The sequence below is a fragment of the Vulpes lagopus genome, chromosome 23, assembly GCF_018345385.1.
Source record: "Vulpes lagopus strain Blue_001 chromosome 23, ASM1834538v1, whole genome shotgun sequence".
Classification (NCBI taxonomy): Eukaryota; Metazoa; Chordata; class Mammalia; order Carnivora; family Canidae; genus Vulpes; species Vulpes lagopus.
Genome location: NC_054846.1, coordinates 61,365,876 through 61,509,740, shown reverse-complemented (window position 1 = coordinate 61,509,740; position 143,865 = coordinate 61,365,876). Strand labels below are relative to the sequence as shown.

Genomic DNA, 143,865 nt, shown 5'->3' with positions numbered 1-143,865 from the left:
ACAATAACCTTGATGGATAGAATATTTTGGTTTCAGATTTTTTTCTTTTAAGCACTTTGCAGACCAGAGGGTATTTGTGTGATTTATTTAAAGTTTCTGGTGAAAAATCAGCTGACAGCCTTATGGGGTTTCCCTTATATGTAACTGTTTTCTTTTCTTTTTTTTCTTGCTCTTTCCAATATTCTTTCTTTGTCATTACTTTTTGCTATTTTAAGTATTATATGTCTCGCTGTGGACTTCCTCGGCTTCTTATTAGGATCTCTCTGTGTTTCCTGGACCTGGATATCTGTTCCTTTCCCCAGATAAGGAAAGTTTTCAGCTATTATTTCTTCAAATCTACACCATTGTCTCTCTCTTATCCCTCTGGGATCCTTATATTGTGAATTTTATTATGCTTGATGATGTCAGAATTCCCTTAGCCTAGTCTCCTTTTTTATTTTTGCTGTTTGGCTTGATTGCTTTCATTTCCCTGTCTTCCAGACATTGATCCATTCTTCTACATCCTCTAATCCACTGTTGATTCCCTCTAGTGTATTTTTCATTTCAGTTATTGTATTCTTCAGCTCTGCCTGCTGCTTTTTTATATTTTCTACCTGCCCTTTTCTCAAGTTCAGTGAGTACCTTTGTGACCATTACTTCGAAACTTTTTTTTAAAAAGATTTTATTTATTCATTCATGAGAGACACACAGAGAGAGGCAGAGGGAGAAGCAGGTTCTCTGCAGGGAGCCCAATGTGGGACTCAATCCCAGGACTCTGGAATCATGCCCTGAGCCGAAGGCAGATGCTCAACTGCTGAGCCACCCAGGTGTCCCCATTACTTTGAACCCTTCATCAGATCTATTGTTTATCTGTGTTTCATTTAGCTCTTTTTCTGTGATTTTTGTCTTATTCTTTCATTTGAGACACATTCCTCTGTCTCCTCATTTTGTCTGACACTGTGTTTGTTTCTGTATATTAGGTAGGTCAGCTACATCTTTTAGTTTCAAAAGGAATATCCTTGTATAGAAGAGTTCCTGTGGTGCCCTCTAGCACCTCTAATCTCCCCTGATCACCAGAACCAGCAACTCCAGGGCTGTGCCCTATGTGGGCTGCATGCACCTTTCTGTTGTGGCTGAGCTTACCTGGTTGCAATGACTAACTTTGTCTGCTATGAGTCTGAGCAGGGTTCACTCACCTTGCCATTGAGAGGCCCAGAGGCTGCTACCGTGGGCTCTTTGGTGGGGTCTGCACTCACCTCATTGTCTGCAATTAGCCTGTTAGAGATGAAGGTGCATGGAAGGGCAGGAACTAGAGACATACTGGTGTTTGGGGTCATCTCCCCCCCTTCCCAGGGCAGTGGTACAGGTCCTGGCCAGAGATGCCTGATAGATGTGCAAGAATGCTTGCCGAGTTGAGCAGATTGGGTGGGGTGGGTTTGCAGGGGAATGCTAGGGCAGGGCATGTGGTGCTAACAAGGTAGCAATAGATGGAGAGTGTTAGAAGTGGCTTATGTAAGCATTCATCTATCTAGGGTGGGGAAGGACAGAAAAAATTGTACCTGCCAGCACTTTTGTTTCTGGTGAAACCTGCAGATCCTGACCCTCTTGGCACACATTCTAACATGAGTTGATAAACCTCCTTCACCTGTATTCCAGGCTCTTCTTTCAAACTGCTGTTTCTGTGCTATATCTCAGGCTGAGTTACTTATCTTGCTGGGTCTTTAAGGGTGGGGACTTCTTTTCCTGTTACCCTCTTGCTCTCCCAGAGTTAAGCCCCACTGATTTCTAAAGCTCCTGGAGTTAAGCCCCACTAATTTCCAAAGCCAGATGTTATGGGGATTCATCTCAGTGTGGGTCCCCAGGGCTAGGGATTTCCAATGTGCAGTCTAATCCCCCTGTTCCTGTGTTTGTGATGTGCTTCCCATTTACAGCTCGTTGGGCTGGGTGCTTAGTTGCCGACCACACTTCTACTCCTACCCCCTTTTCATGTGGCCTTCCCTCTACAATTAACTGTGGAAGATCTGTCAGTCTTCAGGTCATTTTCAGAGTTAGTTGCATAGCTGTAGATGTTGCCTTGGTTGTCTGTGGGACAAGGTGACCTCAGGATCCTGCTATTCTGCCCTTTTCCCTAGGGATCCAATGGACACTTTCATGACTGCAAATATTTTTATGCTTCTGACACCCACACCCACAGTCCACTCATCACATTTGTAAGCCTCTTCTGTGTGAACTCCAAGATAAATTATAACACATTTACCTACTTAACACATTCTTCACAAATAAATAGCATCTCCCTTGTATGGACTGTCTGATATAATCAAAGATCCATACTCCTGCTGAAGCCCTTACCACACTCACACATTTGTAGTGTTTTTCTCATTTGTAGTGTCTGAATTTGAAGATATGTACTAAGGGACTCAGCTATATCCGAGCCATTCATTCATATATTTATAATTCATATAATCACCTACAATTCATGTATATCTAATTATTTCTCTGAATTATTTTATATTCTTGTAAGTTTAAAGTATTATAAAGATTTTCCCATGGTTATTACAAATTTAGGTCCTCTCTTCCAAGTGAGTTCTTTGGTGTCTATTTAAGACAAATGATTTTCAATTCTAAACGTTCTTATACCTTACACATATTGCTGAATGAGGTTACCTAGCCGTTAGGCAATGGGGAGTCTTGCTCTATGAGGTCAGGCAATATTTGACCTTGTAGCTTCTCTGAGCAATGTTCTGTGGGAGGTGTTCTTTTTTTAAAAAAAGATATTATTTATTTATTCATTTATTCATGAGAGAGACAGAGAGGCAGAGACATAGGCAGAGGGAGAAGCAGGCTACCTGCAGGGAGCCCGATGTGGGACTTGATCCGAAGACCCTGGGATCACAACCTGAGCTGAAGGCTCAACCACTGAGCCACCCAGGTGCCCCAAACTCAGGAAAGTAAACACAAATGTTTAATTTCTCACTTTTGTCACACATTCCATGAAGAAATTCAAAGCAGAGTCCAGGACTCTGGGATCACAACCTGAGCCAAAGGCAGATGCTCGACCACTGAGTCACCCAGGCACCCGGGAGATGTTCTTTACTCCCATTGTCTGCACTCATATAGGATTTTGCACAAGGCTCTGAGTGGGCAGATTTCTATTTTTCAAGGTTGATGTTCTTCTCTAGGTTCTTAGAATCAGCCTCTTGAAGACTAACTTCATGTTCTTGCATCTGCAAATTCTCCTTAAAATCTTGCACCCATAACAGATGTTACATTCCTAAAATACTCCCACTTGAAGAGTCATAATACAGTTGTGACTCTCAGTTTTTTGACGATCACTTTTCCTTAGATTTGTTTGCAAGAAATCTCTATCTGTAAAATTTCTGAAACTTACTTTACTTGGGGATTTCCTAGACAGTGTTAATTCCAGTCTTCTGTGAGAATCAATAAGGGCGGGTATTGCCCTTCTTCACTCTCCTATCCCTTGATCTCCCAGAGTTTAGTATTTCAGAATGAGAGACAGGACTCTTTTAGACATTCCTGGGTTCAAATTATAAAACCATAATTTTTTATAGTATAACATGGAACATGGCATGAAATCTCTGTACCTTGGTTTTCTTTTTCAGTAAAACAGGAATAGCAACCTGGTTCCATAACTAGGGCTATAATGAGGATAATAAATAGTTCTCATTATAAAACCTATTGCACAATGGCTGGTATATAAGAAGTGCTAATGATACCAACTTTTCTTTTACATTCTTATATTGCAAAGGAAGTACAGAAGAAGAATCAAGAACATGGCTTGAAGCCAAGTTTCCCTGATCTCAAATCCTTATTAGCCATATTACTTTGTATAACCTCTCTGTGCTTCAATTTCCTCATTTGTAAAGTGGGGATAATAATGATATCTGACTTTTCGGATTGTTGGGAGGATTAAATTAGTTAATATAGACAAAGCACTTTAAATCATACCTCGTATGTAGTTCACATGCTATAAATGCAACTATTAATCTCAACGTTTGACTATTGACAATAGTCAATGTTTGACGAATGTCTAGAAGATTAAATCTTCCCCTAGTACAAAACCCCTATGTACTTCAAGGCGAGTTTCTTATGTAATAGTTTGTGTCTCACTTGTCCCAGCAAATGTGCTCTGCTTCAGTCAAGTAGAATTGTCTATCTAGGATATGCAAATGTCTACGTGAATATTTTTTGCATCTGTGTAAACAATTTGACTTTAAAATACATAACAGGGATCCCTGGGTGGCGCAGCGGTTTGGCGCCTGCCTTTGGCCCAGGGCGCGATCCTGGAGACCCGGGATCGAATCCCACATCAGGCTCCCGGTGCATGGAGCCTGCTTCTCCCTCCGCCTCTGTCTCTGCCTCTCTCTCTCTCTCTCTGTGACTATCATAAATAAATAAAAATTAAAAAAAAATACATAACAATTTCATGGGTTCATGTAAGGCATAGTGATCTCTTGATGAAGACTGAGACTAGAGAGAGAAGAGGTATTTGGTTATTGTCTGATCAATGGACATGAAATTCTTCATAGTGTCTGGATACCACTTTTTCCTCTTTAGGTTCAGAAACCATCTCTGTGCTTTTTATTCTTAAATATTCTATTCTGGCTAATTTGTATTCAGATCCCTTCCCCTACTCCCTAGCCCTGGAAACCACTGATTTGTTCTCTATTTTTGCCTTTTCCAGAATGTCCCTTAAATGAAATTATACAGTATGTAACCTTTGGAGTCCATGTTCTTTCACTTAGCATAATTCATTTGCAATTCATCTATGTTGTTGCATGCATCAGTAATTCATTCCCTTTTATTGATGGATGGTGTCTATTTTGTGGATACTACAATTTGTTTATCCATTTTACCCATTGAGAGATATTTGGATCGGTTCCACCTTTGGGTGATTATGAATGCTGCTATATTTGTATTTGTGTACATTTTTTTTTGTGAATGTAAGCTCTCATTTTTCTAGGATAAATATCTAGAAGTGGAATTGCTGGGTTATATAGTGTATGTTCAACATTGTAAGTAACTTCCAGCTTTCTAGAATGGCTGTTAACATTTTGCATTCACACCAGCAATGTATGAAAGTGCTGTGCACTTATAATTGTTGGTATTTTAAAATTTTAGCTCCTCTAAAAAGAGTGTGTGAGGGATCCCTGGGTGGCGCAGCGGTTTGGCGCCTGCCTTTGGCCCAGGGCGTGATCCTGGAGACCCGGGATCGAATCCCACATCAGGCTCCCGGCGCATGGATCCTGCTTCTCCCTCTGCCTGTGTCTCTGCCTCTCTCTCTTTCTCTCTGTATGACTATCATAAATAAATAAAAAAAATTAAAAAAAAAATTAAAAAGAGTGTGTGGAAGGAAGCTTCTGACATGGCTCCCATGGACACATTGTGTTCATAATCATATCCTTGAATAATCCCCACCTCTTGAATTTGAGTTGGATCTAAAGACCTGCTTCTAACACGATAAGAAATACTAACAGTATTAATGTCCCTTTCACTTTTTTAAATTGAGATGACTATGGCAACAATAATGGGGTGTCACTTCTGTGATTATCTTATGAAAGACTGACTTCTCTGTAACTGGCCTTCTCTTCCTGGCTTTTCTTGTGAGCTTATCCTGATGGAGAGAACCACCTGGTGAAGGACTAAGGCAGTCTTCAGCTAACATCCAGGAAGGAACTAAGGCCCAAAGTCCAATAGCCCTCAAGAAACTGAATCCTATTAATAACCATGCTTTGCATCAGGTCCTGTCCCAGTGGAGCTCCCATTTGAGGCTGCCCCTGCCCCCCGACACCCAACACCTTGATTGAAACCTTATGAGAGACTCTAAAACAGAGGACTCATTGATACTGCACCTAAATCCATGACCCACAGAAACTGAGATAATAAATGTATATTGTTTTAAGATGCTAGATTTGGGGATAATTTTTTAAAGCAAAAGATAACTAATACAGTATGTAATAATACCTCGTTGTGGTTTTAGTTGGCATTTCCCAAGGACTAGTGATGTTGAGTATCTTTTTATTTTATTTATTTTTTTATAAATTTATTTGTTATTGGTGTTCAATTTGCCAACATATAGAATAACACCCAGTGCTCATCCCATCAAATGCCCACCTCAGTGCTCATCACCCAGTCACCCCCACCCCTCACCCACCTCCCGTTCCACCACCCCTAGTTTGTTTCCCAGAGTTAGGAATCTTTCATGTTCTGTCTCCCTTTCTGATATTTCCCACTCATTTTCTCTCCTTTCCCCTATAATCCCGTTGACTAATTTTTATATTTCCTGAATGAATGAGACCATATAATGTTTGTCCCTCTCCAATTGACTTACTTCACCCAGCATAATACCCTCCAGTTCCATCCACGTCGAAGCAAATGGTGGGTATTTGTCTTTTCTAATGGCTGAGGAATATTCAATTGTATTCATAAACCACATCTTTATCCATTCATCTTTCAAGCATCTTTTTAGGTGTTTATTTACCGTCTGTATATTCTCTGGTGAACTGTCCATTAATGTTGGTTTTTTTCCCTAGGCTTTGATGTTTTATTAGAACAAAATATCAACACAAGTTTGCTTTTATTTACAGAATTTCATGTGTGAGGACTGTCTAGACCACTTGGTCCCAAGTGAGAATAACCATTAAGCCTGTTTATGTATTTTCTTATTTTTAATTGGCACACAGAGAAAAGTTTCACACTCATAAAAATGCCAATAGTGTAAATAACAAACCCATCCCTTAATATAAAAACAGCTTCAAAAACATACCATTTAGATGGGGTTAATCTTCAAATGTAATCCAATAAGACTAAAAACTAAACATTTCAGGTCCTGTACTAATAATACTTGAAGGCCTTCAGGATACTTTGTCAGATTTACATCAATAAGAGAACCTATTTTTTAAAGATTTTATTTATTTATTTATAAGAGACACAGAGAGGCAGAGACAAAGGCAGAGGGAGAAGCAGGCTCCATGTTGGGAGCCCGATGCGGGACTCGATCCTTAGACCCCAGGATCATGCCCTAAGCCAAAGGCAGGCGCTAAATCGCTGAGCCACCCAGACGTCCAGAGAACCTATTTATTTTTTTATTTTTTTATTTTTTATTTTTTTAATTTTTTTTTCAGGCAGGTGAAACAATTTTATTTCATAGTTGTCTTTAAAACCACAAAGACACTATGTTCTTCATATAAAAACATTAGTACAGATAACTATACTTTCTAGAAAATGATTATATAGACCCTCTCAAAGAAAAATGCACACCATTATATGGTTCAGACAAGTTACTTGGGAAAAACACATCTGGACCGATTCCTAAAACATACCAGAAGACCACGCCACATCTTTTGGTTCAAAGTATAGATTACTGTCATCAGTAAGGGCTCCTGCATTCTTACATATTTGATAATACACATATAGACTGGTTTGTGACTTAATGCTCCATAGGTTCATCAGCCTTTTCTGCAGGTTCATCAGCAGGTTGAGCAGGCTGTGCCTTTCTCTGTGGTCTTTCTTCAAGACCTTCCAGGAACGGAGATACATCATCATCATCATAAATCGTAAACTCCAAGTCTTTACCAACAATTCCAATGGAAACATTCTTTGTAGTTAGGTCCTGTTCTGCAGGAAGTGTCTCTCGTAAGGCACGCAGACCATGTTTAACCAGTTCATTCAAATTGCACTCCATAAACCCCGACATATGTCTCTCCAAGTAAGTACGAGCTGATTGAGAACGGGCTCCAATGGACATGGCTCTACAGTCAAAATAGTTGGCAGATGGACAGGTTTGGAAAATGTGAGGGCCCATATCATCATAACCAGCAACGAGCAGTCCAACACCATATGGTCTCCGCCCATACCGTTGTGTTGGTATCTGGGTCTTGCTTCCAATTAGAGATATAAGACGAGACACAGGAAGAGGTCTGTCAAAAACAAATCTGGAATCCAAACACTCCTGGCGCATAAAATTACATAACAGTCTAGCATCAGCAGTAAGTCCCGCAATTGAGATACCAATATGGTTATCAACATGAAGAATTTTCTTCTGATGAGCTGCAAGCTCTGACTGTGCTCTCTTCAATGCAACCAACACTGCATGGGTTTTTGATTTCAGACCAACTGTGGCTGAACCTTGTTTGACAGCTTCCATTGCATATTCAATTCGATGAATCCTGCCCTGAGGGCTCCAAACAGTGACGTCATTGTCATACTGGTTGCGAAACATGGTTCCGGCGCGGGTCCCGCTGCGGCCTCCGGCAGAGGTCTTTTTTTTTTTTTTTAATTTTTTTATTGGAGTTGAATTTGCCAACATATAGCATAACACCCAGTGCTCATCCCGCCAAGTGCCCCCTTCAGTGCCCGTCACCCAGTCGCCCCAACTCCCCACCCACCTCCCTTTCCACCACCCCTTGTTCATTTCCCAGAGTTAGGTGTCTCTCATGTTTTGTCATCCTCACTGATATTTTCACTCATTTTCTTGATTCCCTTTCACTAATTTTTATATTCCCCAAATGAATGAGACCATATAATGTTTGTCCTTTTCCTATTGACTTCTGTCACTCAGCATAGTACCCTCCAGGTCCTTCCACGTCGAAGCAAATGGTGGGTATTTGTCGTTTCTAATGGCTGAGGAATATTCCATTGTATACAAATACCGAAAACACATTTCTGATGTGGTAAAAGAAGTGTGTTCATTTCCAATTATGATTTCAAGCTCCTGTCGGCCAACTCTGTCAGGGGGAGGCCACAGTGCATCATTTTCTTTTGTGATCTTGCTGTCGTCAATAATCCTCTTCAGTTCCTCCATTACACTCTTGTGTATATAAGCCTCCTTTCTGATCATGACATAATTTTTGTAATTGCTGCTATTGGCGTATCTAAACTTTCCATCTGGCTGGAACTCCAGCTCCAGAAACTTGTGTCCAAACTTGCCCTTGTGCCCTTTGTAGTAGTGTAAGTAGAAATCACTGGCCATAGCCGTGATATCCCCCTAAAGCCTGCCCAAGGCCTGGCCAATGTGCCATTGGCACCTATTTCTTTTTTCTTTTTTTAATTGAGGTTTTTGGTTGAATTTTAGGAGGTTTTTAAAAGATATCTTCTGGGGATCCCTGGGTGGCGCAGCGGTTTGGCGCCTGCCTTTGGCCCAGGGCGCGATCCTGGAGTCCCGGGATCGAGTCCCACGTCAGGCTCCCTGTGTGGAGCCTGCTTCTCCCTCTGCCTGTGTCTCTGCCTCTCTCTCTCTCTCTCTCTCTCTCTCTCTCTCTCTCTGACTATCATAAATAAATTTAAAAAAATAAAAGATATCTTCTGGATATATCCCTTTGTTACATGTCATATGAGTGTTTTTTCCCAGTTTGCGGTTTATCTTTTTATTCTCCTAACAGTGTCCTTCACAGTGCAAAGGTTTTTAAATTTTGATGAAATCAAGTTTTTAAATGCATAGATTATGCATTTGGTCTCATATCTAAGAACCCTGCTTAACTAAAAGTCATGATATTTTTCTCCTCTATCTCTACTTCTAAGGGTTTTATAATCTAACGCTTTACACTTAGGTCTCTGATCTATTTTTTTTAAGATTGTATTTCTTTATTAGAGAGTGCTTGCATTTGCTCACAGAAGGGGGAGTGGGGAGAAGGGCAGAGGGAAAGGGAGAAAATCTCAAGCAGACTCTGTGCTGAGCACGGAGCCTGATGCTGGGCTTGATCGCACAACCCTAAGATCACAACCTGAGCCAAAAACAAGAGTTGAATGCTTAGCCAACTGAGCCACCTGGGCGCCCCAGGTCTCTGATTCATTTTTAAAGATAACTTCATTAAGATATAACTTACCTACCACACAACTCACCCATATAACGTGTAAATGCAATGTTTTTTAATTTTAAGTTTATTTTAAAAATTTATTTTAGAATGTTCAGAACTATGTATTCATCACCATAATCCACTTTTGGAACATTTGCATCCCCACTTCAAAGACACTCCATGCCCATTGGCAATAATCCCCTTCTCCACTTCCCATCCCTAGCCCTAGCAACCACTAATCTATGTTGTCTCTATAAATTTGCCTGTTCTATCATTGAATCATAAAATGTGACCTTCTGTGACTGACTTAGCACATTTTTAAGGTCCATCCATGTTGTAACATGTATCAGTACTTTCTTTTTCTAGCTGAATAATATTCCATTGTATAAAAATACTCTATATTTTATCTGTTCATCAGTTGATGGACACTTTGCTTGTTTCAACAATTTAGCTATTATGCTGCTGCTATGAACATATATCCACATGAAAACGTGTACACAAATGTATTCATTTCTCTTGGATATATTTAGGAGCGGAATTGCTGGGTCTTTTGGTAACTCCATTTAACTTTTTGGAGAACTGCTAAATTCTTTTTTGAAGTAGTTGTACCATTTGACCTTTCACCACTAATATGAGAGTCCCAACCACCATCACTTGTCAGTCTTTCTGATTATTGCCCATGCTAATGGATATAAAGTGGTGTCTCACTGTAGTTTTGCTGTGATCCATTTTGAGTTGTTTTACATACCGTTTACATTGTAGATCAAGGTTCATATTTTGCATATAGATGTCCAGTTTTGGCACCATTTGTTGAAGACTGTCCTTTTTCTACTGAATTACTATTGTCCCTTTGTCAAAAATCAGTTGATCATGTTTGTAGGAATCTATTTCTGGATTTTTATATTCTGTTCCATTATTCCACATTACCTTTTGTCCATATTACACTGTCTCAACTACTGTAGATTCATAGTATGTCTTAAAACAATGTACAAGTCCTTCAACTTTCTTTTTCAAAAATCATCTTGGCTAATCTAATTCCCCTCACCTTCCTTTATAGGTTTTTGATTTGGATTGCATTAAATCCATAGTTTGGGGAGAACTGACATCTTGATTGTATTCAGATCACTCCCCCTGCTTACAAGCAGGGGGAGTGACAGGCAGAGGGAGAGGGAAAAGCAGGCTCCCCAAGGAGCAGGGACCCTGATGTGGGACTTGGTCCCAGGACTCTGGGATCACAACCTGAGCTGAAGGCAGATGCTTAACTGAGCCACACAGGTGCCCTGATATCTTAATTATATTGGGTTTTCTCATCTGTAAACATGTCTTTTTTTTTTTTACCTCTTTCATTAGCACTTTGTATTTTTTAGCATGTACAGACTGCACATACTTTGTTACATCCTTAAGTATTTCTCTTTTGGAGCTTTTACAAACAGTAGTTTTAAAATTTTCAGTTTATACTCGTTCATTGGTAATGTATAGAAAATGGATTTCGTATATTGATCTTGTATCCTGCAACCTCGACATATTCATCAGTTCCAGGAGCTTTATAGGTCCCTTAGGACTTTCTACAGAGATATACCAGCTGTGAATAGTTTTCTTCCTTTTGAATCAGATTGGCTTTTATTTTTTGCTAGCCTTATTGCATTTGCCAAGACTTCCAGAGCAATATTCAATAGTAGCAGTAGTAGACACTTTTTAAAAAAGGTTTTATCTGACAGAAAAAGAGAGGGAGTGGGGAGGGAGAGAGAGAGTCCAAGCAAAGGGAGCAGCAGGCAAAGAGAGAGGGAGAAGCAGGCTCCCTGCTCAGCAGGGGTGTGGGGCTCAATCCCAGGATTTTGGGATTATGACCTAAACCAAAGGCAGATGCTTAACTGACTGAGCCACCCAGGCACCCCAATAGTAGACATTTTTGCCTTAGTTTCCAATCTTAGGAGGAAAGCATTCCATCTTTTACTATTAAGTATAACTTAATACTACTATTAAGTAGTATTTTGCAGATTATCTTTACTAGACTGAGGAAGTTCCCTTCTATTCTTAGTCTGCTGAATTTTTATTATGAATGATGTTACATTTTGTCAAGTGCTTTTCCTGCACCTATGGATATAATCACGTGGGTTTTTTGTTTTTAAGTCTGTTGATGTGGAGAATTACAATGATTTTCAAGTGTAGACCCACTCTTGTATTCCTGGGATAAATACTCTTTGTTTTGTGTTCTCTTTTTACATATCAAATTTGATTTTCTAACATTGAAGAATTTTTGCATTTATATTAATAAGAGATATTGGTCTGTTTTCTTGTATTTGTCTAGTTTTGATATGAAGATACTCTTAGCTTTATAAAATGAGTTAGGAATTGCCTCTTTATCTTCTAGAAGAGATTTTGAAGAACCAATTATTCCTTGTACATTTGATAGAAATCACTAGTGAAATCATCTGGACTGGGATTTTTCTTTTTTTGAATCCATGAATTAGATTTCTTTAATAGGTGTATAGTTCACTTTATTTCTCTTGAATGAGTTTTGGTAATGTGTCTTTCAAGGAATTGGTCCATTTCATATAATTTATTGCAGGTTTGTGTAGAGTTGTTCAGAGTATTTCCTTACTCTTTTAATGTTTGTAGGGAGAATAGTCTTTCATTCTTTGTCAATAATTTGTCTTATTTTTTTCTTGGTCAGTCTGGCTAGACATTTATCAACGTTTTTTTTAAATCAACTTTTGGTTTCATTTCTTTTAAATTTAAATTCTACTAGCCAACATATTGTACATCATTAGTTTCAGATGTAGAGTTAATCAGTTGCATATATTTTTCTGTTTTCAATTTCACTGATTTCTGCCCTTTAATTTTTTCTGCTTGCTTTTGAGTATATTTTGCTTTTTTTCTAGGTTACTTAAATGAATCAACCCATTTTTGAGACTGTAAAACCATAATAAAAATCCTAATTAAAATAAAAACTCAGGCAAACCCATAGAAACAAAAATTCTGCATAAAATATTTTATTAAAAATAACAATAGGAAAAAAAAATAACAATAGGGAAGCCAATATGTCAATAAATGCTAAAAGCTATTGGCTCTCACTCAGCATTGTTTTAAAAGTAGCATGTTCAAATAAAAACTATTTAAAAAATACAAAAAACAAAGTACAGAAAACTCTCAATTTGAGCCCTGCTCCCCAACCATTTCATTAGTCCCTTGTTTATCCTTCCAGTGTGACATTCATTATGCAAATATAAGCAAATATATATTCTCATTCTTAATAAAATGTATTTTATATCTTATACAATATATTTTTATATATTTATATATACATGCATATATACACATTGTTCTCTACCTTGCATTTATTTAATATATCTTGGAGATATTTCCATTTCAATAAGAATTTTTTTCATTACAGCTGCACATTCTTCCACTGTAGATGTATAGTCTATTAAACCAGTCCTCTACTGATGGACATACGTGTTATTTTCCATTTTTTACTCCCTGGAAACAATGCCAAATATTTTCAAGGCACACATGCAGGTGTATCTGTGGGACAGAAATGGGATATTTGGATCAAAAGGTAAATGTATCTATAGTTTTGGTAGATACTGTCAAATTCCTTTCCATAGGACTTCTATTTTGTAATCCCCACAGCAGTTTATGAGAATGCCTGCTTCTCTACAGCCTTATTAAGAATGAATTTAACTTTTCAATTTTTTGCTCATCTGTTAAGTGAGAAATGTTATCTCAGCATGGTTTTGATTTGCATTTCTCTTGAGAAAAGTTTGACACCTCTCCATACATTTGAGGGCCATTTATATTATCTCTGAACAGTCTCTTCACATTTTGTGTATGTGTGTGTGTGTGCATGCTTTGATGATTTCTAAGAGCTTTTCATAAAGAGAGGTGGATCTCTTTGTGATATGGGTGGCAAACATTTTCACCAGTTTGTAATCTTTTACCAAGTTTGTACTCTTCAGGGAACTGGTGAGGGAGAAGGTCTTCCTCTTTCCTAAGTCCTCCCTCCCTCAGGGCCTCTCTTTCCCACTCATTATTCATTCATTACTTTAATTAATCAGAGGAATTCAACAGAATATGGATGAAGGCAGTGACTGGGGAAAAAAAAAAACATTTCATGATCATATATACCCATACCCCACTGAGTTGACACTCCACAATGAACCAGTTACACTTCCTTCTGCTTCATATTGTAGTATTTTACAAAGGACATATATCATTTTGTAATTAGAAGAATCAATACTACTTTCAGTAGGGACTGGGAAGCATGAAATAGAAAATAAATAGCATCCATTTATACTGTTAATATATTAGTTTATTTTTTCAAGTTTTTTCCTCCATTTGTGTCTTTTTTAAAAAGTTTTTATTTATTGGGATCCCTGGGTGGCGCAGCGGTTTGGCGCCTGCCTTTGGCCCAGGGCGCGATCCTGGAGACCCAGGATCGAATCCCACATCGGGCTCCCAGTGCATGGAGCCTGCTTCTCCCTCTGCCTATGTCTCTGCCTCTCTCTCTCTCTCTCTCTCTGTGACTATCATCAAAAAAAAAAAAAAAAAGATTTTATTTATTTATTCATGAGAGACAGAGAGGCCAAGACACAGGCAGAGGGAGAAGCAGGCCCCATGCAGGGAGCCCAATGTGGGACTTGATCCCAGGTCTCCAGGATTACACCCTGGGCTGAAGGTGGCGCTAAACCGCTGAGCCACCTGGGCTGCTCCTCTATTTTTGTCTTTACATCTGCTATATTGTGTGCTTTTTTTCTAAGTCATTAAAAATGACCCCAAACAGTTTTATTGCTGAATATATATAAATGCATTGATGACTTTGAAAAAAATCTTTATATAGTAATCTTTTCCTTTTAAAAAATAGTACAAATAACATGGTAATGTATACCTTTTATATATAATTCAACTGATTATGTCCTTAATATAGATTCTTAGATCTGAAATTTGAGTCACATGGTATGAACATTTTAAAGGCCCTTGATAGAGATTGCCATATTGTGTTCTGGAAAGGACGCTGCCAAAGTATTCACAGGAAATTTAATTCACTAAAATACAAAAAATATTAGAAAATAAGGAAAGGCTAAAAATAAGTTCTAAACATGTAATTCAAGAAGCTACAAAAATGACAAATCTAATAAAGAAAAATTAATAGAGGGATGCCTGGGTGGCTCAGCAGTTGAGCATCTGCCTTTGGCTCAGGGCGTGATCCCAGGCCCTGGCACTGGGCTCCCTACGTGGAGCCTGCTTCTCCCTTTGCCTGTCTCTGCCTCTCTCTCTCTGTGTGTCTCTCATGAATAAATAAATAAAATCTTTTTAAAAATTTAATAGAAAATAGCATGTAGGAGCATAATATGTTCTGATTAGAAAAAATGAGTAAACCCACACCTAGATATATTTCATAAAATAGCACATTTTCCAACTTTTCAGGATTTTGCCTAACCTCTTTAAATATAGAGATAATCTGAACATCAACCAGAGAGAAAATACACACTTGTCTCAAAGGGAACAATAAAGTGGCTAACTAGACTTTAATAAGTAGCATCAGGGCAGCCCCGGCGGCTCAGTGGTTTAGCACTGCCTTCAGCATAGGGCATGATCCTGAAGACCTGGGATCGAGCCCCACATCAGGCTCCCTGCATGGAACCTGTTTCTCCCTCTGCCTGTGTCTCTGCCTCTCTCTCTCCATGACTCTCATGAATAAATAAATAAAATCTTAAAAAATAATAATAAATAAAAAGTAGCATCAGAGGCTCAGAAATGCTGAATAAAAATAAATGTCAATTTAGAATTCTATACCTAGCTATGTGCTATAATTCAAGAATAAGGGAGAAATAAATAACTTACTATTCACAGACACACTTGATGAAAAATTAGAGATTATTTATATACGGAACTCTTTTATAAGGCTTGCTACATGACATTCACTATTTTAACCATTCTACAAATATTAATTCATCTGATCCCTGTAACAACCCTATGAAGTAGATACTGTTATCATCCCTACTTTACAGATACAGAAAGTGAGGCACAAAGAAATTCAGTAATCTGCTCAAGGCCACAGAGCTAGAGATCAACAACAGACCCACATATCAAACCCAGGCTTTGACCACTGCACAAACTGCCTCTGTTCTGGGAAGCTGAGGAATGGAATTCACAAGGAAAAGAGGAAATACAAGAACTAGTGGTGAGAAATTGGCAAATATGCAGGTTAATTCAAACTTGCATTGTCTATTTACAACAAAATAATGACAAATCTGGGAACATGTTAAAAACATGAAGTTAAAATCCTATACAACCATACAACCTGGGAAAAGGAGAAGCACAGTTACTGTTCTACTCTCTATTGTTAAGGAGGGACATAATGCAGACTTTATTACAATGTTATCAATGTTAATAAATATCAAAACAAAAATATAAAATTTATTGATCCTGTAGAGGAAAATAGAGAAGAAAACATAATCCAATGGAAGGAAAGAAAGAAAAAGAAAGAAAACCCCCAAAACTGCAATCCAACAAATTTTTCAAGGACTTTAGACAAGTTGATTATTCTTTCATATAAGTTATAGAAAGTGCTTAAAATAGCCAGGACACGGGATCCCTGGGTGGCGCAGCGGTTTGGCGCCTGCCTTTGGCCCAGGGCGTGATCCTGGAGACCCGGGATCGAGTCCCACGTCAGGCTCCCGGTGCATGGAGCCTGCTTCTCCCTCTGCCTGTGTCTCTGCCTCTCTCTCTCTCTCTCTCTGTATGACTATCATAAAAAAAAAATTTAAAAAAAATAGCCAGGACAACTTCTATAAAGCTATAGCACTTGAAAATGTGTTATTGGCCCAGGGGTATACAAATTATCTATTGAAAAGATTATCTGTTTGAAAGCTGAGATGACAGAAACTGACATCCCTTAATTAGTTCTAAAATATCAGCATTAAAAAATCTCAAAAATGTAATGTGTGAGGTATAAAGCAAATTGCAAAAATATTATCTATGTAAAAATTTAAGACCTCATGGATATACAGGTCACAAAAAACCCCAAAAACATACACAGAATACACAATAACTTAAGCATAATTGTTACCTCTGAGCAGAGTAACATAGCAGAAACTTTAGTTAAATCTGTTTTTTTTTTTACCAAAAAAAGACTTGATGCTAATATGTAAAAAAAAATTTAAGATTTTATTTAGTCATGAGAGACAGAGAGAGAGGCAGAAGGATAAGCAGGTTCCATACAGGGAGCCTGACGTGGGGCTTGATCCCAGGTCTCCAGGATCACACCCTGGGCTGAAGGCGGCGCTAAAGCACTGAGCCACCCGGGCTGCCCCTAATATGTAAAAAATTTTAACATGCTATTATAGTCATTATATTTTCTGAACTTTTTTTGTATGCCTGATATATTTTATAGTTAAAATATTTAAATCTAAAAACAGAAAAAAAGAGAGAGGAAGAAGGAAAAACTTGTATAAAATGTGACTTGTTAGAATTTTATTAATACCTTCATTCAATGCTATTTGAGTCCTCTCATGCCAGTTGCCATTAAAACCCTCAGGCATACTAACCGCCTCTCCCAATGTGAGCCAGTGGTCTCTGGACAGCTTGTTGACAGTCCTCCTAGAGCTCCAAAGCCTTTCTAATTGTAGATATCCTTTCCCTTGAAATAGCTCCTTGAGGGGCACAGAGAACATACTGGTCCTAGATGAAGGATTCAGACAAACCGTCTTTCTTCCTTACCCATATTTAGTTATGAAACTTGACATCTTCCTAACCTCCACTGGCCCAGGTCTTCTTCCCTTTCCCAGGCCCCCAGGCTCTGATTAATTTTTGCGTCCTGAAGAGACTCAGCCTTATTACTACTGCCTTCCTATATGGTCCTTCCTCCCACTGGGGGATAATGGTCCCACCTGACTTAGGCCACCTGGGGAAATGATGGGGCATGGCGTTGCCTTCCAAGGCCCCTCACATAGCTCTTCTACCTCTGGTCCCAATGGGCCCTAATGCAGATGGGGTCTGGATATACCCACTGTAGACCACTCTCTGCTCAGCTCAGAGTCCCAGGGAAAGCTCTGTACTGGAAGTCACTACACTTGCTAGAGACTTTGGGAGAAGCCTCCAAGCTTTCCACCTCAACCATCCCACAACCTCCCTCCTAAGCACTGTTCTTTTCCTTTTCCCTCTAACCATCCCCTTTCAGACTTGCTTTCCTCTCCTCTAACTCCCTTCCAGAAACCCTAACCCAAGCCCTTCCTTTAGCTGTCTCTTTTACAGACATCTACCCTGAAGATGCCATACCTGGAGATCTCTAAACCCATGGTGCAAGGCATCCAGCAGCCTAGAGACATGATGGATCATGAGATGCTCAATTAAGATCAGGAGGCTTTCAGCCTAGAAGAGCCTTTGTCAGGTAAGAGGTGTCTTTCCCAGGAGGAAGACCTTGTTTGTCACTGGTGCTGGGTAACTCATTGGTCATGTCTAACATAAGCATCTTTGAGATGGAATCAACCTTCTGTGGAGATGGTGAGTCCAGAGCCTGACACATAATTTCATTTCACAGGATTTTTTCCTAATACAATAGATACTTTTGTAAAAACACACATGTTAAAACATGTATTTTTATAATTGATAGTTCAGGGGTGAAAATTCTTATTTTGAAGGTATGTATTTTTAAATTTACTACACTGATTTAATAACCTGAATATTTATCTCAAGTCCATTAGTATATTCATCAGGTTAATAGGACTTCTCTCTTACAGGGATTAACTAATGATGAAATCTGTGATCTGACTGAAATCTTTACAGTATATTTTAAAAAGGTTTCAGAGGGGGATCCCTCGGTGGCTCAGCGGTTTGGCGCCTGCCTTTGGCCCGTGACGTGATCCTGGAGTCCCGGGATCGAGACCCACGTCAGGCTCCCGGCATGGAGCCTGCTTCTCCCTCCTCCTGTGTCTCTGCCCCTCTCTTTCTCTATGTCTATCATAAATCAATCAATCAATCTATCTATCTTTAAAAAAATAAATAAATCTTTAAAAAAATGAATAAAAAGGTTTCAGGGGATCCCTGGGTGGCTCAGCGGTTTGGTGCCTGCCTTCAGCCCAGGGCGCGATACTGGAGCCCCGGGATCAAGTCCCACGTCAGGCTCCCAGCATGGAGCCTGCTTCTCCCTCCTCCTGTGTCTCTGCCTCTCTCTCTCTATGTCTATCTTTTTTTTTTTAATTTTTTTTAAATTTTTTATTTATTTATGATAGTCACAGAGAGAGAGAGGCAGAGACACAGGCAGAGGGAGAAGCAGGCTCCATGTACCGGGAGCCCAACGTGGGATTCGATCCCGGGTCTCCAGGATCGCGCCCCGGGCCAAAGGCAGGCGCCAAACCGCTGCGCCACCCAGGGATCCCTCTCTATGTCTATCATAAATAAATAAATGAATCTTAAAAAAAAAAAAAAAGGTTTCAATGTGTGGACTTTGAAGTCTTTTACCACACATCACACTTAAAGGGGGTTTTCTCCCATATGGAGTTGCATTCAACAAATATTTAGTGAATGGCTACTTGTGCCAGGCAGTGTGCCAGGAGCTAGGGACAAAATGGAGAACAAAGTATGCATAGCTGGACTCTCATGGAGTTCACATAATTGTTAGAAAAAGACTCTCTGGTAAAGGGAGAGAGATGCACTCTGGCAGAAATCCTGACCCCATGTTCCAAATGTGTAGAGTATTCCTCTCACATGGTATCTGATGAATGTGAAGACTTGAGCTCATTTCTCACAAACATAAGATTCTACGTTTCTGAGACCCTATGGTCTCTTTTGTGAACATGATGATTCACACTGTACCTGAACCCCTTACCATGTCTATCACTTTGAATGGTGTCTCTGTATGAATTCTTTGATAAACTTGGAGATCTACGCTCTGACTGAAGAAGCACTTACCACACATGCTTGTAGAGTTTCTCTCCTGTGTGGACTTTCAGATGAGCATTTAAGTCCCTGTTTTCAGAGTTTCACAATTAAACAGTTTCTCTTACGTGGACTCTCTGATGTGCTAGGAGATCTATGTTTTAACTGAAGCCCTTACCACACTTTTCATGCTTGTGGAGTTTCTCTCCAATGTGGACTCTCTGATGGATGCAAAGATTGGAGCTCTGATCGAAGCCCTTGCCACACTCCTCACACGTAAAAGGCTTCTCTCCTGTGTGAACTCTTCGATGAACGTGAAGATTTGTGTTATAACTGAAGCCTCTGCCACATGTATCACATATGAAAGATTTCTCCCCAGTATGAATTCTCTGATAGCAAAGATTTGTGCTCAGACTGAAGCTCTTCCCACACTCAGCACAGTCATAAAGTTTCTTCCCTGTGTGGAAAAGGGGATGCTTTGAGAACAAGAAAATGTTTGCAATGATGAAAAATAGGATTATCAAAAATATCAATCAAGGCTACAAGCAATAGGTTCAGACTAGAGAATGAGGAAAACGATAGTAGACAATTAAAAGACCAATCTGAAGAATTCTACCAGGATTCAGAGGGAAAGGATTAAAAAAGTGAAATTATGAGAAAAATATTAAGTTGAGAAGGACAGATCTAGACCTTATATATGTATGAGAGATACAGGGATGCCTACATGGCTCAGTTGGTTAAACACCTGCCTTCAGCTCGGGTCATGATCCCAAGGTCCTGGGATTGAGTCCCATATCAGGCTCCCTGCTCAGTAGAGAGCCTGCTTCTCCCTCCCTCCCTCTCTCTGTCAAATAAATAAAATCTTAAAAAGAGAGATACAAAAAGAGCAAACAGAAGAATTAATGAAAATGTACTTAATCTGAAAGAAATAGACTCTTTAGATTGAAAGTATCTCCCCAGTACCATGCAGGAGTGTTGAAAAAAAGACTAACATACACATATCTAGCTGAAATTTCTAAATTTCAAGGATCAAGAAAGCAAAAGCACATAAAACATTAAAATAAAACAAATTACTTCCTTGAAAGGGGAATAAGATTGTCAAAAGACAATGGTACAATGTCTTCAGCATCGTGAGAGAAAAAGACTCTACAGTCAAGAATTCTAAATGTCAGCTGATGATTCGCATACATAGGCAAAAGGGAGATACTCTCAAAAAAGCAAGATGACCAAATTAATCAAAATAAAAACTCATGAAAAGGGAAAACATGAAGCATGAAACATGAAAAAGTAGAAATGAATAATGAAAACATAAAAGCTTTTCCTCCTTTTCACTCAGTAAAATCTCATGAAATCAAAGGAAAACTTCTATGAACTGAAGGATTCAGAGATGAACAGGCTCAGTGACCGGCAAATATAATTTCTGAAAAAAAATCACATACCTAGACATATTCTGGTAAAATTTCAAAATTGCAAGGAGAAACAGAAACAAGAACAAAGTTCTAAATGTTTTCAGAAGGGAAGGAAAAAACCAGGTTAAATTATAAGAGAATTACTAAATGAATGTATCAGACTAAGACCAGATTGCCATAGATCTTCAGCATCACCTCTCTGTACAGGGCCCTTTGTGCAGGGTCTAGTTGCCCCCACTCCTCCTCGGTGAAGTCCATGGCCACATCCTTGAATGTAACAGGTTCCTAAAACACCAATGAACAGTAATTCCTCTTAAGCATCTACACCAATGTTTGTGGTACAAAGGGTAAACTTGGGAACACTGACAAAGGTAGACAGAAGAGAGGAGACTTCAGAGTTCTGCCCCAAGCTGTAAGAGTCATTAAAAGACAACTTTTTAAAAGATACATAATATCTTAGGCAGAGGCTCACTGCCCTAGTAATACAAGGAGCTCTTAATACCAATTAGAAGATAAAATATCCCAGTTAAAAATGGACAAGTGAGGAGTGCCTGGGTGACTCAGTCAGTTGGGCATCAGACCCTTGATATAGGCCCAGGTCACGATCTCAGGGTCTGGGACTGAGCCCTGTATCAGGCTCTGCACTCAGTGCTGAGTCTGGTTGAGATTCTCTCTCCCTCTGCCCCTCCCCTTGCTATAAGTAAGCAAGTAAATAAAATCTTTTTAATAGTGGACCAGTGAAAAATGATTTGAATGAGTAATTCCTAAAAGAAAAATAAATGCCTCACAAATTATCAAAGAAATGGACATTTGGATAACAAGATACAATTTTCCCCATCCATTGTGTAAAGATTAAGACTTGTAATACCTATTATTAGTGAGAGTGTGAGGAAACAGGACCCTCCTATACTGATGGAAAGAGTATAAATTGGTAAAAACTTCTTTGAAGAACAATTTGGCAGTATTTTATCAAACATCCTTTTATCTAACCCTCTTAATTCTAGAAATTCATCCTCATTAACTTATGCTTGAGTTCTTGGTATTATTTGGCCCTGCTGATGACATAGTTTCCCTCAAAACTCTCTCCTCCTAGAGTCGGGATATCATAGTAACCTGGGTTTTTTTTCCTACCTCTCTGATCACTCTCAAGCTCTTTCTCTACTCATCAATGTTGGGGTTCTCTGGATTGGATCCCAGATTCTCTTCTTACTCTACATGATCTCATCGATGCTGATAGCTTCCAATGCCATTCAAATGCTGGCAACTCTTAATGAGCTTTGGCAGCCAAGACCTCTACCCAGACCTAGAGTTCCAGACCCCATTATCTACTGGATGAATATCCAGTACGAAATAACTGACAAATATTTTCCAAATGAAATAAAAATCCACTTGGACATCCCTAAGCCATCTAAATCAACCTGCTCAATTCTGACTTTATCTCACTTCCAAAGCTGCTTCTCTCCCAATGTTCCCTAACTCAGGAAACCACACCTCCAATCACTTGGATGTTCGAGTCAACAAAATAGGCATCATCACCTACTTCCTCCATGTCATCTCTCACTCCTGCTCCATCACTAAATCTTCCTAAGGATCTCTCTTGTCTCTGTCACCACTATTCTGAGCTACCATCCCACCTCTACCTCCTCATCAGTCTATACCATCTTGCATTCCTTCAACATAACTTCTACTCAGGCCCCTCTTTTTGTGACTTGTCCTTAAATATCTGTGTTCCTCAGTCTTCTCTAGTTACCTTCTTTTTCTTCTCTTGTCACATATCAGATTATCTCCATCAATCCCATGACTTTAATAACCAAATACATGGTGACAACTCATAAATTTGTTAACCTGGATCTGTCTCAGACTTTGATATCTAACTTCCTTCTAGACTTCTTTAATTGGATGTCCCACAGGCACTTCAATGTGTCTTCTAACTCTTCCTCCACAAACACACATGTATACATCTCTATCGCCTTTGTAACTTATCTCAGTAAAGAGTATCACCATCACCTAGCTGCCTCAAACTTGTGTTTCAGTCTTAACTACTCCCCTTTCCTTCAATCCCCACAACTATACACAGACCCATAGTGTTATGTGTTTTAGATACATACTTGCAGATGTTCATATTCTGCAAATACTCATTTACACAGCCAGGTTCCATTTCATTTCAAAGTTATAATTCAACATTAAGTTCACGGATGTTGAATTAGGCTCACAGATACTTTTATTATTAAACAAATCTAAGGATTCCTTGATCTATCATTCTTTTGGCAACCCAGCAACTTTAGACCCCCTATGTCTACGGAATTCGTCACATTATGAATTTGTGAGTCCTCAAGACAAAAGCCAGAAACTCACTTGCCAGAGTCCCTTATAGCTTGGTTAGCCAGCCAGATGTACTTGCACAAGTCTTTAATTTAGAAGTGAAGAGTTGGAAATGGCAGCAGAGGCATCCAGTTTTAGAAGCACTAGAAACAAATGTTCTAGGGATGGTGTCTTCAGCCCTGGGTCAGCAGTGCAAATTGAGTGCCTGCACAGCAGTAGTGGTTTCTCCACTGGGATGGTCCAGCTGTGTGATCTGGGCAATGTTCCAAGTTGTGTAGCTTCTAGGCCTGTCTTTCTGGCCTCTGAGGAGATTCTGTGAGCTACCAAACATCCTTCAATAAGTTCCTTTTAGCTAAAGAGGATTTTGGTTTTGCGAACAACTGGCATTAGAAATCTCTTCCATAATCATAATAAATGAAAGAGAAATATCTATGTGATCATCTCACAGGATGGCAAAACATTTAATAAACTTCTGTGTCAACTAGTCAACTATACTTCAATTTAAAAAAAAGAAATGCCTAATTTTAAAACACTTTTAAAGGACAGTGGCCTAAAGTACTTGGGATACAACAGTGAAATAAACAGAAAATATAAATTGAGAATAACATATCAATATGCAATGATTTTTTAAAAACAATAACCATTTATTTACTTAGGAGATCAGAACCCTTCTAATCACATTAAAAACCTTTTGACCCCCATTTTCACAAAATGTAAAGTTTTCATTTGATTAGGAAGCTATCAATCCTGTTTTCAAGCAAACTTGTAGATTCTTGAACTATCTTACAGACTAACTACCAAGTGTAAACATAGCTATATTCATACCCAAATAGAGTGGCTAGGTCTTTTTTTTTTTTTTTAAGTAGGCTCTGTGCCCAGCATGGAGCCCAATGCCAGGCTTGAACTCAGGACTCTGAGATCAAGACCAGCTGTGATCAAGAGTTGGATGCTTAACTGACTGAGACAGCCAGGTGCTACAAGATTTTTTTATTTGAGAGAGACAGAGAGCATATGAGAGTAAGCAAACATGAGTGGGGGGTGAGGGGAATGGGCAGGGCAGAGGGACAAGCAGAAGCAGGCTCCCCACTGAGCCAGGAGCCGGAGGCAGGGCTCCATCTCAGGACACCAGGATCATGACCTGAGCTAAACGCAGTCACTTAACTGAGTCACTTGACTGAGCCACCCAGGTGCCCCATGAGTGACTAGGTCCTAAAATGCACTTGGTAAGAACTGGTAGTTTGGGCAATAAGGCAGGCACATGTGCTATGAACTGAGAATCATTTTATGGGATTACTGAAAAGCTAGTGGTTTTCTTCTCAATTATTGCACTATAAAACATTAATGTGAACAGGGATGTGATAGGTCTTTTAGTGTAGCTATCTATATTTATTATGATTCTAAGAAAGAATAAGTTGTACTGTGGGAAGACTAGGAATGAAATTCAGTGTCTTTTGTAAAGCCTTAAAATAATTCACTAATGATATTTCAGTCTTGAAATTCAAGCATCAACATCAATGCTTATTGTATAACAACTGTAACTCTTATTTTCTAGGAATATGTGACTTAAGACTGAAAATTAATCAAAGGAAACTTTGTTTAGAGTGGAGTCAGGAGGCTGGCAGGGGGAGCTCTCACACCTACCACTGGGTCAACTGCAGACCCAACAGGAAGAGAAGCACCTGTACCTTGCAAGTCCACACTACTCTAGCTACTACTTTATTATCCCAGTAGGAGCAAGAAAGGTTTCCTCCTGCCCTGACAATAGCCCAGCCAATGAGAGACTGTCACAACTCAGCCAATGAAAAGGCACTACACTGTGAACTCCCAGTTTACTCCAATGGATTTTTTGTTTATAAGAGCCTTCCCAACTTTTCCCATCCTTTTCCTTTATAAAAGAGCATTCCTCTCCTGTGTTCTCCACACTTGCCTATGACTTTGCCTTAGTTTGCTTGTCCCTAGTTGCAATTCTGTGCTGTTGCCATTTTTTATAGCAAAATAAGTGGCAGTTTTAAGGTTAACAAAGACACACTTAAGACAAATGTTCTGAAAAAAGAAAAAAAGACAAATGTTCTGGATATCTAGACCCTATCTTTTTTAAAAGATTTTTTATTTATTTATGAGAGAGAAAGACAGACAGTCAGACACACAGGCAGAGGGAGAAGCAGGCTCCATGCAGGGAGCCTGACACAGGACTCCAAGATCTTGGGTCTCCAAGATCACGCCCTGCGCTGAATGTGGTGCTAAACCGCTGAGCCACCCGGGCTGCCCTCTAGACCCTATTTTAATTCTGTTTCTCAATCATCACAAACTTATTTCCTATATAAAGCATTTGTTATAATGCAGTGAATTAATGCAAAATTCTGAATCCAGAGATAACAGCAACTTCAGAAACAAAGCTGATCAAAATAAATTCCCAATAATTAGACATGTTCATATTGTAGCACTCATTTTCAATTCTTAATTATGAGAAGCTTTTGGGAAATGGCTGTAAAAATGAAAATACTCAAGTTGGTCTTGAATATAGAAATATTGCTAATATTTTGACTTGGTCTTGAATATTGGGAGATTGACAATATTTGTTAAAGAGTTTGTTTTGGGATCCCTGGGTGGCTCAGCTGTTTAGTGCCCTGCCTTTGGCCCAGGGCGTGATCCTTGAGTCCTGGGATCGAGTCCCACGTTTGGCTCCCTGCATGGAGCTTGCTTCTCCCTCTGCCTGTGTCTCTGCCCCCCTCTCTCTCTCTGTGTCTCTCATGAATAAATAAGTAAATAAAATCTTTTTTAAAAAAAGTTTTACAAATTTACAAGTTTACAAAAATAGGGATCCCTGGGTGGTGCAGTGGTTTAGCGCCTGCCTTTGGCCCAGGTCGCGATCCTGGAGACCCGGGATCGAATCCCACGTCGGGCTCCCAGTGCATGGAGCCTGCTTCTCCCTCTGCCTATGTCTCTGCCTCTCTCTCTCTGTGTGTGTGTGACTATCATAAATAAATTAAAAAATTAAAAAAAAAACTTAAAAAAAACAAATAAAATTGGATTTGTTCTTAGTCAATAATGAATAATCACATCAGTTACATTGTTATTTTCTAAAATTTACTCCTAAATATAATAGAGGTGTGTTATTATAAATGCCTAAAACTGCAGTGTTAATGCCCAACCCTAGGTTTTATTTCAGCTATTAAAAAAAAGCAACATCAAGTCTATATATGGCTGTACCACTAGAGATTATGTGGAAAAATTACTGGCAAAGTTAAAATGTCTCATATTTATAATGATCCTACACAGTGAGTAGTACAGGCATACATAAATTAGCTGCTGATATAAATATATATACTAAGCCTCTGACCTAACTGGGCATTTGTAAAGAATATAACCTCTGAAAGAAAAAAAAAGAATATAACCTCTGTTTTTTCTCCCTCTTCTTTTTTTTTTTTTTTTTTTTAATTTTTATTTATTTATGATAGTCACAGAGAGAGAGAGAGAGAGGCAGAGACACAGGCAGAGGGAGAAGCAGGCTCCATGCACCGGGAGCCTGATGTGGGATTCGATCCCGGGTCTCCAAGATCGCGCCCTGGGCCAAAGGCAGGCGCCAAACCGCTGCGCCACCCAGGGATCCCTCTCCCTCTTCTTTTTTAAGTAGGCTCCAGGCCCAGCATGGAGCCCAATGTGGGCCTTGAACTCACAGCCCTGGATCAAGACCTGGGCTGAGATCAAGAGTCAGACATTTAACCAACTGAACCACCCAAGCATCCCATGATTCTTCTTCCTATTCCTTGCATCTAGAATGCCTATGGAATATCATTGTACCAGCACTTGGTTGGCGATATTTTTTAATGCTACATATTCTATATATATATATAGATAGATGATAGATAGGTATTCTATATATATAGATATATAGATATATATAAAATTAAAAACCCTGATCTAGCCCACTAGTTTGATGGAGTGCTTGCTTATATTTCTAGCATAAACACTTTAAATTATTAAATTCCCCTCAAAAGGGAATCATATTTCATTTGCTACTTTTTTCTGACAACAGAAGTGCTATAGAAAATAAGAAAAAACTACAGGAAAAATATAAGATATATAATCACATTGCCTTCAAAATAACTGCTATTTATATTTTGGCATACATATGTGGATTTTTTTTAAGCTGGGAATATTCTTTACAACTTAAAAATATTTTTCAATTACAGTATCATGAACATCTTCCCTTGTTAGTAAATATTCTTCTACACCTTGTTAAAAGCTGCAGACTGGTCCAACTTATGGTTACATTATGATTTATTTAACAATCTCCCCGGAACGCCTGGGTGGCTCAGCAGTTGAGCATCTGCCTTTGGCTCAGGGTATGATCTCAGGATCCTGGGATGGAGTCCCCACAGGGAGCCTGCTTCTCCCTCTGCGTTTGTCTCTGCCCCTCTCTCTGTGTCTCTCATGAATAAAATAAAATCTTAAAAAAAACCAATATCCCTATATTGAACATTTCTTATTTTTATTTTTTTTTAAGATTTCTTTATTCATGACAGAGAGAAAGGCAGAGACACAGGCAGAGGGAGAAGCAGGCTCCCTACAGGGAGCCTAATGTGGGACTCGATCCTGGGACTCCAGGATCATGCCCTGGGCCGAAGGCGGCACTAAACTGCTGGGCCACCGGAGCTACCCTATATTGAACATTTAAATTGCTTCCCAGTTTTCATTACTATATCAAGACTGCAAGTTATATCATTGTATTTAAATTTAATGCACTTACAACTTTTCTCTTTGGGTCAATTCCTTTTTTTATTAATAAATTAATTTTTTATTGGTGTTCAATTTACCAACATACAGAATAACACCCAGTGCTCATCCCGTCAAGTGTCCCCCTCAGTGCCCGTCACCCATTTACCCCCACCCCCCGCCCTCCTCCCCTTCCACCACCCCTAGTTCATTTCCCAGAGTTAGGAGTCTTTATGTTCTGTCTCCCTTTCTGATATTTCCCAGCATTTCTTCTCCCTTCCCTTATATTCCCTTTCACTATTATTTATATTCCCCAAATGAATGAGAACATACACTGTTTGTCCTTCTCCGATTGACTTACTTCACTCAGCATAATACCCTCCAGTTCCATCCACGTTGAAGCAAATGGTGGGTATTTGTCATTTCTAATGGCTGAGTAATATTCCAGTGTATACATAAACCACATCTTCTTTATCCATTCGTCTTTCGATGGACACCGAGGCTCCTTCCACAGTTTGGCTATTGTGGACATTGCTGCTAGAAACATCGGGGTGCAGGTGTCCCGGGTTTCATTGCATCTGAATCTTTGGGGTAAATCCCCAACAGTGCAATTGCTGGGTCGTAGGGCAGGTCTATTTTTAACTCTTTGAGGAACCTCCACGCAGTTTTCCAGAGTGGCTGCACCAGTTCACATTCCCACCAACAGTGTAAGAGGGTTCCCTTTTCTCCGCATCCTCTCCAACATTTGTTGTTTCCTGCCCTGTTAATTTTCCCCATTCTCACTGGTGTGAGGTGGTATCTCATTGTGGTTTTGATTTGTATTTCCCTGATGGCAAGTGACGCAGAGCATTTTCTCATGTGCATGTTGGCCATGTCTATGTCTTCCTCTCTGAGATTTCTCTTCATGTCTTTTGCCCATTTCATGATTGGATTGTTTGTTTCTTTGGTGTTGAGTTGAATAAGTTCTTTATAGATCTTGGAAACTAGCCCTTTATCTGATATGTCATTTGCAAATATCTTCTCCCATTCTGTAGGTTGTCTTTTAGTTTTGTTGACTGTATCCTTTGCTGTGCAAAAGCTTCTTATCTTGATGAAGTCCCAATAGTTCATTTTTGCTTTTGTTTCTTTTGCCTTTTTGGATGTATCTTGCAAGAAGTTACTGTGGCCAAGTTCAAAAAGGGTGTTGCCTGTGTTCTCCTCTAGGATTTTGATGGAATCTTGTCTCACATTTAGATCTTTCATCCATTTTGAGTTTATCTTTGTGTATGGTGAAAGAGAGTGGTCTAGTTTCATTCTTCTGCATGTGGATGTCCAATTTTCCCAGCACCATTTATTGAAGAGACTGTCTTTCTTCCAATGGATAGTTTTTCCTCCTTTATCGAATATTAGTTGACCATAAAGTTCAGGGTCCACTTCTGGGTTCTCTCTTCTGTTCCATTGATCTATGTGTCTGTTTTTGTGCCAGTACCACACTGTCTTGATGACCACAGCTTTGTAGTACAACCTGAAATCTGGCATTGTGATGCCCCCAGCTATGGTTTTCTTTTTTAAAATTCTCTTTGGGTCAATTCCTAGGAGTAGAATTGCTAGGTCAAATATACAGGCACTTTATTATTTTTTTAAAACTTTTTTGTGTTTATTTTTTTATTGGAGTTCGATTTGCCAATATATAGTATGACACCCAGTGCTCATCCCGTCAAGTGTCCCCCTCAGTGCCCATCACCCAGTAACCCCAAGCCCCCGCCTACCTCCCTTTCTACCACCCCTTGTTTGTTTCCCAGAGTTAGGAGTCTCTCGTGTTCTATCACGCTCTCTGATATTTCCCACTCATTTTCTCTTTCCCTTTTAATCCCTTTCACTATTTTTTAAATTCCCTGAATGAATGAAACCATATAATGTTTGTCCTTCTCTGATTGACTTACTTCACTCAGCCTAATACCTTCCAGTTCTATCCACGTTGAAGCAAATGGTGGGTATTTGTCGTTTCTAATGGCTGAGTAATATTCCATTGTATACACAGACCACATCTTCTTTATCCATTCATCTTTCGATGGACACCAAGGCTCTTTCCATAGTTTGGCTATTGTGGACATTGCTGCTATAAACACTGGGGTGCAGGTGTCTCAGTCTCTCACTGCATCTGTATCTTTAGGGTAAATCCCCAGCAGTGCAATTGCTGGGTCATAGGGCAGGTCTATTTTTAACTATTCGAGGAACCTCCACACAGTTTTCCAGAGTGGCTGTACCAGTTCACAATCCCACCAACAGTGCAAGAGGGTTCCCCTTTCTCCGCATCCTCTCCAACATTTGTTGTTTTCTGTCTTGTTAATTTTCCCCATTCTCACTGGTGTGAGGTGATATCTCATTGTGGTTTTGATTTATGTTTCCCTGATGGCAAGTGATGCGGAGCATTTTCTCATGTGCTTGTTGGCCATGTCTATGTCTTCCTCTGTGAAATTTCTGTTCGTGTCTTTTGCCCATTTCATGACTGGATTGCTTGTTTCTTTGCGGTTGAATTTAATAAGTTGTTTATAGATCTTGGATACTAGCCCTTTATCTGATATGTCATTTGCAAATATCTTCTCCCATTCTGTAGGTTGTCTTTTAGTTTTGTCGACTCTTTTTTTTTTTAAGATTTTATTTATTTATGCATGAGAGACACACACACACAGAGATTGAGAGAGAGAGAGAGAGGCAGAGACACAGGCAGAGGGAGAAGCAGGCTCCATGCAGGGAGCCTGACGTGGGACTAGATACCGGGTCTCCAGGATCAGGCCCTGGACTGAAGGCGGCGCTAAACCACTGAGCCACTCCGGCTGCCCTTGTTGACTGTTTCTTTTGTAGTGCAGAAGCTTTTTATCTTGATTAAGTCCCAATAGTTCATTTTTGCTTTTGTTTCCCTTGCCTTCATAGATGTATCTTGCAAGAAGTTGCTGCGGCCAAGTTCAAAAAGGGTTTTGCCTGTGTTCTCCTCTAGGATTTTGATGGATTCTTGTCTCTCATTTAGATCTTTCATCCATTTTGAATTTATCTTTGTGTATGGTGCAAGAGAGTGGTCTAGTTTCATTCTTCTGCACGTGACTGTCCAATTTTCCCAGCACCATTTATTGAAGAGACTGTCCTTTTTCCAGTGGATATTCTTTCAGATACAGGCACTTTAAAAGACTTTTGACACATATTTTCAAATTTCCAAAAGCCCTCCGAAATGTTTGTGGCAAAATGACTTTTTTTTTTTTTTTAAGATTCTACTTATTTATTCCTAAGAGACAGAGGGAGAAAAAGGCAAAGACACAGGCAGAGGGAGAAGTAGGCTCCCCATGCAGAGCCTGATACAAGACTTGATCCCTGGGGATCCCTGGGTGGCGCAGCGGTTTAGTGCCTGCCTTTGGCCCAGGGCGCGATCCTGGAGTCCCGGGATCGAATCCCACGTCAGGCTCCCAGTGCATGGAGCCTGCTTCTCCCTCTGCCTATGTCTCTGCCTCTCTCTCTTTCTCTTTCTCTCTGTGTGACTATCATAAATAAATTTTAAAAAAATTAAAAAAAAAAAAGACTTGATCCCTGGACCCTGGGATCATGCCCTGAGCTCAACCATTGAGCTACCCAGGCGTCTCCAAAATAATATTTATTTTAAAAATATTTGAGAGTCTGTTTTACCAGAAAGTGTTTTTAAATAACACTTATCTGCCACTTGACAGGTGGCAAAAATGCCATTTCATTACATTATAATTAACATTTCCTGGATTTCTAGTAAAGTTGAAAAATACTAAACCAGGGACACCCAGATGGCTCAGCAGTTGAGCGTCTGCCTTTAGCTCAGAGTGTGATCCCAGAGTCCCGAGATGGGAGTCCCACATTAGGCTTCCTGCGTAGAGCCTGCTTCTCTCTCTGCCTATGTCTCTGCCTCTCTGTGTCTCTCATGAATGAATAAATAAATAAATAAAATCGTTTTAAAAAAGAAAAATGCTAACCCAGATGTAAAGATATTTGTAAGTTTTACAGGTCAATAACATTATTTTACAAAAACAAGAAATTTCACCTAACTAGAAACAATGAAAAAGGACTGTTCTTTCCCCCACAATTGAAAAATAAAACCACAGGGTGAGCTGAGATCAGAGTGGCAGGCAGTTGGCCATAGGTTTGCCCCACAGAGAGATGCCAACAGCAGCACTGCTATGTGACACAGAACCTGGTGACAGCTGCAGGGTGGGGAGGTTAGAGTGACTCTAAGGAATTGGAATCATCTAGCAGTATCCTCTAAGCTACTGGCAGAAACAAAAGCAAATGCCCTGTGGAGGAAAATTTCCCATAGGACTCATATATATTAAGATAAAAAAAAAAAAAAAAAAAAAGATCAAACAGTGAGCTAACAAAGTCATCAAAGGTGAGAGTCAGCAGAAAACAAATTTAGACTACCAACAACTATAGATATTTAAACTACTAGATACAGAACCAGAGCAGCAATACACAAATTATTTGGAAAAAAAGACGTCATTATAAGATAATCAAGCAAAGAAATTATCTGGAAATAACATACAGTTGTGGGAAAATAACAAATTGAACATCTAAAGAGGCATTAAAAAGGAACTTCTGGGGCAGCCCCGGTGGCGCAGCGGTTAGCACCGCCTGCAGCCTGGGGTGTGATCCTGGAGACCCGGGATCGAGTCCCGCATCGGGCTTCCTACATGGGGCCTGCTTCTCCCTCTGCCTGTGTCTCTGCCTCTCTCTCGCTCTCTCTGAATGAATAAATAAATCTTAAAAAAAAAAAAAAAGGAACTTCTGAAGAATGCACTTGAGGAAAACAAAAAGTGATCCCAAAGGCTGAGAAAGGAATGGGACATAAATAAGTGATAAGTAGGTGTGTAGATGCAAACAAATACTGTCTGTATAATAATTCTAATAATACCTAATTTATTAAAAGAACAGAATTAAAATGCAGAAAATAACAGTTTATAAGTCAGGATGCAATCACTAATAAAGAGTTTTAAAGTCTTTGCAATATTCTTAAAGTTGTTTAAACTTAGATTTGCAAATATATGGTAAAATTTCAAGGACAGCCACCTAAAGAGTAGATATAGGTTCTAAATTTAAAACAAGTCGGGGGGGGGGGGAGCACTAGCCCTTAAAAAACAGTATACAAAAAACAAAAGGTAAGAATGGAGAGAAAAAAAAACAAAAAGTAGACAAAATTAAAAGTATAAGTATAGGGGCACCTGGGTGGGTCAGTCAGTTGTGTCAGATTCTAAATCAGCTTGGATCTTGATCTCAAGGTTGTGAGTTCAAGCCTCACAATGGGCTCCACAATGGATATGGAGCCCATTTTTTTTTTTAAGGAAAAAGATAAACAGATCAAATACACCAGTAACTACACTAAATGCAAATAAACTAAACCCACCAGTTAAAAAGGCAGAGATGATCAAATTGAGGGGGAAATTCAGCTTTAAATTGTTAGTAAGGGATAAGCCTAAAGCATAAGGCCATGAAAAAGTTAAAAGTATGGGAAAAGATAAACCAAGCAAATAATAAGGAAAATAAAGCTGGAATAGCTATCTTAATATTAAACAAAGTAGATTTCTAGGTGAAAAGCATCACTAGTGAAATAAAAGGTCACTACAGAGATAAAAATTTCAATTCACCATGAATCTATAACTTTAAACTTGTATATACCTCTTAAAACATCCATGAATTACATCTTTTTAAAAATCTTAGTCTTGTAGAGAGAATCTGACATATCCACTACTCAAAGAAATTTCACACATTTTTTCTTTCTCAATTACTGAAGGGTCAAGCAAACAAAAATAAATGGACACCCATAGATGTTGGTAGCAACCATTAGAGAATACATATTCTACTCAAGCACACATGAAACTTGTAAATATTGATCACCTACTAGGCCATAAAACAATTAACAACAAAAAAAGTAAAGACTCGAAAGAGGTATGGAAGTTCATATACTCAAATCTTCTCTTTAAGAAACAAAAGCTCACCTCCTACAGGAAGTCTTTCCCAATCACTTTTCCAGCACTGATACACCACCGACTTGCATCCTCAGACTGACACTTAAATATGGCTTCTTTCATTATACTTAATGTATACACGAGTAGTAATCACTATTTGACACACGTGTATATTCATCTCCCCCAAAGAAACCACAAATTTTGAAGAACTGTATCTAAGTCAATTTGTCTTTCTCTTCAGGGATCCCTGGGTGGTGCAGCGGTTTAGCGCCTGCCTTTGGTCCAGGGCGCGATCCTGGAGACCCGGGATCGAATCCCACATCGGGCTCCCAGTGCATGGAGCCTGCTTCTCCCTCTGCCTATGTCTCTGCCTCTCTCTCTGTGTGACTATCATAAATAAATAAAAATTTAAAAAAGCGGTCATAACTCAGTGGATAAATGAAGGAGCAACATGTTCAGGTAGAGAAGATAACAAACTTAAAAGGAGAGCATCAGGCCCGAGGGTAGCATTCTCTTTGGAGTCCCTCATTTCACAGAATAGGACAATTTATGCCCAGGCCATGGAGGAGAAGACTAGTCCACTGACAACAGGAGAAGCAAGGGACCTGGAGATGAATCCTGACTTCCCCACTTAACAGCTTGGTGAACATAACCAGTCTCTAACCCCCCACTGAGGCAGTTGCTATATCTCTAAAATGGGAATAATATCCACCTCTCACACTTAATCATGAGAATGAAAAGAAAAGTCGATGTTGAGTGTATCTAGCATGCAGCAAGTGCTCCATGAATGTTTCCTTCTCCTTTTCTAGGGAAGAAAGAGGAACTTAAAGTTTTTCCTCAAGAGTCCGGACTGGTCCGGACTGCATCTTACCTGGGAATTGGTCACCTCTTCTTCCTCCTGGGCGAGGTCAGAGTTAAGGAGGCAGAGCTGGAGAAGAAAGGAGCCATGAGACACCAAGCCTTCCTGGTAACTCCCAGGGACTGTGGCCATTGTTTCTGCCTTGTCTGAACCGTTCCCTCACCCCCCTGCCTGAGGATGCCTTCTTTTCTCCACACTGCATCCTGTTCACCATCTCACTGAAGTGGTCTTTCCTCTGTTCTGAGTCAAGACTTCCACTGCGTCTCCCTGTTCTCCGAAAGTGGTCCCCTGACCCAAGCCTTGCTAAGTAACCTCCGCAGCCCCAGCGGCTCCACCCCAGTGCTGGCTCCGTTTTGGCAGGCCTCAGGTCACAGGTGTGTCCCCTCAAGATGGGTTCCAGCTGCCCGTGGAGCTGCAGCCCCCATTCATCAAGAGCATGGCTTGTTCTCAGCTGGCATCTTTTTCCCGGGCTCCAAATCTCTGTTCCTGCCTCCTCCCCGCCAGCCAGCCGGGCGCAAAGGTCCGCTAAGCACCTGTCAGGATACATACCTGCAGCAACGCGGGCTAGGGACCTCTGGACACAGGAGCGGCCCAGCAGGCACTCGAGAGAGAAACCCGAGTCCCGGGGAGCACGGGAGCACACTGCTCCGAGGCGAGACTCGAAATCGCGACCCGGATCTGGGTCGGGGGGATGAGGGTGGGGCTCGGAGCCGGACGGAGCAGCCGGCCGCAGGGAGTCCGGGGGAGAAGGGACCCGGGAGCCACTCGGGGGCAGACGCCACTAAGCCCTGTGGGAGGTGAGCAGAGCTGAAATGGGCGCCTTAGGAAACCTGAAGGTTCCCACCCGCCACACCTAAGGCTGGCATCACTCCCGGGGCCCCCGGTGTGGGGGTTCAGGTCCCTCCATCGCACCCGCACTCTGGCGTTCTGATCCGCGTCGTTCCGCTGACCCAGAGGCCCCTGTGAGCCCCAGTCTCTCCGCAAGCAGCTGGGGGCGCTGCGAGGAGTCGCCGGGACTCCCGCGCCCGCCGCCCCGCAGCACTGCACAGCTGCACAGGAAGAGCCCGCGGCAACCCCCACAAGCCCCCGCGGCAACCCCCACAAGCCCCCGCGGCACCCCCACAGCCCTGCGACGCGACGGTTGATCCACCTGCCCTGCCCGGTGGCCCGTCGGAGTTCCCCTGCCACCCCTGCCGGAGACCGGGAAGGTCACGTATTTTTATTTTTTATTTTTTTTTTGTTTATTTGAGACAGAGACACAGAGAGAGGCAGAGACCCAGGCAGAGGGAGAAGCAGGCTCCATGCAGGGAGCCCGATGCGGGACTCGATCTCGGGACTCCAGGATCATGCCCTGGGCTGAAGGTAGACGACCAACCGCTGAGCCACCCAGGCGTCCCGGAAGGTCACATTTCAATTTCACTTCCTGGAACCCTCTGTGGAAGGACGGACGGCTTCCCTCCTTCCGATGTGGCCGCTTGCACCACAGAGCTGCGAGCCCGAGCCTCGCACTTGGGAGTCTGGCTGCTTGGGGGTTGGGGCTGAGACACGGAGGGGCCGGTTGCTTTCCCGTGGGCGGGGGTCCTTTCTGGAATGACCTCGCCCCGGCTCCTCTGGCCCAGCAGGCGTTCTCACCTAGGGTCGCCAGGGGCCAGAGCGTGCGGCCCTCACTCCCACACGCCACTGCGGTGCATAGCCCCAGGCCAGGGTGACCCCTGCCAACCCCCCGGGTATGCTCAGCGGCGATTACTGCTCAGGACGGGAGCTGAGAAAGAGCTAGAAGGTGAAGAGTAACGTTCAGTAAAGCAAAATGACAGCTTTAAAAGGAAATAAGCGATAAGGCAGCTGAACTTGAGAAGGCTGAGTTTATAATTAGGGTACATACACACCTTTGTGGTTTGCCAAGTTGTGACTACCTGTTTAATTAGCATGTAGTCAAGGCTTAACTTAGATGTGATGGATATTCAGAAAAATCACTCTCATGCATAAGTCTTCACCCATCATCACCCTACAAAAATGCTCATGAAAGAAAAATAATTCCAAGTTCACACATTTAATACTAAAACTTAGGTTTGCAAGAGAAGAGCTGATTTAGAGAACTTAGGTTGAAGCTCAAGGCTGGACCTAAGCCTCACAACCACTGAAGAAAGGGTTTTAAAGACCTTCACATTATCAAGCAACACTTAAAGTGAAATATAAAATTTCCACTTAAATCACTGTTGGTTCATGTGTCTTAAAAGAAAACAGAATTTACATAATGTCAAATTAAAAAAGAGCTGCTATGCAGCTCAAGGAAGCAGAAAAGGTTTTCAATAGCTTGATACACCTGTGCTAGTCACCTGGAAATTTCCAAACAAGCCTATTTCTGAATCCACTTCCAAAATGAAAAAGTAATAATTTTCTTCCAGAAATCTCTGCAAAGGATCATGATGCCTAACTTTTCTAATGAAGTACCCTAGTTATGTGCTGCCTGAGTAGGTTCACTCCCACTTATGTAGCTGTGCCAGTGAAATAGGATGGCTTTTATTTACACGATTACCTGAAGAAATGCGTCTCTTCCTGTATTAAGTGCTTGACGTATTACAAAACACAGCTGCTTTCTTTCTTCAGTGTCCAATCAGGATTAAATACACACACACACACACACACACACACACACACACACACACACACATTTTGGTGTTCTGCAAAGACATCAAATATATTACCCAATGTCCTCAGCTGAGCAGAGGCAGTACAAGACTTCATCACTCTCTCTGACTTCTGTTATTTAAAAGGAGGCTCCAGAAGGCTCAGTAACAACAGCCACAACTATACACAGGTGCCATGAAATGGTTAGAGATAAAGTTTACAGTACTGAACTTTATTCTATACAGTAAGCCATAAGTTTCACTAATTGGCAATCCTGCATATGGTGATTTTAGGTTTGAAGAGACAATGATGGTATTTAGCAGATATTTTACCAGATATAATCCTAGTTTGAGGTCTTATATATATATATTTTATTGCAATAAGATTTACTATTTTAACCATTTTAAGTGTACAATTCATTGGCATTAAGTACAATCACAATGCCGTATAACCATCACCATAACAGATATAATTTTGTGTAAGTGCATAGCATATATTTCAAATCTATGGTTACCCAAACTTCCTCAGTTTTACACTATATGGTACAATTTTCAACTTACAACTCAAAATTTTCTGTAATCTTCTCAATAAAAGTAGTAGTATCACAGAATATGAATTTCAGAGCATGCTTTTTCACATTTATCCAATTCTCATGATGAATTCTTTGCTGCTTCATTAAAAGGCTAATTAACTGCAAGTTTTCCCACATTCATGCAGCTTCCATGTTTTTATGACTTCTTTGATGGAGAATAAGATGTGTCGTCCAGTTAAAAGATTTCCCACATGCACTACATTTGTTTTGGTCTGCTGTAGGAGTTGAGTAATGTTTAAGGAGATGTGACTTCTTGATGAAGGCTTTTCCACATTTAGTACATCCATGAGGTTTCTCACCTGTATGAATCCTCTGATGCATGACAAGCACTGAGGAGTCTGCAAAGGCTTTGCCACATTCTCTACATCTGTATGGTTTTTCTCCTGTATGAATTCTAGAATGTTTATAATGGGATGAACTGTACTTGAAGGTTTTCCCACATTCTTTACATTCAAATGAGTTCTCAAGTGTATGAGATTTCACATGTTGGGTAAAGGAAGAGTGCCAAGTGAATGACTTCCCGCACTGATGGCATTCATAAGGTTTCTCTCCAGTGTGAAGTCTCTGGTGGACCACCAGTTGTGCTTTATGCATAAACGCTTTCCCACAATCGTTGCACACAAAGGGTCTCTCCACTATGAATTTTTTGATGAGCTACAAGGTGTCCCTTACTGTTAAAGGCTTTCCCACAGTCATTGCATTCAAAAGTTTTTTTTTTCCTCGTATGTTTTTTTTCATGTCTAATGAGATGAAACTTCTTTTGGAAGGCTTTCCCACATTCAGTGTAGCCAAAGGTTTTTTTTTTCTTATAGGCTTCTTTTCATGTCTAATGAGACAAAATTTGTTTTTGAAAGCTTTTCCACATTCCTTATATTCACAAGAGTTTTCTCCAATATAACTTCTATTATAACTAAGCAAGTACAAATTATGTTGCAGACTCTTTCCATTTGATTCACATTTATGTTGTCTTTGTCTTGAAGAAATAAATTTTATATTCAGATTGCAATTTTGGACTCTCTCCTTGGTCAGTGTTTTCTCAAAGATGAACATCTCTTGATTCAAAAAATTCCCTCCTGTCTCTCTAGTATATCATCGAGTAAGCAGCTAACTTCTAAAAAGGTGATAAATAAAACATTCCCAGTTACTCTTTCCAATCTCATATTACAAAAAGAAAAAAATTTAAATTTATAAGGTCAGCGAGGATGCCTATCCTGACCACTTCTATTCAACATAGCCCTGAAGTCCTAGCTAGGTAGATTCAGTAAGAAAAAGAAGTAAAGGCATCGAAACTAGAGAGGAAGACGTAAAAATATCTCTGTTCACAGATGATATGATTTCATATGTAGGAAACCCTAAATATTTCACATAAAAACTATTAGAACTAATATACAAAGTCTGCAAAATTACAGGATTCAAAATCAACATACAAAAATCAGTTATGTTTCCATACACTGAAACACTCCAAAAAGGAAATTAAGAAAATGTTCCTATTTATAATAGCATCAGAAAGAATCAATTAGGAATAAACTTAACAAGGAGGTTAAAGACTTGTATACTGACAACTACAAAATACTACTGAAAGAAATTAAAGACAAGTAAATGGAAAGATACCTTGTGTTGGTGAACTAGAAGACATAATGTTGCTAAAATGTACACACTACCCAAAGCAATCTACAAATTCAACGCAATTCCAATGACATTTTTTTTTTGCAGAAATAGAAAAAAAAATTCTAAAATTCATATGGAACCACGAAGGACTCAAATACCTAAAATATTCTTGAGAAAGAAGAACAAAGCAGGAGGCTTCACACTTCTTGACTTGAAACCATACTACCAAATTACAGTTATGAAAACAGTATAGTACTGGCATAAATATAAGACTTATAGACCAATGGAAGAGAAGAGAGAGCCTAGAAATAAACCCATGCTTACATAGTCTTCAAAAGCAAAAAGCATGCTTACATGCTTACATCCTTCAAAAAGTGAAGGATGGGGAAAGGATGGTCTTCAACAAATGGCTGATATCTGGGAAAACCAGATAAATCTAAAAGAGTTAAAGTGGACCCTAATCTTACACCATATACAAAAATGTGTTAAAGGCTTAAATGTAAGATCTGAAACTATAAAATGCCTAGAAGAAAACACAGGGGGGGAAACTTCTTATGATTGGTCTTGGCAAAGACTTTTTGGATATGACTCCAAAAGCACTGGCAGCAAAAGCAAACACTGACAAGTGGGACCACATCAAATTCAAAAGCTTCTGTGCAACAAAGGAAATGATCAAGAGTCAAAAGGCAACCTACAGAATTATTTAGAAGAAATACTTTTAAAACATTTATCAGAGGGGATCCCTGGGTGGCTCAGTGGTTTAGCGTCTGCCTTCAACCCAGGGGTCCCAGGATTGAGTCCCGCATCGGGTTTCCTGCATGGAGCCTGCTTCTCCCTCTGCCTGTGTCTCTGACTCTCTCTCTCTCTCTCTCATGAATAAATAAACTAAATCTTTAAAAATTTATCAGATAATAGATTAAGATCTCAAATCTATAAGCAATTCCCACAACTCAATGGCAAAAAAAAAAAAAAACATGGGCAAAGGACTTTAATAGGCCTATCTATCTCCAAAGGAGACATAAATGGTCACCAGGCATATGAAAAGATGTTCAATATCATTAATCAGTGAAATGCAAATCAAAACCACAATAAGATTACACCTCACATCTGTTAGGATGTCTATTATAAAACAACAACAACAAATAACCAGTACTGGCAAAGATGTGAAGATACTGAAACCCTGGTACACTGCTGGTGGGAATGTAAAATTGTGGAAAACAGTATGGAAAACAGTATGGAATGTCCTCAAAATATCAAAAATAGAACCACTATATGATCCAGCAATCCCACTCTGAGCATTTATCAGAAAAACTGAAAACAGGATTTCCTGGAGATAATTACATCCTCATGTTCATCACAGCATTATTCACAATAGCCAAGAATTGGAAATAATCTAATGTTAATCAACAGATAAAGGGATAAAGAAAATAGAGTATATACATACATACTTTTTAAAAGAAGGAAATCCTGTCATAAGCTATATAGATAAATCCTGAAGACATTAGGCTAATTGAATAAGCCAATCAGAGTAGGATAAATACTGTAAGATTCTGCTCATATAAGATATTTACATGGGGCACCTGGGTGGCTCAGTCGGTTAAGCATCCCAACTAGATTTCGACTCAGATCATGATCTCAGGGTCCTAAGATAGAGCCCTGCATGAGGCTCTGCATCTGCATGGGGATTGGATTCTCTCTGTCCCTACCCCCCTGCCACAATTTCTCTTTCTCTCTCAAATAAATAAATAAATCTTTAAAAAAAAGACCAGACATAAATTCCTTTTGCATCTATTATCAGTTATTTCTATCACTTGACATGACTTTGTCCTGAAAATCACCTACTTTTTATAACCTCTTTCAATCTCCCAGATAGAACAGTCTCCAGAACCCTGCTTTGCCCATGCCACCACATGCTTCAAATCAACATTTCCCATTTTGGTCTCCACACTTAATGACTTCTATTAACTCTGGAGACCTGAAACACAAAACTTCTAGTTTTTAGCAACTTTGCCTTTATATGTTTTGTAGTCAAGAAGGTTAGTTCTGATTGTTACCATGATGCCGCAACTTGTGCAATGTAACATCACGGCCAAACTCAAATCCCTACAATGCTAAGTCCACTAATATAGTAACATTAGGGAAATTGGGGAGAAGAGGGTTTTTCACTATTTCTGAGATCGGATTCCCTTCCATTAAGGGGGAATATTCGTGTAACACTTGAGACTCTTAGCTTATTCCTTATTTCTCAAATCCATACAACATAACTACCTTACAAGAACCAGATGTCTGGAAAAGATCTGTGAACACACCAAGGAAGGAAGAAGAATGAGGATTTCACAAATTAAAAGAACAAAGCAAGGACCTACATGGAACAGGAGGTGCAGGGAGCCACGGCACAGGGGAGAGGGATATCCCTCCATACAAGAGCTGGCAAAGAGAAAGAGCAGCTATGTAGGCAGTGACAGCGAAGGTGTCATCTGGGGATCTGACGATATTATGTCAAGTGCTCCCAGTCACTTCCAAAGGTGTGGGGCTTTTAAGAGGTGCTTCCTGAAAGAGTTGCTTTAAAGGTACCTTGTCCCCCACACTGATCAACCGGAATCTCAATTCCAAGGACTCTCATCTGCCTGGTTTTCTTTCACTCACCTGGATAGTGCCAACGTGGCTTCTCTCCCTCTGCCATCCATGGCTCTTGTCCTTGCTCTGCCTTGAAGATCACTTTTGTTTTGGTAACTGGGTCCCCTGTTCATGAGAAACAAAACAGAACTGGAGACAAAATGCTAGAGATAAACGACTACCTCACAATTCAGGTCTGCCTCCTTGAGTCTCAGGGCCTGGAAAGAATGACAAACAGGCTTTAGAATGGACAAGACTGGGTTGCCTAGGTAGCTCAGTGGTTGAGCGTCTGCCTTTGGCTCAGGTTGTGATCCCGGGGCCCTGGGATCAAGTCCCACATCAGGCTCCCCGCAGGGAGCCTGCTTCTCCCTCTGCCTGTGTCTCTGCCTCTCTCTGTGTCTCTCTCACGAATAAATAAAATCTTTAAAAAGGAAAGAACAGAAAAGATCCTGCTCCTCCATTTGAGAGGTAGAAGCATAAACACACTATCTGTGCATAATCTCAAAGAGCATTAAGAATCTGCAACCGCTACCATTCAGGGCCAAACTTAGGAAAGCTTCAGAACATCCACAGCTTCCACAAGTCCTAAGGGAAGGGCACTTATGAGTATATTCTTAGTTAAACTGAAGAGTTATCACCCACTGTCCTTATCCACTGAGACTGAGGGGGGACTTGATGGGATGAGCACTGGGTGTTATTCTATGTTGGCAAATTGAACACCAATAAAAAATAAATTTATAAAATAAATAAATAAAGTTCTCCAGCATCACATCCCAGTACAGTTTCCTCTGAGTACATTCAAGCAGCCGCCACTCCTGTGGGATGAAGTCCACAGCCACATCCTGGAATGTCACTGATGCCTGTAACAGCACATTCATCTTCAACCTGTAGTAAGGCCACTTGGGGGATGTGGAGGGGATTCAGAGCAATTCCTCTGATTCTGTTCATTGTTCTGAGTTTGCAGTGAGTTATACGGGGCAACTCTATGTACTATGTACGTACTATGTACATACTTGACTCAGAATTAAAATTTGTGAGATGGGATCCCTGGGTGGCGCAGCGGTTTGGCGCTTGCCTTTGGCCCAGGGCGCGATCCTGGAGACCCGGGATCGAATCCCACGTCGGGCTCCCGGTGCATGGAGCCTGCTTCTCCCTCTGCCTGTGTCTGCCTCTCTCTCTCTCTCTATCATAAATAAATAAAAATTTTAAAAAAATTTTAAAAATTAAAATAAATAAAGTAAAATTTGTGAGAGAAGAAAATCACATTCAAACTGTCTCATCACATACACACACACAGGTATATATACATACATATATATACATACATATATATGGGGAGGGAGAGAGGAAGAGAAGGAAAAGAGAGAGAGACAATATTAAGTTCAGTGAGTATTGTTTTAGCCTCATGTATTATGTTTATACAAAAGGACGCTAAACAGTGGTCATAGGAAAACTGCTATTGCATCCATAACAAATCTCTTACATAATAAACACTTGGCAAAATTTTTCTTTCATAGTTTGTGCCAGCCCAACCTTTATCAATGGAATTGTTAGACCTTATTCTCTAGGACAAGGCCAAGAATTCACTGACTGCATATGGTTTTCCTATGACTGCCAAGATTAAACACCTGTTTGCAAATCGTGTGCAAACCCTCTGGCCTTCATATCAGCTTTCTAAGCTTGTGTTCAATTTAAATTTCTATCTGTATTTTTCCTGTTTTTTTAATATATTGAGACTTTTCCATTTTAGTACGTGGATTCTTAAAAGTCACTGCAAATCTACCAGAAAACAAAGTGAAATTTGGTTGAACAGATGGATGGATGGATGTCTTGCCTGGAAACTGGTCATTTTCTGATGCTCATGGGAAAGGACACAAATCTATGAAAACAAGACTAAAGGTATTTTTCTCTGTCTTTCCAGCCTAGAGATAAGTATTCATATGCCAGCTACAAAAAAGGCTACTGGCGGAAGAATGACTTTTCAAACAAGTCAAGAAGTCCATATTCTGGAAGCACCAACTTGTCCACTTTTTTTAAAGATTTTATTTATTTATTCATGAGAGACACAGAGAAAGAGGCAGAGACACAGGCAGAGGGAGAAGCAGGCTCCATGCAGGGAGCCCGATGTGGGACTCGATCCCGGAACTCCAGGACCACATCCTGAGCCGAAGGCAGGCACTAAACCGCGGAGCCACCCAGGGATCCACTTCCACTTTTAATTCTGATATGATTGTCGGAAACCCAGACAAGGATGTTCTCTCTTGGGCAGAGAATAACATTTCTTCCCTATTGATCTATCACGACTTACTGTTAATTTCTTATCTAGTGATTTCTTTTCACCCAGAAATTTATTCTAAGAAATAAAAAGGGATGGATGCAAAGATTAAAGCCTGGGAAGGGGAGCCAGGCAGGCAGGGTTCAAATTCAGCTACTCCACCTACTAACAGTGTGATCCTGAGAGAGCTACCTTAACCACTCTGTATTTCACTTTCCTTATCTGCAAAATGCTAATAATAATAGTACATATCTCACAGGACTTTTGTGAAGATTAACTAAATTAATGCATGTAAAGCATTCACAACAATATATGGCTCATGGTAAGCACTCAGTAAAAGTGTAATTGTTTTTAAAAATAAAAAAAGGGAGGACGGGAGAGATAAAAAGCAGTTTTCACATCATTGCTTATAATATGAAAGCACTAAAAAAATAATATGAAAGCACTGACAACAGCCTAAATATCCATTAATAAGGTGTTTTTTAAAAATGCTATAGGAAGATATTGTTATGGAAAGGCGTTCCATCTATATTTGTAGGTGAAAAAATACATTAAAATACGAGTACAATCCTTCCCTGCACTTTTAAAATATATGGACACAGACACAGAGACGCACAACCTTGGCGGTCATATATCAGACTGTAAATAATTATTCCTTAAGAGGTGTAAAGAGATAGGGTCATATGTAACTTTTATGGTTGTACTTTCTAGGTTTTTTTATAATGCATTACTTTTTTTCAAATATATATGTGCACATATACACATAAAAAACAGATATGCAATTTGCAAAGATACAGATAAAATTTAAGTCAAGGTCTGTAAGTCCCTACACCATCTTGGTTTCACCTCTTCTAACCTCGTCTACTTCAGTTTTTCAATCCCTCCCTTACAGCTCACCATGATCAGACCTCAGCTTTCTTGCTATTCTTCCAAAAGAATACCAAGGTTGATTACTCAGGATCTCTGTACATTTCTTCTGCTTGGTCTGTTCTTCCCCAGGAAAAACCCAGATTCGGCACAGCTCACTGTCTACATTCTCCAAGTCACTTAGCAGTGAGGTTTTGCTTCACCACCTCATATAAAATAGCCTCCCTCACTGTCACTATCACTCCATACACCCTTACTCCTTTTCCTCAAACACAGATTCTGTACCTGTTCATTTGGTTTTTATTTCCTTCCATGAAAAACAGGCTCTATTTTGTTCACTGACAGTACACCAAGCACCAGCACAGTGTTTGGTCCACAACAGATACTTAGCATATGTTTGCTGAATTAATTGATGGATAAACCCTTTTTAGTGTTGGTTTTCTCCTTGCTACACATTTTCTAAAGAAACTTATTAAGCAGGCAGCCCCAGTGGCCCAGCGGTTTAGTGCCACCTTCAGCCCAGGGTGTGATCCTGGAGACCCGGGATAGAGTCCCTGAATGGAGCCTGCTTCTCCCTCTGCCTTTCTCTCTGTGTCTGTCATAAATAAATAAATAAAATATTTAAAAAAAGAAACTTATTAAGCAACTTGGGCCCAAAGGAACTGTGAGGCAGGAAAAAGAACAATGGTCTGGAAACCAAAGATTGGATCTGGGGCCTGACTTAGCCACTAACAAGCCATGAGGTCGCAGGCACTCAACAGCCATCCCTGAGCTAGTTTCATTCCTCCTTAAAATGAAGAAGTGGAACTAGAAAATTCCTAAAAGACCTTCTAGCACTCCCCGTCTGTAATTACTCTGTAAACTATTTCTGCATTTAGGTAAGGGGAAGAGAAAGAATCGGTATCCCCAAAAGGCAAATGTAACAACAAACAGTATGAAGCCAGCCTCATATTGAAAGATCCAATGGACCAAACGGAAATGAAGGGAACACAGCTGTGCTGATGTGTTTGTGAGAAAGGAGGAGAGGGGAGGAGACACCGACAAAGGGAAGGGCAGGCAGATGGAGAGGGAGGTGGAAATGTGTTTAGCAAAGAGCTACCAGTTTCTTCTGGTAGTAGATCCTGATTCTTCCTTTCCTTGATCACACCCCTCAGGCTCCTCCTGGGAGTATCCTCTTCCTGTGGAGTCTGACCACATACACCCAACTCTCCGTTTTTCTGTAATTCTCACCTCTCTCCTCAAACACTTAGGACCCCTCTACCCACACAGTCCTTGAAGGCACTCACAGGTAATGCCATGAGTCAAGCCCTACTCTCACTAGACAGGAGGGACAAACCTTGATGCCTGTCTCTCCTGAAATGGGATTGGAAAGTCACAGTTCAGGACAGTCTCCTCCCATTTCCTTCTTCTAGAAAAGACAGACGGATGACAGAGAAGCAACACTCCTTCAACTGGAACCTTCACGTTGGGCCCCAAGTCTGTAAACTCACCATCACCTGTGGCCCTAGGTTGGCCTCCTGCAGATTTTTTTTTAATTTAATTTTATTTACTTATGATAGGCACACAGTGAGAGAGAGAGAAAGGCAGAGACACAGGCAGAGGGAGAAGCAGGCTCCATGCACCGGGAGCCCGACGTGGGATTCGAGCCTGACGTGGGATTCGATCCCGAGTCTCCAGGATCGCGCCCTGGGCCAAAGGCAGGCGCCAAACCGCTGCGCCACCCAGGGATCCCCCTCCTGCAGATTTTAACCGGGGCGGCTGGAAACCAAAACTGGCAGGAACATGCAAGAGGGACCCACGGGTTCAATAACACAGCCTTCCTGCAGAGACACCAAGAGTTCTCTCAAAAACCAGGGATCACAAAAAAACAAAAAATCACGGATCACAAGTTGAGATTCACTTAGCACTCACTCCTCAGAAAGAATGCAAACTTCTTTGTTGTAGGCAGAGTACTACATTACAAAAGGAAATGAAATCTCAGGTAAAACTGCGCGGAGTTTGAATACTATCTCCTCCACTTACTAGCTGTGTGATTTGAAGCAGGCAACTCCGCATCTCTCTGTAAAATGATGAGGACACACCCTGCAGAGTAACCATGACAAGTAAATGCCACATTCTTTGCAAAGTGCTTAACAGTGTCTGGCACGGGGACGCTGGTTCTCATCCCCGCCGCCCTGAGGGGGTTCACTGTCCTCTGCGAGGCAAAAGGCTCCTGGAGCGGGGATCCCTGGGGGCGCTCCGCGGTTTAGCGCCGCCTGCAGCCCAGGGCGTGATCCTGGAGACCCTGGATCGAGTCCCGCGTTGGGCTCCCTACATGGAGCCTGCTTCTCCCTCTGCCTGTGTCTCTGCCTCTCTCTCTGTGTGGCTCTCATGACTAAATAAATAAAATCTCAAAAAAAAAAAAAAAAGGCTCGTAGAATGAGGTGAGCAAGTTCAATGCCCAGGCTCCGTCCGCAGTGCACAGCGCAGTGCACAGCACCTACAACAGAGCGACTGACCCCGCCGCACCCCAGCCACACCCGGGCTCCGGGAGCCTGGCCCTTCCTCGGCTTTCTCCGAGCCAAATGCTCCCGCGCAGACGGGTTACCGACAGGTTTACTTCTTTTGCACGAACCAGCCGGTCTTTGCTCTTCATCTATCCCTCCAGCCGTTCAGGGTCACTGACAGCTCAGCGACCAAGCCGGCGGGAGAACACAGGGCACTTCCCCACGGCCCCTCTGCGCGTGCGCGGAAGGAGCGCCCCGCCCAGATTTCCCAGGGTCCTCCAGGGACTCCACCTGAGACTACATTTCCCAGAAGGCTCGTGGAGTTTTTGTCCCGAGAGCAGTAGGAGTTTCCTCTTCACCTGGTGGAGATTTCTGGTTGGGTGGCGCTTGAGCTTCATGGCCCAGGGCTCTGGTCATATTGAAGGCAAACGTGTACGGAATTTTTTATTTATTATTTTAGACGTGACATATAATAAATATATGCCATATCGACACACAGCAAGTAGGAAACAGTAATTCATTAAAAGGAGTTGGTGTCTGAATAGATGTCCAAAGAGATAAAAGTTGATGAATTTGTGACTCACAGTCTTTTGACCGAATTAACTAGGCCTTTGACCTGTTGCATGCAGGAAAGAGCATTCGAACTGTTGTAAAGCTTTAAATCCAACAGAGAAAACATGTCCATCCTTGTACCTAAGTCTTGTGGTCCAACTGGAACAGCCAGACAAGCAGGGAGATGCTCTTCCAAGTCCACAGCCTTAGACCTTTTCTACTCCTACTTCTAGAGTAACCTTCTCTAGGGAATAATATTTTTTGTATGATTCATAAATCTCTAATCAAAGACAAGGCTAATACAGTCATAAATCTGTTTTCTGAACTCTCCTTCACATGAATAATTGCCAACCAATTAAGGAATATTCTAACATAATAAAAGTAATCTCTGCATCTGTCAAATAAATAAATAAATAATAAATAAATAAATAAATAAATATACCTTGGCCAATAATAATTTCTTCTTTCATTTTCTTTTTTTTTTTTTTTTAAGATTTTATTTATTTATTAATGAGAGACAGAGAGAGAGAGAGAGAGAGAGAGAGGCAGAGACACAGGCAGAGGGAGAAGCAGGCTCCATGCAGGGAGCCTGATGTGGGACTCCATCCTGAGACTCCAGAATCAGGCCCTGGGCTGAAGGCAGGCGCTCAAGCACTGAGCCACCCAGGGATCCCTTCATTTTCTTTTTAAAAATAATTTAACTTCTTTTAGTGACACAGGAATAACATAAACAAGTTTTGTCAAATAATTTTAAAATATAAATTGTTCAGTGTATTAGAGCCCTGTTAAAAAAGGTTTTGTTTTGTTTTAGGCAGCCTAATTTTGAGTATGTTTCAAAGCTTTTAAAGACTTTATTTATTTGAGAGAGACAGAGAGAACAAGTAGACGGAGAGGCGGAGGGAGAGAGAATTCTGAAGCGGACTCCCTGCTGAGCTGGGAGCCCCAGGGAGGGTTGGATCCCAGGACACTGAGATCATGACCTGAGCGGAAACCAGTAGTCTGCCACCATCTGAGCCACCCAGGCGCCCCTCAAAAGTTTCTGGTTTTTTGTTTTGTTTTTGTTTGTTATGTCTTGCTATAAAGGAACATTGGCAAGAGGCCAATATCAAGTTTCATTTAGGGAAGAGACTTTGTAAGTGGAAAACGATGATTACATAATCATTTTTGGTCAGCTACAGAAAGAGTATAACTGACAGGCATCAAGGTGGGGGAAACGGCTGATTTCTACAAGTCTTAATCCTATTAAAGTCATTTTAAAATTTCTTATTGGGAATGTTCATTTCTCCCAAAATTCTCCCAGAATGATCATTTCCACCATGAGTTATAGTATGCAAAACAAAAACAAAACCCTTTCCCTAGACTAGGTTTGTGATATTTTCTCTTCTATAGGATTTTTAAAACCTTTTTCCCTCAACCCTGTGCACCCACCCTTTAAAAGAAAACATGTGGGGACGCCTGGATGGCTCAGCGGTTAAGCGTCTGCCTTTGGCTCAGGTCATGATCCTGGAGTCCCACATGGGGTTCCCTGCATGGAGCCTGCTTCTTCTCTGCCTGTGTCTCTGTCTCTGTCTCTGTCTCTCTGTCTCTCTCTCTCTCATAAATAATAAAATCTTTTTAAAAATAAATAAAATCCTTTTAAAAATTAAAAGAAAATATGTGTATACTGTTAGACATTACTGTAAGCATATTTTTAATATTCTTTCAACAAAAACATGTTGATCGAGCTATTGTTATGTACCACACATTGATTTAGATCTGTACTAGTGAACAAAACATAAAAATACTTGCCCTCATGGAGCTAGTGTTCTATTTTATTAGACACTAATGAATTTTTCTGAGGAACAGGATATTTCCCTGCAAGTTACTTGGCCTATACTCTTCAAAAATATCAATATCATGAAAGATGTTGAAAGGCTGAGGAATTGTTTCAGATTAAAGGAATATAAAGAAATATAATGCAGTGGGTAGTCCTGGTTTGGATCCTGGACTGGAAAAAAACCAAATGGTTAAAAAGAACATCATTGGTTTAAATGCAGCGTAGTATCTTAGATTGGATCCTAGAACAGAAAAGGGACATTTGTGGAAAAACTAGACAAATATGAATAAAATCTGGAGTTAATAGTGATGTACCAGTGTTGGTTTCTTAGTTGTACTCCAATAACATGAGATGTTAACATTAGGGAAAATAGGTGAGGGGCATATGGGAGCTCTCTACTAGTTTTGAAGCTTTACTATAAATCTAAAATTATTCCCAAATTAAAAAATTTATTTCAAAAAGAACATTATGGAGGGATGCATGGGTAACTCAGTCTCTTGACTTTGGCTGGGGTGGTAACCTTGGGGTTGTGGGATTGAGCCCCCAGCTGGGCTCCATGCTGGGTATGGAACCTGCTTGGGATTCTCTTTCCCTCTCCTTCTGTTCCTCTCCTCCTAATTTTTTTTAAAAGAACATTATTGAGACAGTTGGGGAATTTTATGGATGACAGGTTAAATAATAGTATTGTATTAGAGGTAAATTTTTTTATGTTGATGGTTGAGCCATGGTTATTTAACAGAATGTCCACATTCAAAGGAATGGAATGTTAGTGGACATCTGCTCAGCCCACTTCCTCCTTATTTCTTCTTTTGGGAGACTGCACTGTTCCTATTACATGGGTTCTTGGTGATAACATAAATAAAGGTTTCTTGCACTCCTGCAAAGGGGTGAACATGTTACTCAATCTAGGCCAGGAATTTAAATATTTAATAGAGTGACTATATAGTCTGCTAGGTCTGCCATAACAAAATATGACAGAGAGGCTTAAACAATAGAGATTTATTTTCTCACAGTTCCAGACTGTAAGTCCAGTGTCTCAGTAGCTATAGCTTCTTCTGAGCTCTCTCTCCTTGGCTTGCAAATGGTCTCCTAGCTGTGTCCTCCCATGATCTTTCCTCTGCATGCATGTCAGTGTCCAAATTTCCTCTTCTTATAAGGACATCAGTCAGATTGAATTAGGGCCTACTCTAAATACCTTATTTTAATTTAATTATCTATGTAAATATCTATCTCCAGGGATCCCTGGGTGGCGCAGCGGTTTGGCGCCTGCCTTTGGCCCGGGGCGCGATCCTGGAGACCCGGGATCGAATCCCACGTCGGGCTCCCGGTGCATGGAGCCTGCTTCTCCCTCTGCCTGTGTCTCTGCCTCTCTCTCTCTCTCACTGTGTGCCTATCATAAAAATTAAAAAATATATATATATTAAAAAAAAATATCTATCTCCAAATATGGTTACATTCTGAGGTACTGGGGTTATGCCTTGATCATATGAATGGGGGACATTGGGTGGACCACAATTCTGCCCATAGTAGTAACAAAATGATGTTAGGTATTTATAGCTGAGTTATTCCAGAGGCAGCACTATTATAGAAAATCAGAATTTTTAAAAGTAAATCTGTTAAAGACTTTTTTATTCTTGAGAAATTGCATTTTAAGAAAGCCTATTTTTAGATATTTTTAGATACATTCCTGATATTAAGAGGGTCTTCAGTCTTTAGAATATATTATGCTTATTAAATGTGATTGAGTTCATTAGAATTGTTTGAGTGGAGTCAGGGTCAAGAGTTTAATTATTACAACCCCCAAATCTCACTGGATCAAGATTAAGATGTAAGATTAGGGCTCAAATATTTATGTTTTGCACTTGCTACACATCCATTGCAAAACAGCATGAAGTTCCTTGCTGTCACTCAAGACCCAGCTGGAGGAGTAGTTCCCATCTTGAACATTATCCTTTGGCATGCCAGAAGTAAATCCAGTTTTTAAGGGTCTTGTATCAGCCATTAAGTACTATAACTGAAATAATTCTTTGGTTTTGTTTATAATTCATGGGCCAGAACTAATCCCTTGGCATCATCCAAACATGGAAAAAATGGAAATTCAATCCTACTCAGTGCCTAAAAAAAAGTTAGAAACATTTGGCAAATGTATTAACTACTGGTCACCAAAAATTCAACTCATGTTCCCCTCTGAAGGCAAAATATTGTCACCCTCTTTCCAACGGAGAAACCCAAAAATTCTCATCCTGTCACAATACAAAACTCCCACGTTCAGGATTTCTGGGTTATGTGCAATAGTGTTTAAATAAGAGGTGATAAATGGTAGTCTTTTTATGAAGTCCAGATGTGGCCACTTGATCTTTGTGACCTAAAGAGACAAATTTCTGTATGTCACACAACTTGATTTGGCAGAGGGTACAGGGTACAGAATGATAAGAATATACACTCCCATGGTGAAAGATGACAAGTGGAAGAGACCACAGGTCCATTTTCAAACTGAATACAACACTCCCTGCAGGGTGAGAAATGAGCCTTGTTTCGGTCTTGGTTCTCCTTTCTGGGAGTAGCTTTCACTAATTGTTGTTTGTTATTGTCCATTATTCTCCATAGGCCCTGGCTCCTTCTTTGAGCCCTAATCTTACATCTTAATGTTGATCCAGTGAGATTTGGCGGTTGTGATAATTAAACTGCTGACCCTGACTCCACTCAAATAATTCTAATTTTCCTTTCGCATTATCCTCACCCCCATCCAAAAAAGGCTTTGGAGATTATGTCCTCCTTGTTTGGCTTTCTTAGCTCACTTTCTGTGTGGTCTGGGGCTCCAAGAGCTGTTTTAAATCTTGAAGAGTCACAGTCTCTTAGCTGAGTTGGAAGAGCATATGACTTTTGATCTTGGGGTCATGAGTTTGAGCCCTGTGTTGGGTGCAGAGATTACTAAAAAAAAAAAAAAAAACTTCAAAGAATTCTTATTTAATAACTTTCCCTGCGTGGCTTCTATCTCCTCATTGGACCACGATTGATACATATATTAAGTGAAAAAAAATAAGCAAGATGCAAAACATTATGTAGTAATACGCTACTGTGTTTAAGATAAAAGAATATATAATAACATATGTATACGTGTTTAAGATAAAAGAAGAATATATAATAATAACATATATGTATATGTGTGCATGTGTGTGTGTGTAAGAACCTGGAATAAATCATAAATGAATGAAGTGGCAATGGAATGGAGGAGATATAGTTTGACTTTTGAAGCTTGAAAATATTTGTTTAAAAATAAATAAGTATTGTTAGTAGAGATAGTAAGTATTGTTAGTAGGGACAATCCTATTATGGTCATGTTTTTAAAAAAGAATCCTTGACTTTTAGAGACAGGTGTTGAAATATTATGAATGTAATGACTGGTTTCTGTGATTCACTTAAAAAATTAATTTGAGAGTGAATGGATATTGGGAACAAATATAAAGAAACAGATTGGCCTCAAATTGCTGACTGTTGAAGTAGGAAGCAGGTACATGGATGGGAACTCATTATACTATTCCCTCTTTTTATGTGTATGTTTGAAAATTCAAGAAAAAGTAAATTAAATAAAAAAGAAAAAACAAAAACCCTAAAATTAAAATGCAAACAGAAGAAAATGAACCTAACTGCATATTAAATCAGTAACAAACATGCAAAGAAGTGAAGCAATTTAAATAACTTTGAATCATGGTACAGAAAGCATACAATACTGGGTCTGAAACTCCTCTCCCAGCTCCTGCCCCTCCTCAGAGAACCACCACAGTGTACTAAAGAAGTGCATAGAGGGCTCCAGAGTAATGAGCAAAGAGCAGCTGAGTGGGTCAAGGTGGCAGGAAGTGTCCAGCGGTATGCTCTAGCTCACTGGAAATTAGAGGTTTTTAATTTGCAAAGGAATTTATTAAAGAATGGGTTGTCTGGGTGGCTCAGTTGGTTAAGTGTCGGATTCTTTATGTCAGCTCAGATCATGATCTCAGGGTTGTGAGATTGAGCCCCGCATTGGGCTCAGCACTGGGCATGGAGCCTGCTTAAGATTCTCTCTCTCTCTCTCTCCCCTCCCTCTCCAAATAAAAAGTAAAATAAAAAATTAAAGTACTTCTAGAAAAATTATAATGGAAGTTATTCTTCATCACAGGTGACTTTAACCCATTTGCAGTTAACGTTATTATTGATAGGCAATTATTTATTTATGCCTTTGTTTACTTTCTATTTACCTTTTTTCTGCACCTTTCATCTTTCCTGATCACTGTTGGATTTATTAAGTTTCTTTTTTTAAGATTTTATTTATTTATTCATGAGAGACACAGAGAGAAAGAGAGAGAAGCAGACACAGGCAGAGGAAGAAGCAGGCTCCATGCAGGGAGCCCGATGTGGGACTCATCCCGGGTCTCCAGGATCACGCCTTGGGCTGAAGGCAGGTGCTAAATTGCCGAGCCACCTGGGTTGCCCTTAAGTTTTCATGATTCCTCTTTTCAGATACAGAAGTCACACATTCTATTTCTAGTTACCCTAAAAGATTTTTACATCTTAGAAGACCTAAAGGTTCTCCTTATCTTTTCCTAGAACATGAAGACTCTTAAACTCAGACTTTCCTTTTCCACTTTTTCTGTTTTCTTCATTAGATTTTTTTTTATATTTGACTCCTAAAAATTAGCATGTGTGATATAACCAGAAAAATGAACAGTTTCATTGGGGGAGAAATGCCAATCCACCATCTATGTATAAATAAAGGAGAGAGAAGGCATTTTTGAGTGTTCTCTTTATAGAATGAAAAAAGGAAAATCTTAAGGTATGACAAACTCTTAGAGGTGGGAAAAATCAAGGGATTTCTGAACTAAATTGTGTGTGGCTGTTTCAGCCACAGAGCACAAGTAGACTAGGGAGTTCTGGGAATCTGAGATGTTTAGATAGATCCAAGCATAGTTTTGGTCTTCTTGCCAAAATCTTGTACAGCCTAAGACAATGAGGTCAGTGACAAACGCTTTCCAGCAAGCCATTTATATTTGCCCAGTATTGGAAATAATTTTATCTTCTACTGTATTGTTACTTCCATGTAAAAGAGGGAGCAAAGTAATTTATGTAACCCAGATTATGGTACCCTGATATATTACAATCAAAACTCCATTTTTTATTCCCTTATTTCCAGAACAGATCATTGCACACTTCTTGCCACCTTGACTTACACAGCTGCTCTTTCAAGGGGCCTCACATCATGCTGGCAACAATAGAGCTCCCTGCTTCCTCCCTCCCCGTAGCCTTAAGTAGTTTAAATTTCTCAGATGAAAGGCACAGGCTTGGGGAAGGGAGATAGGATGGAATGGTAAAACTAAGTAGGGCAAAATGAGGATTTCATATAGAAAATGAGAAAATAGTTGAGCCAAGAAAAAGGCAAGTCCTGTGACTATAAATGCCTAAAGAATTTCCTGCATAGCTGTCAAACTGATGCTGAAGACAATTCCAAAAGAAATAAGTTCCAAATTTTTTAGAACTGCAAGAGTGAAATCAGCATGTGGCCTCTTGAAATACTCGGGGTGTTGAAGAAAGAAGATATTCAAGGACACTTGCTAAAGATGGCAAAGCAGACTTTATTCAGGACCATTGCAATAGGTATAAGGACCGCTGTAATGGGATTTTATTTTTTAAGAGATTTTATTTATTTATTCATGAGAGACAGAGAGGCAGAGGCAGAGACAGAGGGACAGGAGGAAGCAGGTTCCTCATGGAGCAGGGAGCCCGATGTGGAATTTGATCCCAAGACCCCAAGATCACACCCTGAGCAAAAGGCAGATGCTTGACCAACTGAGCCACCCAGGTGCCCCTGGAGTGTAATTCTAGTCGGGTGGAGAAATTGGGCTCAACTGTGAATACAATTATGGGCAAATGGGAATTTACGACAAAGGAGTAGAGGCGAGGGTGATCAATGGATGGAAAATTACTAAGAGAAAACATCAGAGGTAGGGAGGATTCCGGCTAAATCGATCTAACAGGAGTGGGTATGTATATACGTATGTATTTATTTATTAGAGAACACGTCTGCATGATATATATCTATATCTATATCTATATCTATATCTATCTATCTATCTATCTATCTATCTATCTATCTATCAATCTATCTATCTACCTATCTATCTATCTAGAGAGAGAGAGCACATGAGCAGGGGTAAAGGGAGAAGCAAACTCCTCACTGAGGATCCCTGAGTTGATCTCAGGACTCTGAGATCATGACCTGAGCCGAAGGCAGATATTTAACAGATATTAACTGACTGAGCCACCCAGGTGCCCCTTGACCTAGCAGGAATCTTGCTGAAGAAAGGCCAGGCGATCAAACCTCACCTAATGGACTGTAAAGGGTAAGGAACCTGATCAGATATCTAGGGTAGGGAATTCTGGTTAAACTGACTTAGCAAGATTCTTGCTAAAACTAAATTTTACAAGGGAGTGCACAGAAGAGAAGGCCTAGAAAGTTCAGAAGCCTAACTAAAGTTGAGTCAAGCATAGAATTTTTGCCTCAGACAGGATTTAATTTAGTTCTTTGAGTTCCATTATGCTTCTTCCAAAAAGTACTTTCACTCATTTTTAATCATTACTCAACATTACTCTTCAAGAAAAAATGGCTAATGGAAGAAAAACATGCAACAGAGTTGTAACTCAGCTTAAACTTGAAAAGTCTTGATTTCCAAATTTAGGTTGAGGTTGTTTTGTCACCACTCAAGAAAAGGCATAAGGGTTTTTGACATTATCAAAGAATACTGCAGACAGCAATAAAAACTGTAGCTTAAATAATGGCTGGTTCATCCTTTTAAAGGAATATGTGTAACTTGCATAATTCACATTCCAATGAAGTTGCTTAACAGAGAAACTTGTTCAACTTGATTAATGCTGCCTATGCTGTCACAAGGACAATTCCAGACACCCCTAAGAGCTAAACCTTTATCAATTTCTTACAAGAAAACAAAAACATACCCAAAACCTCACTCCCCCAAAGTTGCAAAGTATCATGACACCCAACTCTACTAAAATCAAATACAGATGGTACCCTTGTTAAACACCACTTGAGCTAAGCTTACATTTTATGTAGATACACCAAAGAAACGAACAGGAATATCTGAAGTGCAAATGTTTTATTTACAAACTTATTTAAATACTTATTCTCCTCAACTGAATACTTATCGTAATCCAGAATACAACTGCTTTTCCCTCTCATTTGGTGTCTTGTTTGTTTTGCTGTTTACATACATAGGAAAATATCTTTTAACAAGTTTTATAATTGAAGAGGGGACTGAGATGCTGTAACACTGCCTTGCCCATTAAAAGTGCCAGCAAATGGATAGAGTTACTGAAATTAATATTTCATATTTTTTTTAATATTTCATATTAAACCACATTTTGTCACTTGCATGTTGTTAGGATTGGAAGAAAAAAACATGTACTTCACCCTTGATTGATATAATTTAATGTAATACATAAACATTTTATACTCACACTTGTATAATTCCATAATGTTATAAAAATAAAAGTCAGAGATAATAAATGCAGTTTTCATGGATTCCTTGATGCTTACTAAGCAATATGCTCTATTTTTTACAAATAGATGTTTTCTGTGATCTCTTTCTGTAAAAACCTTATTATCACTTCCAGAACATGATTGACATTATTTTCTATGGAAATCTAGTCTTCCAACTCCATTCAAATTGGTGGATTTCTCACCATGAAATCTGTTTAATAAGACTTAATCTAATATTTAAGGCTTTATCATATTCACAACATAAATATTATATATGAATTTTCTGATGTACAATAAGATTTGACTTCTGGGAAAATGCTTTCCCACATCTATTACATTCATAGGGCTTTTCTCCTGTATGAGTTATCTGATGTCTAAGGAGATGTGACTTCTTGATGAAGGCTTTTCCACATTCAATACACCCATATGGTTTCTCTCCTGTATGAATTCTTTGATGTGTAACAAGCACAGATGTGTTACCAAAGGCTTTGCCACATACAATACATCGGTAGGGTTTCTCTCCTGTGTGAAATCTAGAATGTTTATAAAGGGATGAGCTATACCTGAAGGTTTTCCCACATTCCTTACATTTAAATGAGTTCTCAAGTGTATGAGATTTCACATGTTGGGTAAAGGAGGAGTTCCAGGTGAATGACTTCCCACACTCATGGCATTCATAAGGTTTCTCTCCAGTGTGAAGTCTCTGGTGGACTACCAGTTGTGCTTTATGCGTAAACGCTTTCCCACAATCATTGCACACAAAGGGTCTCTCTCCATTATGGATTTTCTGATGAGTTGCAAGGTGAGCCTTCCTGCTATAGGCTTTCCCACAGTCACTGCATTCAAAGGGTTTTTTTCTTGTATGATTTTTTTCATGTCTAATGAAATGAAACTTCTTTTTGAAGGCTTTCCCACATTCGGTGCATTCATATGAGTTTTCTCCAGTATAACATCCATTATAATTAAGCAAGTCTAAAGTAGGTTGCAAACTCTTCCCATATGATTTACATTTATATGATTTTTTTCTTGTAGGATTAAGACTTGTGCTCATGTTATAATCATGGAGCCTTTCCATAGTCAGAATTTTATTGAATGTGAACAAAACTGAATTCAAAAAATTGTCTTTCTTTTCCTGGTGCTTTTCTGATTCATCAACAAGCAGGTAATCAGCTTCTAAAAAGGAGTACAACAAAACATGCCTAGTTACTTTTTTCTATAACAATCATAGAAACAAACATTATTTCAAATCTAGTATCTGATTTTGAAACAAACCCTGCATTTGCTTTGCTCCTGAGCTTTAAGGATAAAACTGCCAAAGAGGAAGTAGGATCATTGATAGACAATAATGAGAATAGATGACCTATGGAAAGATAATGAAATAGACACAAGTCACAGTGAATAGGGCACAAGCATCGATACACAGTTATCTCACATGAAGAGATAGATCTTCCACTGTGGAGATCTGACCAATGGATGAGGTGATGAGGAAGGAGAGACTAAGGAGCTAAGCGAAAATAGCAGAGGAAAAATTAGATCTGGAGATGGCAGATCTAGAGTCCTCACCACTTCAGTCCTAGATTACCCTGGTGGGACAGCTCCCCATGTCCCTCATTCGTATCTCTTTTTCCTCTTAATCACCTGGCACAATGGCAGTTACCTTCAGGAACATTCTAACATCTCTAGTCCTCTAACTCCAACCAAATCACAGATAAGACATGCCTTCAGACAGGGCTCCAACTCTCCAACAGCTGAGATTCATTCTCCCATGTACTTGTAAGCCCAGGCACAAATTCAGTCTGCTTGCTATTGCTTTTATTCTGTTTGTGTTTCTTATTTTGGGGAATGAGGGGGAAAGCTCCTACATATGACCATTTGTCATATTTCCATTTGACAAGTACTGTTTTTACATTTTCATTCAATCTACCTAACAAACTAGTTCCCAAAAAGCTGCTGAAGTCACATTTTTTCATTCTCATCCTCAAAATCCTAAAAATCTCCAAGCACTTCTCTATTAAAAAGGGGAGGGCACCAGGCTGGCTCAGTCAGAGAAGCATGTGCCCTGTGATGTCAAGGTCATGCATTTGGATCCTAACACTGGCTGCAGAGATTGCTCAAATAAACAAATAAGCTTTAAAAAAAAAAAAAAAAAAAAACTAGGGAGAAGAGATTATATTCCCCACTCCTGAGATTTTTTGCTTTCTTTGAATCATTCTCAGGAAACATAAAAAAGCCTCACTGAAAGAATAAGAAACATCCCCACAGTGGCTGACTTTATAACAGTAAATTAATGAAATGTTAATCAAATATCTGTTGTGTGCTCAGCAATGGTGTAAAAATTTAAAATGGTACAGGACTTTTTCTTCAGGGCATTATCACGAGAAAACATACCTTTAAAGCCACAGGGTTAAAAAAACAAAAACAAAAAACTAAGAGAATATATGTCAAGTTTTTATGATAGAGTCATAGGAGGCTCCAAGAAAGTAGAGATTAATCTAGGCTGGAGTTGCCATGAAAGAGGAGAAGATTGAATTCAGACTTAATAGCATGTTAGGCTTAGTTAGGTAGAGCACATCAGCATCAAAAGAACTGATGCAGGGATCCCTGGGTGGCGCAGCGGTTTAGTGCCTGCCTTTGGCCCAGGGCGCGATCCTGGAGACCCGGGATCGAATCCCATATCAGGCTCCCGGTGCATGGAGCCTGCTTCTCCCTCTGCCTGTGTCTCTGCCCCTCTCTCTCTCTCTCTCTGTGACTATCATAAATAAATAAATTAAAAAAAAAAAAAGAAAGAACTGATGCACAGAAGAAAATCATGTACAAAGCTTGCTAAAGAGCCCAATTGCCATGGCATAGGGAAAAGACGGACCATTCTGGTTAAATAAAATGGAATCACACTAAAGAGGGCCTTAAAAGCCATTTATATATCACAATACAAGGTATAAGGAAATAATTTGTGTTAGGAGAGTAACAAGGAAAATGTAATGATTTGGATACATCTTGCAGGAACATCTAAGATAAACCAGAAAAAGAATGGAATTGGCAATATAGGCTCATGAAGAGTCTAGACATCATATCAGAAGTTAAAATTCATTTGGTCTATGTCATTAGAAGTTGGGATCCTAGGGGACCTAAAATACACTTAATTTGTGTCTTAATCACTTAAAATACATGTCTCTTATGGGCTCTGTGGAAAAATAAAATTTTATTTTATTATCAGTCTTGTACAACTGGTAGTTGAAATCATAGGTAATAAGTCATAATAGGATTTAAGGAGACATCCTTGAGAGAAAAAAGCTAAGTTGCTTACCATAGTGATTTGGAGACTGCAAAGCAGCAGGCCAGTCATTACACCTTTATTATAATGTAAACAGAAACATGAAGGTAGAAGAATACTGAATAGTGGTTACTACAAAAAAAAAAAAAAAAAAAAAAAATGGATGAAGGCCAGGGAGGGAAGAGTATGGGAATGGGAAGCTGGAGAGGCAGAGATGCCACAGGGAGCACAAAGAAAACCATGTTAGTTCTTCAGAGGGATGTAATTTCCAAGGGAGCTACTGTGAAAGAAGTTCTGAAGGTAGCCATGAAGGCAAGAAGCAACAATGGAGAAAGAGTAAGTGAGGGTGAGCGCAGATTAGTAAGGAACCAACTCAAATGAAGCTGGGGAATTTCCAAGTGACATCAGTATTACCAAGTGAAGCAGAGATGCACAATAAGGTAGATACCACAAGTCAGCAGTAGACTAAAGATGACCAAGGGTGGGGAACACAGATAGGGTATACGCTATACGAAGAGAAGATTTTTTTTTGAAAAGGGGAAATAATTAGAGCATAATGTTACTAAAGTTTTGAAATAAAAACCAACATATACTGAACACTTACTATATGCCAACTATTTGAAGGGTTTTACATGTATTAACTCGTATAATCTTTAAGAGAAACCAGAGGTGAGGATTAACATTATCCCTGTTTTATAAATAAAGTTGTGCTACAAAATAATTAGGTTAGATATTGACTGGTGGAGTAAGACTTCAAACCCACACGACCTGACTACCTTATAAGAACCAGATGTCTGGAAAAGATCTGTGAATACACCAAGGAAGGAAGAAGAATGAGGATTACACGAATTAAAAGAACAAAGCAAGGACCTACATGGAACAGGAGGTGCAGGGAGCCACGGCACAGGAGAGAGGGATATCCCTCCATACAAGAGCTGGCAAAGAGAAAGAGCAGCTATGTGGGCAGTGACAGCGAAGGTATCATCTGGGGATCTGACGATATTATGTCAAGTGCACCCAGTCACTTCCAAAGGTGTGGGGCTTTTAAGAGGTGCTTCCTGAAAGAGTTGCTTTAAAGGTACCTGTCCCTCACTGATCAACTGGAATCTCAATTCCAAAGACTCATCTGCCTGGTTTTCTTTCACTCACCTGGATAGCGCCAACATGGCTGCTCTCCCTCTGCCATCCATGGCTCTTGTCCTTGCTCTGCCTTGAAGATCACTTTTGTTTTGGTAACTGGGTCCCCTGTTCATGAGAAACAACACAGAACTGGAGACAAAATGCTAGAGACAAATGACTACCTCACAATTCAGGTCTGCCTCCTTGAGTCTCAGGGCCTGGAAAGAATGACAAACAGACTTTAGAACAGAAAAGACTCTGTTCCTCCATTTGGGAGGTAGAAGCATAAACACACTATCTGTTTATGCATGATCTCAAAGGGGATTAAGAATCTGTGACCACTAACATTCAGGGCTGAATTTAGGAAAGCTTCAGAATGTCCACAGCTTCCAAAATCCTAAAGGAAGGGCACTTATGAGTATATTCTTAGTTACACTAAAGAGTTACCACCCACTGTCCTTACCCACTGAGATGAGGTTTCTAAAGTTCTCCAGCATCACATCCCAATACAAGGTTCTCTGATCACAGTTAAGCAGCTGCCATTCGTCTGGAGTGAAGTCCACAGCCACATCCTGGAATGTCACTGATCCCTGTAACAGCATATTGATCTTCAAACTACAATGTGCATAATTTGGGGACTTGCAAGAGAATCATGGCAGCCTCTTATGATTATATCATATTTATTGTTGAGTTTTTAAAAAGTTATATATGGTAAGTTTTATATGCTTGACTCAGAAATAGACTTTGTGATAGAAACAAAAATGACAAAAAATAAAAAAAAGAAAGAAACAAAAATGACATTAAAAATATTCACTAGTGTCAGGACAATTCAACTGGGTAAAGAATAGTCTTTTTTTTTTAAAAAAAAAAAAAAAGATTTTATTTATTCATTCACGAGAGACAGAGAGAAAGAGAGCGATAGAGGGAGGCAAAGACACAGGCAGAGAGAGAAGCAGGCTCCATACAGGGAGCCTGATGTGGGACTCGATCTCGGTACTCCAGGATCATGCCCTGTGCTGAAGGCAGGCGCTAAACCACTGAGCCACCCAGAGATCCCCAAGAATAGTCTTTTTAACAAATGGTGTTGGGTCAGCTAAATAGCCACATGCAAAAGAATGAAACTGGATCCTCTTCACACATACAAACACCTCATATTATATGTGAAAATAAACTAAAGGTGGATCAGAGACCTATATGCAAGAGCTAAAACTATAAAATTATTAGAAGAATACACAGGAGTACATCTTTCTGATCTTGGATTAGGCAGTGGTTTCTTAGACATGACAGGAAGTATAAGTGACTAAAGAAAAAAACAGATAAAATGGAAATCATCAAATTTAAACTTTGTGCTTCAAAGGACATCATCAAGAAAGTGAAAAGACAACCCACAGAATGGGATAAAATATGTTCACATCATAAACCATGAGAGGAGACTTGTATCTAGAATATTTTTAAAAAATTCTTTTTTTTAACTAACTTGAATTTATTTTTTTAATTTTTTTAATTTTTTTTTTATTGGAGTTCAATTTGCCAACATATAGCATAACACCCAGTGCTCATCCCATCAAGTGCCCCCCCAGTCACCTCCATCCCCTGCCCACCTCCCTTTCCACCACCCCTTGTTCGTTTCCCAGAGTTAGTTAGGAGTCTCTCATGTTCTGTCTCCCTTTCTGATATTTCCCACTCATTAAAAAAAAAAATTCTTACAACATAACAATAAAAAGATAACTCAACTTAAAAATGGGCAAAATATTTGAACAGACTTTCTCCAAAGACACACATGGTCCATAAGAACGTATAAAGATGCTCAACATTAGTAAACACAAATCAAAACCACAATGAGATATCACTTCACACCCAATAGGATGGTTAAAATCAAAGATGGACGATGACATGTGGTGATAAGGATGTGGAGAAACTGGAACTCTCATACATTGGTAATGGGGTTGTAAAATGGTGCAACTATGGAATACGGTTTAGAGTTGTTCAAAATGTAAACTACTGAGCTACCATATGAGCCAGAATTCCTCCTAAGTATACACCCAAGAAAGCTGAAAATATATGTCCACATAAAAACTTGTACACAAATGTTCACAGAGAAATATTCATAACAGCCAAAAGTGAAAACAATATGAGTATCCATAACTGATGAATAGATGGATAAACAAAATGAGGTATATCCATATAATGCAGTATCATTTGGGATACATATAACATCAATGACCCTTGAAAATATTGTGCTAGGTTAAAGAAGATGGTCAAAAAAGATCACATGTTGGGACATGATCTCTGCCTTTGGCTCAGGGCATGATCCCGGAGTTCCAGGATCAAGTCCCACATCAGACTTCCTACATGGAGCCTGCTTCTCCCTCTGCCTATGTCTCTGCGACTCTCTCTCTCTCTCTCTCTCTCTGTCTCTCTCTCTCTCTCTGTCTCTCATGAATAAATAAATAAAATCTTTAAAAATATCTAATTTATATAAAAAAAGATCACATATTATATTGTCCTAGTTACATTAAATGTTCAGAAAAGGCAAATCCATAGAAATAGAAAACAAATTAGGGCTGAGAGATGAAAGAAACAAGGAATGACTGCTAATATGGGGTTTCTTTTGAGGGTAATGAAAATATTCTAAAGTTAGATGGTGGAGATGGTTTTACAATTTGTGAGTAGACTAAAAACCACTGAGCTGTATATACTTTAATGGGTCAATCTGTACTATTTTAATTATGTCTCACTAAAATTATTTAAAATATTACTTATTTGTCCTTCATTCATTTACTCATAAAATGTTTAATAAGGACTTATCAGACATTGCACTAGTGATACAAAAAAGAAGAAAGGGGGATCCCTGGATGGCTCAGTGGTTTAGCACCTGCCTTCAGCCCAGGGCGTGATCCTGGAGACCCGGGATCGAGTCCCACATCGGGCTCCTTGCATGGAGCCTGCTTCTCCCTCTTCCTATGTCTCTGCCTCTCTCTGTGTGTCTCTCATGAATAAATAAATAAAATCTTTAAAAAAAAAAAAAAAAAAAAAAAAAGAAGAAAGGTATTACTGGTCTCAGAGATCTTACAATCTGTAAAACACTACAAAGTAAATATGTAAGTTAGAAGGGCTATAAGGTTAACATGTCAGACTCATATGACCATAACAAAATAGAAAATGGCTTTTTTTTAACATGATAAAAATATATCCTCTCAACCATAAAGCCAAAATCATATTTAACTAACTTAAGCTGAAATTAAAAAGGCATGTAACTACATGTCTATCATGGAGATAGTTAAAACCATATAGAACAGGGCTCAGCAAACTACAATCCATGCACTGACCTGCTGTTTTTGTACATAAAATGTTACTGGAACATTTACACCCATTCATTTACTTCAACTCCAAAGTCAGAGTTGCATAGTTGCCACAGAGGCAGTATGGCCTTTAAGCCTAAAATATTTACTATCTGGCCCTTTAAAAAGTTAGAAGACTAGTTAGGGTTTGTCCTATGAATGCATAGATAGTTCAGTATTAAGAAATGTATTAGAAATCCTCTAAAATTGCTATATTAAAGAAGACAAAATATATTATTTTATCAATAGGCATTTTGAAACATTTATGAGGCAAAAAGTTCCCAATTTATGAAAACAATCTTAACAAGCTAAAGTCTTTAACTTGATTAAAAACAACAACAACAAAAAAACAAAACAAAACCCAACTATCTACCGAAATACAAGAGGAAACAATGAAACACTGAACTATTCCCATTAAAATTGGAACAAAAAAGATATTGGCTAGTAATTACACCTGAAAATTATAGTTCCTAGAAGTCCTGTCCATTGCAATAAGACAAGATAAAAAATTGAAGACACATATATTGAGCAGTAAGAAACAAAACTCCATTTGAAGAGTATATGACTGTCTATATAGAAAATCTAAGAACCAATTAAAAACATCTTGGACTTAATAAGAGTTCTGTAAGTTGACAAAAAGTCAAATAGATAAATGCATATTTTCCTATACACCAAAATAGCCAATTAGAAAATATAATGAAAAAAGATTCATCCCATTCTCAACAGCAACTTAAACTGAAAGTAAGAGTAAATTTTACAAGAAATGTACAGAAATTATAATAATAAACCTATAAAAATGTAAAGGGCTTGTATGAAAGATTGAATGGAGAATACATTATTGAAAACTCATGAATTCTCTAAAAATTAATGTAAAAGTATACTGCAATCACACTTATAACACCTAATATACCCCATTTATAGAGACTGACAAGCTGATTCTAAAATTCACAGGGAAGACAAGATGCTCGAGCATACCAGGAGATGCTGGAAAAGGTACAAAGTTTACATATGGGTCCAGAAGAATATAAGAAAGGCTATGAACTTGAACTTACAAATTAAGTTCAAATAGTGCTGCTTGTTGGCACTATGTTCTCTGCTTACTCTGGGAAACACTTTAAGGAAGTCAAAGGAAATCTGATGTTAAATTTATTACAGGTTGTTGCTGTGAATGTTATTTTTAATATTATCTCTATGAACACCCATTTTAAGATATATTTTTCAAAGAATTGAATCAGGAATATCTTTACTTATCTGAGGAATTGTTTTTGCTTCATCTTCACAGATAATACCAATACTTTTAAGTGGCTATCAATTTCCTGTGATTGCTATAAAGACTGGGTCCACATATGCAACTCAAATCTATTCTAACTATGTGCAGCCCCTGTGACCTGGATATCAACTTATCAATTTTCCAAATTTTCTAATGGACATGATCTATTCAATCCACATTTTTCCCTGTCTTTACATTTCCTTTTTATATAGATTTTTGTGGGATTTAAATGACTAAATAAATGGATACCTTACCTGGAAGCTGATCATTTTCTGCAGCTCTTACACAGAAATCTATGAAAGTAAAAATGGGAAAAAGAATAGAAAGGCATGAAAAACTAGAAAGAATGTAGAAAACAAGCACTATCAGAAAAGAAGGACTCACATTGCAGTTTCAGTAAATGCCACCTAGTGGGAGAATGAGGATTCTAGGCGATGTCAGAAAAGTCCATATTTTATAAGCACCAAATTTGACTGGTGATTCTGTTATGAATATATGAAGGTAGGATAAGTGTTGTACATTTCTGTCCTGCTGATCTAACAGCGAGCAGTTAATCTCTGAACTAGGGACATTTTTTTTCCTCCCAAAAATTTATCCTAAGAAAATAATAACAAATGAGTTAAAAGACTAACTAAAAGCCTGGTCTCTGAAACTCAGTAGTTCTGGAAATCTCTGCTCTGAAGCTGGGATAAGAAAGCTCAAGTTCGGTTGGGTTTTCTTGAGAAGGCTGGACCAGGATTTTTTTTTAAGCTGGAGCATGTTCAGTTTAAACTCTAAACCTGTCCCCTCCCTGGAAATTCACCGTCTCCTAAGAGAGCAGTATTGGTTTTTAGAAATTCCAACCAGCAAAACTGGGGGCATAGAAAGACTAAAATATGCAAAAGGGACTCCCAACTTTATTTACAGTGTTCACTGGAAGATCTGCAGATTCAAAGAGACTCTTAAAAAAAAAAAAAAAAAGACTACAAATCCAAATTTACTTAGCATTCATTGCTCAAATATTTCAGAAGGAGAATAAACTCAACTCTTTTTGCAGGGTGCTATTTTGCAAAAAAGAATAAATTTGGAGCAAAGCATAAGGAATACAGTCAATGATACTGTAATAGTGAAATAAGGGAGGTACAGATGGTAAGTACACTTGTGGTGAACACAGTACGATGTATAAACTTGTCAAATCAGTAAGTTGTACACCAGAAACTAATGTACCATTGTGTGTCAACTATGCTCAAAAAAAAAAAAAAAAATCTGGTGAGAACTCATCTGGGTCTGAATCTCAGCTCTTCCATTTACTAAGTCTTCAGTATAAACCAAGTACTTTAAGCTCTCTCAGCTTCAGTTAATTCATATGCAAAATGGAGAGAACACTTCAGATTATTGTTGTGAAAATACACAAATAGCAGTTTCGCTAGAAAAGCTTTCTTCCTAGATCCCTTTGAATGGTTTAATACTACCTTTTGCAAGCTCTGGTAGGGCCAACGATGTTCTTGCAACCAGAAAAGGTAACAGCCTGATGCACATGCTCCTACACAGTGACTTCTACCTACAGGAGCAGGAATGCAAACTGAGTCTGTCCCAGCCCACCCGGAATCTGGGAATCCAATGAGTGGCAGTCAGACCCTCCTCTAGCTTTCTCTGAAGTACTCCAGAATTGCACAGGACCCACACGCTCAAACACCAAATCGCCGCACGTGGGGGTTGAGAAGTTTTGTCTTCGGCTGGGTAAGCCAATAAACTGGTCTCTGTCTTTCTCCCCGCCCTTCCCGTCCGTCCCCAGGCTCCGCAGAGTCATACCTGCCAGCCTTTCACCGCCACGCTCCCAGCTTTGCTTCTAAGAGATCAGGTTACAGAGATCTCCTAGAGACTCGCGGCTAGAGCCGCACGCTCCCTTCACTCCGTGCAGCTCGGAAGGTTACGGAATACCGGCTGCCGCCCCACTGCGCATGTGCGGAAGTAAGTGACGCCCAGGTTCCCAGGTCCCTCCGCGGTGCAGGCTAGTCATAGGGGACTACATTTCCCATAAGGCCTGTGAGCTCGTTTCCGGAAGGCGTCAGAGCATCTGCCTCTTAGGGAGGAGATTCCTGGGTTGGTATCTCTGGGGCTTCCCTGAGAACCATGCTTATTTGTAAAAGAGAGGTGTGTATATAGGATTTTAGTTTAAAAATATAAAAGACATCAGAATTTTTAAAAACAAGAAAATCTAAATCAATGCTGTAAAATAATAATCTACCCTTAGTTCAGTTTCTTCTAGCAATGCTCCAGTTTAGGTCCCAACGATAAGGAGATAAAGAGGAGATAAAGGGGACCCAAGAAAGACGACTGAGAGAGGATAATGTGTGAGACAGACTTAAAAGTAGAAGAGTTTGGATCTGCAAAATCGAGGGAAGAAAATGTTTCAAGATGTGGAGAGTGATCCACTGTGTTAAATGCTATTGATGAACCAAGTAGGATGATAACTAAGACTTGACCATTGGGTTTAGCATGGTGGAGACTGTTAAAACATGCCGTTTTGGTGTAGTGGTAGAAGTTTGATTAAATCTGATAAGGATTTTATAAGAGTTGGATAAAAGAATGGGAGAAAGTGTACAAAGCAAATATAGAAAGTACTTGTAAGATGTTTGGCTTTATTTTTTTTAATTTTTTTATTTTAGATGTTTGGCTTTTTAAAGAAAAAGAGAGCTGTCGTTGCATGTGGATTTTGGGTCCAGAATTTTTTTTTTAAGCTGGAAGAAATTATATTATGTATGCTAACTGAAATGATAGAGTAGAGGAGGAAATTGATAATACAGGAGACATGAGACAATTGCAGGAAGAAAGTCCTTCAGGAGAAAGGGGGTGGAATCCAGTACACAACAGAAGGATAAGTTGTAAGTATGGACCACTCATGGATTGAAATAAAAAGAGAGGCAGAATTTATAGGTTACAGACACAGATAGGCATACAGATTTGTTAGTAGGGGAATGAGGATGTCCTTTTCTGAGTGCTTCTGTTTTCTTAGTGAAATAGGAAGCTGAAAAATGAAGATAGGGAAGGTATTGGACGTTTGAGAAAAGAAATACTCTATTACATTGATTCTAATACACTTTTCATATTTTAACATATGTGAGATTGATGTCTTACAAATGTTGCCATGCCATAGTTTAACTGGAGCAATCTTTTTCTTTTTTAGAGTATATGAAATATTTATGTACCTTATAATCAATGGCATCTGAGATTCTAATATTAGTTATTTAGGAATGTGGGAGCATGAATAGATTAAGGAAATATAGGGGATCCCTGGGTGGCTCAGCGGTTTAGCGCCTGCCTTTGGCCCAGGCCTCGATCCTGGAGTCCCGGGATGGAGTCCCGCATTGGGCTCCCGGCATGGAGCCTGCTTCTCCCTCCTCCTGTGTCTCTGCCTCTTCTCTCTCTATGTCTATAATAAATAAATAAATAAATAAATAAATAAATAAATAAATAAATAAATCTTTAAAAAAAGATTAAGGAAATATAGTACTGTTGCTTGGTAGCAGTAACAGCCCACTTGATATAGTTAGCCATTGACTTGCATTTTCAGTGTCATAAAAACATATTTTTATATATCATTTTTAAAAAACATCTTTGCGTGGGGCGCCTGGGTGGCTCAGTCAGTTAAGCATCTGGCTCTTAATCTCTTCTCAGGTTTCGATCTCAGGGTCATGAGTTCAAGCCCTGTGCTGGGCGGGCATGAAGTCTACTTAAAAAAAAAAAAAAAAGAATCCGTTTTTGATCTGTAGCCCACTTGAGCAATTGCACCATTTCCTAACTTTCCTTCGTAGAAAAATTTTCCTAAAGAGTTGCTTCTTGTTGTTGTTCACATTTTTTTCCAATTCTCTCTGTAGTTCACTCTAATGGCTTCTTGACTCTCCTCTCCTGAAACTGATCTTGTAAAGTTACCAATGAAATTCCAATTCTGTCCTCATATTAGACTTCAACAGCATTCAACACTATTAAAACACTTCCTTATCTTGGTTTCTATAACATGTCAAAAAAGCTAGTTTCTCTCATTTCACTAAGAATACTTCTGTATTTCCTGTACTAAAACTCTTCCTCTGTTCCACCTCCAAATGTTTGAATACTCAAGGGTTTGACCTTGGGACTTTTTCTGAAATTTTCCCCTAAATGATCTCATTTGATCCCATGATCTTTAACGCCATTTATGTAATGATGACTGAAAAATCTGTATTCTCCAGCTTTCATTTCTCCCCTGAATAGCAGACCCCTAATTCCTTATGCCTACCTGAAATTTCCCCTTAAATATCTAAGAGTCACCTCTAACTTCACATCTCCAAACCAATTGATTCCTGCTCCCTCCATCTATCCCCCACTCTAGCACTTCTAGTTCAATACATATACCATCACCACTTCATTATTTAAGTAAAAATTTAGGAGCCATCCTTGAGTTCTCTTAATTCTTTTTCCTTTCTTTCTTTCATTGTATATATGTTCTAGGAAAGCATATATTTTTGTTTTGCGATATTGTAACTTATAGAAGAAATATATATTTCATTTTCATCCTTGTTTCTGATGCAGAGCTCCTAAAATTCTTGGAATTTCCTAAGTGATAATGGTGTCTTTTCTTGTATTAATGAAGTGACTTTTGGACTGTAACTAAGGATGGGTGGCTGGCTGGCTGCCAGGAGAACCAACCATATGATTAGAGGGTGGGAGTTCAGTTCCAACTCCCTGACTCCTGGGGAGGGGAATGAGGCTGGTGGTTGAATTCACTGCCAAAGACCAATAACTTAATCAATCATGCCTATGTAATGAAGCCTCAAGAGACTTTCTGGGTTGGTGAACACATGGAGGGACAGAGAGAGTAATGACCCAGAAAGGTCATGGAAGCTCGGCACACTTTCCCCATACTTTGCCCTGTGCATCTCTTCCATGGACTCTTCCTGAGTTATATATCCTTTTCTAATAAACTGTAATCTGGAGAATAAAGTGTTTCTCCAAGTTCTATAAGCTACCTAGCAAATTGGTCAAACCCAAGGAAGAGTTGTTGGAAGCTCTAATATATAGCCAGTGGGTTAGGTGAAAATCTGGACTTGTGACTGGCATCTGAGGTTGGGAGAGAGAGCCAGACTTGTAGGACTGATTCCTTAATCTGTGGGATATGACACTATCACCAGGTGGTGTCAGAAAATTGTTTGGTGGTGGGGAAAAACCCACAGATTGGAATTGGTATAAGTAGAATTTTAGTTTTGTTCATGACTGTATCTCCAGAACCTGGAACATAATAGGTGCCAAATAAATATTTGCAATTCCAAATAAATGTGTAATTGTCTATAGTTTTATTTCCATAAATGTGTCATGGAATTTGTCATTTGTTTCCCATATCTATGGGTCTGTTTCTGTTTTATCTGTTCATTTGTTTTGTTTTTCAGATTCCATATGTAAGTGAAATCATATGGTATTTGTCTTTCTCTGACTGATTTCAGTTAGCATAATATTGTCTAGGTCCATTCACGTTGTCACAAATGGCAAGATTCCATTATTTTTTATGACTAATATTCCATTTTCCATTTTGTGTGAGTGTATTTGTGTGTATGTCTGTACACACACACATTTTCTTTATCCCATTCATTTGTTGATGGCCACTTAGATTGCTTCTGTATTCGACTATTGTAAATAATGCTGCAATGAATGTAAGAGTGCATGTATCTCTTCAAATTGGTGTTTGTGTTTTGGTTTTTGAGTTTTGTTTTGGATAAACACCCAGATATGGTATTGCTGGATCACATGGTAGTTCTAGTCTTAATTTTTGGGAGGAATCTCCATACTGTTTTCTGTTATGGCTGCACCACTTTACATTCCCACCAACGGTGTTGGTGGGAATCCAACACCATCTGGTCTAATGTGTTATTTAAGGCCAGTGTTTCCTTATTGATTTTCTGTCTAGATGATCTATCCATTGAGGTAAGTGGGCTGTTAAAGTTCCGTATTAAAAAAAAAATAAAAATAAAGTTCCGTATTATTATTGTATTATTACTTTCATTTTTATAGGCTCTCCCTCCTATATGGCCTATGCAATGAATGTGAAGACCTGCACTCTGACTAAAAATCTTGATACATTCTTCACTTTTTCATAGGTCCCAATGTGTGAAAAGATTATTATGATCATCTAAGCTTTTTAAAAGATTTTATTTATTCATGGGGGGTACACAGAGAAAGGGGGCAGAGACACAGGCAGAGGGAGAAAGCAGGCTACCTACAGGGAGCCTCATGTGGGACTCGATCCCAGGATCCTGGGATCAAGACCTGAGCCAAAGATAGATGCACAACCACTGAGCCACCCAGGTGCCCCATGATCATCTAAGTTTTGACCAAAGCTCCTGAAACTCCTCTGCAATGCACTTTATGATGAATGTGAAGACTTGAGTCTAACTGAAGGCCTTTCCACAACTACCACATATGTGGACTCTGATCTGATGTACATGAAGAAAGATTTGCATTTTGGCTGAAGCTCTTACCATGCACAACACATTTGTTGGGTTCCTCTCTCACCTGCACTCTGACAGATGTGAAGTCTTGAGTTATCACTAAAACCTTTACCTCTCTTCACACATTTAGAGGCCCTTTCTCCTATGTAATCTCTCCAAAGAACTTGAAGACCTGCATTCTACCTGAGGCTCTTGTCACATTCACCATACCTGTAGGGTTTCTAACCCTATGGATTCTCTGATGAATATGAACATTTGAGTTAGCACATAAACTTTTCTGCATTCCTCACATTTAAATGGTTTTTTCCTCTTTTCAAGACATGAAGAATTATATTACAACTGAAGCCTTTACCATATATATATATATCACATTTACAGTTTCTCCCGTGTGAATTTTTTCTTTATAGCAAAGATCCATCTCTGTTTGAATGTCACTATGTCAATCAAACTGATAAGGTTTCTGCATGGTCTTTCTGATGAGCTCGATACTCAGGCTGAAGCATCTACCATACTTGCTATGCTTGGGGGTGGACATGAAAAATAAAATCACTGGACAAAATATTTCAATGGCTACTTGAATAGAAGAGAAGAGTGGAAACTGGAAGTGCTGGAATCTCAGTTAACTAGACTCCTGGGTAAAAGAAGTCTTAGAATGTAAAGATGGAAAACAAAGAGAGTGAAATATGAAAGAGAAGATAACAGATGTAGAAGGCAGGTCAAGGAAATTTTACATATAATAGGAACACCAGAAGAGAACAGAGGAATACTAAGCAAAGAAGTACTTTCTAAGTTGAAGCAGTTGAAGGAAAGCACAAAAATTTTCAGTACTAAAAGAAAATGACAGAGTATAAAATAATGAGAAAAAGTAGGGAGGTACAGGAGGTATATATAATAGAAATATATGTAACAGTTTGCAGAAAGAGAAAAATAAAAACAGAGAATAACCTACACAGAAAAGCAATAGTTGAAAACATTTTAAAGAGAATACTTTCTTCCTTACATCTTAGTACATTTCTATAATGAACATGTATTATTTAATCAGAAAAATCTACCATCGAGGCAATTAAAAGACATGCAATAAACTGGCTTTTAAGAATCATTTTAAAAGATTAAAATCTTCATTCATAATGTGCAGTAAATATAAGCAGTCAACTCCCTCTTTTTTTTTTTTAAGATTTATTTATTTATTTATTCAGAGAGAGAAAGAGAGGCAGAGACACAGACAGAGGGAGAAGCAGGCTCCCCGCAGCAAGCCCGACAGGGGACCCGATCCCAGGTCTCCAGGATCACACCTCGGGCTGCAGGCGCTAAACCGCTGCGCCACCAGGGCTGCCCTCAACTCTTTTTTTTTTTTTTTAAGGTTTTATTTACTTATTCATGAGAGACAGAGAGAAAGGCAGAGACACAGACAGAGGGAGAAAACAGGCTCCCTATGGGGAGCCCAACGCAGACTCGATCCCAGCATGATGGGATCACACCCCAAGCCAAAGGCAGACACTTAACCACTGAGCCACCCAAGCATCCCTAAGCAGTCAATTCTTAAAGGAAATACAAATTACCAATAAACAATACTCAGCTTCCCAGCTTATCTGAATAGTGGAAACAGTGGTGCAAATTTAGAAAGTGTATCCAACATAATGCCCTTTTCATATTTCGGCCTTATGCTGAATATGTATGGGTGACTGGAACTTGGGCAGCTGTTTTTAGACTATGAAGTAGGAAGATAACCTGTTGATGCTAGAGGAACAAGAGAGAAGGAACCTGGGTCCCTGACACTATGGAGTGCCACCTCAGACCTAAACTAACTATATATAGGGTTCTTTGTCATAAGTTTCTATTTTGTTTCACCAGTATTGTTTTTAGCAAATTCTACTATAAACAGTTGAATCTAGTCCTAATTAAAGTATTCAATCCATTCTCTGGCCCAGGAAGCATTTTTTTTTTTAATCAAGGAAGAGCTTTTTTATGATGTCTCTTCATTTATTCACTCACTGAGCAAATATAGAAGAGCTCCATAATTTAGAGTTTAGATACCTCTCTCTCTCTTCCTCTCTCTCTATGAATAAATAAATAAAATCTTTCTTAAAAAATAAGGATTTGAGAGCTCAGGGTATTACTGAATTACAGAACAATTGAATTCTGACATTATCACTGTCTGAAACCAACTGATTTTTTTTCCCTCTTTTTAAAGATTTTTTAAATGAGAGACACACAGAAAGAGGCAGAGACATAGGCAGAGGGAGAAGCAGGCTCCCTGTGGGGAGCCTGATGCAGGACTCAATCCCAGGACCCTGGGATCATGACCTGAGCCAAGGGCAGACACCACAATGAGCCACCCAGGTGCCCCTCTTTTCAAGCTTTTAGTATAACGGAGATGATGCCAATAGAACCCCAAGCAAGTTGTTTTCTTGAAGACTGTTAATACTATTTATCCTATAAAGTCCAATTTATTTACTATGCCCCCAATTGGATTCCAAACTTCCTACGCCTAGAATAAGATATAGAATAGGAGGTTTAACAACAGCAAAAAATACTTTGCAGTATAATGGCTAAGAGCATAAGCATTGCAGTCAGACATATCTAGGCTAGAGTCTACCACTTTCAAACTGTAGGATCTTGGGCAAATTTTATAACCCTTCAAAACCTTAATTCCCTTATCAGAGATAATAATGGATATACAGATTTAATCATATAAGTACTTAGTACAGTGCCTGGCACATAACACTCATTCAGTAAATGAGAATTATCATTACAAGATTCCCACTGTCCATAAGAAAAGTTTTTATGTAGCTCAGAACACCTCCAAAGATAATCTTTTTTAAGATTTTATTTGTGAGAGACACACAGAGAGAGGCAGAGACACAAGCAGAGGGAGAAGCAGGCTCCCTGTGGGGAGCCTGATATGGGACTCGATCCCAGGACCCCAGGATCACAACCCGAGCCAAAAGCAGATGCTCAACCACTGAGTCACCCAGGTGCCCCCCTCCAGAAGTAATCTACTGTAACTCCAAAAATGTTCAACTTTTACCAGTTCATGTAGACATGGAGTCACATTAACAATATTCATCATGTTCTGATGGTTCTTGGTCTTCTAGTTCATACAGAAACCTCTACCCCTACAAACTCTTCTCCCCCTCCATCTACTTATGCAAATTCCCTAGTAGTATCTGCATAAACAAGCTTTTTTCCTTCTGGATGATATCCAAATCATTTTCCACTAGCCTCTTTGGCGATGTTTGCAGTAAGGGATCCACCACCTTCTAAAATACACTGAGATTCCTCTCCACCATCTTTACATTTTTCTTAAAATGTTTTTATTTTTGTTGGTTCTCCCTTTATTAAAAGGGCACTGTACTGTATGTAACTTCAGGGGACTTGTTTTTTTCACTTAGTATTGTGCTAAGATTCACCCACGTTGTTGCTGTGGCTCATTTCTTTTAGCTGCTGTACATCATCCACACTCTTCTGATAAGCCCTTGGATAGTTTCTAGGTTCTGGTTTTACTACTGTAAAACTACTACAAAGTGTATTCTTGTTCCTATTTCCTGTTGTATGTATGTAAGAGCTTCTCTTGGCATATCCTGAGGTGTGGTATTATAAGGTGTAAATGTTACATGTTACTTTGTGTATTATATTTTTTATATCTAATGTTTTCATTTTTTATGATCTTCTACTCCTGCTTCATTTTCACTTATTTCTTTGAGCATATTTATCATGCCTATTTTAAATTCTCAGTCTGCTCATTCCACTAATTCTGCTCCAGAAATATGTTTATATACTAAAGGCTTAGAATAACATACACACAACTATTTATAGTGGTCATCTTTGAAAGATTGAGATTATGAAAAAACAAAAAACAAAACATCAGTTCAACTGACCTGGACAGCATTTCATTTTATTTTATTATATAAAATGCAAAAAGCTTTGACTAAGAAAAAAAAATTTTCTTAGAAATTTCTTAGAAATTTTAGAATCTTCTTAGGAAAGCAATGATGGCTAAAGGATACCTTTTGTTCCAGTCATGATGAGCAACTGTCTTCTTGGCAATTCACACACAGTTCCAGAGACCGTATAATCCCAGATTCCTCCCACTCACTCCTGAATCTTGGTCATGATTTTAGTCATCAGAGTTTGAGGAAATATAAAAAGATCCAAAATAAGAACACTCTCCACGAGAGCCAAGCTCAAAGACTGGCCCTCTTTTATTCTGCTGAGTATATTAGGAGCAAGAAGGATCAAAGTTCCTGAAGGCATACCCTTCTGTTCATTTCACTTTTTTGGCCTGGGGCTCTAGAATGGAGCTGGGCATCCCACAGCCCTTCCTCCACTCACAGATATCTGCATAGCTGCATGTCCGGCACTTCCAAGCCTCCTCTACATCAATCCCTTGAGGCTGTCGGTGGCCCATCCAGTAGGCCATATAGTGCTGCACTTTGCTTTTCACCTCCTGCTCTTCAAAGTCCACAATCTCTGTACCCAGCACAGTGGTAGTCTCTTGCTGGATATATTCAATCTTCAGGATATCAATAAGTGGGAGGTCAGACAGTGTTAGAGATAAGAAGACTAGCTCCATAAGGTCACCCAAGAACTTCACAGAGAAGCCCCCTTGCCGGGCTTGCCTCAGCACTGAAGGTCCCAGTGGCTTGTCTGGACATATTTTTGTGTGGTGGATTAGGCTAGCACTGGTCACTTTCCCTTGAACCATGGCATCAAAGATATATTTGTATAGGCTGACTTGAAAACGGTTTTTTTTTTTCTGGGCTTCCAGAGGGAGCATAGGGCGCCTGCGTGTCTTAAGTTCAGCCACTTCCAGTTCTCCCTTGGCTGTATAGCGCAGCTCATCAATTACTCCAACAAGCAGCACACCCTCCACTTCTCCAAACACTGGAAACTCTCTGATGCGTCCTTGTGACTGCAAGATAGGAATCATTGATAATATATTCAGAAACTTCACTGCCCAAGCATCTTCTTTAGTAGTGATGGGGATAGTCACAAGATCATGAACTTCTAGTTCTCTAGCTAGGTGGATGCTGGCACCAGTATCCAAAACAGCTGCTTTCTCGGGAGCCAAGAAACCAGGAAGCTCCTTCCCATATACCATTTGCTGTTCACACCAGTCCTGAGTAGACAGGTCAGTGACATACAAGTATTTAAGGTGGAATCGCTCCATAGGTGATGAAACATCCAATCTTCTTTTCCACTTTGGTAAGCTTATGAGCTTGTCATCCTTCCCAGGGAGTTCAGAAGAAGGGCCAGGCTTGCTCAGTGAAGCACTTGACTCTAGAGTATCTTCCAGGTCCAGATACTCTAGAAACTCTGAGTCACTCAAGTCTGAAAACCCTGAGGCCTCTGCTGACACCTCTTCTGCCGACACCTCTTCCCCAGTCTCTGCCATGGCACAAGGCACTGCATATGTTAAAAAAAAATGTATTATCCATATAAAAATTTTTTCCAAAGCACTGTCAGATTCTAATAAGATTAAAAGAATCATAACTGGGATCCCTGGGTGGCGCAGCGGTTCGGCGCCTGCCTTTGGCCCAGGGCGCGATCCTGGAGACCCGGGATCGAATCCCACATCAGGCTCCCGGTGCATGGAGCCTGCTTCTCCCTCCGCCTGTGTCTCTGCCTCTCTCTCTCTCTGTGACTATCATAAATAAATTAAAAAAAAAAATAAAAAAATAAAAAAATAAAAAAAATAAAAAAAAAAGAATCATAACTATTTACATTCTTTAAAGAAGCCTATCTATTTACGACCAATTAGTAGTGTAACAGAGTTGCCTTGGCCTCAATTTCTTCATTTAAAAGGAGATTTGAGGTTTGCCTTTTCTGCTTCAATATTCTACTACTTGGGGGCATTTTACATTATTTTGAGTATAGATTTTTGTAAATGTTGGAGCAATGTTGGTAAAACCATGTCTATTTCTTTGATTCCTTTGATACGAAGTCCTTGACTAGGAAAATAAAAGTCAATTACAAAATTTTCCTTGAGAAAAATCAGCTCCACAATGACTGTTTTTAAGTGTAGCTCTCAGGAACATAGTATGGCAAAATTCAAAGACTAACTATAGATAAGTAGATCGGCTCACACACAAATTAATGGCATGATGTAATGAGAGAGGATGTTCACAGCAACATGAAGAAATCAGTTGCTTTTTATATTTAAGCTCTATTAAGCAAATGGCAAGGAGGAAAAGCTTAGTGGATTCTGCTCTACCCTTACTGATTTTATAAATTACCTCCAAACATTACAGAAATTGGTGTTTCCCACCAGGTTTATTTTTTCATTCCACAAGAAATTAGCTTGCGAAGGAAAATATCTGTCAATAAGCACTATAAAATACCACTGTATTTGCTATAATAGTGAATATTTTAATGCTGGACACCAAGCCAAGTGCTTCCCATCCAATATCTCACTACTCTACTGTGGGACAGGTACTCTTTCTGAAATTTTTACTACAAAAAATTTCACACATACAGAGAAATAGAACAATGAACATCTATATACATACCACCTAAATAAATGACTGTTGACATGTTGCTGTATTTGCATCTTTCACGTGTGTATTTTTTTTTTTTTGGCTATTTTAAAGTAAATTATAGATATCATAACATTTGAGATACAAATGCTTCAGCATTCTCCTACATTAATTATAATACTGTTATTACATCTAACAAAATTAATAATTAAATCGGAGAGAATCTTTACCCTCTGTCAAGAAACTGAAGCTAAATGGTAATTAAAATGTACGTTTGAAAAAAAAAAAAAATACACTTGGAGTGTTCCCCCCCTCAAGGGAAAGGGCACTAAATCCAAATCAACTGACCTTGAAAACATTTCATTTCAAATATTTAGACCTGGACTGGCCAACATGTAGTCCCTAGCCACATGTGGCTACTTAAATTAACTAAAATGAAATAAAATTTAAAACTCAATTTCTCTGTTGCATTATGCACATTTCAAGTGCTTTTAACAGCTACATGTAGCAAGTGGGTCCCACATCATAAGGCAAAAATACAGAACATTTCCCTGATCATAGAAAGTGCTACTGGACAGTACTGATTTAGATTATTTCATGTATAAGTATTAACTCCCAAAGAGAGAGTAAGCTCCTGAAAGGTATGGACTTTGTACTTGTTTTTACATACTGAAAATAGGGTAGCCCTGAACAGGTTAAGTGAAATGTTTTGTACAGAAGACACAAAAAGGGGGCCTTCTGTGTGGAATTATTCATCTAAAGGAAGAAAACAATACACCGGGGATGGACAATTTAGACTGAGATGCGTTGCCTGCACTTTCCTATGCAGAAAAAAATCCAGACAAGAGCATGATGCAGTGCATTGTATCTCTAAATGCAGTTTATTTATATCCTTCGGATGTGAGGTGATTTTACATGGTACAAAGGTCAACATTGTTAGATGTATCTCAGAATATAAAGCTATTAGAGTTTCCATTAAATGCACAATTTCATAGAGAGTATTTCTTAGAACAAGTTGGGTTTTTAAATAAATGAAAATAAAAAAGCTAAAATATGAAAATAACGATACAGGTAGTACATAGGAACGGCAACAATTATTAGGTGGTAAGTGAATGAAATGAAATGTGTGGGAAATACCAGCGATACCAGTGTCAAGAGTCTGGGGGTCCAATGGATCTAGATTATAAATCTTAACCTGCCTAGGTCAGTGGTATTTAGTAGAATTCTACTTGCCTCATGAGTACTCTGGGCAAGTTTTTCCTTTTCCTGAAGCTACTGACACTTAAGAGTACTCCCTTCCAAAGGTACTCAGCTACCCAACATAATAAAGCATTATATACATGCTACCATTCAACCAATGTGGATCTCCTTCCCCTTCCCAAGGAAGAGATGGGACACTCTATCTATTCCCCCTGACAAATGAGATTAAGCTTCAGGAGAAAGGAAACCTAATTCCCTGGGACTTGGCTGATTCTTCTGCTCAGCAGAAGTGCAGAATGCTACAATGACACAGCTAGGGGAGGAGGAAGGAGCTCTGAAAAACCAGGTCTGCACTAAAGAATCCAGATTAGCAACTCTGCACCGTGTTGTCCAGAACGGGGACTTTTGGTCCTTTCTCACCTGATCAGTCCATCACATTGCAGCATTCCCTTCTCTCTGATCCATAGGGCAGAGGCTGTTGCCCGTCCCAAATGCTAGGTAATAATGCTTGGCCTGCTCCTGGGTCAAATTCTTCATGACTTCTTCGTTTTCCCCACACCCCGGATGCAGTTACTTAATCCAATCTTTGCTCCCTGCAAGCAAAAAAGTCAAGAATAACCAAAGTCCCCCAGGAGCTCCAAGATCAGGTCCCTCTTACAGCCCCAAACCTCAGCTCAAGTGCTCAGCAGAGACCTCAGGTGAGAGAGAGGCTTTACTTCTCTAAAGGGTTCCTGCTGCCTGTGGGACTGCCACGACCCTCAACATCCTGACCTGTTGGGTGCAGCCCGGACTTGTCGGCTCCGCGAGCGCTTGCCTTGAGCCAAGACCTTTCCAGACGCCCCAAACCTCTGTCGCCCCAGGAAGTCCCTGCCTGCCCTAAAGTTTACTGGGCACCCCCTACAACGCCCTGTAGGAGCGGGAGACAGCAAGGGGTCGTCGGCCTCGGGAAGGGGTCCCAGTGGACCTCCGCGAAAGGTCCAGAACCCAAAGGAGCCTGGCCTGCGAAGGCAGACGCGACTCGCTGCCGCTCCCGCCCGGACCCCCGCTCCCGCCCGGCGGACCCGCTCCCTCCCGGACCCCCGCTCCCGCCCGGACCCCCGCTCCCGCCCGGGGCCGCGTGCGTTCAGCACCGCAGCCCCTCAGCTCCCCACCCCCACTCGCGGCCTTGCCCTAACCTTGGCTGCTCCTCCGAGCCCCGGGCTCCACGCGGCTCTGCCGCGGCCTCGGGACCGCTCCCGGACTCTGCCCGGGCAGACCCACGCCGCTGCAGCAGAAGAGCCCCGCACGCCGCGGCCCACCCCGCCCCGCCGACGGAGCACGTCCAGAACGCCCAGAAGGCCCAGAAGCCGCCCGGGCCCGCCCCCTCCCAGAGGCCTCCGCGGCGCCGCCTGGTCCTCGCGAGTCCGCGGCCGAAGCGGACTCCCTCTCGCGGCGGGGCGGGGCGGGGCGAGGAGACGGGGCGGGGTCGGCTCGGGGCTGGGCAGGATGGGGGCGGGAGTGGGCGGGGCGAGATGGGGCGGGGCGGTGGGCGGGGCGACGGTCCCCGCGCGCCGATGGCCGTGCGTGTGGCTTCAGTCGGGCCGGAAGCGCGCTGCGGCCTGACCCGGAAGCGGTCCCCGCGGCGGGGCTCCCGGCTGCCTCCGAGCGTCTCCCGTGCCCCCGTGCCCCGGCCGCTGTCCGTTCAGTGCCGCGGCCTTGGCTTCGCCTCCCCGGGACCCCGCGCCGCCTCTGCTCCTCGCGCCCGCCCTCCCGGCTGAGAACACCCAGGAACTCCCTTTGCAAAGATGCTGGCGCCCGTCTTTTAACCGTTATAACACAGCTCTAGTCTGACATAGAAAATAAAGGTAAATTTAAGTATTGAAAAGATATGTCATCGTTAGATCAAAAATAGAGAAGTGGCAGGCCCCTTCCAAATACCCTCCCGTGCCCCCTTCCTGAGCAAACCACCAGCCTGACCTTGCCCAGTCTCTTCCTTGCATTTCTTTTTGTTTGTTTTTTTCCTTTTTTTTTTCCTTGCATTTCTTGACAGTTTTATCACGTATGGGAGACTTGATTTACGGTCAAGGTGCCATCGCATAGTAACGGAGAAAAATGGTCTTTTCAGTGAAGGCTCTGTGATGATAGGGTATCCTTATGAAAAAAAAGTATATGAAATGAAACCTGAAACCTCTTACTTCTTCACGAAAATCAATTCCAGGAATGTGAAAAGCTAAACTATAAAGCTTTTGGAATATGATACCGTGAGCTATTGTTTGGACTTCAAAAAAGGCAAAGATTTCTTTTTTATTTATTTAATTTTTTTAAAATTTTATTTATTTTTCATGATAGTCACAGAGAGAGAGAGAGAGATAGAGGCAGAGACATAGGCAGAGGGAGAAGCAGGCTCCATATAGGGAGCCTGACGTGGGATTCGATCCCGGGTCTCCAGGATCGCGCCCTGGGCCAAAGGCAGGCACTAAACCACTGCACCACCCAGGGATCCCTATTTATTTAATTTTTAATTTATTTTTTATTGGTGTTCAATTTGCCAACATATAGAATAACACCCAGTGCTCATCCCATCAAGTAAGGCAAAGATTTCTTTAAAAATAAAATAGAAAGTACTGTATTTGTACTGACTCCATAGTCTTACACACCGGTTCCAGAATAATATAAAATTACAACCTCACGTTGTCAGTCTTTGATTTTAAAAATCCTGTGAGTTAAGACCTATCTCTATATTTGGTAAATTCAGCCAAAAAGTCAGGTGTTCATCCAAGAAGGCATAAATTGTGTGTAGTATTCCCTGATGACGTGACTCAGATTTAATCTGAGAGGATAAGTAGGAGCTAACTGAACAAAGAAATTAGGCAGAGGGGCACCTGGGTGGCTCAGCGGTTGAACATCTGCCTTTGGCCCAGGGTGTGGTCCTGGGGTCCTTGGATCCAGTTCTGCATCGGGGTCCCTGCATGGAGCCTGCTTCTCCCTCTGCCTGTGTCTCTGCCCCTCTCTCTGTGTCTCTATGAATAAATAAACAAAATCTTTTTTTAACTTGTTTTTTAAAAAGAAACTAGACAGAAGAAAAGTAGCACAATTGAAGACCAGAAACCATGCGATAGTATGGAATATTTATAAGACTATAAGATCTTTATGACTGGAGCAAAATATGCTTGAGGGGAAGTTTGGGAGCCACTGCCAGAAAACTAAGTAATGCTCTGTGCCAAGTGTTCTGTATTAAGAAGAATACAGAAGGTGAAGTTTATCTTCAAGTTATGAGAACCCACTGAGGGGTTTTAAGCAATGTGATTCAATTAATTAGATTAAGTTTGATTAAATACGTGTTTTGGAATGATCACTCTAGCAACAATGGAGAGGGTAGAGACATGAGTCCAAGTCCAGGGGTGAGGCGGAGCTCTGAGCAGGTGGCACATTATGGCCGACATGCAAAAGCTGGTGGAAAGATTGGAGAGGGCAGTGGGCCGCCTGGAGGCAGTATCCCATGCTTCTGACATGCACTGTGGGTATGGAGACAGCGCCCCAAAAGCAGGAGCAGCTCCATATGTGCAAGCCTTTGACTCACCGCTTGCCACTCCTGGAGCAGAGTACCTGAAGATCAGTGAAGAGGTTGGAGGAGATGGTGTAGTAACATGCGGAGGTGGTCCACACGGGTCTGAAGTTGGAGCAAGCTCTCTTGTTTGCAGCCTCTCAGTGCCAGCAGCCAGCAGGCAGTAAGCTTTCTGACTTGTTGGCACCCATCTCAGAGCAGATCCAAGAAGTGATAACCTTCCAGAGGATGAACAGAAGCAGCAAGTTGTTCAATCACCTGTCAGCTGTCAGCGATAGTATCCAGGCCCTGGGTTGGGTGACTGTGGCTCCCAAGCCTGGTCCCTGTGTGAAAGAAAGGAACGATCTTGCCATGTTTTATACAGATTGAGTCCTCAAGGAGACAGATGTTGATAAGAAGCACGTGGACTGGGTCAAAGCTTACTTGAGTATATGGACTGAGCTACAGGCTTACATTGAGTTCTATACCACTTGACTGGCCTAGACCAAAAGAGTCTGTGGCAGAACTTGGTGGATTGCCATCTGGACCCTCTGCTGGATTAGGTCCTCTTCCTCCCTCCAGCAGCCCCCCCGCACCCCGCAGCCACCTGTTCAGGCTCAGATGGGCCTGCTTCCCAGCACTGTTGCACAAATTAACCAGGGGAAGAGCATCACACATGCCCTGAAACATGTATCTGATGACATGAAGACTCACAAGAACCCCGCCCTGAAGGCCCAGAGTGGTCCAGTACGAAGCGACCCCAAGCCATTCTCTGCACCTAAACCAGGAGTCAGCCCATCCCCCAAGCCAACCACACAGAAGGATCTGGCTGTACCTGAACTGGAGGGCAAGAAGTGGAGAGTGAGAAATCGGGAGAGTGTTTCTAACCTAGTGATTGATGATGACACAGAGCTGAAACAGCTGGCTTACATATCCAAGTGTGTCAACATGACATTGCAAATCAAGGACAAAATTAAGTCCATTACAGTAGGTAACTGTAAGAAACTTGGTCTGGTGTTCAGTGACATGGTGGGCATCATGAAGGTAACCAATTGCAGGGATGTCAAAGTTCAAGTAGTGGGTAAAGTGCCAACCATTTCCATCAGCAAAACAGATGGCTGACACGTTTACCTGAGCAAGAATTCCCTGGATTGCAAGATGGTGTCAAATCTTTGTTTTAAAGATTTTATTTGAGAGAAGTAGAGAGGGACAGAGTGTACGAGTGCAGGAGGGTGGGCAGATGGAGAAGCAGGCTTCCTGCTGCAGGGAGCTTGATGCAGGGCTCAATCCCAGGACCCTGGGACCATGACCCGAGCTGAAGGCAGATGCTTAACTGACCGAGCCACCAGGCAGCTCAGTGCCACATCTTCTGAGATGATTGTCTTTAATCCTACAGAAGGCAGTGACTTTAATGAATTCCCAGTCCCTGAGCAGTTCAAGATCCTATGGAATGGGCAGAAATTGCTGGATAAGCAAAGTGCCACTGGGTTCTTTGCCCTCCCCCTCACACCATGGGATAAGTCTGTATCAGGACGGTTCTTTTCTAGATTTCCTTTCTTTTTTTTTTTTTTTCAATTTTTATTTATTTATGATAGTCACAGAGAGAGAGAGAGAGAGGCAGAGACACAGGCAGAAGGAGAAGCGGGCTCCATGCACCGGCAGCCCGACGTGGGATTCGATCCCGGGTCTCCAGGATCGCGCCCTGGGCCAAAGGCAGGCGCTAAACCGCTGCGCCACCCAGGGATCCCCTCTAGATTTCCTTTCTGCTCTTAAACTGCTTCTCTGCTCTGAGAAGCCCAGCTACCTGCCTTCGCTGAAATATACCTCAGGCTGAGATTTGGGGCGGGAGAGCAGGTCAGCTGATCTTCTGTAGGAAGGTACGGCTTTTCCCTATCACCCCAACCACACCGCCAGTCCATTCTTAGGGAACCGCACACCAGGACTGGTGTGTTTTAGCTTTCAGCCTTTGGGGGTTATTTGACCAACAGTCTTTTGGGAAGAATAAAGCAGTCCCCAGGGATTAACATATCAGAATGTTCACACAACTTCATCTTTTTCTTTTTAATATTTTATCCATGAAAGAGAGAGGCAAAGACACAGGCAGAGGGAGAAGGAGAAGCAGGCTCCATGCAAGGAGCCCGACGTGGGACTCGATCCTGGATGTCCAGGATCACGCTCTGGGCTGAAGGCAGGTGCTAAAGCACTGAGCCACCCAGGGACCCCCCCCAGTTCATCTTTTTCTAACACTGAGCATGAAGGTAGCAGAGGCTGGTGTGATTCTAGGCTGTTCTTCTAACCAAACTAATTTTTTCACTGCTGACCAGTGAGGCAGGGGTTGCACTGGACCCCTGGCTTAAGCTTGGCCATCTAGCATTCCAAGCAATGTGGTTTCCTCTAAACATTCATTTTATTCTGCATTCCACCCTGGGTGGGCCTGAACCTGAGAGTGCAGGTTCTCCTGTATCAGCTGCTGGCAGTGCCCTGCACCCAGGCCAGTTAAAGGAGTCTTGGCCCCTTCCTTTCACTGGGGTGGGTCCCTGCCCAGCACCTTCCTATAGAGACAACTTAGACAAGAAAAGGAAAACCCACCATTCCGAGGAGGAATCTGGAATTCCTTCCTCCTTCCGTGCTAGATGCCTCTCCACCTTCACTGCCTCCTTTGCCCTGTCATGCTCAACTGCTTTTGGTTTCTGTCCGGGCACCTGATCAAAGGACTAAAGTCTCCACTGCAGCCTGGTCTTGGGTCTTATGTAAGAATCTCGCACAGCACTGCTGATGTAAATTACAGTTTTTCTCTCTAGGACACTTACCAAAATATGCAACTTTTTTAGTGGGAGGAGATTGTCCCGTAATCTCTACCCATTTTCTGAGGCCTGTGGAAATAAATCTTTAGGTACTTAAAGTTATACAGGAAATAGAATCAGATTAATGCCAAACTTGGGAAAAAAAAGATGAGTCTGTATTATAGAAAAACCACTGGAACCCTAATGAAGACGTTAGAATGTGCTAACAGCCTAACAAAAGAGCTGACAATGGAATGAAGAGGAAGATAGTGAAGAGATCCCAAAAAGATCATATAGGATTTAGTGATTGAAGGTGGTGATGGACGAGAAGTGGGGAAAGTTTAAACTGGACAATTGGATGGAGGGTGGTACCACTGTATTGAGGGTACAGAAAAGATTATGAGGGTATTATTATTATTATGAGGGATTATTGAGGGTATTGAAAAGATTATGAGTTTTGGACAACCTTTTTCTAAGATTTATTCATGAGGGACAGTGAGAGAAAGAGGCAGAGGGAGAAGCAGGCTCCCCAAAATGAGCCCAATGTGGGACTCGATCCCGGACCCTGGGATCATGCCCTGAGCTGAAGGCAGACACTCAACCGCTGAGCCACCCAGGCGACCTGAGTTTTGGACAAACTTTGAGGTGACGATGGGATATCCAAATGGAGATATTCAGTTGGATGTTGAGTATGTTCTGGAGCTCAAGAGAGATTCCTAAGACATAGGTGGAGATTTAAAAAGTGCTGAGATGTTAACAAAACCAGTTAGACAAAATGTATGGCTTGATAAAAAGAATGTGCCTAAGGACACAGCCCCAGGGAAGAGCATTTAGGCGATCAGCAGAGGAAGAAGTGCCTGTAAGATAACCAGAATGAACAGCAATAACAGGCAAAAACCAATGGACAGGCTCTAAAGTTAGAGACCTCCTGAAGCAGTAGCAGATCTAAGAAACAAAACTGTTAGAATGGCAAAGAACAGCTTTGCATAGCCGTTAAGGGCAAGTATTTGGAAAGCTAAGCTAAACCTGGAGGAAAAAATGCTCAAAAAATCAACTCAAGTAAAGGACATGAGTAATTAAAGGAGACTCTCCGTGACTTCATCTATAAAGTGAGGAGTTCTAATTAAGTGAATTCCTAGACCCTTTCCAGTTCTAAAATTCTGATCCTATGAGCTAGCGTTGAAGAACAAATTAGAATCTGGAATTCTATAAACAGTAACTCTTTCTGCTCTCTTGCACCTCCAGCCATCCCACCCCCCACCCCATTCACACCAGCCACAAGGTTCCCACAGTTCTCAGTCTTACCATTGACTTTAGAGTTGGGTACTTGACCTGTTTGGGCTAATAAGAGACCTTCTCTAGGATTTTAAGATTGGAAGTAAGAAAGGAAAGACAGCATTTTTTTCTGGGTGATGGAAACAATGTATGTAAAATCTGGAGCTGATGGTAACTGTGATTTGCAGCAAGGTGCTTAAAAAGACACAAGCAGAGGATCCCTGGGTGGCGCAGCGGTTTGGCGCCTGCCTTTGGCCCAGGGCACGATCCTGGAGACCCGGGATCAAATCCCACATCGGGCTCCCGGTGTATGGAGCCTGCTTCTCCCTCTGCCTGTGTCTCTGCCTCTCTCTCTCTCTCTCTCTGTGACTATCATAAATGAATAATAATAAAAAAAAAAAGACACAAGCAGAAAAGGTGAGAGAAAGTTGCCTGGGTTTTCTGAAGTGCTTCAGGTTCTAGTTCCAGTCCGCTGTTAGAATATCTCCTGAGTTTAGTCTGAGCCCCCATAGGAAGGAGAAAAATGAGAGATGGAGCTATAAAGTAATACCTACAACGGAGGATCTAGGTGCCTGGCTTTGGTTACAACTGGAGTAGTGGTTGTGGGATGAAGAGGAGGGGAAATCCATTAACATTTCACAGAGTCGGGATCCCTGGGTGGCGCAGCGGTTTGGCGCCTGCCTTTGGCCCAGGGCGCGATCCTGGAGACCCGGGATCGAATCCCACGTCGGGCTCCCGGTGCATGGAGCCTGCTTCTCCCTCTGCCTGTGTCTCTGCCTCTCTCTCTCTCTCTGTGACTATCATAAATAAATAAAAATTAAAAAAAAAATTAAAAAAAAAAAACATTTCACAGAGTCACTAAAACTTTAATAAACGTTTACCAGGCTGAAAAAATGAACATGTACAAAACCATGTGGTCCTGATCTTGGTGCTCAGCTTTCACAACATAAGCAATGTTAATCAATGCTCTCATTCATTAATGCTTATTAGAAATTCACACCCTACCTCTTTTCTGTCTTCCTACGTGTGTTAACTATAAGTTGCTAACATAACGATCCTATAAAATGCTAAGCAGTTGATCATCCATGGCACACCCTGCTATCCTAAGTACCCTGACTCAACTGTTAGTGTCCCTCCATCAGAGGGGCGACAGCCAAGATTTTACTTGCTAAGACAGGTGGAAACAGACTCTCATTGATCAAGAAGCTCCAGCCTCAGAAGTCAGGCATTAGAGCAGTTGATGGCAAAAGGCCTTCTCCTCCAGCTGAGATTTTGGTGGGCCTGGCTGCTGTTCAGGAAGATTCAGATTCCTCTCTGGCTCCAGGAATGGCAAGCACCGCTCTTTCTGGGGATGCAGCTCAGCTGGTACTTCTGCGCTAAGTTAGTGAGACAAACTGATAATTCTTTGATGATTGAAAGGGCAGTTGGTCCAGGACATACTTCAGCATCAGGTGGCTCCTACAGTTCTCTATCTTGCTGGCAGGCAAATAAGTTGGTCCAATGTCTGCATGAAAGCCAATCTGGCAATATCCATCATACAAATGCACATACCCTCTAGTACAGAGATTCCAGTTCTCAGAATTTACCCTACATATATATATATACTTACAAGTGTGAGAAATAAAGACAAGGCTTAAGACTATTCACTCCAACAAAAGACTGGAAATCCCAAAGTCCGACCATAGTGACGTGGCTAAGTAAACTAAAGTACATTCAAACCACAGAATACTACACAGTTGTTAAAAAAAAAAAAAGAATGGGTAGGCACTTTGTCTACTAATATGTAATGACCTTCATGATATATGGTTAATTAATAAAAGTAATGTGCAGAGGTGTTTACAAAATGTTGTCATTTATGCTTAAAAAGAAAAAGTCTGCATTTGCATCATTTGTATTCTTTTGGATACAAATAGAAAAATCTCTGGACGGGTGCACAAAATAATTAGTTATAAAAAGTGATTCCCTCTATAAAAAATTTGATGGTGGAGGATATAAGAAAAGGATTTTCACTTACACAACTGTCTATGCCTTTTGAGTTTTACATGATTCTTAAGTTTCCCCATTAAAAAAAATAAAAGTTTACTTAAAAAATAGGGGTAGTGATATTTTCAACAGTTCTTCCCAATTGTTGTCTATAAATCAGTGAATGTACGTGAATAATTATTCCACATGAAATCAGAAAGGTAACAATTACATGTGCATTTTCCATAATGCTGAATTTAATTTGAAGGAACATAACATCCTTTATTCTTTTTTTTTTTTTTAACATCCTTTATTCTTGATTAAGTACTTTGTATGGAGATGTTAGTAGATAGTAGTTATCTACAGGAGTCAATGTACTATTTATTTACACAATGGACAAAATTAAAAGCTGGCATCGTGATATCAATTCCTCAAATTTAGAATCATGTAATTAAAAAGCACAGAGTCACTGATTTAGAGTTGGCTCATGCTCTCATGTTGAATAATCTATTTTTACATGTTATTTTGTTGTTTGTTTGTTTTTTTTTTACATGTTATTTTGAAAGGCATTCCTCCTGTGTATCTCATGGTGTCGACTAAGTGATGAATTATAGCTGAAGGCTTTTCCACATTCATTACATTCATAAGGTTTTTCTCCAGTGTGGTGTCTCTGATGTTTCTTAAAGGATGAATCATGCCTGTAGGCTTTTCCACAGCGGTTGCATTCATATGCTTTCACTCCTGTATGAACAGTTTTATGGTTGCTAAGGTGTATCCTCTGCCTAAAGGCTTTCCCGCACTCCTTACATTTGTAGGGTCTCTCCCCAGTATGGATTCTCTGGTGATGTGTTAGATACGCTCTATGACTAAAGGTTTTACAACACGCAGTGCATGCATAGGGCTTCTCCCCAGTGTGAATTCTTGTATGTTCACTAAGATGTCTAATCTGTCGGAAGGTTTTCCCACATTCATTGCATGTAAAGGGTTTCTCTCCAGAATGAGTTCTCAAGTGTTGGATCAAGCTAATGTTCTGGCTGAAAGCTTTCTGACATTTATTGCATACATAGGGTTTCTCTCCAGTGTGAGTTCTATGATGCTGATTAAGAGATGAGCGATGTCTGAAGGCTTTGCCACATTCTTCACATTCAAAGGGTTTCTCGCCAGTATGGATCCTCTGGTGTGTAGTAAGAGATGCGCTTTGACTAAAGGCTCTTCCACATTCCTTACACCTGAAAGGCTTTTCACCAGTGTGAATTCTCATGTGTTCAGTAAGATGAATGGGTTGTTTGAAGATTTTTTCACATATATTACATTCATAGGTTTTTGTTTTTATGTAACTTGGATGATTAATCAAGTCTAATTTGTATTTGTTTCTCTGTCTAGGTGTATCACATTTGCGGTGCCTCTGCTCTACAATAACTTTTGAACTGACAATATTTTCCCCAAATTTGTTGGTTTCTTGTCCACTCTTCTTGTGGGTCAGGATGGCTTGCCTTACATCTCTTCCATGGGTTTCCGGGTGCCTTTCTAAGTCACCATCATATTCAGAGACTTTTCTCAATGTGGAATAGATGACATCATCTCTCAGGAACCCTTCCATCATAATGCCATGATATAACTGTTCCTGGAAAATGTCATTCTTTGCAGTTGATGCATCGGTTTCTGTTTTATTCTTCAAGTCTGGAAGAATTGGAAAAAATGCAAATAACTCATATTCATTATGCTTTGAAAAATTAATTATTGTAATGAGTATGAAATAGAAATTTAGAGAACTATACATATAAAGCACAAGATTTTGATTACAGTTGACTCTTGAACAACATGGGGTTTGGGATACCAACCCCAACACAGTACAAAAACCCATGTACAACTTTTGACTCCCCCAAAAACTTAACTATTAATACCCTACTATTGCCTAGAAGCCTTACTGATAAGTCAATTAACATTTTTTGTTTACCTATCATATATTATATTCTTACAAAAGAGAAAATGTTAAAAAAATATAAGAAAAAATACATTTATAGCACTGTATACCACACATAAGTAGACCCATTTGGTGCAAACCAGTGTTCTTCAAGGGTCAACTGCACATTCAATATGGTTATGCAACAAGAGGAGGTAATGGGAAGCTAAGAAACAGTAAATAAGGAAAAGGTATGATTTTATATAGAGAGAGTAAAATTTGAGCCCTTTAGACCTGTTTGTTCTTTCTAATACTAAATAATGAAATTTCAGAGCTATGTCTTATGAATGTCTTTTTAAATTGACAACTACTTTTGGAAAACAATCTCAGAAAGATAAAAAGATATCCCTCTCCCCACACCAGCAGGAGATGCTTGTTCAAAAAATAAGGTCTGAACTAAGAACTTTTCAACATTAAGCTTTTATTGAAACTTGTATTAATATCTACATTGTTCTATTTTCTGTGGTTATTAATCTGTCTCTAGAAAGGAGACTTGTAAGAAACCAAACTATGTTGCTATTATTGCTATGTTCTATGAAAATATCTTTTTTTCTTGAGGGGGTGAATAGCAGAGAAAGAGGAGAAAGAATCTTAAGAAGATTCCATGCTCACTGGGGCTCAATCTCACAACCCTGAGATCATGACCTAAGCCAAAATCAAGGGATGAACACTTAACTGATTGAGCCACCCAAGTGCCCCTGAAAATATCTTTTAACCTTTAAAATTCTGACTGGCTTTTTTACTTGATAATTTGTTGTATCCATTACCTATATTTCAACTGATAGAACTATAGCCTGAAAGGTATAACTTCTTATAAGATTTTCTGGTCAACACAAAATGATCATTAGTACTTCCAAATTCTTAATGACTAAAGCAATAATAGAGTCTATGTTCTGTAGACTTCTGATTCTAGTCCTGAATATGTGAGCGGGAAGAGAAGAAGACAGGGAAAGAGAGAAGCCATCTATGGCCCCTTCCCCAATTCAGTATCCAGGCCCGAAGAAGGACCAAACTACTGAGGAAGAGGAGATTTAACTTTGAAATCAAGTTGGGAGTTTTTGTTATTCCATAAAACTAAATATTTTACTAAAATCAAACTGTTGTTATTATTTAAAGGGACTGGATCATCTAGATGAAAATCATGGTAGCTTTTATTATTTTCATTATTATAAGTTTAAAAAGAAAAAAATCCAAGAGGGGGATCCCTGGGTGGCTCAGCGGTTTAGCGCCTGCCTTTGGCCCAGGGCATGATCCTGGAGTCCCGGGATTGAGTCCTGCATCAGGCTCCCTGCATGGAGCCTGCTTCTCCCTCTGCCTATGTCTCTGCCTCTCTCTCTTTCTTTGTGTCTCTCATGAATAAATAAATAAAATCTTTAAAAAAGAAAAAAAGAAAAAATCCAGGAGAATATATAAACAATTATTGGAATTAATGGGGCAAAAGCAAGGTCACTAGCTATAAGATCAATATGTAAAATCAACTGTGCCATTACATATCAATAACAGAAAACATAATTCAAAAATATATACCATCTACAATAACAAAATATAAGGTCTTCAAGATAAATAAATCTAACAAGAGATATAATATGTACAAGACCTTTATAGGGAAAATTCTGAAACTTTATTTTTAAAAGTTAGGAAATATCAATAAATGGAGCAATATACCATGTTTCTGGATAATAAAACTCAATATCATAATGTTAATTCCCCCCAAAGTTGATCTACAAATTCAATTTTATTCCAATCAAAATACACTAGAGTATTTGCATGTGTACACGCATGTGTGTGTGAAATCTAGTGCATCATTATATACTTTGTATGGAGGCTAAGAATAAACCAAGATGGGGGCACCGAGGTGGCTCAGTTGGTTAAGCATCTACCTTTGGGTCAGGGCGTAGACCCTGGGATTCTATTATGGAGCCCCACATTAGGTCCCCTGCTCACTGGGGAGCCTGCTTCTCCCTCTTCCTCTGCCTCCCTCCACCATTGCTTGTGTGCGTGCGCTCTCTCTCTCTCTCTCTCTCTCTGCCTTCTCTCTCAAATAAGCAAAAGACATAAAGAGAAATCTCACAGAGGAAGACATAGACATGGCCAACATGCACATAAATAAATGAATCTTAAAAAAAAAAAAAAACGGCAATTCTGAAGAACAAAGCGGGAGAACTACCTCTACCAGATATTCAGTTTCATTATTAAATAATAGTAATTAAGACAGTGTGGCATTAGAGTAGGGATAGAATCAAAGAACAGAACAGAAGAGTGCCTAGAACAGACCCAATATATAAGGAAACTTGACAGGTAACAGTGTGGCATTCACTATTAAATAAATGGTTCCTGGACTGATTATCCATGTGGGGAGATCCTCACGTCACACTACATATAAAATAATTCCAGGTCAATTAACTCTAAATACGAAAAACCAAATTTTAAAAATACAAGATAATATATATTACATATAACTTTTCTATAAATCAAGAAAAAAGATAATAAAACAATTGACAAAGGATACAAACAGGTACTTTACATCAGGGAACTCTGGATGGTCAATAAACATGAAGAGTATGCTCCTTTTGCTAGTAATCGGAAAAATGAAAGACAAAGTACCATATTCACCTAAAAATTTACAATAATTTTATTTTTAAAAAGATTTTTTAAATTTATTTATCTTGGGGGGGGGGGTCACAGAGGAAGAGAAGGAATCTGGAGCAGACTCTATGCTGAGCATCAAGCCAAGCATAGGGCTCAATTCCATGAACCTGAGATCCTGACCTGAGCTGAAATCAAGAGTTAGATTCAACCAACTACACCACCCAGGTGCCCCTACAGTAATTTTGAAGTTTGACAAAGCCAAGTGTTGACAAAGATGCTGAGCTCTGGAAACTCTTATGGCTTGCTGATGAGAGTACAAATTGGTGCAACTGCTCTGTAGAGCAAGTTGGTAATCTCAAGCAAAATGAAGGTGCATATACACCATGACCCAACAATTTTTTTCCCACCAAACATCTCAAAAATACTTGCATATGTACACAAGAAGACATACATAGGAAGACACTGCATTTTGGTAACCCCCAATTTTAGAAACAATATAAATGTATATTAATAGGAAAATTGATAAATTGTGGTTTGTTAATTCAAGGGAAATAAAAGAAATAAAAGAGCTAGAACAGTATCAACCACGTTGAATGAGAAAAGTAGACGTATATATACCATTTATATAAAGAATAACAACATGCAAAACAATACTATATATTGTTTTAGGATATACACATGTAATAAAAGTATGAAGACACATGTGAAAATGACAATATTTAAACTGAAGAGTTGGTTATTTCAAAAGGTAGGAAGGTAACTGCAGGGCCTCAATTCTTTTTTCTTAGTCTAGGTGGAAGCTACATAGAAGCTTGTTACAATGTTCTCTATGCCTTAGTGAACACCTAAAATATTTCATGGTAAAGCAAAGTCTAAGAAGATGGTTGATTAAAGACCACTGAATTTGGGGAGAAGGTATCATGTGGCAATTTCTCTTGCAAGAATTTTCATATAGCAGTTGTTACAAAAAAATTCAACAGATACATGAGTTTAAAAGAGTGAGAATCAGGGTGCCTGGGTGGCTCAAGCAGTTAAGCGTCTGCATCGGCTCAGGATCCTGGGGTCCTGGGATTGAGCCCCATGTTGGGCTCCCTGCTGAGGAGGGAGCAGGTCTTTCTTCTCCCTCTCTCGGTCTTCCCCTCCACTTGTGCACTCTCTCTTTCAAATAAATAAAATCTTTAAAAAAAAGAGAGTGAGAATCAAAGCTGAAATTGTAAAATGGAAGTTGGTGAAAAGTGGAAATAGAATGCAAGACACAAAATTAAAGATCTGTCGAAGGCAGTCAGTTCTGAAGAGATGTGTTTTCTGTGAAGAAAGCCCATGTACATCTGACTGCTTAGAGAAAGGAGATTTCAATTCAGAGCTCAGGATACTGAAGAAAAGAGGGAAGTCAAGTTTAGCTTTAATGAAGACAAGAGTCCCTTCCCTCCAACTGCGGAGAGACCTTCACAAGGTCAGATGAAGGAAAGAGGTGACAGAGGAAGGGGGTAAAGTCAAGTGTGGTGCATGTCCTGTCCAGGGGCTGTAGGAAGACTTCAGGGACTCCAGCCTACATATTATTTTTTTTAATTTTTATTTATTTATGATAGTCACAGAGAGAGAGAGAGAGAGGCAAAGACACAGGCAGAGGGAGAAGCAGGCTCCATGCACTGGGAGCCCGACGTGGGATTCGATCCCGGGTCTCCGTGATCGCACCCTGGGCCAAAGGCAGGCGCCAAACCGCTGCACCACCCAGGGATCCCTCCAGCCTACATATTAAAATGTACTATCTGTCTTTGTCTCACCTGGACTGGGATCTCCTGGGCCCTTTTTCTCTGTCATCCATGGTTCTTGTCCTTTCTCCAACTGGGATATCACACTAGGTTTGGAAAGCTGATATCCTGCTTATAAAGTAAAAAAACGAAAACAACAATAACAAAAAACAAAACATGAATGTTATGCTGAGTTCTAAGAACCATCCCCAGAATTTCTATCCTCTGGTATTCAGGGTCTCTTCAGATGGAAAGGGGCACCACAGAATGTGTTTCTACTCTAGCTCTACCAAGTAAAGCTGTTCCCCCAAGGAATGCGACATCTCTGATACAGAACCCAAGGCCAAGATCCAGGGGATCCACAACATTTAAGAATTTAAAAATAATGACTCTCAGGTTTTCTGGCCCATCCTTACCCACTGAGACCAGGTTCCCATAGTTCTCCAGCATCACCTCCCGGTATAGATTCCGGTGAGCAAGGGACAGTTGTCCCCATTCCTCCTGGGTGAAGTCCACAGATACGTCCTTGAAGGTTAACAGTTCCTAGAATATTGAATATATTCCTTTACAGACAAGAGACCACTTCCATCAAGGTCCAAGGAGTTCTAACAGTATTCCAAGTTCTGAGAGATTCTAAACTAGTTTTACTGGGATCCTCGTTTGGATGTGTTTGAAGATCCTCTAGAGATAACCATAAATAAATATTTAGAAAATCAGATGGTCCTATGTGCCTTAGAAAAAAAATAAAGCAGGATAAGGGAGGAACGTGGAGAATCACAGTGAGGGTAGAGGGGAATCTTTTATGCAGGGTGGTGGGGAAAAGGTGATATGTGACCAGAGACATGAATTCAGTGAGGAAGAACTATGTGGAAATCTGAAAATCTGAAGGGAGAGCATTCCAAGCAGGTACAAAGGACCTAAAGGAGAGCATCCCATTAGAAACGACAAATACCCACCATTTGCTTCAACGTGGATGGAACTGGAGGGTATTATGCTGAGTGAAATAAGTCAATAGGAGAAGGACAAACATTTTATGGTCTCATTCATTTGGGGAACATAAAAAATAGTGAAAGGGAATAAAGGGGAAAGGAGAAAAAATGAGTGGGAAATATCAGAAAGGGAGACAGAACATGAGAGACTCCTAACTCTGGGAAATGAACGAGGTGGTAGAAAGGGAGGTGGTTGGGGGTGGGGGTGACTGGGTGATGGGCACTGAGGGGGGCACCTGATGGGATGAGCACTGGGTGTTATTCTATATGTTGGCAAATTGAACACCAATAAAAAATAAATTTATAAAAAAATAAAAATAAAAATAAAGGAGAGCATCCTTGGCTTGTCTAAGGAACAGGAGAGTAAACAGCATCACTGGTAGAGGGTGGTGAAGGAAGAGTAGGAGATGAGATCGGGGGGGGGGGGCAGGGGAAAGGCTTTAAGCATTGTCACAACCAATGCATTCCTGCTGAACTTAAATTTTGGGGCCCCACTAGAATTTAATGCAAAGATGACAAAACTGGAACTGTGGTGAAACCGCAGCCTAGCTCAATACTTGAAGAGCTGAAAAAGATCAGCCCCCTAGCTGTGGTAGCGTGGGCTTTTGTAGCTGGCTTCATCAGAAGTGAATTCAATCAAATAAAAGCTTTATCTCAGCCAGAGCTCAGTCACAGCTGTAGGGGGAATATGAATAATCAGTGCCTCACCTTAACCACCAGACAGAGGAAAGGGCTTAGTCTCCTGGAAATAAACAGAACTAAACAAACTATATTTCATTCCCTACTGTTCTTTAATACCCCATATCTGAACTACTATAAAAAATTGTCATACATGTGAAGGAGAAGGAAAATCTGATACAAGAAAATACAAATCAATAGAAGGAAACTCATAGGTGACCAAGTCATTGGAATTAGCAGACACGAAGTTTAAAGAAATTATTTAAACGTATGTTTAAAAAATGTACCATAAACTATGGATAGAGGGATGCCCTGAGGTGGTTCAGTGGGTTAAGTGTCTGACTCTTGATTTTGGCTCATGTCATGATTTCAGAGTTGTGAGATTGAGCTGCTGGGCGTGGAGCCTGCTTGAGATTCTCTCCCTCTGCCCCATCCTGGCCCCACTTGCTCTCTCATTAAAAAAAAAAAAAAAAGGATAGAATAGGGAGTAATTGAGGAGAGAGAGAGAAATGCTAAAGAACTAAATGAAAATTCTACAAATGAGAATTATAATACCTGAAAAATCCACTGAACACACTTAGAGGCAGATTGAACCCTGACAAAGATGAGATCCATGAAACTTAAGACAGGTATTAATTGAATAGATATTATTCAAACTGAAGCACCAAAAAGATTTTTAAAAAAACCCACAAAACTCTAGAAGAATGCCAAGTGGTTTAATATACATATAATTAGAATCTCAGAAGAAGATAAAAGAATAGGCTGAAAAAAAATTAAGAAATGAAGGTGGAAAGTTTTCCAAATTTGATGAAAAAAAAAGTCAAGCCACAGATACAAGAAGCTTAGCAAACCCCCAAAAAAGTAAATTCAAAGAAAATCATCCCTACGCACATTGTAGTAAAACTGAGGAAGAGCAAAGACAAAAGGGAAGATCATGAAGGTAGCCAGAAGAAGGTAGGAAAGGAGGAACAAAAAAGCCAAGAAAGGTTGGTATAAACAAACAAACGCATTCTTTCACCTAGAGGGAAAGAATACTAACAGCTGAAACCATACAGGCTAAATAATCATGGAACACTTTTAAAGTGCTTAAACGAAAAAAGTCATCCCAGAGTTCTATATCCAGCAAAAGATCCTCAAGTAGGAAGACAAGAGAGACATCTTAGGTCAGCAAAAGCTGTGAGGATGCATCAGAACAGCCACATTACAGAAATGATAAACATTCCTATGGGTGAAGGGAAATGATGCCAGTTAGAAATTTGAAAATAAAAGAAGGAATGAAGAGTGCCTCTATTGGTAATTACATAGAATCTGAAAAGACTTGGTCTCTTTCTTCTTCTTAATTTCTTTTTTTAAAAAATTTATCTATTTGAGAGAGAGAGAGAGAGAGCAAGCACAAGCAGGGGGAAGCGCAGAGGAGAGGGAGAAGCCAACTCTCTCCTAAGCAGAGAGCACCACGTGGGGCTCCTCCTGGGACCCTGAGATCATGACCTAAGCTAAAGGCAGATGCTTAATCTACTGAGACACCCAGGACACCCCTTCTTTTCTTAATTTCTTAAAAACAATTTACTATTTAAAAAAAAAAAGAGGGGGATCCCTGGGTGGCGCAGCGGTTTGGCGCCTGCCTTTGGCCCAGGGAGCGATCCTGGAGACCCGGGATCGAATCCCACGTCGGGCTCCCGGTGCATGGAGCCTGCTTCTCCCTCTGCCTGTGTCTCTGCCTCTCTCTCTCTCTCTGTGACTATCATAAATAAATAAAAATTCAAAAAAAAAAAAAAAAAGAGGGGAGTGTGCTCTCAGTGGGGAACTTGCTTGAGATTCTCTCTCTCCCTCACCTCATCCCTCCACTTTTGCATGTGTGTGCTCTCTCTCTCTAATAAATAAATAAATAAATAGATAGATAGATAAATAAATCTTTTATAAAAATTAAAAAATAGAAATAAGAACAATGTACTGTGGGGTTTGTAACATGTAAAGTGAAATGTATAACAATATACAAAGAATGGAAAAGAGTAAATGGAATTATGAGGTTTTCATGCCACATGTGAAACAGTCTCATTAATTCAACAGTGTAATAATTAATCTAACAGTATAGTATTAGTATTAATTCAACTCAACAGTATAGTATTAATTTGACTGTATAATATTTATTCAACAGTGTAATATTAATTCAATATTATTTCAACTGTGTTAAAAACGTGTATTACAATGGCCAGAATAACCACTAAAAGAGAATCACAGGTACAGCTAAAAAAGTCATCAGAGGACATGAAGTGGAATACTAAAAAACTAAGCAATCCATGAGGAAGCAGAAGAGGATCAAAGAAACAAAGATGGGTGAACAGCAGACAAAGAACCAGACCACACACTTAATCCCACTGTGTCAACGATTATGGTAACTGCAAATGCACGAAACACGAAAGAACTGCTGTATGTAAGCTCAGACTTTAAATGTAGAGACACAGATAAGAACTGAAAAAGCCATGCCATATGAACAAGAACTAATAAAAATACTGGAGGAACTACAGTAAATCAGACAAAGTGGACTTAGCAGAAAGAATATTACCAGTCATAAGGAAGACCCATAAACTGTTGGTTCATCAAGACAACAATCCTACCCATGAACACATCTAACAGAATTCAAAATAAAGCAGAATTGACAGGACTGAAGGGAGAGATAGATGAAGATTTTAAGACTCTTTTCTCAGTAATTGATACAAGTGGACAAAGATGCATCAGGGATACAGATTTGAACAACCTATCAGCCAACTTAAACTAATGGACATTTGGTTTCAACTGCAGAATATAAATTCTCTTTAAAACCTTTTATTTTGAAAAAAAAAAAAAAAAAAAAAACCTTTTATTTTGAGATTATAGATCCCCAAGCAGTTGTTTTTTTGTTTTGTTTTGTTTTGGTTTTTTTTCTTGGAAACATCCTTGCCTTTATTTTTATTTTTTTAATAATAAATTTATTTTTTATTGGTGTTCAATTTGCCAACATACAGAATAACACCCAGTGCTCATCCCGTCAAGTGCCCCCCTCAGTGCCCATCACCCATTCACCCCCACCCCCCGCCCTCCTCCCCTTCCACCACCCCTAGTCGTTTCCCAGAGTTAGGAGTCTTTATGTTCTGTCTCCCTTTCTGATATTTCCTACCCATTTCTTCTCCCTTCCCTTCTATTCCCTTTCACTATTATTTATATTTCCCAAGTGAATGAGAACACATAATGTTTGCTCTTCTCCGATTGACTCACAGTTGTTAAGAAATAACACAGAGGGGATGCCTAGGTGGCTCAGAGGTTGGGTGTCTGCCTTCCGCCCAGGGCGTGATCCTGGAGTCCCAGGATCGAGTCCCACGTCGGGCTCCCTGCATGGAGCCTGCTTCTCCCTCTGCCTGTGTCTCTTCTGCCCCCCTCTCTCTTTCTCATGAATAAATAAATAAAATCTTAAAAAAAGAAAAAAAAAGAAATAACACAGAGGTCCCAGGTCCTCTCTACTGGGAACGAAGCAAAGTTTTGACTGGAAAGGGGGATGAGGGAACTTTCTGAGATGGTGGAAATGATCTATATTTTGGTTACATGGTGTATACACATGCTAAAATAAAACTATATACTTTTTTTAAAAAGATTTTATTTATTTATTCATAGAGACACAGCTAGAGAGAGAGGCAGAGACACAGGGAGAGGGAGAAGCAGGCTCCATGCAGGAAGCCCGATGTGGGACTCAATCCCGGGTCTCCAGGATCACGCCCCGGGCTGCAGGCGGCGCTTAAACCACTGCGCCACCGGGGCTGCCCAACTATATACTTTCTTAAGTGTATTTTCATATAGGTAAATTGTACCTCAATTTAAAGAAAATTAATCTTTTCCTAATGCTAAAAATCCCAGCAGTTTTTGATAAATGTCAAGAAGCCAGGAATTCCAGATAAGTGCAATGTAGATGTAACTTTATTTATTTTTTATTTTTTATTTTTTTTTATTGGAGTTCAATTTGCCAATATATACCATAACACCCAGTGCTCATCCCATCAAGTGCCCCCCTCAGTGCCCGTCACCCAGTCGCCCCCACTCCCCCGCCCACCTCCCTTTCCACCACCCCTTGTTCATTTCCCAGAGTTAGGAGTTGTAGAGGTAACTTTAATTAGACTATTATAACTTCTTTCCTATTACCAAATAATTCTGAAATGCATTTCAATCCTAAAATGAGCATCTGAACCAGCCAAAGATATCGGGATTGTAAACAGCTAAAGAAAATTGCCCCCATCACCGAGTAAGTAAATACAAGAGATGTGTTCAAATCCTATACCATCTAATCTCAGAACCCAAGTTCTTTTCACTTAAAACTCTTCTGTCACCGAATAATATCTCATCTTTAATAGTCCTCCTTTGTCACTCATCCTGCAATTTTCCTCTGGCTTCTATGCTTCCAGCCAGCAGTGAGGACACCCCATTATAATTGCCCATCCTGTCTAACACGTGCTATGTGGACAGACCATTGCTTCCCCACTTACTTCTCTGGGTGCAGTGTGACCTCTGCTCCCGATATTATACTGACGGTCACCCTAGGAAGTTCACCAGTGATATGTGTACAGCACTTAAGGATTTCAGAACTTTCATCTTCCTCAACATAGTTTGCTTTTGAGTATGAAATACTTAAAAAAAATTGATGTACATCTTTTGACTCCACATGGTATCTGTTTGGTTTTAGGCGCTAGAATTCTATCACTTATTTTGCTTTTTCTATGGAAATTAGCGTAGCGTTCAATCTAGATGTTGGTCACAAACAAGTTACAAGGAGGGAAGCCACTATGAGTAGGGGAATGGCCACCACTGTAGCCCAGTTGTCTGTACAAAAGGAGCTTGTACGGAGCTCCCTCTAATGGATCTGTTAGCCCCAACACACCCTCACACCAAAAGGGGAAAAAAAAGAAAGACAAGAAAAGGCAAATTATAGCCTTAAAAACCAAGCAGGAGGTCAAGAAAATGAAAGGAAAGCAACCCACCTGGGATTCTGCTGCTGGCAACCGAGAGGTGAATCCATCCTTCGAACTTTCTTCCTGGGTCTTAGCATCCTGAGAGAGCAGAGCTGAAGAAGGAAAAGGGTCATGAGGTTTGCATCTCCCCAAATCTCCCAAAGAGAAAATGCACCTGCAGATCTGCTGAACGTGGCTTCTCGAACCATTCAGAGAAAGGGACACTTGGAGCAACTCAGAGCAGTGGGACCTCCTTAATGAGGAGGGTCTGCAGTGCGTTGCTTTGAGCACTGTTACTTCCCGATGGTCAACGCTGGTCCAAAAGCACAGATCTAAGCGGGTCACTGCTCCGTTCAAAGGGTTCTAGCAAGAAAGAAAAATCCACACACTTCCCACGCACTTCAGGGCGCTCACCTGAAGCATGCTTTCCCAGCATTAGTTCCCGCCATCCACCAGCCTTTATCCGTCCTACACGGACACTGACCACGCTCCTAGCCCTCACACTAGGATGTTCTCCATTCTGTGAACCACTCAAGGCACATTCTGCGTCCTTTCCCCAAATCTTCTACAAAAAAACTCAGACATCTTACAAGGCCCAATCCAATGCTATCTGCTTTGTGAAAATTTCTCCAATAAAAGCAATCAGAAGGATGTTTCTGGTCTCGTCTTCCAAAAGAAGTTTATCATAGCATTTTCATAGGCTTTTGATGTGGGTATGTGTCTCTCTCCATCAATTAAGAAATAGCACTGGAAAACATTATTCATTTTTCCGTTGGCCTACGTGCTTAGCAAGGTCCCTGCCCGACGCAACTAGAATAGATGTCAGCTGTACTTAAAGCATTAAAGGTATGAACTAAGAGACCACATGAGACACACACATTCCTCTGTCCATCTATCCGTCCTGACCAGACCACCAGGTAATATGTAACCTTGGACACGCTTCCCACTGACCTCCTGTAAATTGAGAGTAACCAAGCATGGCATTCCTTCCTCTCAGGAAAAAAGAACTGCTCCTTGAGAAAAACACTGGCTTTGGGACAAACTGACCACAACTTATGAAGGAAGACCTTGGGAGGGCTTTAGGGGGCAGAAACTTGTAGGCCCACTGTCGGTGAATCACATATACTTGGGAGCCACTGGTGGGGACACTGTTGTGCGCTGGATCTGAGGACTGGAAAAGGCAGCAGCACGGCACACATGGTGCAAGAAGCCCGAGCTCACAGCCCAACATTTCCTCTCATACTTATCCCCCTCCCAAAAGCCACAAGCACGAACCCCAAAGGCTTTTCCCCAATTTTCCCCCCAAGAGACCACCTCAATGAAGCATACACACCAAATGAAGTTTTCACACACAAAGCAAGAATTCTTCAACAGCCTATTCTCACCTTCTCCTTCAAACATCTTAGTCACGTCCTCCCACAGGGGCGCCCCCTCCTTGGCCTTCTCCGGATGGTGCAACTTCACCCACGCGCTGGCCTCCGTAGGCAGGGTGATGAGGAGCTGCTGCAGCATGACGATGCCCACCCCCCAGGGGGCCTGTCCGCTTCAGGAGAGAACTGCCAGATGTGTACTGAGAGGCTTCACAGGTGTCGTCTCCTCTGAGCACAATCTCCTGCCGTCAGGACATCGGTGTGTCCCCACGTCACCAGAAGCTGGGGGCTCCTATGATTTTAACAACTCCGAAAAGCTGATTTCACTCTTAAATTAAGTACTGCCTCCCGGGGAGGCAGCCAGCTGAGGAGGCCTGAGCGCATGCTCTGTATTCTTCTTGGGGAGCAAAAGGCAGAAGAGGAGGGATCCAGAAGCACCAATCACATAGTAAGAACTCCAGAGCTTGCAGGAATAAATTTTAAACTGCAAAGGATCCAAAAACAAAGATTTGGCATCAATGCGGGGATAAGTACAATCAATGCCCTTGGACGTAGCTGTCCCCGAGTTCCAAACGCACATACACAAACAGCCAAAGATCTACAAACAAGCATAAACCGTGCCTTGACTTCCCTCCTTGCAAGCTGCAAGTACCTTCGGCCTGGGTACAGACTTCGGAGTTAGGAGGCCAAGCTTTCCAACCAGACAGCTTGGGTTAGAATCCCGACACCTGTATTTAAAATCTCTAAGGCCCTGCGACTCTCTGAGCTTCAGGTTCTTCACCTCTAAAAAGCGGATAACAATACTCTACCAGGCTGTGATAGGAATTGGAACCATGTCAGGCAGACAGCAAACCCTTAGTAAATATTCCTATAAACCTTTTTACGGTCCTGCTGCATCACAGCATCATCTTTTAAAGCTGCTTTTTTAAAGACAACTGGAGATCGAAGTGTAAAGTTCCAGTGTCCTAAGTGATGGGGACACCGCTGCATTTTCACAGCATCAAACAGCGCCCGATGCGTCCCCACCCACGCAGATGCCCGGCATTGGGTAAGTCCTTTTAACCTGTTAAGATGCCTCTTGGCTTCAGAAAGGTTAAAATTGGGAGAGGGGGACTGGTTCGGATGGAGGGAATCCAGGACTCGGAGTATCAGGAGGACTGCAGAGCCGCTTCTAACCGGGAAATGTGCAAACAACTCCAATCTATCCTCTCCTTCCACCAACAACCCCGCCCCCCTGCGCCCCGGCCCGGCCGGGCCCCGGCCCCGGCCCCGGCCCGGCCCCGGAGCAGGTGCCTCCGCAGCGACCGGGTCCAGCACAGCTGGGCCCCACGCACGTCTGGGCTCCGCGCCAGGGAGCCGGCCCAACTTCTTGAAGTTTGTGAGGAGGGGGTAGGTAGCTTCGGGGCTCCCCCGCCCGGCCCCGAGCCGCTTCCCGCACCCCGCACCCCGCAGCCCGGGGACACATCCTGCCCCCAGCACCCAAAGTAAACGTCCAGTTACCCAAAGCGGGGAAACTTTCGAAGCATCACTTGGCAGCTGGCCGGGCTCGGGGCTCCCCGGACCCAGGCTGCAGCCCCCGCGCAGCCCGCCCAGCGCGGCCCCGCACGCGGCTGCGATCCGACGCGGCGGCGACGGCGCTCGCTCCCGAGCCTTCCGGCGCCACCCGCCGCCTCTTCGGGGGACCGGGCGCCGGCGGGTTTGGTCCTCCCCCGGCCTCCGCAGACCACATGCCCCCGCTCCCCACGACCCTCCAGGCGCCCCGCGACCCCGCAGCCTTCCTTCGGGAGCCCGCACGACCTCGGCCTCCGCCGCGGCCGCGCGGCTCCTCCCGGTTCCCCGCGGAGCCGGCCTAAGGCCGACCGCCGTCCCGCATCACGCCGCCGCCCTCGCGCGCCCGCTCCCCGCGCCGCCCCGCCTCGCCTCGTGGGCCGCAGCCCGGCTCGCCCCGCGCCCCCCGCGCCCCCGCCCCGCCCCCCGCGGCCGCGCAGCCCCCCGCCCGGCGCGCGCCTCTTCCGGCGGCTCCGCGCGCCGCAGGCCCCGCCCCCGAGCCCGCCCGAGGCCCCGCCCCAGAGGCCCCGCCCCCTCTCGGGAAGCCGGCGCGTCCGAAAACCCGGCGCCGGAGCGGCCTGGTCCACCTGTCGTTCAGCCTCCGCAGGCTCGGAGCGTGGGGCGGGGATCAGGAAGGCCCTGCCTCCTGGGATCCGCGTCCGTGAGGAACCGAGTAGGTGATGACGTCGAACGAGAGACCCAACCCAGTGCGGCCGCAGGGCTGCCCGGCCCCGCCCGTGCGTGAATGGGGTAGCAGCGCACCTGGGAGGCCGAGGGGAGCCGTAGCGACCGACGAAATACAAGGGCTTTAGAGGACGGAGGGTGGGGCGAGGAAGTTATTAGTAGAAGAAAAGATTGGGGACCCCTGGGTGGCTCGGAGGTGTGGCACCTGCCTCCAGCCCAGGGGGTGACCCTGGAGGCCCGGGATTGAGTCCCACGTCGGGCTCCCTGCAAGGAGCCTGCTTCTCCCTCTGCCTGTGTCTCTGCCTCTCTCTCTTCTCTGTGTCTCTCATGAATAAATAAATAAAATCTTAAAAAAAAAAAAAAAAAAAGATTGTTCCAGGGGAGGTCCCCTTCTCTGAGGGGTTAAAGCTGGAGGTGCAGTTGGGTGGATTACCTCGTTTGCCTCTCGGGGCTGGGGAGGCCCGTGTGACATGTGAGCTTAGCGGTGCCAGAGCCCCAGATTCCTGGTTGACTACATTCCTGGGGGTGGTTAGAGCTGCAGTTAGCTTGCGTACTAAGCCCTGGTTTAATGACTCGGCCTGAGTGGCCCCATTTTGAACCAGTGGTTTTCTTCTTAACAGTAAAAAAAAAAAAAAAAAAAAAAATAGGTAACAGGCAGTAACCTAATAGGTAACAGGTGACCGGTAAAGGTCACCCCACATGATGGTGAGGGCTATGAGGGAGCAGCGTGTGGAAACGGGATAATGAGGACTTTATCTTTCTGATAATAGCGGGGCTGGGATATGTATTTATATCAACCCACCTCCAAAAACAATTAAATTAAACAACTATAAAGTCTGCGGCTGCCTGGGTGGCTCTGTCGGCTAAGCATCCAACTCTTGGTTTCGGCTCAGGTCATGATCTAAGGGCTGTGACATCGAGCGCTGCATCAGGCATGGAACCTGCTTGAGACTCCCTCTGTCTCCCTCTCTCTCTCCCTCTCAGAAAGAAGAAAAAAAAGTCTGAAATCTATATTTTTAATGTTCTTAAAGGCGTGCATTAGTTTGCTAGGACTACCGCAACAAAATGCCACAGACTGAGTGGCTTTAAACAACAGAAATTTGTTTTCTCCCAGTTCGAGGCTGGAAGTCCAGGATCCAGGTCTCAGCAGAGATAGGGAAGCTGAAGGGGATCCATTTTACTTTTTTTAAAAGATTTTATTTATTTATTCATGAGACACACAGAAAGAGAGGCAGAGACTCAGGCAGAGGGAGAAGCAGGCTCCGTGCAGGGAGCCCGATGTGGGACTCGATCCCAGGTCTCAAGAATCACTCCCTGGGGCGAAGACAGGCGCTACACCGCTGAGCCACCCAGGGATTCCCCAAAGGGGATCCATTTTAGAAAGGCTCCATCTCTGCTGTTGCTTTGCTAGGCCCCATTTCCTCATGTTCTGTATTTCACCTTGCATCTGAGTCAACCGAGGAAGCTGTATGTTCCCACTCCAGAGGGGAGGCAAGAAAATTTACCACCCTCTGAGTTTCCTCCTAGGCCCCCATGTACCTGATAATATCTAAGAACAACTGGATCTGAGCTCCAGGACATTAGCTTTGAATAAGCTTCTGTCAACACTGGCGTCAATATCCCCTGTCTTCAGTGATTTCTAGAATAACAGCTATTGTTCACCTAACAGTCACCTTTAATGAGACTTGGATTCCTAAAGGCACACATATCCTGGACCTCCTTCCAATATAAACACATAACCCCAAGCAACGTAGAAACTCCCCACTCCTCTTCTGAGGCTCCCAGACACTCTGCCAACTATACTATGTCACTTACACTATTCAGTAACCTCTGCTTTCACTTCCTCCTGGCTCGAGCTTGATTTCTGTCCTGTGCAGAGCCGAGGACCCTCTTGGCTGGTCCTGCAGGAACCCCTCTGGGTCCTTAGACAGGCCTGCCTCCATCAGCAGAGTTTGTTTCTCCTGAGGCCTCACTCCTTGGCTGCAAATGGCTGCCTCGCTCAGTGTCCTCCCATGTGCTCCCAGGTCCCTGGTGTCTCTCTGTGTGCCCAAATTTCCTCTTCTTGTAAGTCAGGTTGGATTAGAGCATACCCTAATGACTCATTTTATCTTAATCACTTCTTTAAAGTGATTAATATATTCAATCAGTCTAGTTTTGAGGTACTAGAGGTTAGGGTTTCAACATATGAATTTAGCAAGGGCTTTTGGGGGGGGACACAATCCAGCCCATAACAAGGTGTCTAAAAGATGGCAAAAAATATATATATAGAAAGTCGGGATCCAGGGGGTAATCCAACTTGTAAAATGCTTTTGCCATGAGGAAATGTGTTACTGACATATATATATGGAGTAGGGGGTGCTTTCTGCTGGGTGGGGAGGGAAGGGAGGACGTGACCAGTGAAGGTCAGTGAAGTGATATGGGGTTGGTACAAGTGGGTTGGAAGAATTTTTCAGACTGGGTACCAGAGTGCATCCTCTGCAAAGAAGTACATCCAAAAATTGAGTGCATGTGTGTGGTAAGAAAATAAATAAATAAATAAATAAATAAATAAATAAATAAATAAATAAATAAAAATAATTTTAAAAACCCACAAAACAACCCCCACACACATAAAATTTACTATCTTAACCACTTTTCAGTGTCCAGTTCCATAGCATTAACTGTATTCACATTGTGAAACAGACCTCCAGAACTTTTTCAGATTTCTGAAAATCTGAAACTCTATACCCATGAAACAAGAACTCCCTGTTACCGCCCTCCCCCTAGTCCCTGGGAACCACCATTTTACTTTGTTTCTATGAGTGTGACTACTTTTGATACTTTATATAAATGGAATCACATAATGTTGTCTTTTAAAAATATTTTTAAATTTATTTTAGAAAAAGAGAGCGACTGGCAAGTAGAGGGAAGAGCAGAGGGGGAGGGATAGAGAAAGACTCTCTCTCTTTTAAAGATTTTTTTGATTTGGCAGAGAGAGAGAGAGAGAGAGAGAGAGCGCACGCACACAAGCAGAGGAAGCTGCAGAGGGAGAAGGAGAAGCAGGCTCCTTGCTGAGCATAGAGCCTGACTCGGGGCTCCATCCCAGGACCCCAAGATCATGACCTGAACCAAAACCAAGAGTTAGACATTTAACTGACTGAGCCACCCCGATGCCCCACAGTGTTGTCTTTTTAGATCAAAGTTTTCACGTTGGTATATCTGGGTTCTGTCCTGTTTGTTTTCTTTATATATCTCTGTGTTTTCATAAATGAGTATTTATCACAAGCTGAAAGAGCATAAAATGCAATATTAATAATTTCTGGTTTTGAGTGGCTACAGGTACCTAGCATAATAAACCTGTTGTGTGGTGTCTATTAAAAATGCCTCTTGACAGATGAAAAAAAAAAAGAGTTTGACCAAGATCACAAAGCTAGAGAAGTTAGAGTTGGAATTTGAATACATATTTTTATGATTTCTGAATGCAAACTCTTGACCACTCTGCCATGAAGGTTTAGGATCTGAGCACAACCTAATAATCAGTGAAGAACAATTCCAGTTCCAAAGGCAGCTAACCCATGATCCTATCTGTATAAAAGCACACACATTTCGAAGACTCGAAATAACCCAAATAATACTGTGTTATCCCTGAAATGGACGACAGTGAAGCATGATTTTAGCTCTGTCATATTATGTACCAAATTGTCCAGATTGGCATCCCTCGCCCACCTCCAAACACCACCTGCCAGTAAGAATTACATTTTCTTTTTTTTTTTAAAGTAATCTCTACTTTAATAATTTTTTAAAAAAATTTTATTTATTTATGATAGTCACACACAGAGAGAGAGAGAGAGGCAGAGACACAGGCAGAGGGAGAAGCAGGCTCCATGCACCGGGAGCCCGACGTGGGATTTGATCCCAGGTCTCCAGGATCTCACCCTGGGCCAAAGACAGGCGCTAAACCGCTGCACCACCCAGGGATCCCTACATTTTCAATATTCTGAGAAAACTGGTGAAACCAGTAACCAAAGTGTTGATGGTACTAATTGCACCTGCAGGCTAATAAGCACATCCACAACTTTTTACCCTTTTTGTTTGCCTTTAAATTCCCCCAACTCTCTTTGGGAGAGGTGGATTTGAGATTTGCCCTCCGATCTCCTTTCCTTGCTGAATGCTCAATGTCTGATTGTCTTTGCTGTCCATTAGATGGGTGAACTTGGGCTTGGTTACATTTTGGGGAGGAGCTCTTTGTCCATGGCTCATCAGCCCTCAGCCTGTAACAGGAGCCCGGTGATGGGTCCTAACAGCTGCCTAGGCTCTTTGTCCTGGGGACCGTCCCCAGGGCCCCAACCTGACTGGGTGCCTCCAGCTTAATTTAACTCCTGTGGCAAGGAAACAGTTTTGGGTTTGGTTTGGACGGAAGTCTCTAGCTGAGGATTTCATATGGAGGGCATGTGAGCTTATTTCTTTCTCCTGTTTGGTTTAGATCTTATTTTTTCCTCCCTTTCCAATGCCTCCAAATAGGGGGTTGGGGTTCTTTTGACCTCCTTTTCTAAAAAGTTGATGAGGAAGCTGTTTGTTTGAGTCAAAAGCCCTGACTTTTGGGGAGAAACTGATGCTTACAGAGGTTGGGTTTCATTTGGTTTGCTTGTTACTGCATCTCTTGGTATCTTTGGATAAAAGTGGCTATGTTCCTATGGGAAAATGGGAAACAATTTGATCCCCACATGCAACACTTTGGGCTGTATTCTCCAAAGTTGGGCAATTATTTTTTATAATGCTGCTTGGCCACAATACAGAGAAAAATGACCAGTGAGTGGATCCCTAAATTACAACACCATCTTGCCATTAGATTTGTTTTGTAAAAAGGAGACATTTGAAAATTGGGCCTTTAAGATTTTGCTTGCATCTTGTGTGTCCATATATGTTATAAATGTGAGATATTTTCTCTATCTCCAGGTGGTATTGCTAAAATTAACTTATAAAAGATCTCTATTTAGTTGGTTTAAAGCAAGTGCTTGTAGGAATTGGGCATTCTAAAACTCAAAGATAGAAACTAACCCAAATGTTTTATAAGTTCACATGCTCTTGGAAAATGTTTAGTCTTTTTTTTTAATATTCAGTCTTAAAGCTAATTTAAGGTTGTTGGCTTAATCAAATGGAAATGTCTTTAGAATTATCAGCATTATATACAAAACTTTTATTCTACCTATGTTTACTGAAATTCAAATATGTTCATGTTATCTCCATTGCAAAATTTGTCAGGAAAGGGGGGAAAAAACCTTAGAAGTTTATCTAATGCCTCATGAAGTTTTATGCATAATCTAAGAGTAAACAGATGTGATGCAAGTAAAGTGAGAGTGGTTATTTAAAGAGAGACAATATCAACAGAAGCCTTGATTGACTCTCTGAGGAGTTCTAAAAGTTGGATTACCCTTCAGACCATCCTAAATATGGGGCAAAATGGTTGGACTTTTATAATGGTCATTAGATGTTAACAACCTGGGCAGAGGGTATGCCCTTTGACAAGACAGCTGTCTTCAGTTAAGGGAACCCCTGATGGCAGGTGAGAGTTGAGGACTATTGGCCACATTCCCTACACAGTCTGTAATTCCTAGTGGGGATTCTGGTCAGCATATTACAGCACCCACCACAAAAACTCAGATCCAAGCAGTGCCCTGCATGTCCTTGTCTCAAGAAGTATATATCAACATGGGAGATGACAAGGAAGAAAAAGGAAGGTCTGCATGATTTTTTTTTTTAAAGTTCATCTTGTTGGGGCACCTGGGTGGCTTAGTTGGTTAAGCGTCTGCCTTCAGCTTAGGTTGTGATCTTGAGGTCCTGGGATCAGGCCTCAGGTCAGGCTTCCTGTTCAACAGACAGCTTCTCCCTCTCCCTCCCTCCGACCCTCAGCTCACGCTCTCTCACTCTCACTCTTTCAAATATTTTTAAAACTTCATCTTACCAAAATGAGTTTTGATATTGGAAGTATAAACCAGTATAAGATTGGAGTTTGGTTCTCCTCTGTTAATATGGCAGTTTTCTTGGGTTATCAGTTAAAGTTGTAAACAAAGATTATTCTTTATCAGCCTAGAAAAACAAAGTTTTTATATTTTGTCTTTAAAATAAAATCTTCTCAACATTAAGCTAACTCTTATTAATGATGTAATCCTCTGTATTTGCCTTTAGAATCATATTGCCACCTTGGCTAAGCAGATGATTATTTAAAGATTTGAGAAAGAGAGAATGCATGTGCATGAGCAGGGGAGAGGGGGCAGAGAATCTCATGCAGACACCCCACTGAGCATGGAGCCTGACACAGGGATCAATCTCATGACCCTAAGGTCATGATCTGAGCCGAAATCAAGAGTCTGACACTCAACTGAACCCCCTAGGTGTCCCAATTATTGTTTTTAAATAAAATGTAAACTTATTTAGGGATGTACTTTAAAATCTGCTATTTCAGACAAACCTCCCAAAACTCAACTTCTAAATGAACTCTTTTTGACTATTAGGCTTATTATGTCAAATCACATGGGAAGCATTGTCAAATAAGTGATGATAAGCCTCCTCAGGTTTTTATGGTAGATTGCTATAAGTATTTCAGAAACTATATAAAATTTCTACAGTTAAAGAGATTATAGCAGGACATATCAAAAGTTCCAGTGAAGCAGATTTTAAAAAAATAACCCTATCACTATTCTTGCTGTGCTTATTTGGGGGCAGTTATTTATGTACCCTGCAGCAGGAATGGTGAACTGCAGCTCTCAGGCTAAATGTGACCAAATGTGTTTTTTACATTAAGTTTATTGTTTACTGGAACAGAGATACACTCAATTTGTTTATTCAGTGGTTTTCAAGTACTTCACAAGTGCAATCTTGATCCCCAGGGCACATCTAGCAATGTCTGGAGACATTTTTGGTGGTTGTTATGATAGGTGCGGGGGAATTATTGGCTCTATTACTGGCAACTTATGGGCAGATATACTGCTAAACCCATTATGGTGCACAGGACAGCTGCCCAAAACATCTGGCCCAAAATATCAACAGTGCAAAAGCTGAGATATACTGGTTTATGTATTTCTCTGGATGGTTTTGCGCTAACACGGTAGGGTTGAGTGGTTCTGACAGAGCTCATATGCCCCACACACCTAACATGTTTACTATCTGGCCCTTTATGAAGTTTGCCAATTCCCTTTAAGAAGCCATAAAATATACTTCAGTATTTCATGTGTAGTAGGTTACCTATCAGTTCTAGAAAGCTTCCTTTAAGATTATTTCTTCTAGAAATGAGCCAACGAGTATTTTTATTTATACCCCTTCTAGCCATATAAAGGGCTATAATAAAAAAGTTATATTTTATTCTGATTATTTAAGGGATTATTAAAACAGTGATTCTCAAAAGCCAGTCCAAATAGCCATGATGAACCTTCCACTGGTCCATAATGAAATGAGAAAAATAAAAACAAATTTGGGAGATTTTCATAAACCTAACTTAATTCAATGTTAAGGGTTATTCCTAATGATTACATCCTCTCTATATTTTAAAATATTAAAATGCCCTTTCTTTTCTGAGACAATGTTGGTAACAGGAAGTTTCTTTATTATGGCAAAACTGATAGTTTTTAACACTGGGTCGAGTCATTAAAAAAAAAATCCTTGCTTCTTGAAATCCAAAAGTCAGAAAACCTCTGATTTAGAGGATTTTGTTCCATTATGAGGATTATTTGATGTTGAATGTATGTCACATATCATTGCTGAAAGTATTTCTTAAATGTGTTTTGCAATGTCTAATAAGTGATGAACTACAGCTGAAGGCTTTTCCACATTCATTACAATTGTAAGGTTTTTCTCCAGTATGAATTCTCTGATGCTTAGCAAAGGATGAGTCGTGCCTAAATGCTTTTCCACAATGACTGCATTCATAAGGTTTCACTCCTGTGTGGACTCTCTGATGAATAGAAAGATGAATTCTCTGGCTAAAGGCTTTCCCACATTCCTTACATTTATATGGTCTTTCCCCAGTATGAGTTCTCTGGTGTTGAGTTAGGTACGTGCTATGACTAAAGGTTTTACTGCATACATTACAAATGTAGGGTTTCACACCAGTATGAATAATCTCATGTTGCCTCAGGTGTCTAATCTGGAAAAATGCTTTTCCACAGTCTTTGCATGTGAAAGGTTTCTCTCTAACATGAGTTCTCAGATGCTGGATCAGCCCAATGCTCTGGCTGAATGCTTTCTCACATACACCACATTCATAGGGCTTCTCCCCAGTATGAATTCTAACATGTTGAGTAAGAGATGATGGATGCCTGAAGGTTTTCCCACATTCCTTACATTCATAGGGTTTCTCACCAGTATGGATTCTCTGATGTGGAATAAGGGATGAACTTTGGCTAAAGGCTTTTCCACATTCTTTACATCGGAAAGGTTTCTCTCCAGTATGAATTCTCATGTGTTCTGTAAGGTGAATGAGCTGTTTGAAGATTTTTTCACAAATATTACATTCAAAGGTTTTCATTCTTGTATAATTCCTTGAATGATTAATCAAATCTAAATTGTATCTATTTCTCTTTCTAGGTATCTTATATTTATGGTCTTTTTTTCTCAGAGGACCTTCTGGTCTTGGAATAACTTTTGAGCTCACATTAATACTTTTCTCAAATCTGTTAGATTCTTGGCCTCTCTCCTGACTGAGTGTTTTCTTGTGGGTCAAGGGAATTTGCCCCTCACCCATTCTTTGGTTTTCCTGATGGCTTTCTAACTTATCACATTTGGAGACTCTTCCCAATGTGGAATATAAGGTGTTTCCTCTTGTGGACTGTTCCATCATGAGGCCATGGTGTAATCCTTCCCATGAAATACCATTCTTTAAGGAGGACTCGCTGGTTTCTGTTTTATTCTCCAAGTCTGAAAGAAATCCCAAAATACAAATGACCCATATTCAGTGCACTTTAAGAAATAAATGGCCATAGTGAGAATAGGAGGGTGAAAAATTAACATGTACTAAGCATAGAAACCTTGGGCTATCTTCAAATGTAGTTCTGCCCCCTAGAGAGTAATATAAAAATAAATGAAGAAATTGTCAAAGGAAAGCAGCTGTTAGAATATGTGGGCTGACTTTCAGGAATTGGGAGGAGTTCATCCATGTGAATTCCAGAAGGAAGTCAACTAAGAAAAGAGCATCACTGTAGGGGCAGATAGCAAGAGATGAGATTAAGGAACACAGGATTCTTGTACCATATTGTCTCAAGTCCAGATTTCTATGACAAAATCTTCCCTATAATAAAAAAAGTTTTTTTCAAGTATTTATCTCATACTTTCTACACATTAAAAGAAAACATTAAATAACATAGGAAGGACAGCCTCTCTCCATTTCATCTCCATTCCCTTAGTTTCCTAGGATTTTGGAATATATCCATTTAGATATTCCCAAAAGTATGTACATGTGAATGTGTGTATTTATGTACGTATGGTCACAAATATACATTTGCACAAAAAAAGGAATATATATATATTATATATATATATATAATATATATATATATATAATTTATCCATCTGTTTTGTTTTTTAACCCAACCAAATCTTACAGGCCAGGCCCCCTTTCCATGTCTGTATATTTATATTTATCTCATTATTTTTAACAAGTACATGCATTCCATTGATGGACATATAATAATTTGACTTCTCTACTGACAAATATCTAAGTTGTCTCCAGTTTTTCATGTTATCATTATAGAAACATTTGTTTACATTCCTGTCAATACTTCATAGAACTTACTAAAGAGGAATTATTCGGTTCTGGGTATGTGTGCTCTCAGGAGACATGTGTCCTCTCAATATGGGTGCCCTTCCCTTCAAGTTCACTGGATTTTTATCAATCTTCATAATTTTTTCCTATACCTATAGGAGGTGAAACATGGTCTTCTTAATTTGTGACATATTATTAACTATACTATGAAATCTTAAAGGATAGAGACTATATAGTCTATCCATAGTATATATGGGACAATATTTTGAGATGAGGGGGTTTTTCTAGCTTTTATTCTCTTTCCATTCCCATCCATCCATTTTGGACTCTGCCATCCTAAACCACCAATATTTCCTGTTCACAACATACTCATTCCCCAGAATTTCTAACCTCACCTTAGGATCAGCACATACAAAATGCTCGGGAATAGCTTGGTAAGTCTTAGGGTAGACTTAAAAAGCAAGAGAGAGGTGGGCAGCTCAGCTGGTTAAGCACCTGACTCTTGGTTTTGGCTCAGGACATGATCTCAGGCTTGTGAGATAAATCCCTGTGTTGGGCTCCATGCTGAGCATGGAATCTGCTTGAGATTCTCTCTCTCCCTCTGCCCCTCTCTCCCACTTGCACTCTTACTCTCTCTCTCTTAAATAAATAAGTAAAATCCTTAAAAAAAAAACAAATAGAGATGTTTTCATTACTTATTACATGGAATAAGGAGTCACTTAACTTTTCAGCGTTAAGAACAAGATAAATGTCATATTTCAAGAGGTGAAATCTGACAGTAACATTCAAAATATTCAGAAAAACAATAAAACATTAACAAATACAACGAATAATCATAGTAATAGGCATGAGATGCTGGGACTTGGCTTGGCACTGCACCACCAAAGATGAAGAGGAGAAGTGTTTCTAGCAGGTAATATCAGAGAAGCATGAAAAATTAGGGAAGCACTGAGAGTAGAAAAACATGATACAGTCTTGCTGATACCATAATATGTGGTCTTTGAGACTGAAAGAATAGAGGAATCAGGATAAGAAATTTGCTTGGGAGAGAAGATGGTCTGTTTTCGGATGTATTGGGTTTGAAGTGACAACAGCACCCAGACACAGATGTCCTAAATGCCAGGGATATATGGGAATAGAGTTCATATGGATGTATAAAACAAAGATGAAAATATAGAGAATATCGGTGTCAAGGAACAGCCAAAACCATCACAATGCATTTGTGCAGATATAGAATAGCAGCCCCTCAAGGACTGTGGCAGACACTACTGGATATTCACCAAAATCAGTTCTTCCCATTTTTAGACACACAACTACACTATATTTCCCAATCTTTTTTTTTTTTTTTTTTTTGAGCGAAGTGACAAAGGTTTCTCCCATAAGTGACTCAGAGTGAAAGTCATGTGAACCACTCACTCCAGGCTGGCCCATAAAAACCTCCCAGATGAGCTCCTGTGTGCTCTTATTCTGTGCTGGCTACACTTAGATGAGGAAGAGGCCCTAGGGAATGGTGCAGCCACCATGTGGAAGAAATATCAATCCCCAATTCACTGGGTGAAAAAGAACTATCTATTGGACTGACCAGTTCCTCCAGATCTATGAGGAAGAAATTCCTCTTCTGCTTGAGCCACATTTTAGAGTCTACTGCTATAGTAGTTTAGCCTATCCTAATGGAGGTGAAAATGACATAACTGCGTTAAAAAGGATATTGATGAGAAGCACTCTGAAAAAGCAGGAAGAGAAAGAGAGAGGAGATAAAAATTATAAACTGGCTGGTGGAGGAAAGGATAGATACCAAGAAGGTGGCTAGGTCTATGAACCCAATGCTGTCGAGTAGAATACTGCTGTTAAAAACACAAACTGTGGAATAAGAAGGATTAGAATTCAAATACCAACTCCACTGACCAGTGGCTAAGTGATGCTGGACAAATTTCTTAACCTGTGAGCCTTCTTTTTCTCCTCTGTAAGATGAGGCTAACATATGCACAGGACTCACGGAGGCCACCTTGATGAAGAGCTGTCATTATTGCTGTTCTTAGATGAAGGAGACTGGTAAAATCTATTTGATTTGGTAAGAAGGAATTCTGTGAGGATTTCTCACAGAGTCCTAAGTTACCTGAAATAAAAAGTTAAATTACACAAGTTAAAAAGAGAATCAGAATTAAAGCTAGGATTACAAAGTAAGATTCAAAAAAAAATTTTAATGGAACTGTGAAAGAGTGAAATCCATGATAAAATAACATGAGAATCCGGTGAAGGGTGCTGTACTTAATGAGGAGGGACCCACGAATACCTGGAGGGACAGGAGAAAGCAGCCATGATGAGGGCAAGATTCAGAATGGGGTTTGAGAAAGCAAGAAAATCTTGAAAGTTGGGACAGGAGAATTAGTCAAGAAAACTAACTCCGATGAGAAAAGCATCTCTTTCCCCCTATTCCAGGGAAACTAATGAGAAGAGGCAAGTGCAGAGTAGTAATCAGGTTTCCTGTGGGTCCCATCCGGGTGGCATGGTCTTCCCCAAAGCCTGGAGAAGGCTTCAAGTGGAGCTCTCTAGCAAACATGACAGAGGCCCCACCTGCTTTGCTCTTACCTGAACTAGGACTTCCTGAAATCTCTCTCTCAATCAGCCATGGCTCTTCTCCTTTCTCCAACTGGGAAATCACACCAGGTTTGGAGAGCTGATATCCTGCTCACGAAGAAGAAAATATTGCATATGCTGAGGTCAAAGAACCAACCCAAGAATTAAAAGATAGTTCTTTGGTATTCAGGCCTGCTGAGGGCTAGGGCAGAAAGATCAAGGCAGAAAAGACCACAGCAATCCTGACTTGCTGTTTAGAAGGAACTAGAAACCTGTATCACAACCCAAAGCCTGGGCACAGTAATTTGGTTAGAAATAAAGATTTTCTTACAACAGGTAGGTTCTAGTTATAAGGGGAACTTATCCTTACCCACTGAGACCAGATTCCCATAGTTCTCCAGCATCACCTCCCGGTATAGATTCTGGTGAGCAGGGGCCAGTTGCCCCCATTCCTCCTGGGTGAAGTCCACAAATATGTCCTTGAAGGTCAACAGTTCCTAGAATATCAAATATGTTCCTTTTCAGGTCTAACATTGCCTACATGCTAAGAGATTCTAGCCAAGTTTTCTTGGACACTCTCTTGAAAATTAGTTGGCTGACTCTCTGCAGGAGACTACAACACAGTGCAGAAAACATGTAAGTTGCCTTTTGCAACTTATGATCTGGCTGAAGGAGAAATACTCATGAAATATTAAAGTAGGTCTCAAAACAGTCTATGGTAATTTGGATTAAGGACAATAAAGATCAAAACTATTTGAGGGAGGGGAGAGTTCAAGACAGGGACTTTGGTTGGGCTGAGAATGAATTGTTAAAATGAGAACATTTCAGCATGGGTAAAGCAGCATTAGCTGGATGTTTCTGTTAGTGAGCAAAGTATGTGAGAACAGCGCATTTCTGGAGGGAGCACGGATTCTGCCCAGTAAGGAAGATTTGACCAAAGCAGACACCGTGTTGTGAAGTACAAGAGCCTGTCATGTATGACCTACATACATTACATAACCACCTTGCGGTTATTTTTAAAAATATTACCAAATGCAAAAAGAACCCAGAACCCAGAAGAGCAAGATAATAATACATTCTTTATGTATGAAGATGATTCTAATGCTTTTTATATATTATAAATAACTCTGGAAGGCATTTCAGGCCTATGAGCTGACAAGAGCATCCACATTTAACCCATTAGAAAACTGAATCTGAGAAATGTTAAAGATAGGTGATTAAACCCTATACTGTGTTATTTTGAAGCTAAGATCGCTCCACTATAAAACTCTTCTGTTCTCTAAGAATATCTCCTTCTATATAGATTTTCTCTGATTAATCTATTAATTTTTTAAAGATTTTATTTATTTATTCATGAGAGAGAGAGAGAGAGAGACAGGCAGAGGGAGAAGCAGGCTCCATGCAGGGAGCCCGATGTGGGACTCGATCCCAGGACTCCAGGATAATGTCCTGAGCCAAAGGCAGACACTTAAACCACTGAGCCACCCAGGCATCCCGATCTATGCTTTTCTTGAGTTTCCCTGATTCTGGGTTTTGGTAGCACAGAGCTTTGTCCATTGCCAGTGCCAATAGTTTTATGATTAGTTAGTTCATTTATGATACACAGACACTTCCTACCGCTCTTGGAAATGTTCCCTCCTTCTCTGGTCAGCCTATTTAGCTTGTGCCCTTCATGATCTGCCAATAGTTTATTTCCCTTTTCATCTACAATTCTGCTCCAAAACATAACCAGATATCCTCTTTTAAAGGTCATTAAAGAAGCATATACATCTCCAAGAATATCAGAACTGCATTCTGTTAATCTTTAAATGCCGCTTAAAATGTTTTACAATGTTTTGTCTTTCCCCTCAGAAGACATCTGTGAGGTTTTAGGGCAAGGACTACATTACACACTTTTACACACATACACATTTCAGGGCAAGGACTACATTACTTTTACACACACATACAGGCACCCACATGATTTTTTTTCAAATTTTTATTTAAATTCTAGTTAGTTAACAAATAGTGTAATATTGGTTTCAGGAGAATTTAGTGATTCATCATTTACATATAATACCCAGGGCTCTTTATAACAAGTGCACCCCTTAATGCCCATCCTCCATTTAGCCTATTCCCCATGATTTTTAATTGTGTTGGATAAATGGCCAGAGGTTTGCTTGAAACAAGAAGGTTCCTGAGGAACCTTCTATTATGGTGAACTTCTATTATGAGGAACCTCTTACTATTGGTGGGAAACTTACCTGTGAAATCAACCAATGTGGCCTGGTTTGGAACAGGCTAAGGAAATCCAATCCAGCAAATTGAGTCAAAGAATATCAAAGTCCAAGGCTCTTAAAATCTGAGAAACAATTTCAATAAAGTGACAGGAAACTGCAACCCACCTGAGATTCCACTGTCGAGGGTGCAGAGGTCACTTCATCCTTGAAACTTTCTCCCTGGGTCTCATCAGCATCCTGAGAGAGCAAAACTGAGAAAGGAAAAGAGCCATAAGGTTTGCCTCCCCTTCCCCCCACCCCCACCAAAAACAGAAAACTGGCTTGCAGACCTGCTGAACTTCAGGCTCCTCTCTCAAAACATTCACAAATAGGGACATTTAGAGCAACTCAGAGCAGACTGGAGCTTCCTTTTTTTTTTTTAAGTTTTTTTTTAACATTTCATTTTTTTTATTCATTCATGAGAGACAGAGAGAGCGAGAGGCAGAGACAGAGGCAGAGGGAGAAGCAGGCTCCACGCAGGGAGCCTGATGCAGGACTTGATCCCGGGCCTCCAGGATCACACCCTGGGCCGAAGGCGGTGCCAAACCGCTGAGCCACCCGGGCTGCCCTGACTGGAGCTTCCTTAATGAAAAGGAGCTACAGTGTACTTCTTTGGATATTAATACTTCCCAATGGTCAACACTGGTCCAAAAGCACAGACATACTGGGCCACTTCTCTGTTCAAAGCTTCCCCACTGATAAGAAAGAAAAATCCAAACACTTTACCATGGATTTCAAGATCCTCCATAACCAGTCCATTTTTGCTTCTCTAAGTATTATCTCCTTCTTTTTTTTTAATTTTTATTTATTTATGATAGTCACACAGAGAGAGAGAGAAAGAGGCAGGGACACAGGCAGAGGGAGAAGCAGGCTCCATGCACCGGGAGCCCGACATGGGATTCGATCCCGGGTCTCCAGGATCGCGCCCTGGGCCAAAGGCAGGCACTAAACCGCTGCGCCACCCAGGGATCCCCGTATTATCTCCTTCTAAACACCCTTCTTCATCCACTAGACACACCCAACCCACATAACTAGTCACTGTTCTTGAACATACATCCTACTCGTTGAAAAGCTGAGATGTCCTTCTGGACCAATTTTGGTGAAGTTTTCTCAAACACTCTTAATGCAAAGAAAGCTTCCTCTTCCCTGTACTCTTCTAAGGCTTGTTTTTATCTCTACTCTGCTATCTTTCTCAGACTGCCTCCTATTATATTTATTTATATAATTATCTCCCTCAATTGAATATTAGTATGAATATATGGGTAGAAACTATCCAGTTCATTTTTTTTAATCTGCTAAAGTGTTAGGCATAATACTCTGCCAGGTTGCTAGAATTCCAAAACATTGGCTGAATGTGAGGTATTAAAAATATAAACTAGGAATTAAGGCACACGAATTGCTGTCCTGGTATTTTTCCCCCACTTCTTATCATGAATATTGAACACCCATGCATCCACCACCTGCATTCAATGACTGTTAATATTTGCCATATTTTCTTCATCTATTTTTCTGAACCATTTCTTTTTTTTTAAGATTTATTTATTTATTCATGAGAGACACACAGAGAGAGGCAGAGACACGGGCAGAGGGAGAAGCAGGCTCCATGCCGGGAGCCTGATGCGGGACCTGATCCCAGGACTCCAGGATCGCGCCCCGGGCCAAAGGCAGGCGCCAAACCGCTGAGCCACCCAGGGATCCCCTTTCTGAACCATTTCAAAGTTGCGGACATTATGATATTTCATCCCTAAATATTTCATTTTCTTTTCTTTTCTTTTTTAGATTTTATTTATTTGACAGAGAGAGAGAGTGCACAAGCAGGGAAGCAGCAGGCAAAGGGAAAGGGAGAAGCAGACTCCCTGCTGAGCAGGGAGTCCAATATAGGCTCCATCCCAGGACACTGGGATCATGACCTGGGCCGAAAGCAGATGCTTAACTAACCGAGTCACCCAGGTGCCCCCCCTCCCCAAAATACTTCAAATAAGGATCTTCTCCTGCATAACCACAATACCATTTATCACATCCAAGCAAGTTAATAATTTATATTTAGATTTCCTCAACTCTTCTCAAATTATCTTTTATTCTGGATTTATTCTGACCCAGGAGCCAACCAAGATTCACACATTCAAAGTGGCTGTTATCTCTAATCTCTCTAGAATAGTACTTCCCCTTTTCTCATGACACTGACTTTTTAAGAGGCCAACAGTCTGATGGTGCTACGTTTACCTTCTCTATCCCTAGTATTTTCTTTAAACCAGAAATTCAGGGATCCCTGGGTGGCGCAGCGGTTTGGCGCCTGCCTTTGGCTCAGGGCGCAATCCTGGAGACCCGGGATCGAATCCCACATCCGGTTCCCGGTGCATGGAGCCTGCTTCTCCCTCTGCCTGTGTCTCTGCCTCTCTCTCTCTCTCTCTCTCTCTCTCTCTGTGACTATCATAAAATAATAAATAAAAAAAAATTAAACCAGAAGTTCAGCCTTAAAGCTCAATTTAGGATCATGTTAAACATTTTGGTGGAATTCTTCATAGGTGATACCATGTGCTTTATATTACATTATCCAGAAGGCACAAAATGTGAGCTTATCCCATCAGTGGCACACTTGGTTAAGACAGTGACCCCCAGATACCACCACTGGAAAGGTGTGTTCTTTCCTTGGCATTTAGCAAGTAATTTATGGGGGCAATACTTTGGCACCATGTGAATACCCTGTTCCCCATTATTTCATTTATAGTAAAATATTCTATCATAATATTCTATCATAAATATTCTTCCATTTTTATTGGCAGACTATTTTCTGTAAAAAGCTTTGCCTCAACAACTGAAAATGATCTCAAAAGCAAGGTAAATGTATTATTCCTTGTTCCCACAATAATTTATTTTCAAAGTAAGAAATCAGCACATGAATCAACACCACTGTCAGTAAATGAGTTTTTCCCCTTTCTCTATTTTGTCATCATGAACTTATGGAATTTTATTTATTCCAGTGTTAACAATCAATCTGGATACTTAGCAGTCTTCTAAAGGTCTGTCCAAACTGCCCAACCTGCTGATACATGTCCATCTTGCACTCTTCCTTGCTTTCTAGGACAAGACACTTCAGGCTCACCTAGTCTTTCCCTGGTGCCTTCTACTCCTGACCTAGCCACTAAGTGCCTGCACAGGGCTCTCATTTGATTCACATTTCCTCACCGTAGGGGCACCTGGGTGGCTCAGAGGTTGAGCATCTGCCTTTATTTTTTTTTTAATTTTATTTATTTATTAATGAAAGAGAGAGAGAGGCAGAGGCACAGGCAGAAGGAGAAGCAGGCTCCACGCAGGGAGCCCAACGCGGGACTTGATCCTGGGTCTCCAGGATCACACCCCAGGGGGGCCAAAGGCTGTGCTAAACCACTGAGCCACCCAGGCTGTCCCAGTATCTGCCTTTAGCTCAGGTCTGATCCCAGGGTCCTAGAATAGACTTCCGCATCAGGTTCCCTGCAGGGAGCCTGCATCTCCCTCTGTTTATGTCTCTGCTTCCCTGTGTGTGTTTCATGAATAAATAAATAAAATCTTTAAAAAAAATTTCATCACTGTAAAATAAAGAAAATCAGGCAAGTCTTCCCAGCCTCACACACCCACGGGGGAAAACGAAAAGAAATAACCTATACAGGCATGACACATACTGGTTTCGGGTTGAACTGACCAGTAGTACTATCCTGGAAACCCCCAGGCCAGGTGCCATAATCAAGAACCCCAGAGACCTTTTACCCAAGTGTCACCCCAAGGGATGCTTCTGCTCAGGTGTCTACCTCCCTTCTCACACTAGAGGACGACGCTGCTTTTCCTCCTTCCCACCAACCAGCCTATTCTCACCTTCTCCTTCAAACATCTTAGTCACGGCCTCCCACAGGGGCGCCCCCTCCTTGGCCTTCTTCGGATGGCGCAACTTCACCCATGCGCTGGCCTCCGTGGGCAGGGTGATGAGGAGCTGCTGCAGCATGACGACTTCAGCACTCCTTTCTGGAGCTCTCCGCCTCAGCCCACGAGGCAGAAGGTCCTATTTGGGCATGGCCACCTTCGATAAGGAAACTGCTGGAACGGCGAGAAACTCAGGCCTCGCGGTGGTGCTGGAGTCCTCCACACTCAGGCACCCAGCGAACAGAGTGTACCCAAATCCGGAGTCGGGACCTTTTAATGTCTAGGCTCACAAGGCCCATCTCGTCTTGAGTTCCATCGGTCTTCTCAGCAAGCAGCTGGAGGTTCCACCTCGAAAGCCCCCTGGTGATGCTGGACAGAAAACATTAGTCGGCAAAAGGACCTGGAAATCGCTCAGTGGCACAGGAAATTCTAGAACTTACACCGATCAGTGAAAACTTTTTACGAGAGGTACGTGGAGACCGTGGACATGCACGGCCCACGCGGGCCAAAACACTGCGCTGGCGTCATGTGCACGGACATGAATAAAGCCCAACTCCGCTGCAGGTGCATGATGCTTACACTAGTCTGGAGGTTTGGAATGCAAGCTCCGGGGCCGTCGCCAGGGCGGCAAGTCACCGACCCCCGCCCGCCCGCTCCCGTCCCCTTCGTCCCGCAACGGAGGAAGTAATAACCCTTTCTCCAGGCCTGGACCTCCCAGCCTTTGTCTGAGCCTGACCCCGGCGCTGGGCGCACGGCGCGCCACCCGAGACGCCGGCGGGGAGGAGCCGCCCTCGCCGTGGTCCCCGCCCCAGACCCCGCTGCCCCGCGCGCCTCTCTCACCCCGCGCGCCCCGCTCACCCCGCGCGCCCCCTCCCCCCGCTCACCCTCCTCGCCCCGTTCACCCCGCGTGCCCCCCCTCGCCCCGCGCGCCCCAGTCGCCCCGCTCACCCCGCGCGCCCCGCTCACCCCCTCGTACGCCCGACGCCCTCCGCGCAGCGTCGAGACGCCCCCACGTAGCGCGGCCCCGACCTGTGCGCCTGCGCGGCAGCAGCCTCCGCGGGTGGCTCCCAGCGTCCTCCGGGGCAGCCTGGGGCTCGCGGCGCTTCGCGGGATGCTCGCCCCGGGGCCGCGTCACTCCGGGCTCGCGGGCGGCCGGGGTGGGTGGGGTGGGGGGACGGAGCCGGTGCCGCGTCCCCACCCCCACCTGCTGAAGAAGCCGTCTCCCCTCTGCCCGCAAGGGGCAAGGGACTGTTGCCACGGGGAGCCTGGGACCCTCCACCAAAGGGAAACATCTGTATCTTTTTTTTCTGTCCAAACAACATTGCTGTAAACGAATCCATACCACTTTTATTTCATAGGTTCGTGGAAAAGATTGAAAATGGAACGGAATCCTGTGTTTTACTAAAAGAATGATCGGGTCTTTTTTTTTATGCTAGCATTCAATAAATTCTTAGGTTAATTCCTTTCTTGCATTTCTGAAGTGCCAGAAAATACCCAAAAGCAAAATAATTATTACCTAGAATCTCATCAAGCAGAGATAAGCACTGCTAATATCTGGTGCAGACTTACCTACACACACCACACCATTTTTTTTTCATGAATTTTTATGTATTCTCTGTACAAATGATTATACTGTAATGCACTTTTATTGGTACGTTTTGTCTCCTTAACAAAATAGGAGTACACCATTCCAAATACACTTCTACATCAATAGCTTACAAAAACAACAATTTAGAATATAGAATGAAACTATGTATTGGCTAGCTGTTGTGGACTGAGTCTTTGGGTCTCCCCACCCACCTCTGCCATTCAAATGTTGAAGCCCTAACCCCCTAGTGTAGCTGTATTCGGAGTGAGGAAGCAATTATAGTTAAGTGAAACCATAAGGGTGGGGCCCTGATCCCATAGGATTGGTGTCCTTATAAGAAGAGACATCAAATGGCGCACTCCCTCTGAAGGTGCAGGCACCTGGGAAAGATCATGTGAGGATTTAGCAAGAAGGTGGGGGATCCCTGGGTAGCTCAGCGGTTGAGCACCTGCCTTTGGCCCAGGGCGTGATCCTGGGGTCCCGGGTTGGAGTTCTGCATCAGGCTCCCTGCATGGAGCCTGCTCCTTCCTCTGCCTGTGTCTCTGCCTCTCCCTGTGTGTCTCTTATGAATAAATAAAATCTTTAAAAAAAAATAAGGTGGCATCTAATGCCAGAGAATTCTCATCCTAAACTGACTGTGCCAGACCTTGATCTGGAACCTCTTGCCTCACAAATGCAAGAAAATAAATTTCTGCTTAAGCCACCCAGTCTATGATATTTAGTTGTAACAGCCCAAGGAGATTAATGTAGTTGGCATACTGTGTTTACAGAGCATGATGAGGCTTTGTTCTCAGTGCCTTACATATTTTAATCTATTTGGCCCTCCTAATACCCCCTGAGGCAATTCCCAGTTTGCAGATAAGAAAACAGGTTTGGAAAAGTTAAGTAACTTGCCCTGCATTATGTAGTTTACAGGCAGTGAATCCAGGCAGTCTATGCTCCCATTCACTGCCTAATAAAAACACTGCATAAAATAGAGTAAGATGTTAATGGTAGGTAATGATACATGGATGCACACTGTAAAATTATTTCAACTTTTCTGTATGTTTGAATATTTCCACAAAAAATTTTGGGAAATATAGCTAAGAATAAACAAGAATTATATGGGACATTATAAATAAAACTACAAAAGTTACTGATTTAAATGGAGAGAATAGTGACAAGTACCATATTCATGGATTAAAATAGAGCATCCTAAATATGTCACTTTCCCTCCACTTCAGTGCTCCTCCACAAAAATCTCAACTTTTCTTTTTACTCAATTAAATGATTCTAAAGTTTACTTGGAATGGTAGGTATTCTAAAACGGCCAATAAAACTTTGCAACAATTATAAAGTCAGACTTGCCCTACCAATATGGTATATTATCTTGTATTATAGAGGGACAATAATCAAGTAAAACTAGTGCTAAAATACACTCATAAATTTGTGAAATGATTCTGGAAGCTCAGAAATTATCAGACTTTATAATTTATTTAAATCTAATATAAAAGTGACATTTCAGGGCAGCCCCAGTGGCGCAGCGGTTTAGCACTGCCTGCGGCCCGGCCCGGGGCGTGATCCTGGAGACCCAGGATTGAGTCCCCCATCGGGCTCCTTGCGGGGAGCCTGCTTCTCCCTCTGCCTGTGTCTCTGCATCTCTCTCCCTCTCTCTCTTTCTCTCTGTGTCTCTATGAATAAATAAAATTTAAAAATCTTTTTTTAAAAAGTGACATCTCAAATTAGTAGAGTAATGATGGATTGTTTGATAAGCAGCATTAGGTCACTAGCCATTTGGGATAATTGTATTAGTCTGCTTGGGCTGCTACAACAAAATACTATAGACTAGATGACTTAAACAGCAGAAATTTATTCTCTCACAGTTTTGAAGTTGGGAGATCCAAAGCCAATCTGAGGCCTCTTCTCTTGGTTTGTAGGTGGGTGCCATCTCACTATGTGCTCAGATGACCTCTTCTTGTGTGTGTATGGGATGAGAGAAGAAGGTCTTTGATATCTCTTCTAATTAAGATACTAATCCTATCCTTATGCCCTCATTCAACCTTAAATACTCCCATAAAGGCCCTTTCTGCAAATATAGTCACTTTGGGACTTCAATATGAATTCAAACACATTTGAATTTAAACATTTGAATTTGGCCAGGACACCAAACACTCAGTCTATAATAGGAACAAATCAAATGGGGTTTCTATGTACAAAGGGTAGAGGAAAGGAAGGTGGGCGGGGGGTTGGGGTGACTGGGCGATGGGCACTGAGTGGGGTACTTGACGGGATGAGCACTGGGTGTTATGCTATATGTTGGCAAATTGAACTCCAATAAATTTTTTTAAAATTTTTCCAATTTAAAAAGGGGTTTCTACTGCACACGTTACACATTGTGTCATTTCGGGAAAGTCAAAAACAAAAGCAAAACTATTGAAATATTCAAAGAAAGGTGACTCTACATCGTTTTGTAATTAAGCCTCTTTTATTTGCAAGTAACAAGTTCACCAGAATTACTTTCTAATTTAAAAGGATGATGGTGGTGGTGGTGGTGATAGTGATAATAATGGGAAGGATTCTGGAGTATTTTTGGGAATCCAAAGAAGAAGTGATTAGCCCAGACTATGAAAGGTGAGGAACCAGTATGTCTGGTTGGTGTTCAAAGGGATGCCCTCTGCACCACCCCTCTTACCATGGTTCAGTTTTAGCCACTTCCAGTGTCTGTCACTCAATTCAAAATTCCAGACCTTGGCAAGATCATTTAATCAGTGAGCTGTGACCAAGTGGGCAGGCAGTGTTCTAGTCAATCTGGTTTCTGAGCACTCACCCTCATGAGTAGGGGGCAGTTCTCAACAAAGAAGTGTTTCAGACTGAGAAAAAATATGTATGTTCCTTGATTCACTTAATGACACAGAAACTTTAATGCTAAAACATGATTTTTAGTACAAAAAAGAATAGATAAACGTATGACTATTTCAAATATTCTAAATAAAATATTAGCAAATAGAACTAGCAATGCATTAAAGATATATATGACCAAGCAAGGTTTTCCCAGGTTGTTCCAATACCAAGGAATATATTAACACAATCCATAATGCCAAGAGAAAAACCATATTGATCATGTCAGTAATCAATGAAAAAGGCATTAATAACCTTTAGCAGTCACTGTAATATACCTTTATTTAACAAGTAGTTATAGAGCACTTACTCCTTGTCAACTATTGCTCTAATATACTGAAAACTCAAAGTAAAATAAGAATAGAAGGAAACTACTTGAATGTAAAAAAGACTATTTACAAAAGATCATACCAAATAGTATTCTAAAATGATGCAACACTAAAACCATTTTGATTAAAATCAGAAATTTGCCAGCACAGTATTTTTTAACATTGTCTTGGAGGATTTATCGAATACAGTAATACAAGGAAGCTAGCAAAAAATATTAGAAAAGAACAGATACATATATATAAATATCCTTTTGCTGATAATATATGATAGACCATCCAGAAAAACCCAAGTTTTAAATTAAAACTACTATAATTAATAGGAGACTTTCATCTGAGGTACTTGCCTCATTAAAATAACCGCACAAAATTAATATCTTCCTCGTTCTAGAAATGAGCATCTAGGGGTGCCTGGATGGCTCAGTTGATTAAATGACCGACTCCTGATTTTGGCTCAGGTCATAATCTCCAGGTCCTGGGATTGAGCCCTGCATCGGGCTCTGAGCTCAGCAGAAAGTCTGCTTGTTCCTCCCCTTCTGCTCCTCCCCACTCATACTCTCTTTCTAAAATAAATAGGTCAAATCTTTAAAAAAAAAAAAAAAAAAGAAAGGAAGAAACTGAACATCTATATCAGAATGTAGATGAAAGCAGTGAAAACAAAAATTATTAAAAAGTCATAAAACAGGATTTAAATCAATGTAAAAAAAGTATATTATACTTAGGGAGATTTGATATCGTAACTGTCAAGTAATACAAAACTTCATTGCAATTCCTATTAGAATTCCAACAGGGTTTCACTTTGATTTCCGAACTAGATAAAAGGATCTTAAGATTCACATGCAAGAATAAGGTCCAAGAAGAGACAAAAATTCTCTTTTTGGAATGAGAAAAGGAGAACAGTGATGGAGGACTTGCCTTCCAGATACTACAACAAACTGAAAACTCATTATGGCCATGTAGCTATGATACTGCTGAGAAGTGACAAAGAAAACCAACCTAACAGACTAGGAAATCCAAAAATAGATTCTGGTTTATGTGAGATTTTATTAAATGACAAATATGATAGTTTAATCAATGAAACCTATGGAATTTTAGTATTTAGCAATCTGAAAGAAAATAAAAATGGACCTCTATCTTAACTCATATTAAGAAATAATTCCAGTTGCATTAAGCCCTTACATGTAAAAACAGAACAAAAATCTTGCAAGAAAAAACTCTTGCAAGAAAATCCCAGAAAGTACATTTAATCTAACAGTGGGAGAAATGCTTTTAACCATGCCTGGGAACCTAATCAACATGCTTGACTATATAAAAATTTAAAACCTTTATAAGCAAAAGATGCCTGAAGCAAAATCAATATGACAGGAAACATTTGTAATGTAGATGACAGACAAAACATGTATTTGACTCTAAAATACCATTTATGTTAAAATACACCATTATGTATGTACCACTAACACAGAAAAATCCTGCAATTAAATTAATGCACAATGCTTTTTTATAGCTTAGAATTTTGCTACAGTTAATGAAAAACCTCTTTAGACTACTTTTACACATCAATCTTTATCACATCTTATGCTGCTGAGATTCTCTGCCTTATGAACATGACAATTTTTTCACTGTATTGCCAAATCACTCTGCAACTATTAAGACATTTTAAATAGTAATTAAACTCATCTAGTACCAACAATGCACATAACTGATGCTTGGGCGATGACAACAATATCTCAACGTATATATAAATATCCTTTATATAAATATCCTTATAAATATCCTCAACTACTGATTTCAAGTTAGCTTCAGCCATGTAAAAGGGGTGGGAGCAGAGGGAGAAAAAGTAACCCCATAGGACAGTGGGCAAAGGATATAATTAGATAATTTACAGAAGAGAAACCCAAATAGCAATGTGGAAATTAAAAGTAATAGTATTTTTACCCAAATTGGTCAAAAATAAGAACTGTAACAGCTATTGCAATTGGGAATGCAGAGAGAGAACATTCCCAAACATTGTTAATAGAAGCATGCACAAGCACGCACCATGGCACCTGAGTGGCTCAGGTGGTTAAGTGTCAGACTCTTGATTTTGGCTCAGGTCATGATCTCAGGGTTGTGGGATCAAGCCCCGCATGAGGCTCTGCTCTCAGCAGGGAGTCTGCTAAAAAAATTCTTTCCTTCTCCCTCTTCCTTTACCTCTGTCTCTTCCTCCAGTCATGTTCTCTCTCACTCTCTCTCTCTCTCCTAAATACATCTTTAAAAAAAAGTATACACCAGTCTTTTGGAAATCAGTCCAGCAATATCTCTTAATACAAAAAATATATACTTCTTTAGACAAAGCATTCCTGCTCCCCAGGATCTATCCCTTGGAAACAAAAGCACTGTTACAAAGGACAACTGTACAAGGATGGTTACTGCAGAACTGTTTCTACCAGCAGAACATGGGAAGGTAAACGCCCAAGAGTACAGAAACTGAATAAATCATGATACACTCATACACCAAGGCCCTGTAAAAGAATTAGAGCTATACATCACTTGGCAGGATTCCAGGAGATATTTTTTAAAATATTTATTTACTTATTTGAGAGAGAACACGTGAACAGGGAGAGAGGGATAGAGGAAGAGAGAGAGAATCTCAAGCCGACGCCCTGCTGAGTGTGGAGCCCCCTGCAGGGCTCAATCCCAGGATCCTGAGATCATGACCTAATCGAAATCAAGAATTGGCCAACTTACTGACTGAGCCACCCAGGTGCCCCTCCATGAGATATTTTCAAGGGAGAAAGTATTAGATTAAACCACATGAGCTTCCTGGTATGTAATCAGTTTTAACATACAAAAAGGCAATTTCATATGTTTTAGCCTAATAATTATCCCACAAATATTTATTTGTATGTGTCTATACATATATATGCATACATAATAGTGAGGGTTATCTTAATATAGAGAAAAAATACACACTATGTTGTCAACATGTACCAATGAAACAAAAGAAATATAACATGATCTAAAAGCAGGCAATTATAACACTGAGCTTGAACTGGGGATTTATGCCAAATGATGTTAGCTGTATCCTACTGAAGCTCTCAAATGCTGTTTTTATTTCAACAAATGTATTCAAAAAGATAACTTGTCTACTGTATATAGGAAAGCAGCAATGTCATAAAATAGGATAAAAATATTAAAGGTAAGAAATTAAACTTTTAAATACAACAATTAAAATAAGTGATAATAAATCCAGTCAATTTTTAAAGTACATATTTGAAAATATGTACAACACAAAGAATAGAATTGTTTATCAACTTAAAGGTGGAGAAAGCTTTAGGTTGAAGTCACTTACTTAAAGAAAAAGCAAGAAAAAGTGGGCTTCTATATTAATAAGTCTACGTTTTTCAGTTTTGATATGAGCCAACACTGAAAACCCATGCATGGTGTAGGAAGGCAAGATACTTAACTGTATTCTCTGATAGAACTGGAAACTCACCGAAATTATCAGAGATTTTTGTTAATAAACTATTATTTCAGTAAGATATATAACACAACATCTAGAATCCGTTCTTCAAAATATATCCAGTTATTTGCTTACGTCTACAGAGATTTTGGGGAAAAGGTTCCTTATCTAGTCATCTTTGCTATTAGATTCGGAAAACCCTTATGAAGAGATTTTATCAAGTCTTTCAAATGTCTCTTCATAATCTTCAAAATATAGACTTAGATGAGTCTATATAGTAGTTCAGATGAGTTAATAACCATATCATCCAAAGAAAAGGTCCCAACTCACCATTTTAAAGAGGTATGCCCCCAACTCCAGTTTCACAATATAGAATTTAATGCACTCAATCTCTCAAGTGGAAAATAGGTTTAAGCCTTGTTGTGCAGGACTGCTGTCAACATTTTGAAAGAGAAAAATGAGTAATTCAGCCAGCAAAATCAAGTTTATTCGGAATAGCAGAGAAATTGTAATTCAGGACAAGCAAACTATGGTAAACCACGGACAAGTCCAAAGAACATAGGAGGAGAGCATCCTTTTATAGAGGAAAGAAGGAAGTTGGGAGGGGTTGCTTTGAACAAAAGTTCATTGAAGGAAAAGGAGAGTTCAGGTTGTGGTAGCTTCTCACAGGCTTGCAGGAGATGGAAGTGGCAGTCGCTTCTCACTGGCTGCAGGCAAGGGCAGCTTGCTGTTGCCATGCACCTGTTACTTGCTGTTGCCCAGCCACAAGGGAATTGTCCTTCTTCCTGTTGGACTATGCAAACTGTGACTAGTGGTGCTTAAGTGAGGGCCCTCCCTTCATGGCTTCCCAACTCCAATTTGAGTTAGGTTTCCTTAACACATTTTCACAAAGTTATATATATATATATCGTGAGCCAGTGCCTGTTAGGTACATGCTCTCACAAAGTATTTGTGTTCCAGAAAGATGAAGTCATTTTATCATCTTGAAGAGACAAATGGGGATTCTTCTATGGGAAAACCAATGAGCTTCTGAGTGAAACAGAAAGTGTTTTGAAATCATTGCCCATCTCTTCATGGAACTGAGAAAAAGGGAGAATTCAGTGACCCACTCTCAAATGACTGACAATTAATATCTCCTGTGGGTACTTGTCATAAATGCTCATCGCCAGGTCTCCTTGTGCATAATCAATATATTTTATTCAAGACATCATAACTGCTCATATTTTCATTACAATTCTCAGTTCTATCTCTTAGAAACACCTTTTTTTTTAACCACCGATTTATGATAGGGTCAAAAGGAAATTAATGTTATCAATAGTCAGGCCCAATTCCAATTTACAATGATATAGACTTTTACACATTTTCCGTGACAAATGATTGTCAACTTCCAGCAGAAGAATGCTGAAGAGAATGCAGAAGAAATCCAGGCTAGCACTCGGAATCATCTATACTGTCCACACTTCCAACCTTTTTTGATGGAAAATGTAGTTACAGTAGCTAACGCAGTCTGTGTCCTGTGCATATTCTTCAGACCTTCCAGTGTGCTTCAGTGGATGTCAGCTGCCAGTGTCTGCACCTCTGTGCCTGAAGCTGGGCTGCCTCCAATGCCGGGGAATTAACACTGACTACCCTCTCAGCACCACAAACAATAGCCCTCAACCATGGACTCTTGGCGTTAGTAAGAGAATGCCCAGTCTGCTCACCACTAGGTGGCATAATTCTGAGGTTTGTATTTTGCAGTTTCCCAGAGTTTTGGTGAGACTAAAACAACTACAGTGGTAACTAGCTTACTAGCATGATGTACTTTACTGTAGGCTATCTTCTTTGCCTGATTCCCCCCGCTTCCCGATTGGTATTTCCTGTGCTTCCCAAATACCCTACTTGCACTCCACCCTTGTCTCAGAGTCTACTTCAGAGAGAACCCAGATCAGTCATTGAAAGCATGAACAATGATCCCATAAGTTACACAGTCCTTGTAAGGTGAGTTATCATGCCTTATGAGGCATGATTACCCTAGTTTCAAGCAATACTCTTAGAACTGCCTATGTAATGTACCAGTTCTAATTCTTCTAGTACACATTAATAAAGATACATATACAATTCATCAAGCTATACATTTATAATTTGTGTGCTTTCCTATATGTAGGATACACTCTAATTAAACAGTTAAAAAGGTTAATAATAACAGTTAAGATTGTCACAGTACCCCTAGCTCTGATTTTCTGCTTCCAGTGAATTCATTCAGCTTATAAGTCATCTTGTCACCCCACTTAAATACTCCAGAATTTTGCTGAAGTCCTTTCTTTTCAGGGAACAACCTTCATTAATATATGAGAGTAAACAGAAGTCATTATCTCTTTTCTGATCTTCTCTGGAACAATCTCCAGAGTTTTATGTTTACAGCTACTGGTTTCACTAGAGGTGGGTACTCAAAGATAATGCCCCTTCTCTATCCTTGGAAACAATGGGACGGAACAAAGTCATCTTCATCTTGCTTTCCTTAAGCCCCAACCCCCAAATGAATAAACCAGACACTATAGTTTTGTGACAGTTTTTATGGAAGAGTAAGGGAAATTCAGAACTCAATTTGTAATTAACTTGAAATCTCTTAAAGAGAAAGTACTTGACAACATGGGACTTCTCAAGGACTGTGGTCACAACCCATCCCGCCGGTGCCCTTTGCTTTGAGGCTCTAAGTGTGCAATTAGTTCCCTCCCCTGGGAAAACAACACACCAACACACCTTCACAAAAAAGGGTCTCATACTCTGCTTTCTACCTCCCCAGTCTTTGTCTCTTGGTCTTACAGTCTAGCTAAAGGCAACAGATGCAATGCATGTATTTGTCCCCACTCCCTCACAAGATCCCATCATAACAAAGAGAAAGGGATTTGAAACCAAAGCCATAAACTCACAGGGACAAACTGAATGGAAAAGAGAAAAACAACAAAAAATTTTCAAAACTAGAAAACAGATGGATGAATGATGACAGAGTTATGAGTTCTGAAAAGGCTGGATCCTAGGCAAGCAGTGGAGAAAGCCAAGAAGCAATCCAATTTACATTGCAGAATCCCTAAAAGCAAAGCAACGGGTTGCCTGGGGAACTTCTGAAAACGAGGAGTGAAAGTGATGCTAAAAAAGGAATATTGATTGCAAATCTATTGCAGAGAGAGTTAGATTTCCAGCACTCCTACGCGATTTAGTCAAGTGACTATCCTTCTTTCACCTCTCTGCAGGAGACTGGAAGAAGAGTCTAAAAAGAGGATAAAACAGAGGGGTCTTTGGACAAAAGGACACCAGGCACACCCGAGGCAATGGAAGAGGAAATGGGGCAAGGATATATGAAAATGTACACATTGACCTTGAGAGTCCCAACCTTCTTTTCAGAATGCTTCCAGCCAGGTCTATACTCTCTGGGCAACAGATTGGGGTGGGGGAAGTCTCTAGTGACTCCAATCAGCCTATGAGAAAAAGATCTAAGTATATTGACATTGAAGGTTCCCCAAGGATATGGTCCAGGCAGACCATCGCCCAGTTCACGGTGGGCAGCTCTGGTTCCATGGCACCTAGGTCTCATGATCTGGGAATCAATCCTCACCAGGGCCAGGTGGGGAAATAGTCACTTGCCAATCAGGGCATAGCTTCAAAAACCATAGTTGCCTCCTTGGTGGTTCTTTAATTGAGGTGGTGAGAGTCTCCACACAGATCCTGATCTGCTACTGATGTAATGAATCATAAGGGCTAAGGGCAGAGCTGCCTGTAGCATAAACTAGAAGAAACTTCCCTTATTCTGGGTTCTACTTGAAGTAGGACACTTTTCAGGTCAGTCCAGTAATTGGCTGGGACACCACACCCAACCACAATATATGTGCTTATCAAATCCAGAGACTCACCAAGTACTACACTTCTCTTTTAATAGTGAGGGTAGAGAGTTCAGAACTTTAAAGGGATCTTCCCAACATATCTAAAATAATTCATTGATGTGGCTGGACTTCCCTATAAATTGGATTATATTACAGACTACCTATTACTTCCTGCTTAAAATAACAAGAATCATTTACAATCTCTCATAGTTTCTATGAATCAAGAATTTAGACAGGGCACAGTGCAGACAGTTTCTCTTTGCTCTATGACATTGGGAGCCTAACTGAAAAACTCAAAGACAAAAACTGGAATCATTTGACGTTTTATTCATTACCAAATATGGTGGCTGAGCTTGAAGGGCAAGAATCCTGAGGGAGGGGTAGGGAGTCGTAAGCCATATTGCTGTTTTAGAATCTAACCATGGAAGTCACATTGGGTCATATCTGCCACATTCTATGTCAAGGCAGTTATAAAAGTCTACTCATTCAAAGGGAGAGAAAATGACCCCACCTTTCAATGGAAGAATACCAACATCACCTTATAAGATGAACATGTGTGATGGGATATGCACTGGTGTGGCCATCCCTGGAAAATATAATCTACCATAGTCATGCAGTCCAAGCCTCTATAGACTAAATTTGGCATAGATCTAAGAACCGGCATATTCTCCAGATGGGATGGTAAACTTCTATCAGGTGGAGCCAAACTGCTTCTAATATTTTTATCAAAAATATACAAATAGGAAAAATATATATACAAATAGGGATAGATAGCCCCCTCCCAAATTATCATGGTAATAGATGTCTATCAGGTGTCAGGTGCTATCCTGATTTGATTCAATAGGGAAATGACTTTCTGGAATAGCAACTGTAATGGGTATCACTGTTTGGAGCTCTTAGTATGATTAAGTTAATGATAACCTATTGCCATTCTCCTAAACCCATCCATCTGCTGCACCAGCTAGACTGACAAGTTAAATGGACATGTAATAGGAATCATCACTGCTGCATCTGCTATGTCTCTCTGGTAACACTAATCTCTACAACTCCCCCCAGAGATGTACTACTGTTACTGATTCCTTAGTTTGGCAGAGAAGAGCTCTAGGAGCCTCCTCTTTTTTATTCATTCCTTAACAGTTCTTACTTCACAGATCAGCAAACCAATGTGGGAAATCCATCAGTTGATAAAGACAGCTTTTCCAACTAGATACCCAAGAACTTAGGGACTTAAGATTCTACTAGGCCCTATGGTGAGGCTGAGTTGGGTCAAAACTCCATTACTTGATCTTCATATGCTCCCACTCTAACTTGTGGACAGTGACATTTTGGGGACTTAGGAATTAGTGAGTTAACAGCTAGTATCCAAATGTTGCCCAAGTGCATAGTTGCCCCAATAAAATGGTAATGGGTCCCTTTGGGGAAAGCCAGAAGTATACACTTACAGGGCTCTTATACTTAGCTCCCTCCTCAAGGATACCTGGCCTCTGCATTATTCAGTACGCTCTAGATCTGTGAACTAGAGCAGATCTAACAACAGAATGCGGGGCTACATTTCTATCTTGATGACATCTGTCTCTAAGCCTGGAGAAATGTTGGCTAAACAAATAGGACTTAAGTGTGTGGCCATTTATTATCAATTAATCACCTCCAAAGATCTTGGTATCCACTCTGATTATCATAAACTGCAGACAGGTCACTGTTAAAGACTTCTGTTTTGGAATATCCTAACTTCACCAAAAATAGGAAGTCATGACACTACCATTTTTGACCTACAGGGAACACCTAAGTCATGTTTTAATGATTCTAGTACTCCTATAACAAAATATGCCTCAAGCTTTTGGTAAAGGGAGTATCTCCAGGATTCTTATAGGGATAGGTTGGGAAAAGGGGTGACATATTTGGTCCAGAATTCCTCAAGTCTTGGATTCTTTTCTCCACAGTAGACAAAGAAATTCCATCATCTCAGCTTCTTGGATTGGTCAATATTATGTTTAGTTTTTATCTATAAAGCATGCCCAGATACTAAATCCATTACATTAAATCTAAAATCTGTGGTAGTGCATCCATATTAATAAATACCCCCATACTGTAAATTAATCCTTCTCTTCTTGATTGAACACTCTCAATATTTTCATATGAATGCTACTTTTTTTTTTTTTGCCAGTGACTATACAAGTCCATTCTCTTGGGTATTATTTTCTCCCTGGTGTGCTATGGTGTACTCAAAACAAACTACAAGATAGTCTCACCAACATATTTAACCTGAATCTAACTGGGCCTCTAGACCTAATTTTTTTAGTTTCCAGGTAGATCAAAAATATAGAACTTTCTACCAATTGGTTTGAGCCCTTCAAAAAGTCAATGCCATGGGGCGGGGGGGAGCTGGCACTGTTCCAAACTAAAAGAAATCAAATAGACATAGTAATTAAATGCAATGCATAAACCTAGATTGCATCTTGATTTTTAAAAAAAAGGCAGCAAAAGACATTCTTGAGATAAATGGCAAAAATTGAATATGGACTGAATTGGAAATTTTTGGAATATGGACTGAAATATGAACTATGAACTTACAATGGTATGAAAATGGCATTGTGGTTATATAGGAGACTATATCATTCTTAGTGAGCATGCTCAAATACCTAGGGGTAAAGCATCACTATGCCTACAAAGCATACTTTCAAATGATATAGTAAAAAATGTGTTCAACATGAAGTTTGTGAGATTCCTTTCTGTGGCTGTATAGAACTGTAGTTTGAGGGATCCCTGGGTGGCGCAGCGGTTTGGCGCCTGCCTTTGGCCCAGGGCGCGATCCTGGAGACCCGGGATCGAATCCCACGTCGGGCTCCCGGTGCATGGAGCCTGCTTCTCCCTCTGCCTGTGTCTCTGCCTCTCTCTCTATCTCTCTGTGACTATCATAAATAAATAAAAATTTTAAAAAAAAGAACTGTAGTTTGATCATTTCCATTGCTGTTTAATATTCTGTTACATGAATTTACCACAGTTGATTCATTTTTCTGCTGATGGACATTTGGGTGGTTGTATCCATCTATACCCCCACCAGCTGCATAAGAGAGTTCTTATTGCTCCACATTCTTGTCAACATTTGTATTATCTTTCTCCATTTTAGCTACTCTAGTAGGTGTTTAGTAAAGTCTCACTGTGGTTTTATGAGTATTTCCCTAATTACTAATGAGATTGGGCATCCCTTCACATATCCATTAGTCATTTAAGTCTCTCCCTGAAGTGGTGTCAAACTTCCATTGCTTAGTTTTCACTAAGTTGGCTGTCTCTTTCTTATTTTGCAGGAGTTTTTCATATATTCTGTATACAAGCCCTTTATCATGTGTTTCAAATATATTCTCCAATCCTGTGGAAAGCCTTTCCACCGTTTTAATGGAATCTTTTGATTAACAGTTGTTATTTTTAATCTAGCCAACTTAAAAAAATAATAATCTAGTCAGCTTTATAAACCTCTTCATGAGTAATGCTTTTTAACTCATGTTTCAGTGTTTTTCCTTCTGCCATGAAGAAGATATTCTCTATTACCTTTTAGGAGCTTTACCATCTTGTATATCACATTCAGATGTGCAATCCATCTAGAATCCATCATTTTTGTTATGGTGTGAGATGTGCAATCCATCTAGAATCCATCATTTTTGTTATGGTGTGAGGTAGAGGGCCAACCTTCACTTTTTTTCTATATGTATATCTATGTCCTAGCATCCTTTATCTGAATGACTGTTCTTTCACTGTTTTGCATTGCTACTTCCATAAATCAATGTGTATGGGCCTGTTTCTGGGTTCTGTATTCTATCCTATTGGTCTATATGTCTATTTTGCAACAATTCCTCACTGTCTTACTCCAGTTTCATAACAAATTTTAAAATCTGGTAGTAAAATCTCTCCAAATGTTTATTCTTTTTCCAAAATCATCATGCTATTCTAGGTCCTTAACATTTCCATATAAATTTTAGAATCAGGCTGCCAGTTTCTACAAAAAAAAAAAAAAAAAGGCCTGGTGGAGATAGTTTTATGCAGTGATGGTAGATTGTCTCTTTCTCCTGGAAGTTCTATAAATTTTCGATTTTGAGGTTTTAAAAATGCATACTGGTTTAGGATTCTATTTTCCTTCTCAATTGAATCTTTATTACATAGAAATCCTGTTTCTAATAATGCTTTCTCTCTTAAAGTCTGTTTTGTCAATATATTGATCCCTGCTTACTTTTGATTATTTGTCTGCTCTTTCTTTTCATTCTTTTATTTTAGATTTTCCCGTCCTTATGCTTCAGGCAAGACTCAAAGAGGCCTTCACTAAAGGAACTTCCAAAAGATATACTCCAGTTGAAGGAAAGCAGTCTTAGAAGAAAGGTCTATGATGCCAGAGAATGGATTTTAATTATCCAATTTGATAATCTCAATATTTTCAATATTCTATTTATTGTATTTTAATTTTTAAATTCTATTTGTTCCACTTTTCTTTTTTTGTTCCACTTTTCTATGCTTACTTAAAAAAAGTTTTATTTATTTTAGAGAGAGAGAAGGGAAAGAGAGCACGTGTGCTCAAGTGGGGGGGAGGAGCAGAGGGAGAGGGCAAGAATCTCAAGTAGACTCCATGCTCAGTGCAGAACCCAAAGCCAAGGATCAAATGCTTAACCAATTGAGCCACCCGGGCACCCTTCTATGCTTACTTTTTATTCTCGCTTTGCCTGACAGCTTAAGGAAGAAGTTTGATATTTTTGCTTATTTGCATTTTCTTTTTTAAAAATATTTTATTTATTTATTCATAGACACACAGAGAGAGGCACAGGCACAGGCAGAGGGAGAAGCATGCTCCACGCAGGGAGCCCAACGCGGGACTCCATCCGGGGTCTCCAGGATCACACCCCAGGCCGCAGGCGGCGCCAAACCACTGAGCCACCAGGGCTGCCCGCTTATCTGCATTTTCTTATTCCAAACCTCTTCATTGGTTTGTGATTTACACACTCTATTTCTATTCTTAAGAGTAGCCCTTAGGGGGCACTGGGGTAGCTCAGTGGTTGAGCATCTCCCTTTGGTTCAGGTGGGATACCAGGGTCCTAGGATTAAGTCTCACATTGGGCTCCCCACAGGGAGCTTGCTTCTCCCTCTGCCTATGTTTCCTCCTCTCTGTTTCTCATGAATAGATAAAATCTTAAAAAAAGAAAAAGAGTAGCCCTTAAAACCTACCATGTATATTTAACTGAATACAGCCTGTTTCTCTACCTTTTCAACTCCTTCAATTCACTCTTCAACCCACTATTTCCCAGCTTCTGGCCCTACCATTCCAATAAAACTGCTTCTGCAGAAGTTTCCAAATGCTGAATTCCACAGTCCTTTTATAAATCAGTATCTCAATGATTCTCCTGCTAACTTGATACTTGTGATCATCCCTTCTTCTTGACATTCTAATACCTAGGGTTCCTTGACTCTGCACTTTCTTGGAGTTTTTTTGTTTTGTTTTGCTTTCCATAATTCTCTGACACTTCTCATTCTCACACCACCTCCTCTCCTTCTTGGGCCTTTCCTCCTTAATCCTGATTAGGAATTAATATTTCCCCCAAGATTCTGTGCCTAGCCCACTGCTCTCATTTTAAAAATCTATCTTAGGGTGCCTGGGTGGCTCAGTTGGTTAAGGTCTGCCTTTGGCTCAGGTCATGATTCCAGGGTCCTGGGATTGAGCTCCACATCCAGCTCCCTGCTCAACAGAAGAGTCTGCTTCTCCCTCTCCCTCTGCCCCTGTTCATGTGCTTGCTCTCTCTCACTTTCCATCATAAATAAATAAATAAATAATAAATAAATAAATAAATAAATGATAAATCTTTTTGAAAATCCATCCCATATGATCCCCTCCACTCCTATGGCATCAATTATCACCTCCATGGGGCTGATCCTGAAATTCAATTCTCCATCTTAGCTTCTTCCTTGAACAAACCTCACACTCAAATCCATTTCCAGCTGGTCAGTCAGACCTAGATATATCATAGGCATTACAAATTCAACATGCTTAAAACCAAACTTCTAATTTTCTATATTCCTCCCTTGTGAGGTAAAAACCAGCTTCTCCTCCTGTAACTTCTCACACAAGCTAGAAACGTGGGAGATTTGATTCCTTTCTCTCCCTCCATCCCACATCTCATCCCTGTTCTACTTCCTAAAATATTTTTTTTCTGGTTGTTT

The 143,865-nt window shown here is 40.6% G+C and overlaps 6 protein-coding genes, 1 long non-coding RNA gene and 2 pseudogenes across 19 annotated transcripts; 1 reads left to right on the top strand and 8 right to left on the bottom strand.

Annotated features, from left to right (window-relative positions):
• Positions 1 to 6,766: 6,766 nt before the first annotated feature.
• LOC121481340 (protein mago nashi homolog) lies at positions 6,767 to 8,999 on the bottom strand. Its single transcript, XM_041738655.1, has 2 exons — positions 8,656 to 8,999; positions 6,767 to 6,888 (listed from the first exon to the last, which is right to left on the bottom strand). Exons 1-2 carry the CDS (start codon positions 8,966 to 8,968, stop codon positions 6,767 to 6,769), a joined length of 435 nt encoding a protein of 144 aa, XP_041594589.1. The 5' UTR covers positions 8,969 to 8,999.
• On the bottom strand, positions 7,161 to 8,285 carry LOC121481339 (proteasome subunit alpha type-1-like). The gene has a single exon (XM_041738654.1). It carries the CDS (start codon positions 8,216 to 8,218, stop codon positions 7,427 to 7,429), a length of 792 nt encoding a protein of 263 aa, XP_041594588.1. The 5' UTR covers positions 8,219 to 8,285; the 3' UTR covers positions 7,161 to 7,426.
• Positions 9,000 to 12,782: 3,783 nt separating the features above from the next.
• On the bottom strand, positions 12,783 to 35,990 carry LOC121481435. 2 transcript variants are annotated; one of them, XR_005985288.1, is made up of 6 exons: positions 35,843 to 35,990; positions 35,480 to 35,718; positions 34,943 to 34,999; positions 21,275 to 21,364; positions 19,704 to 20,127; positions 12,783 to 13,316 (listed from the first exon to the last, which is right to left on the bottom strand). It is a non-coding gene; the product is annotated as an uncharacterized LOC121481435 (long non-coding RNA). The 2 variants fall into 2 exon arrangements; XR_005985289.1 differs by having other exon boundaries at positions 35,480 to 35,990.
• A 1,241-nt stretch (positions 35,991 to 37,231) lies between these two features.
• On the bottom strand, positions 37,232 to 38,970 carry LOC121481434 (annotated as a pseudogene).
• Positions 38,971 to 57,497: 18,527 nt separating this feature from the next.
• ZNF684 (zinc finger protein 684) lies at positions 57,498 to 81,582 on the bottom strand. 6 transcript variants are annotated; one of them, XM_041738761.1, is made up of 5 exons: positions 81,451 to 81,582; positions 67,151 to 67,189; positions 62,749 to 62,875; positions 62,316 to 62,411; positions 57,498 to 59,068 (listed from the first exon to the last, which is right to left on the bottom strand). In XM_041738761.1, the coding sequence occupies exons 2-5, from the start codon at positions 67,163 to 67,165 to the stop codon at positions 58,164 to 58,166; spliced, it is 1,143 nt and encodes a 380-aa protein (XP_041594695.1). In that variant the 5' UTR covers positions 67,166 to 67,189; positions 81,451 to 81,582; the 3' UTR covers positions 57,498 to 58,163. The 6 variants fall into 6 exon arrangements, with proteins under 6 accessions (XP_041594695.1, XP_041594696.1, XP_041594698.1 ...); XM_041738762.1 differs by lacking the exon at positions 81,451 to 81,582 and adding an exon at positions 68,688 to 68,825; XM_041738764.1 differs by lacking the exons at positions 62,749 to 62,875; positions 81,451 to 81,582 and adding exons at positions 61,200 to 61,243; positions 68,688 to 68,809.
• Positions 77,219 to 81,589, bottom strand: EXO5 (exonuclease 5). Its single transcript, XM_041738768.1, has 2 exons — positions 81,451 to 81,589; positions 77,219 to 78,760 (listed from the first exon to the last, which is right to left on the bottom strand). Exon 2 carries the CDS (start codon positions 78,747 to 78,749, stop codon positions 77,619 to 77,621), a length of 1,131 nt encoding a protein of 376 aa, XP_041594702.1. The 5' UTR covers positions 78,750 to 78,760; positions 81,451 to 81,589; the 3' UTR covers positions 77,219 to 77,618.
• A 2,827-nt stretch (positions 81,590 to 84,416) lies between these two features.
• LOC121481059 lies at positions 84,417 to 89,991 on the top strand (annotated as a pseudogene).
• An 870-nt stretch (positions 89,992 to 90,861) lies between these two features.
• On the bottom strand, positions 90,862 to 105,037 carry ZFP69 (ZFP69 zinc finger protein). 2 transcript variants are annotated; one of them, XM_041739009.1, is made up of 5 exons: positions 104,899 to 105,037; positions 103,544 to 103,626; positions 97,293 to 97,419; positions 96,910 to 97,008; positions 90,862 to 92,253 (listed from the first exon to the last, which is right to left on the bottom strand). In XM_041739009.1, the coding sequence occupies exons 1-5, from the start codon at positions 105,023 to 105,025 to the stop codon at positions 91,121 to 91,123; spliced, it is 1,569 nt and encodes a 522-aa protein (XP_041594943.1). In that variant the 5' UTR covers positions 105,026 to 105,037; the 3' UTR covers positions 90,862 to 91,120. The 2 variants fall into 2 exon arrangements, with proteins under 2 accessions (XP_041594943.1, XP_041594944.1); XM_041739010.1 differs by having other exon boundaries at positions 96,910 to 97,005.
• A 7,927-nt stretch (positions 105,038 to 112,964) lies between these two features.
• ZFP69B (ZFP69 zinc finger protein B) lies at positions 112,965 to 126,625 on the bottom strand. Of its 6 annotated transcripts, none has more exons than XM_041739255.1 (6): positions 126,607 to 126,625; positions 125,533 to 125,946; positions 121,810 to 121,895; positions 119,796 to 119,922; positions 119,438 to 119,533; positions 112,965 to 116,004 (listed from the first exon to the last, which is right to left on the bottom strand). In XM_041739255.1, exons 2-6 carry the CDS (start codon positions 125,657 to 125,659, stop codon positions 114,836 to 114,838), a joined length of 1,605 nt encoding a protein of 534 aa, XP_041595189.1. In that variant the 5' UTR covers positions 125,660 to 125,946; positions 126,607 to 126,625; the 3' UTR covers positions 112,965 to 114,835. The 6 variants fall into 6 exon arrangements, with proteins under 6 accessions (XP_041595189.1, XP_041595186.1, XP_041595187.1 ...); XM_041739252.1 differs by having other exon boundaries at positions 126,544 to 126,616; XM_041739253.1 differs by lacking the exon at positions 126,607 to 126,625 and adding an exon at positions 126,526 to 126,580.
• Positions 126,626 to 143,865: the final 17,240 nt, after the last annotated feature.

Bases quoted from the DNA above. Each gene is read 5' to 3' on its own strand.
- LOC121481339 (XM_041738654.1), bottom strand. From the start codon at position 8,218: ATGTTTCGCAACCAGTATGACAATGACGTCACTGTTTGGAGCCCTCAG.
- LOC121481340 (XM_041738655.1), bottom strand. From the start codon at position 8,968: ATGGCCAGTGATTTCTACTTACACTACTACAAAGGGCACAAGGGCAAG. The intron at 6,889-8,655 runs GTTTTCGGTATT...TTTAAAAAATAG, and splicing joins TTTTACCACATCAGAAATGT to GTTCTCTTATTGATGTAAAT.
- ZNF684 (XM_041738761.1), bottom strand. The intron at 62,412-62,748 runs GTAAGGACAGTG...TCTCATGAACAG, and splicing joins TAGAAACCTCATCTCAGTGG to GGGACCCAGTTACCAAAACA. The intron at 59,069-62,315 runs GTGAGTGAAAGA...ACTCCTTTTTAG, and splicing joins GCCATGTTGGCGCTATCCAG to AAGCTGATTACCTGCTTGTT.
- EXO5 (XM_041738768.1), bottom strand. From the start codon at position 78,749: ATGGCAGAGACTGGGGAAGAGGTGTCGGCAGAAGAGGTGTCAGCAGAG.
- ZFP69 (XM_041739009.1), bottom strand. From the start codon at position 105,025: ATGCTGCAGCAGCTCCTCATCACCCTGCCTACGGAGGCCAGCGCGTGG. The intron at 103,627-104,898 runs GTGAGAATAGGC...TTCCTTCTTCAG, and splicing joins TAAGATGTTTGAAGGAGAAG to CTCTGCTCTCTCAGGATGCT. The intron at 92,254-96,909 runs GTGAGACAAAGA...CAATTCTTCCAG, and splicing joins CCCAGGAGATCCCAGTCCAG to ACTTGAAGAATAAAACAGAA.
- ZFP69B (XM_041739255.1), bottom strand. From the start codon at position 125,659: ATGCTGCAGCAGCTCCTCATCACCCTGCCCACGGAGGCCAGCGCATGG. The intron at 119,923-121,809 runs GTGGGTTGCAGT...TTGATATTCTAG, and splicing joins CCTCGACAGTGGAATCTCAG to GAACTGTTGACCTTCAAGGA. The intron at 119,534-119,795 runs GTAAGGATAAGT...CTTCGTGAGCAG, and splicing joins TGGGAATCTGGTCTCAGTGG to GATATCAGCTCTCCAAACCT.